Source organism: Rhamphochromis sp. 'chilingali' (genome assembly GCF_963969265.1).
Source record: "Rhamphochromis sp. 'chilingali' genome assembly, chromosome: 9".
NCBI classification, from domain to species: Eukaryota; Metazoa; Chordata; class Actinopteri; order Cichliformes; family Cichlidae; genus Rhamphochromis; species Rhamphochromis sp. 'chilingali'.
Window position 1 is genome coordinate 23,538,895 of NC_137936.1, and position 123,050 is coordinate 23,661,944.

Here is a 123,050-nt window from a genome sequence, read left to right on the forward strand (position 1 = left end):
GAAGCCTTTACAATACTTGTGCCATAAAAAAAAAAAAAAAAAAAAGCATGATGCTTAACTTGTCATGCAATGCCACTTTGGTCATTACCACTGTTACTATCATCTGCCAGAGATCATAACATAAAGTGGCAGGCTGTAGGAAAAAAAAAAAGAAAACAATGAACTGACAATGAAGCTGTGCCACGTATCGTATTTAATTGGGATCACTGGGAAATGACAGGTCAGAATGTTTCCAGTTTTTGTTAAAAGCCTATTGTCTCAGCTCTCTCTCTGTTAGTGCAATCACATGCTCAGCATTCAGCCAGTATTATGCCTCTCCATAACTTTTCCCTTGAACTTTTATTTGGGATTAACAAACCAATCCTAAAGGAGGCTGAGAGAATCAGATTAGATTGACGAGACTAAACCAGCTTCTTGTAACCTGAAAAAAGTATTTTAGCCTAAATTCCTTCAGATTGAAGAACAGGGCCCTCAAGTGCCATCAGCTCTAAATGTGTAAGATGATGCTACTAAAAACAATGACATGTGAAGTGTGTGTCTTCTTCTGACAGTTGGTATACCCATAATTATGTTTTTTTAATGTAAAAGATGATGCAGTGTGATATGTAGATAAATCTGTGGAATGTTGGATTAAGAATGTGGTAATGTATAAAGACTCCACATATGTGTATTGTGTGAACTGTGAGGAAGGTAAAACTTTGTGCCATTATACTATGAAGTTAATGGAACAGTGTATTCTGTACAGTTTTGGTCGTGTTTTATAATGCACAGCTGTTCCTGAGCATGAGAACACTCATTAAATGCCACCGCTGGGACTTGCACAGAGCCACACCGAGTGTGGCTGAAACCTTGAGGTTACTTCAAATAGCAGAGAACAGGTTTGTCCGTCTCTATCTGGGCGTCTCTTTGACTCACCAAAGCGAAACTGTTTAAGCGGGAAGATCAGACCAGTTCAAACCTGTACAGAGAAAGAAGACAGGGACATGCAATGTATTTGCTTTTAACACATGACATATACATCTCTTTGCAAAGCAGTACAAGCTTTTCATACATGTCAACATGAAAGTGGATTTATTGTAAATTGTTGCATAAAATGTAAGACTGTTATTGTTATTTTTGAGGAGAAATGCATTAAATTTGTGTTAACAAACTCAGAATGTAAAGTTGGTCCAGATGTAAATTATTTTTTCTTCCAAGGGTTTTGAAAATATATCTTTCTGTTTGCATACGACACTTCTGTGTTATCTTAAAAAGAAGCTCAGAATGGTCACATTAGCCTGTTGAGTTGGTTATTATAAGAGCTCGCATCATAAAAAACTATATGGACATTATTCTCATTTATTTTTTATTAATTGCAGTGATCTGACTGACCTTATTCTCTGCTCAAAGATCACCGTATGAGAGCAAGATGAATTTGTGTCACTTTAGCACCAGAAGGTTGTGCCACATCTGGCAAGAAATAATAATAATAATAATAATAATGGATTGCATTTATATAGCGCTTTTCAAGACCCTCAAAGCGCTTCACAATTCTACTATTCATTCACTCTCACATTCACACACTGGTGGAGGCAAGGTACAGTTGTAGCCACAGCTCCCCTGGGGCAGACTGACAGAAGCGAGGCTGCCATATCACGCCATCGGCCCCTCTGGCCATCACCAGTAGGCGGTAGGTGAAGTGTCTTGCCCAAGGACACAATGACCGAGACTGTCCTAGACGGGGCTCGAACCGGCAACCTTCCGGTTACAGGATGAACTGCCAACTCTTTAAGCCACAATCACTCCTGTAAATGGTAGCAGTTTGCATTTAACAAACACAACATGGCCCAAGTATAGACACTACTAGCATGGAAAGGGTTAAAGCTGACTAGTACAAATTAAGATAGCATTATGGCCCATTAGCCATTGCTGTACTACAGGCTGTAGTGCACTCTGACCTCTTGGCGTCTAACCAGAGCAGGTCCCAAGGACCTTGGCACACAAGGCACCTTGGCACCTGCCACTACAAAAGTGTATGAGGCTTCACATTTAAATATTTCCTTTAATCCCAGTAATTATCTCAAACTAAAATCACTGGTAGTGTTAGGGATCTCCTCTATCACTGACCCAAGATATGAAAAAAAGACACTTTCTAAACTATAGCTGACAAAAACGACCGCACCAACAGCTCTTCTAGAGCTTTCATTAGGATTATTAGGATTTTCATAAGGATTTAAATAAATAATTGAATCCCCTGAAGGTCATGTGATAAACGGCCTTTTTCTATAAAGATGCTCTCTTAGGATCTTATCACGGGAGCTCATTTTCTCTTTTAGATACCAAAGATACTTTGACAAAGCATGTAGTTACTTACTTGAATAATCAGGCCCTACCTTATTTTAAGCTTTCAGGCCCCTCTGCAACCATTAGTTATTATTCATTTCTGTCTTGTGTTCCTCCTCATACACAACCGGTCTCGGCAGATGGCTGCCCCTCGCTGAGCCTGGTTCTGACAAAGTTTCTTCCTCTTAAAAGGGAGTTTTTCCTTCCCACTATTACCAGGTGCTTGCTGTATTAAAGCACCTTGAGGCAAGTGTTGTTGTGATTTGCAGCCATATAAATACAATTTAATTAAATGTAAACAATAAATATTTATAAGCAAAATTATGAGTTCAATAAATGCACCCTTAATAAATTCACCAGCAACTAAATAACCAAGATTTGCTTATTTTTATTTTTACAGAACATAAATATTTTACTCTGGGCTCTGAAATACTGTCTAATTCCTGTAAGACAATAGTTTTATTGTTCTAATATCTAATTGTGTGTGTCTGTAATTAATACAGTTAATACATCCAACATTAATCGTGTTGTACAATACAATTACTTTATTTCAATAAGCTGTTTCTGGGCGTCTCCTTGTACCACTAATTTATTCCCGGTGGAGGTTTACTTGAGCAGCACTAGGACCAAGAGAACACGGGCGCACTTTACAACAGGGGGTGGCGAGGTTTCACTACGCTTGGAATTTGTGCAAAGTTCTTGTTAACTCTGTTTTTATCTGCAGCGGTAAACATTGTGTTGATCAATTCGTCTGAGATTTAAAAACTTTTTAAAAGGAAAAAAAAGTTGAACCGGCCCTGAATTGCTGCGTCTATGTCGTCTCCCTCTCTTCCCCTCTGATCTTCCTGAAAACACCTGCGTGAGTCAGGTAACTCACCGATGAAGAGGGAAGTACTTGGCCACTGAACGGTGAAAAGGTAAGGCCTACACTTCAGAGCTAAGCTGATTTACGCTCGTATATACTGTGACCAGGACTGTTATCGATCTAATAGACACAGTACGCGAGTTGTTAATCTTTCTCAGTGTCATTGCGTGGGGTTCAATCCAATCTGACCTGTGTCCGGACACGTTTAGATCACAGAGTAATTCATGTGGGCAGGTCCACCCTCTCCCCTTCCTGCTTCACCAGAAAGCATTACCAGCGTTTTTATTTACTTTGACAGTAGTAATATCGGACTGATAGATTAATGTTACCCACAAAACAGACCAACTGGGCCGGTGTTTATTACCTGATAAGCCGAGTTTTAATGCAAAAAATTTACTGATGTTGAACGGGACACACCCATGCAATACAGCAGGCCTGCAATGTAGAGAAAATGAATGACAGCGTTGGTCTATATGTAGTCCTCTTTTGCAGCTGTCACCTTCTTTTCGTCCTTGATCATGTGTGTTTAATAACTGACGAGGGGAACACCAGGACCTGGTCAGATACTGCATCCATTCAACAATTCTTAATAATCAAGTCATGAATATCAAAGTGGAGATGCAATCATTCAGCTGTTCCCCCCCCCTTATACTAAATTTAGTCGCCTGCCCTCTGCTAAGGCAGACTACATTAAATTACATTTTTTTTTCTTTCACCACAATAATGTTTTTTAATTGATTAGGCACTAAAAACGTAGTTGGCAGTCCACCACCATTATCTAATGAATGTGCCTGCTAGAAACTATATTTAATATAGATATTCCGTCCATTAAATAAGTATCAGTTGATCCTTACCAGCATGAATGAGCATTCAGAGTGTAATGCTGTGAAACAGGATGTGCGTTAGGGCTGGGTAATTGTCTCTGAAGTCATTAATGTGAAACAATACTTAAGAAAAACACTGAGAAATGTATGAAAAATAACTTGTATATCAATTTTAACTGGTTTTCCAGTAAAATAAACAATGTTTAGCTGTTGTGCATTATGTAAAGCTGTGTTTAGTTTATTTATTTTTTCTTTGTTTGTTTGTTATTTTTTTTAATTGGTTAGCATGCTCCACTAACTGTTGTGGGCAACTATACATGATAAATAACAGCTAAAGTGGGGAAAAAACACTTGAAGTGAGACTAGTGAATAATAAACAATATTAAAGTGGTATAAATGCTACTGAAATAATTTTGATTGCACTATTAATAATCACTTCTGTAGTAATTTAAAAAAATGCCACAATGAAAAATGATTACTACTTAAGCTATAAAACCTATTAAATAAGGTAAGTGATATTAAATAGATTTCTAAATAAGCAAGGCTAAATTTAATCTCATACCTGCAAAAATATATCTCAATACTTTTTGACAGGGATATGTGTATGGGCAGAAATCTGTGCCATCAGAAACTGAATTTGAATAAGCTCAATTTGAATTTGAATTGCTCAGATTGAATCTGAATTGTAACTTGAATAAATGCTTTTGAAAACTGAATTTGAATTAGTCTAATTTGAAATTGAATTTATGGTTTGAAAATGATCATCACTAAATTGAAATTGAATTTTATATTTTGAAAATGAATTGATTTGCTTTGAAACTGCATTTTATCCTTTAAAAATTCTGCTCTCGAATAATTTCAGTTTCACTTCTCACCATTCAGTTTCAGTTCTACAATTCAATTTCAGTTCTACAATTCAGTTTTTTGGAACTTACATCAGGTTCAAGCGCAGATTAATAGAACTACGTTTTACTAGCGGACCGACAGTGTTACCGACGGGAATCTACAGCGTCTTGAGCTGAATTAAGACTTCAGAAGTCATTCGTCATGTCGAATGACCAGCGGATAAACTCTCAGGTTGGTAATAAATGTATTACATGTATAAGAAGAAGCGTCATGTTAACAAAAGATAGCCGTACAGTAACTGTTATGCTTATTGTAGCTGTTAGCTAAAAACGGTAATTTAGCATAGTTTGCCCTGAATTCAGCTTTGACAAACAAATATGATCGACTGTTTCTAGTAGAATTCCAAAGTTGTTGTCTTGTACCCTCTCAGAATGCCTGCAGAGACCCCTACAGTAGGGAAACATGCAAAACGGTGCCCAAACCTTTGTGTTTTAGCTTTATTTATGCCTTACACAGCATCCCAACTCTTTAGCTAACTGAATAACTTTAGCTAAAGTGAATAGTTAGTCTAATTCATTAGTGCAGCATTACTGGATCACCTCTGTTTGAAGTGATATAATGTGATATACAACTATCACTGAAACAGCAAACTTTGTAAATAAGCAAACAACACTTCTCATTCTCTAAACGTTTGGCCACAGCTGTAGATTACACTATCAGTGCTTGTTCACTCTTGACAATAATTACATTTCTAAATTTACTTTGTGCATTTACAGGTAAACAATATCTAATATTTTATCTAAATGACTGCTTTGTCTTTGAAAAGGGTGAAGAGCCTGAGGCCGGTGACAGTCCAGTTCTACTCTAAGTACATCCTTACAGTGGCTCACAGGACAAGGCCACATTCCTGTCCTGCCAGAAGAGAAGACAAACTTCAGAGTCTTCATGCAGTTCAACCACACCTGTCATATTCCATATGACAGGGGTCTCAAACTCCAGTCCTCAAGGGCCAGTGTCATGCAACTTTTCCATGCCCTCGAGGACTGGAGTTTGAGAGACCTGCCGTATGGTGTTCATGCTGTTTTCTACCCCACAGTTACAGCATGTCTGACTGCCTGTTCAGCATGTGCAAAAATATATGATGAGTTTAAGCATGTGATGACTAAGGCCTTCCAGTATGGTGTTTGTCATCACATGTCACAGACATCTGGATGATCATTTGGAATAAATAAAATACTAAAAACGTGTTACTTCATCTTTTATCTTTATTATTATTATTGTTCTTATTTTACACTTTTCATTGTTAGGCATTAGGTTTATTTGTAGTAGTCCTTTCCAACGTCTTTCCCTCTTCCATGTTACTGTGTCAGCTTGTCAGCATCTATTTGGGTTTGGAAGTGGAACAGAAAGTAAAGAAATCCAAAGTGCCATTAAAACCAGCAGAGGTTCTTATATTTAAGAAGAAGGGATTAATTCCTAAATAAAATATGGCATTGAGGTCATTTCCCTCAATGCCATATTTTATTTAGGAACCCTAGAGAGCACTTTGCACTTTTAGCTAACAGCTACAATAAGCATAACAGTTACTGTACGGCTATCTTTTGTTAACATGACGCTTGTTCTTATACATGTTATACATTTATTACCAACCTGAGAGTTTATCCGCTGGTCATTCGACATGACGAATGACTTCTGAAGTATTAATTCAGCTCAAGACACTGTAGATTCCCGTCAGTAACACTTTCGGTCCGCTAGTAAAACGTAGTTCTATTAATCTGCGCTTGAACCGGATGCAAGTTCCAAAAAACTGAATTTTGGAACTGAAATTGAATTGTAGAACTGAAACTGAATGGTGAGAAGTGAAACTGAAATTATTCGAGAGCTGAATTTTTAAAGGATAAAATGCAGTTTCAAAGCAAATCAATTCATTTTCAAAATATAAAATTCAATTTCAATTTAGTGATGATCATTTTCAAACCATAAATTCAATTTCAAATTAGACTAATTCAAATTCAGTTTTCAAAAGCATTTATTCAAGTTACAATTCAGATTCAATCTGAGCAATTCAAATTGAACTTATTCAAATTCAGTTTCTGATGGCACAGATTTCTGCGCATATATATGGTTTTGTGTCACACTGCTATTACAAAAAGAGTACACATTTGCTTTAAATGAAAAATGCTGTTTGTTAAGTCACTGTTCATCCCATCACATCAGCAAAGTGCCCTGAAGTGTACACTCATATGCTTCTCCACCTTTTATAAAATGGATGTATCATATCAAAGATTAAATCACAGATTAGAAATTTGAATTAATCCACACTTCTAGGCCAGAAAATGAAATCATGCAAAAACAGTTACAAAAATTATTTACTATATATGTATGGTTTTTCTTTTTTTTTTTTCTTTTTTTTTTTTAAGATATTCAAATAGCCAAAAACATAAGGACTAATAGATGATGAATGAATTGGCGCCAAACCAGTTAATTAGTAGGTAGCTATCATTGGTCGATATCAACTATTTTCTGATTCACTGGTATCAGTATTCATAACAGCCGATAAGTGAAAACTAAAAAAAAGTAAATGAGAGACAAGAAAATGATCTTCAACCATGTTGTACGTGTTGACATTTCATATTGTTCATCAGGGGACACTCTACAACTTCCCCGTTAGCAACACAGGTTTGAAATTCCACAAAACAACATACAGCTCATAGTGTAATGAGCACATAAATGACTACACATAACAAATGTTAGGAAAATTATGTTTTGTCTTTCTTAAAAAATTGGTCTGATAATGATCAGAATAATAAAATAAATCGCCAAATATTGGTATCGGCCTTACAAATCCTGTATCAGTCAGGCTCTAAACTGAACGCTTTTGCTTTCGTGTATTAGTCTTAAATGGCCATTGTTTGTTCAGTGACTATAGTTTTCTGTTAGGTGGTTACTCTGCAGCATAATGAAACTTTATTTTCAGTGTTATTATCATGATTAATTAAAATGATGCATGGCTTTTACTAAGGTGCTGTAGGTGCATAAACACTACAAATGGCTCATTTTAGCCAGTTGGTAGGTGGTTGCTAGACAACGTGATGAGGTCATGGTATCTGATACAGCTAAAAGCCTTCAGGGGCTGAATAACTACCAGTATGTCAGTTTTGGTTGCTCAACTCTTGATTGTATAAAGGTATGTGGGCAAACAAACAAACACAGATTTTTGTACATTAGTGTGATGTAAAACTGCAGGGGTTTTTTTTCTTCTTTTTCTTTCTAAATTTCAGTTACTCGTGAAATGTAAATTTCAGTAATCTGTAGTCTAAACATCTTTCTTTTTCTGGTTATTTTGCAGCCTTCCCAAGGTTTCAAACATTTGAATCTTTAAATATTTATATTTGAGTTCAGTCATTTATTTCTGGTTTAAATAACTAAGTATACAATTACCTCCTCTAAGAAGTTTTGCCTTCGTGGTAATAGTTTATATTACTGAGTAAATTCCCAATACTGTTGTTTGTTTTGGTTTGGCTTTATTTTATATTATTTATTAAGAACTGTTTTCATTATTAATACCTTGTAAAAGTGAATTAACCTCTTAGGTCCTGGCATCCACATCTGTGGACATCACGTTTTGGGTTATTTAGACCAAAATACTCAATTTTGCTCTACAAGGGCCTGATATCCACTTACGAGGACATCATACTGCTACTGTTCAAACTTTTAAATGAATATCCTCATATGTGGCTCTTATTTTTCTTAAAAACAAAAAAAGGTAAACAAAACAAAACTGGTAATTCTTTGTTTTTACATTCATCGGGCCCCAATATGCCCAAATATCAAAGTGAAATTGAAAATGCATGCCGTGGAAGAGTTTGGGTCTTAGGAGGTTAATTGTCTTTAGAGTAATATGCCCCTGTCATATTTAATTTGTAAATACTAAGCTAACATGCGTAAGCAGCACACCCCATGAGTCAGCAGATTTTAGAACCACCTTTAACGGCATTAACTTAAAGTAAACACATTGTCTTCAACTTTATCACCTCTCACATCCTTCAGTCTGCGTATTTGTTCATGCACAGCTTGCTTAAGATCCCACCATGACATTTCAAGCAGGCTAGGGTCTGGACTTTGACTGGGCCACCGCAGCACCTTCATTCTTTGCGTTTTCAGCCATTCTGTTCAAGATTTGCCGCTGTGCTTGGGATCATTGTCCTGTTGCATGACCCTGTTTCAGCAGCACTTTAGCTGTCAAACAGTTGGCTTCATGTTTGACTCTAGAATATTTTCTTATACAGAGGAGTTGATAGTCAACTCAATACCTGCAGTGTCCAGGTCCTGCGCCTGAAAAACAAGCATTCAGGGCCACTTTGGTTTTGCTTTCCAAAAGACGTTGTTCCAGAAGTCTGTTTGTTCAGATGCAAATTTGCAAACCTAAGCTTTGCGGCCATGTTTTGTTTTCGTTTGTTTTTTTTTTTAAAGAAGAGGCTTACTCCTGGCAGCACTTTCAAACAAGCCATTTAACATTTTAACGGAGACCTGTGAAGTTTGAGGTTTAAGTCGTGGGTTTTTGCAGGGTTTTTTTTTTGTTTTGTTTTTTGTTTTTAAACATTGCATAGTCCCCGTTTGGAATGAATTTGCTGAAACGTGCACTCCTCTTAAGATTGGCAGCTGTCTTGATTGTTTTCAACTTGTGATTGAAAATTGATGGACTTAAGATTGTTTGGAAATAACCCTTATAACCCTTCCCACACTGATGGCATAGAACGTTATTGCTACTTATGGTGTACTTAGGCTGTGAGCTGCTGCTTTGGCATTTTGAACAATTTTTTGGTAAATAAATAGGGACTTGGTGTAATAAGTCATGTGTTTTTTGGTCATCTGAGGTTCTATTTATCTCATTTTAAGACCTATTAAGGACCAGATGATATGTAAAACCTTACAGTTGAACTTACTTTTTCCCCTGATTGTATATGAAAGTGTTCAAAAGTTGCTTTAATAATTAGGGAGATGTCTGTCTGGTGTGCTTAAATATACAGATAGGTGACAAAATTAAAGCGAACTCTAACATAAAATGTGTTAGCACACAATCACATGCTCAGAGAAATGCTTCATTGTGTCTTTGGATGGTTTCTAATGGAACACCAAGATTTTCTTCTATCTGCCGTTTTGATGATGTTGGTCGAGATCGATTAGTGACACCTCCCACTGATGTCCCCAGATCTCCCACTGGGTTGAGATCTGGGGACAGTGAATATAACAGTATTTACATAATTTGCATTCTCATCAATCAATCAATTCTGCTATAGACTAGGGGGGTAACTGTCATCCAGTTAGAGATCATTCCCAACCATTCCAGGGACAGAAATATTTCATCATAGGATACAGATGAGAACTTTGAGTAACAGTGTGTTGATTTGCTGCGACCTTTGGATTCTAACCATTCCAGCAAACATAACAGAGCCACCGAGTGCCCTCTCTACAGGTGTCAAGGCATCATATCTTTTAAATTTGTAAGCCATCTGTATGAATGTGTGAACTATAGTGGCTTTACAAAGAACATTTACACCAGTACAACCTAAACATTGCTACTTACAGGTGTAGAGCTTAAGTAGATGATGTCTGCTATTTTTAAGGGATATTTTGAGTAGGATGTCATTACTTGGACATGCTTGTGAACATTCAATTACGGCTTTAGTTCATAATCATCTGCACAGGTCACGCTTATGTACGGCTATTACAGAGGAGCAGTCTGCGGCTATGGTTTTCATTCTGGAAATTTGGAGCCAACAATGGCATCATTTTTTCAGTTATGTGCGTTTTGGGTTTTTTTTTTTTCCTCTGGTTAAAGAGTAAGGTTCACAAATGTTGTTTGGCAGGAAAGTAATTTAAAATGCATTTTATTCTGTAGGTGTTCCTGGTGTTACTGTGAGATGTTTATCTGATTCTAATTTTATAAACACTCTTTATTCTGTTTGATTCTCTGACCATTACAAAGATCTTTTGTGTCACTTTTTTATCTTCATCCTTCCTTCTCTTGGGTTGGTGTTTGTCATGTTAAGACATGTGTGGAACTACCAATGAACTCTTTGTTTTCCTGTAACCTGTTTTGCACCACACCTGACGTTTTCTTTTAACCTGTTCTCCTACTTTCTCATGCAAAATGTAGCCTCAGCGCCTTTTTTTGTTTTTAAGAGTATAGCGTCTGAAACCGGTTCATGGATACAGCGAGATAACACTCAAACTGTCATTTTAACCTTTTGTTCTGGAACTGGTAATGGTTTGTTTTATTGACATGGCCCATCTCGTGTGATGCGTGTGGTGCTCTAATAGATATGGACTCTTGAGCCCGTTCTTACCCTGGAAAATCAAAATCAGCTTTATTGGCCATACTAGAAATTAAGCTTAATGTACTTAACAGAATAGACAGACAATACAGACAGAAGCACCATGACGCAGGCAATAACAATGTGGTAATCTTAGAAACTTGGTCACAAATTGAAAAACAAATTCAGATACTGTGATCTAAATCATTTCCTACAGAGGAGGTAAATTTCTGGGGGAGTGTTGGGGTAGATGGTGTCTGCTTGTGCAAACTGAAAAGCCTTCCCCCCCCCCCCCCCTCCCCCCCCTTTGCAGGTTGTTTTGCAGGTATGTGTTCCAGTCGGGGTATATGCGGTGACAACGGCCGTCCCAACAGATCCCCCAGCTCAAGGAGCTCTGGTTCAGGCGCCCACTATGCCCTGTGTGCCCTTGGAGTGGGCGTCATTGCCCTTGGCATTGTCATGATTGTTTGGACTGTGATACCTGGAGGGGATTCGGGTGCCTCTCCAAAACCATCAGGCAACTCCACAGGACCTAATAACAACGGTGGTGGTAATAATTCAGGAGCCACAAAGACCCCAACAGTGGCCATGGTGCTTGTTGGAGTTGGGGCACTGATGCTGATCTTGGCCATTGGCCTTGGTTTAAAGAGCAAGAAGAGAGCTCAGGATAGAAGGAGTGAGCCTGTGACCACAGGAGTCCCCTTTATGACTCCGATACCAGAGGAGCCTCAGCCGTAAGTGATAACGTTTGGTTCTATTTTTATTCCTAGATCATTTATAAATGTTAGGATTTATAAATGATATGATAATTCCTTGAGTTAGCAATCAGGTGTGAAAAGGTGTTGTACCGGTGTTGTCTGTCTCTAATCTGTTTGTTCTGCAATAGCCTAGGGTGTACCCCGTCTTTCTGTTTGGAAAGGATCCACTGCAAGTAAACTGCAAATTATGTAACGTCAGGGACTAAGTAAACATTTAGCATTTTATTTACCTCTATAATCCATCCCCAAAATTTTTTTTTTAAAAATCAGTTTTTATTTTATTCAACAAGAGAAATGTGGAAAAAATATATCTTTTTTTTTTTTTTTTTTTTTAAATAGGAGAGATTGTAAATTAAAGTTGTCTGTTATGTGTATCCAGAACATCTGTTCATCCCTTGAGTTTTTTACCTTTTTTACGCTGAAATGATTCATAGGTCACTATTTAAGTAGCTTAACACACAAAAACCCTCTAAAGTTTGGCTCCTTTGAAACTAATGAATGAAACCTGAATTATTTCTAATGGCCAGCAGGTGGCAACTCATGTGATTTAAACAAAAACAGAGAAAAACATGCTTTTACTACTTTGTTGAACTCATTAAAGACTATTGAGTTTATTTTGTGGGCCTTTGCTGTTTCTTATAAATTTCTTGGAGCCACAACAAGAAGCTTCTTTCAGACAAAAAGTAACATTGACAATCTACTTTGGCTTAAACAGCAGACATCGGCACCGCTTACCTAGTCAATATACTAAGATATTAAGCAGATAAAACACAAAGCTAATAAACTTAAGAGTTTATGGGGACCAAAACAAAGCTGAAAAAGATGGACACAAACACGAATGAATGCCTGTATGGTGCCTTTTGAAGGTGTCAATCGGCAAAAGGTTGTTGACAGCTTTGGTTTGTCATCGCTGTGTTTTTGGGGCTCCTTTTAACTGTCGAAGTTGCCAAAAGAAGGCTTATAAAGTGTGTCATTTACAATGATTTGTCAAAACTTTTGTCTCTTTCCAGCGACCCAACTACGTACAACGTGCCAACCTATGAGGAAGTGGTCAGCAGCAGTGAGTACCCCGTGCGTCAGAGTAACCTTCGGCAAAGCACCTCTCACCTGCCGTCCTACGAGGACATCATAGCTGCGGTGGAAAACGAGGGAACAGAGCCCGCTAACAACACGACTGACGAAACCCCTGTTAATGATCAACCTGCAGCCGCTGAGCCTCCATCTGAACCCGCTGGCCTTACATCTAACCCCAGTATGCCAACCCGCAGTGCTAGTCGGGCCAGCCGCTTGCTCCGGCCCCTCCGAGTGAGAAGAATCAAATCTGACAAACTGCACCTGAAGGACTTCCGCCTTCAAATCCGCACCCCCACACAGAACCCAGTAACCATTGAACCCATCACTCCTCCTCCACAGTATGAAGATAAGATGCCTGAATTGAAGTAGGGCAAGCGTTCTACATCTATCTTAATATGCGTTTCTAAAAAAAGGAAAAAATTAATGTAACACTTATGAATTTAGTGGATTTATCGTAACATTTCTGGAGAAAACGATGTGAAAGGTTTGTGTTAAGCAGGTAAATGCAGTAAGAACAAAGGGGCCACACAAGCCCACTGCTGAAATTAGAATCTTGTTCTTTACCAAAAAGCTCTGAATTTGCATATTTATGCTATTATAATTCATTATTAGGTATGTGTGAAAGGATCCGCTTTCAGATTTAAGTCTGTTGTTTCTAACAATCATGTTATAATTTATGTCAAACAGAGGATAGTCTTTCAATTTTATTTATTAGCCAGCTGTAACATGTTTTTCACCTTTCCAAGACTTAATGTTATTGCTGTGTCTTGATTCTGGTTTGCTTTGAAGTTTGGAGAAGTTGAAATTACATCCTACAATTTAACGGGAGAATCATTATTATTTTTAAATCATGCTATGTTTAAGTATTCTAAACTTAGTATTTGAATAGAAAATTAATATGTGTGTGTGTGTGTGTGTGTGTGTGTGTGTGTGTGTGTGTGTGTGTGTGTGTGTGTGTGTGTGTGTGTGTGTGTGTGTGTGTGTGTATTTTTTTTAAACTCCAAGTCTTAAGGTAACTTTATCCTTTAAGACAAATGTTAAGAAAGGGGAAAAAAATATGTGTTGGCACATAACCAGAAGAAAGGTTTTGGATATTCTGGTGATGTATCATTTTATTCATTGTCTCTTAAAGTGTTGAAATGTTTAGATCTCTTTAACTCTGTTGTATTATTTGTAAAAAGTGAAGAATAAATTGTTGGGTTTTTTTTCTATTTTGTTTAAGTTTAACTTTATATTTTTGTTTCAAAATGTCCGTAAAACAAGTTCAGCATGTATTTAATACTCGTGTAATGTCAACATTTAGTAAATGTAGTTGCTTTTCTTAAAGTATGACGATCCAATGTTAGGATGCAGTTTAATTTTCCTACATTTGCTTGGTATACGTTTTGGGGGGGGAAAATAACATGCCCCTACTGTAATTCGACTTTTGATTAATAAAATCGAATGGTGAATGTTTTGACCTGCTCTTTTCTAAAATGTGTCAACATGACCATCCCCCTGAATATTACTTTGTGCTTTTGCATCTTAAGTTTGGCACCCTCCAGTGTTTGAATTTGGTCATTTATTCATTTCACAGTTCGTCATCTTTTTGCACCTCAGTCTGTTTGGTTTTTTTGAAAGCCGGTCCGAATCTAAAAGTAATTATAAGTGGAAATTTTTAAAATATTTGCTAATATGAGCTGAGGTGGGCAATATAAAATCGTATTGAAAAAATATTACATTAAAAATAAAAGTTGTTATTTAAGTAAAAACAGCTAAAATCAGGAAAAATGTAGGTATTATTGTAGGCGAGTGTTATAGCATTATTTAAGTTAAACTTTCACCCATACCAAAATGTAAGCATTAGCCTTCAATTAATTTGAACCCTAATTGTTTATTGATCATTTCTTTAAGACTTAAATTGCTATTTTTCTGGATGGTTAAGTTAAATGGCTGATTTTTCTTTTTGTTTGTTTGCTGTTTTGTAACAATTCTAGAAAAAATTTTTTTATTTTTTTTTTTTGTTAAATGCCCAATGCAAGTACCCAGAGCCTAAACTGGCATCTTCAAATCATGTTTTTTTTTTTTTAACCAATAAATTATTTATAAAGAAGAAAACTAAGTGAAAGTATTGAAAGGAACTGCAGGATGTGAAAAGTCAGAACAATGACATATTTCATTTCTTTGTTTTTTTTCATAATTGTATAATTGTCAAATTAGCTGCTAATCACTGATTTGATTGTTTTATATCTGTTAAGCCATTTCAGGAGTTGTTATGGCTCCTTTGTCCACCCCCTGCAGCTCCCTGTGAGAAACAATATAAAAACGCCAATATGGAACTTTTCATTTATATTTGCTAACATCTGTTGCTATTTGTTGTTGTATGTAGGTCAGAAGGTTGGTTGCTATATGTAGCTAACAAAAAAGGATTGCCTCATGTCAAAAATAAAAACAGCCTTTTTTTCTTTTTTAAAAAGAATCCATGTTTCCAATCCATATTTTCTCCCTCCACGCGTGTTCCATTTTGTCTACGATAAAAACCACAAAATGTAAATTTTTATTATTGTAGTGCTTTCATTTAATTTCTTTCATTTATTTATGGTTTTATTGTATTCGTGCTTGTCAATACATAATAATAATATTTGCCTCTATAAATAGAGGGGAAGTATGAGATGACATATACATACTGTACTTGAGTCAAAAGCTTTAACCCTGAAATAGAACTTCACATCAGTTTTTGAGATTGACCTTTTTCATGGTGATGATGATGACATGATTATTCATGTTCAAAGCAGCTGCAACTGGCAATCATTACAAATGTGAATGGTTATGCTGACTTTGTGCATTCAGTCATTCAATTGCTGTTGTATCTGTCACCAAGAACATCACCGTACAGGCCAGCGAGACACCACGGATGATGAAAGATGCAATGTTCAAAGTACAAAATTACTCTTTAACTCTGGCAACATGGTGCATAAAGGTACCAAAGCACCATCACTAGAGAATACAGAGTTTCTTCAATGACCCTATGAATACCAGACAAATGTAGCAGACTATCTAAGACATCCCAGACAATAAAGCTGCTCCTCCACCCTGTGAGAACAATACAACCTTTCTAAATGAGCTCAACAAATATCTTGGGAGGTTCAAGGCACTCAGCAACACACCCGTAAAGAAAAATGTTCCAGTTGCTGATGAGCAGTCTTGAAATAGCTGAAGTCCGGAAGACCTCGAAAGGAGTGAACATAAGTAGCAGGCCCTGAAGACATACCTGGTTAGATGTTTAAGGAATGCAGCAACCAGCACACCTTCAATATGTCACTGGATCACAATGTCCTACTGTCTTGTTTCAAGATTGCTGCCATCATTGCAGTACCTTGAAAATCACTTGTTTAAATGATTTCTGCCCTGTAGCACCCACCTTAAAGGCAGCTGGTAAAGGACCACACTGTTTTCATTACAGTTTGCTTACTACCCAAATCACTCTACAGAAGACGCCATCTTCTCTGTACTACATCTCAGCCAAGCAAATGTTGTTTGTGGACTTCATTTCATCGTTTAAGATCATCATTCAACAGCATGAACATGCTAAACTAGTTCCCATGGGCCTCAGCACCCTTATGTGTAAGACTTCCTCACCAAGAGACCTGACCAGACTGTAACTTCATCTCTTTGAGCACCAGCTCTCCTCAGGCCCGTGTCCTGAACCCCCTGCTAACCCATGATTGCTGTCCGAGATTCACATTGTAAAGTATGCTGACAACACAGTGGTAGCAGGTCTCATTCAAGATGACAACAACCAGGCCTACAGAGAGGAAGTGAACCAACTGAACCAGCACACACTACTTGGCTCTGAATGTCAAAAAAACCCAAAAGGGGACTATCTTTGACTTTAGGAGGAGCCAGTACAGTCACATGCTATTTCTCATCACCAACAACACAGTGGAAATGATGAGCAGCATCAAGTTTCTGTGGATACAGATAACAGACACCCTGTTCTGCTCTCTTGTAAAGAGATCTCAGCAGCGCCTGCACTTTTTCCCACCGGTTGAGGAGAGCTCACCTCCCCCCTCGCATGCTCACCACTTTATATAGAAGCTCTATAGAGAACTTACTGACCGCATGCATGTCTGTGTGGTCAGGAGCCTGCAGTGCCTTAGACTGGAAGTCCCTGCAGAGAGTGGTGAGGACACTGGAAAAGATCACTGGGACTCCACTTCCCCACATCCAGGATGTTGCGCAAGAGCGCTGCCTGACCAGAGCAAACAAAGTCACACGTGACCACTCCCACCCCCACCATACACTTCCTGCTGGCCTCTGGGAAGAGACTCGCAGGATACACAACAGAATAACTGGATTCTGCAGCTTCTTCAGCCAAACCACCAGGCTGCTCAACTTTCAGTAAGCTCCCCCACCACTGTCGTACACATGCACACACTCATACAGTTGTTCTCAAGACTATGTTCAACATATGTTTGCAAAATATACATCTAATGTGCATTATATTTTTACAGATTTTTATTTCTATCTTATTCATTATTTCCTGTTAAATGAATGTGTCACAATGACCCATGTCAGAATCACCTGCTGTTTGAATTCTAAGGTTAGTAACTTGTCAGGAATAAAGTGATTTCATGACTGATAAAGGCATAAAATGTGAACTTGATATCACTAAGGTCATTTCTAAAATAAACTACAATCTAACTAATAATAATCTATTAGGTAATAACAGGAAAGAAGAACGAACTTCTTCATTACTGTTTTTTAATAGAATATAATCAGTATACACACACACACACACACACACACACACACACGTATATATATATATATATATATATATATATATATATATATATATATATATATATATATATATATATATATATATATAAATGTAAACTGCACTGTCCAAAACCACATGACTCTAACAGTAATAAACAATGTGAACTGCCATCTCTTATGTAAAACTGCAAAATACCAACATCAGACCATCACTTAAGTGTTTAATGAGACAGTTTTTTCCTTTTTCTTTGTTTTATTAATGCTAAACTGTTATAGCAATTTTACTGCCAACTAAAAAAAAACAAAAACAAAAAAACAACAACCAAACATTAAACCTTTGACTGTTATGATTTTACAGAGACTGTTCTGGGGCTAAGGCTGCTTGCTACCGTAGCTGTTAGCATAACCCTACTCTTTTACCTGTTAGCATATTGTTAGCCACTGTGCTAATTTTTCTCCATTTGTCCTGGTGGCTTGGTAGCTTAGAAAGTATACACATTTCTATCTGTCATTTAGAGCAGAGAAAACAGTTGTTAAGTGAGATTATGACTTCAAACTGAAAAAAAGTGCAAAAGTAAGAGTGATCCTCTGTGCTAATGACTTCACCATATGCTTGGAGTCAAATGTTCCAGTTAAGATGATGAGACTGGAACTGGTGGGTTTAGGGATTTCCCTGCAGAATGTATAAATAAAGGCAAAGTTTGATCCTCTCTAGAGGGATCAAAATTTCTCTTCATCACAGACCAAGTCTCACAACCAGCAAAAGCAATCATTTGATGGGAGGTTGCTGGTGCTAAAGGAGCATCTGTGACTTGGCAAATCTGCCAGTTCAACTATTTTTTCCAGTTTGCACTATGCCTGATTACTGTGTGTTTAATAGAAATGTAAAGTACCATGTTTTATGTTCATTTTAGTCGGATTTTGTTTGAATATCAGATCCTATTTGATGATTCATCAGCTCAGAAATCCTGGAAATTGCAAAGGGTTCACAAACTCATGAACAACCACACTTTAACCCCTAAATTTAATTCATAATTAATATCTGTCTTTCATTTAGTCTTTCTGAAAACTTCTGAATTTAACTGGAAGAGGAAATTGATTTGTTGCTGATGTAAAATAACTAAAACTACACTGTGAAATTATCTATGAGAATTTCTGTTATAGTCTATTTAATTATTACACCATTAAACTGTAAAACTTAATAGCTTGTCTTGCTTGTTGACTAATAATTAAGTAACCTCAACTCGCACTCAGTTGGGCTTACTTAAGAGGGATAAGTCGCATTACGGTAACCGGGCTTAAGCAAAGACCTCTAATTTTAAGCTAATACACTTCATACATGGTCATGTTTACAAATTTTACTGTAAATAAAAACAGAAAATGTCACTATGTAGGGCGATTTACAAAGTGAGATCTCACTTTTTGTAGTGTTTCTACGTCTCACCCCCACCCCCAAATACAAACGTAAAGTAGTGCAATTACATGTAAATCTTCCAGGTAATTTTTTTTTTTACATTAGAACAATGCAAATTGTTAAATATAATGGAATCTACTCAGTTGAAATTGGCTTGATTGGTATAAATTCGGTTTAAACCAAGCACATTATCCTTAATGGTAAATTTAGATTTCATATATTTCAGTTGCATTTTACTTACAATTGTTGCCTCGTGTTTTAATGAGGGTGCAAAATGACTTTTCTACTTTGTTTAGCTGTATTAAGAGTTGATCAACGACGTTTCACGCCTGCCGGGGTTCATGGTGCACGAGTTTCCATCATGGTAGCCTGTTGTTAGCTAAACCTTTAACACTATTCTTGGCTGCACAAACACTGGAAACTGCATTACACATCAGCAAGTATCAAAGTCTAAACACAACATAACCGAAATAATGATCACAACACTACTAAATTAAGGTTTTGAAGTTAAATATTAACAGTCTCATGGGTCTTTGCACTCTGCAATTACAGAAGCGTCCTGCACAGGTAAGAAAGACATAAACACATAATGAAATTAAAGTATGCGCAAACATACTTTCCTGTATGCAGGAGAAAACGTAATATAAGTAAACTCAAGTGTACTTATTTTAATTAATTGAAGGCCTCATTTGCATTTACAGGTCAGCAATGTATACAAGTGCATATTTTAGAAACTATAGATTTTTTTAGGCTAATATATTTCTATGTAAATTATCGTAAAAAGAAACACAACAGAAGCACTCACAGTACAACACGGCCAACTTCAAACATGTACATAAGTCAGTAGTTACTTAATGCGTGCATTCGAGTATTGCATGTTTTTACTGTTTTCACTTACAAATCCCTCCATATCGTGTTAAAATCTGTGCTGACCGCTTTCTGCGACTGAAACAGTGCTGACCTACAAGGCGTATGCATTTGAAGTAAAGTTTGTGTTTGCTTTCCCAGTATCAACTACATTTTCCAGAGCTCCACCCTCGCCTGGGTTTAGAAAGATTTTTTTCCTTCTTTTTTTCTTTTTCTTTTTTTTTTAAATGTGCAGCTGCCCTGGAGCAGAGGGAGGAACAGCTGGCTGAGGGAAGAGCCAGCCCGGGGAGTCAGTCACATTCCTGGCTGGGATTCAATGACTGAACCAGACACAAACAAACAGAGAGGGCGAGAGAGAGAGAGAGAGAGAGAGAGAGAGAGAGAGAGAGCGACTCACACATTGAGTGAGTGGGGAGACAGCAGACTGAATGTGCGCCAGACTGAGCAGACGAGGCATATTTCGGGCGCACATTAGGAGTGCGTAAAACCGCAGGAGCATAGAAACATAGTACCCGGTGATTGTATGTTGGATAATACGACTTCGGAGTCGCCTAGTTGTCGACTTTAATTGCGTGTGCTTACAGGAACTGCCCTATGATTTCAGCAGCTCTCAGTTTTCTGAATGGACGCGCTGGGAAGCTTCTCCGGTGACATGGAAGTGCGCGTTATTGAGCGTGTAGCCGGATGCTGAGGACGCCCGACCCGATAAGTCGATTTCAGCTCGCATTTTGAGTTTTGAACTCTCTTCTCTAACCGACAACATGGAGGGCACGAGCTTCCAGCCCCATCCTGGACTTCAGCAAACTCTGCAGCAGTTTAATCTGAGTTCCAGGCGCTCCCTCGGTGGACCGGCGGCGTTCTCCGCTCGATGGCACCAGGACTCACTCTTCGGGAAAGATGGCAAATCCGTCGAGATGATGCTCACCCTGCCGGCTCAGACACCTCCAGTGATGTCCGGTCCACTTTTCATCCCGTCCGACCGCTCCACCGAGAGGTGCGAGACGGTGCTGGAGCGGGAACCTATCTCCTGCTTCGTCGTCGGTGGTGAGAAACGACTGTGCCTACCGCAGATTCTCAACAGCGTTCTCAGAGATTTCTCCCTCCAGCAGATCAACTCGGTCTGCGACGATCTCCACATCTATTGCTCCAGGTGCACGGCGGACCAGCTAGAGATCCTCAAAGTGGTGGGTATCTTGCCCTTCTCGGCACCGTCCTGTGGGCTTATCACTCAGACGGATGCTGAACGGCTTTGCAACGCGCTCATCTACGGCGGTACTTACCCTCCTCACTGCAACAAGGAGTCGGGCTCTCTGGAGTTGGAGCGAACCGAGAAAAGCTTCAAAGTGTATCACGAATGTTTTGGTCGTTGTAAAGGCCTGTTTGTCCCGGAACTGTACACCTCTCCGGGTGCCGCCTGCATCCAGTGCATGGACTGCAGACTCATGTACCCACCTCACAAGTTTGTTGTCCACAGTCACAAGAGACTAGAGAACCGGACAGTCCACTGGGGCTTTGATTCGGCCAACTGGCGGGCTTATGTGCTCTTAGATCCGGACTACACCGGGAAAGAGGAGAAGAGTCACCTGGAGAAGCTGCTCAAAGAGTTAAAAGGAAAATTTGATCTCACGGGAAAACGGTCCAGTAAATCTTGCAGAGTAAGTCTGTGTGTTTTCCCCCTTTTTTTTTTTATTTTACAACGATGGCTTTTTGTGTTTGAGGAATTTTGCAGTGAATTGTTTGTTTGTATCTGTTGATATCTGAACTACATCATCTGCGCTGATTGACATTAATCTGAGAAGACTTCCTTCTTCTCAGGCCTGCCAAGTTTCCTTTGATTAACTGATTGATTGTATCTTTCACAAGTGTTACCAGCCTTATCAAATGCCCCAACAGGGTAAAAATGCTGATCAAATGTCACATCACACCTTTCTGTACCTGTCCCATCTCATTTAGAGGTTCACTCACTTCTTCTGTGTGTGGAAAAAAGTGAGACTAACAATCAGCTTAATGCTCCCGAGCATACATCCCATCACCTAAAACTCATCCACCCAACCCCCAGGGTTACCCAAGGGCAGCTGCATTATGATAAATTGAGTCTCCCTGATATATTTTATTAGTGTGTGAGAGAGAAGCGAGGGGGCAGGTCGTGCATTATGGTGCCATGAGGTGGAGAAGGGGGGGATAAGAGTTTAAGGAGGTCTTGAATATGGAAATGTGTGTGTGAAAGAGTGAGAAGAGGTTTGTGCTCATCAGGACAAGGATAAGAAATCTGAAAAGTGTGCGCGCATGTTTGTCTATGTGTGAGTGTCCCATTGTGGCTCCTTGCGTGGGTCAGAGATGTTTAGTATGGACAAAGGGCCAGGAGACGAGGTGGCTGTTCCTTCGTCACAGAGCAGCTGTTGTGTGGGACTCTGCTAATGAGTGGACATCTCTGTATGCATCACCATGGCGCTGCTCCAGTCTGAGCAGGAGCCAGGAGATGTCTCACAGGGAAACCTCAGTACTTGCTTTAATGGGAATAGACGCTGGTTTATAGAAACATGAAATGAGGAGGTTGTGTTGAGGCTCTTCGCTGCTGATTTATGTCACCTTTCCACGAATTGGATGGCCTCTTGACGAAATCTCTCCGCAGTCGAGAAATATCTGTCTGTGGTATTTAAGTCTTGCACCTGTGATGTTTCAGCAGGTCTTGACGCATGACCTGTGAGTTATATATTTCCACAAAATGTTGATTCCTGCACTGTCAGTGTTTCAGAGAGTGTGCGAGAGATACAGAGGGCCTGCTCATCATGGATTGAAAGGGACGAAGGGGGCAGTGTTTGTTTGTTTGCTGTGGTTCACTGTCAGTTGTGTCCCAGTTAGCAGACAGGCCCCGTCCTCAGGGAGCTGCACACCAGCGCTCTCCTATACATCAGCCTGACAGGCCAAGCTGCTGAAAGGCTGGACTGAGGCTCACAGACTGTGTTTGGCTCAGCTTACCCATAAAATAAAAACACAATGTTATCGGTCTGTCTCAGCCTCCCTCTGATGTCAGGGTGTTTTATTAATAAGAGGCAGCCCCGAAGGTTAGCTCCTCTGCCTGTAACATCTGTCTAGACTCCCACCTCATGCACTGAACATGGTGGTTGTTGCAGACACCGCCAGGGGAAGGTACTCAGTTTACTGGACCGACTAAAATGTATTTATTTATTTAAAATTCTAGTTTTTATTGATAACATGTGCGTGTACATGCAAGTATTCCCAGTCATATTCTAAATGGGGAAAGGGAAAAAAAAGTATTCTGCCCACAAAACAGCAGAAGCCGGATTGGCCAGGCCAGTCATTGTGTCTGTTTTGCATCAAATGCAGCATTTGGTCATTTAGCCCTATAATGTGCAGATGAGGGCAGATTGGAGAGAGCACGCCGCAGACTCTCTCATTCAGAAGATGCAGGGTGTGTGAGCCCGGCCTTGATATGTGTTGTCAAAGGGCCTTGACCTGTGACCTCGCTCCAAAGACACTGACCCAGCCTACCCCCATTCTTTTTACACCATCCAATCTCATGCCCTTGTGTCCAGTTCACTGGCCAGATGGCTTTCTGATAAAAGACGGAGGGATATTCACCTGGCAGACAAAAACATTTTTTCTCAGCCGCGGCTCAATTTCCAATGAAACGTCACCGTATTGGAACCATTAGGTCAATTTTCAGACGAATAATAATATTTATTACTCTGTAAATTTTATGGGAATAGACACAAATTGCTTTCTTCATTGCTCTGAACTTTGCATGTAATAATTTAAATATGAACTTTTCTGATTAGCATGGAAATCTTCAAGAAAGAGGATTTCAACTGGAGGGGGAAAAACTTTTTGAATATTGTATTTAAATTTAAAAAAAAAACAAAAAAAGCTCTAAGCAGTACGCCCAATGCAATCAATCATTTGAATGAGTGGAGAGTAAAAGTAGACTCTGGAGAACTGTGTCGACCCTCCTTAATGGAATGGATATTAAAACCACCCAAGTGAGGCCAATTTATTCCATTTCTCAACCCATTGTTCTCCTGGCTCAATGCAATTAGTCTCAAACCTGGAGTAAACCAGAGTGTGTGCCCAAGGCTGAAGGGTTGCATGTTTTGATCATGAGCTGTTTTTATAAGTGAATGAATAAATGAAAAAAAAATCTCTTGACTGCTTTCATCACCCGGTAACCATGCCTTTATCTGCACTTGTGTGTAGGTGTCTTTATGTAAAGCGGGTATAAAAGTGTGTTTGCATGTAAACAGGCGAGTGTAATGACTGGATCAGCTGTGCGAGCCAGATTAAAATGAGCTCACGGCCAGCTCATTTCCATTCCCATCTGTCTGCTGACCTCTGTAAAGCCCTGGATCCTGACGTGGTATAACTCTTTGGTCCTTGGTGGGCCTGTCTGACCCACTCATTAAAGACCCAACCCACCCGTATCACCATCGTGCTGTAAACACTGAGCAAATCGCATTGAATTCAGGTTTGGTAGCATGTTTCTCAATCTCCCGGCGCATCAAAAACTGCAGTTTCAGTTGGACACATCATTCTTTTGAGTGCAGTCGCCTGAGTCCTGACACCCACGTAAACTCGCTCCACCCTCCCTCCTCCCTCTGCAGTAGACAACACTCCTGTGCTGGCCAGAGTGTTTTGGCCAAAGCGGGGACAGTGTGTCAAGGCAAAAGGGGTGTCAGGCGCTCCCAGGGGTTGTGGCCTCCATTCTAGCGGCGATGACCCCATGTTTAAAGAGTGTCAGCTGGGGTTCTGTCATGGGTAATGTGCGCTAAAGACCTGCCGCCTCCTTTGTTTGGGAGCCAGGCTTTCAGAGGCTGTGAAGTGCAGCAGTTTCTCTTTGTTACCGTGCTGTTTCTTTAGCCGCTGTGTGGATAGGTCCGTAACCTCCAGCCTTTCCGAGGGTGGGAAATCCACGCTTGTGAGTTTGCTGTGTCACCGGTTTCCTAGTTATGTGCTCAAAGACAGAGTGGAGCCTTTGGTGGTGTCTGCATGTCTGATAGAGATAACACTGGGCAATAATTCAGTGTTATCATTAATAGACTTTCAGTTGAATCATATTGCTTTTTTGATATTATCATGTAATGATTTTATGGTCTTTTGAATTTGGCCTTATGGGTTATTTTAAGAAAATTAAATTGGAAGCAATTAATAGATTATTTTATGACTACAAATAGATCTGACATAATTTTCTCTGTCTATACAAATATATACAACAATTAAAATGATTATTAAAGTTAAAAAGGTTATTTTTTTGTATTTTCAACAGTCCATTTGTTGAAAAGCTTAAAAAAACACATAACATAACACTTTTGACTGATTTCTCCTGTAAAAATAGCCACAAACAAACAAACAAACAAACAAAAGAAGCAATAAATAAATAAAATAGCATAAAATATGTTATAAGTTATTAATGCCAGCAGTGGTTTTAACATCATTGTGTTCAAACTACTTCAAGTGTCTGCAAGTAAAAGCAAATTCATTCTCTGCATTTAAATTAAAGTATTAGGAGCTGTGGGACAAGCACAAAGCCAGCGCCTTGGTTAAAGGTATAATATAGTATTAACCTCAGTCCATATTATATTACTACTAATACCTACTTTAAATGAGGTTCTTTATGTGTTTTGTTTCTTGCATTCGCTGCTGTGTTTAGGCGCATAATGGCTTCTTACAAAGTGAAATCGCAAGAATTGGAGTAGAAAATGGATAAATAAAATACATTCATGCAACTTATCGAGGTAATTCAATTATTCAAAAACCCTAAAACTAAACAAGAAATAATTTCGGGGATTTCAGACATATAAGAGTGCCCGTTTCTTTTTCTGATCATTTTGCGTGGACGGGGTTTAGCTCGTTTCTGCTCTGAACCTCGATGACACAGTGCAGTGCTAATGTGTGAAAGACTTCTTGTATAACTCATGGAGTGAGGGAGGAAGATGATTAGTGTTGATCAGTGATGATGAGATGAGGGAGGAGATGAGCACTGGCTGTGACTGCAGTCAACAAGCCAGTCAGTCAGTCAGTTGGTCCGTTAGTGGCAGAACAGATGCCTGTATTGAGTTAGTGTTATTCCACAATCATCATCAATTCCTCCTCGATCACCTCCTGATTTCCAGCTCTGTGATTAAGAGTCAGGCCCATCTGGTGCAGAGACAGGAAATCCTGGAGTCTGCATCTGCTGCTGGCTGAGCTAGTAAGCTGCTGCAGTCAAGGGGGTTTAGGCTCTTATAATCCTACATAACTACTGGAATGCCGAGACCATAGTGCACATCAAAACCATCGTTTTCTCTGGATGGCATTTGCAGAACGTGCAAAGGCTCCGCTGTGGACTTTCTTCTTCTTCTTCTTCTTCTCCCCACTCAAAGTATCCTCTCAATTTATAGCCTGTCCCAGTGGAATTTCGTAATTAGAGCATGAATTAGATATACTGCAGAGAGCACATTACATAGAGCAACCAACAGCGTAACTGCACATATAAAATTAAGTGCTCGCCTGGTGAGACATTAGAGGTCAAAAGACATAAAAAAGGCACGAAAATATTTATCCCTTTAAATTTCTTCTCGTCTCTCTATAATGACTTGCAGATCTAAGCTACAGAACTGTTAGACCACATTGGAGATGTGCTAATGGAGCTCCAGCCAGAGCAGAAGTAGGCCCTGCTGGTGCCATATGACAAATCGGCATGCTGCTCTCGCCTACAATCCGCCCACCAAACACCTTCAAAGCTATCAGGAGGATTAGCTCACGCAGCTAAACCAAACAGACTGCTCAGTGTTCAGACAGCATTTGGTCCAAATCTTGTTTGTGCCTCCTGTTTTGGTGGCTAGCAGATCACAATCGGGGGGCTGCTGTCGGTTCAGTCATAACTGGGGCAGTGCTGAGGTGATGCACAGTGCCGTGGCTGCGGCAAAAAGAAGAATAAATGTTTTAGGGATTTGGACGACTACCTTGCTCTTTGGGATATACATAATTTATTTTCGGATTAGGATGGTTTAGATTAACTTTGAGTTCTCTGCAAAGTTCAGAAGACGGTGTAGCCAAGGCGACTCAGACGGGCGCGAATGCACTTTTGTCTTTTTTTGTGACATAAAAGCTTCGTGTTCAGTTCTGGCGGGAGGGGAAAAAGGCTCTGGATCTGTTTTGTATATGTTTCTGCATGTGGGCAGGTGTGGAGAACAACATTTAGAGGCCTCTGTCAGACTCCACACACTGCCAGGAAGGACTCGTCCTCAGTCAGAGTCTGCGCCGTATGCTTGTGATTGGAGGGCGCCTGTGGTTGCTAAGCAGAGCTGCTCTTCCTGTGCTAAATAAGAACTTCATGCTCTCTGGCTGGTGGGCTCAAAAGTAGCACGCCAAAACGCACACTCACGCAAACACACGCGCGCACACACACACACACCTCTTACAGTACAGAGACCTAACGCGTCTCCATTCACTGCCCATCCTCTTTCATTGTGACCTCCACACTGTGACTGGACAACTCTCTCCTCCTCCTCCTCCTGCTGCCCTCATGCTTTCCTTCCTCCATCTCCTCCTCCTCCACTTCGCATAACATTCACTTCTCCCACAGGTCAGCACGGAGTAAACCTCCCCCCCTCCATCACTGAGACCTCCTCGACTGACACCACCTCTTTCTCTCTCCTCTGCCTCGCCACCATCACTCACCTCCTCAGTTTGACACCTCCTCAACCCTGTAGGACACACACGCATGCATTCACACGCACGTACTCACAAAGACACAGACACAGGCTCTCCTACACTGAGTTCTCCTACTGCACTCCCCCTCACACTGCATTATACTTAGATCTCCACCTCCACTGTAGTGAGCACATGCTGTATCGGTCTGTATTCAGACTGGCCTACATACAGTATGCCACACATGTATCACTGTGCTGTTCCTTTGGTACAAAAGCTGCTGGTCTCACTCAGATGGATGGATGGATGGATGGATGGATGGATGGATGGATGGATAGATAGATAGATAGATAGATAGATAGATAGATAGATAGATAGGGAGTGAGTGCTACTTTGTCAGGATGACCTCATAACCATCCTCTAGGCTTTCAAGAGCCTGCTAAATGAACAAATGAGTGGGCTCTACATTTTTGTCTCTCTCCTGATGGGCTGTGTGCTATGAAAGATCTCTATCATGTTGTGTATCTGCTGGTAAAAGAGCACTGTGTCTTCTTCCTGAGTAGATGCATGTACCATGCGGCTCTTAGGAGTTTTATTTCGCTTACTTTTACTTTCTTAGTTGGTTACAGCTTTTGGGTCGTAGAAGCTCAATCATTTTGTGCAAGTCCCCGTAAGCTCTTCAGGCCAGCTCAACATGTTGTCTTGCAGAGACGAAGCAATGCAGCATTGTCAGCAGGCACCCGTATCAAATGAATTCAGCACAGCTGTCCTAGCAGACTCTATTGCAGTGATGGGGGGGGGTAGAGAAACGTTATTTATTCAGTATTAAACTCACCCCAGGACCCGTCATGGCCACTCTTTGCCACAGTATCATTTGGTCAGGTGGACCTTTTCCCTCTTTGACCTTGCCGGTCTTGTTTATTACCTCATTCAAAAGCAGAATGTACTGTAACTTTGCAAATGCATCCATCTCATGAGCTGGCCACCTGCCCCACTAGGTTCTCGCTGTCTGTTCTTTCTTTATTTTCAGCACACCAGTGGCTATATTTAAAAAGACAGGCGTAAAGATAGGCCACGGTTGCTCACACGCTGAGGTTACCTCCCCACACCCCCCACCTTTTTGCAGGTGTCTGATAGTTTCAAGATTGTCCCTGCGCTGCACTTGCTGTGCCGGCTGTCTAGGCAGGGCAGACTCCCTCCCTTGTGCTCGTAGCATTGACAAGCGTCTGGCTTTATTTCCAGCCAGTCGACGAGCTCAGACACAGGCAGCCATGGACTGAAATAGAGCAGGCCCACCCTTTATCCTATAATGAAGGGACTATTATAAGCCCAGTGTCTTAAGCTGTGTATAGCCGATGTCAAGGGAAGCGCTAGTGCATACATCATGTTAAAAAACATCAAGCTGCTTTAAAGATTACCATCAAAACTAATCACCTCTCCTTTTGCCGTCAACAGCCTTAATCTGCAGCACAGGAGTATGTGTTTAAGTGCAAGGTCATGCCACCTCTCGTGAGCTGATGAGACTCTTTGCTTGAGACAAGAGTGAGAAAAAAACATAGGAAGACAGTTTTGAACTAAAAATAAGACAATAAAACAAATCTATTTGGAAGAAAATCGGTTCACTTGTGACCTCGTACCAGTCGGCTGAAAGCAGAGATAACAGTCTGGTCGAGGCATCTGTCCCATATGGAATGTATGAATTATTCCAGGGGTAGCAGGGCGTTGTTGGAGCACTCATCTTCACAAAGACGCCCATCTCTGAATGTCCATATTTAATTCACTCCTTTCAGCTGCTGAACTGTACAGGCTGCCGATATAATGAGTCCCTCCAAAGAGATTAGCCGCCCTGTCATCAATGCAACTCCCTAATTTCTCTGCCTGTGTTGTGGTGCAGGCTGCTGGGATAAAGGGCCTTGGCCGGACACAGTGGGAGGAAGTGGCTTTTGTGTTGCAAGCAGGTGCAGTGGAATGACAGTTTGGTTTTTTGGATACGTACGTGTATGTTTCTCTGTGTGTATGTGCGTGCAGTTCTATATCTGGCTAAGCTTGGAGGGTATGTGCTCCCTGAGTGCCTCTGAGATACACCAGGAACCTCTGGAGCTTGACTTGAACCCTCAATCACAGGGCTCTTCAGGGGTTTGCAGTAAATTCTTCAGGCGAATGGTTTTCTCTCCCCTTCGTCGTCCTCCTCCTCCCCCTCTTTTTTCTCTCTTTTTTTTTGCTCACATCTGGTGAACAGCGCTAGCACCCCTGTCATCTTTTACTGCGTTGAGGTCATTTCCACCCTATCAGTAAAGTGGAAACACATGATGTGCAGGATTCGGCCTTAATGGGGTGGGGCTGGCATGGACCAGCACTGACACAGCTTTACAGCCAAGAACTGCCAAAAACGGCCTCTCTGTGAAATGCCTCCTACTTTAAAATTAAAACCATTTGGGGGTAAATAATATTAGAATGCACAAACCTGTTAAAAATCATCACTAAATACAAATAACTGCTATAATTAGTCACTTTAAAAACACACACACACACATAGGATGTGCACATGTTTTCCAGAAATGCTGCAGTGAGGTGGAGCTTCGTCTGCAAGAACAAAGCTGAAGTAACTCATGACGTTTTGAAAGTGCAATAAAAAAAACTTACCAAGCATTGTTTAGACCTACACAATGATAAGTGTATAATGAGTACCAACTCCGGAAGACTCTTTTTGGAGTTTCTCTTCCTCTGTTCAGAGTTTTATTTTTGCTGTGAAATTCTTCTCTTCATATAGGCTTTTTTTTTCTTTTTCTTTTTAACCGCATTATTGAATCCAACTGGTGAGCCGGGTACAGACTTTGGTACATGCTCCAGATAAAGGGTGCATCCTCGAGTTTAATTGGGATTCTCCTCTAGCACTAATGTGGATTCCCTTTAGTCTGTTGCGGCTCCATTCTTCTTATAACATTTTTCACAGCACAGCCCGCGGTGTTTGTTATTCTTCGAGATGAGCTTGTGTCATTTGTGAAAACTCAGCTCTGCCTTCTGACACGTTTTGCTTGATTTCTCCACAGTGCATCATTAGCAGCGGATTCATCTCGCCACAGATTTGTTTTTAAGTCGGGCAGAATTTTTTTTTCAAACCATTGACCAGTCTTTTTTAAAAAAAAATTTACCTGCTGATTTTAACTGTTAAAAACATTGTACAGTAATATGCCCAGATAATGTGCCGCTAAGGAATCTCAGTGGAATTAACAGTTTTAATGTAGTTTTACTGCCTCGCTACATGGATCTCAATGTGCCTCCAAGCAAATTCCAGTCACACTGTGGTTTCCATTTTGTGGTAGACAGAGCTGCAGTGTAAAAAGGGGTGGGCTACAGTCAGTCAGTTACTGCTGTCTGTGAGCAGACTACGGGCAGGCAGAGCGGCTGCTCAGAGCAGCTGCATGGATTTTTATTTCTGCTGTCCAACAGGACTCCATCACAGACTGCAGCAGCACTCATTATTGAGGGCACACACTCCTGTGCTGCATGCCTCTGTCCTCATTACCTCTGCAGCAGCTTAGCTCTTTGCCTTTGTTCTCTCTCTTGGCCTGAAACTGGAGAATATGGAGAGAAGTGCTGAGGCTGCAGTTAGCTGGGCTGCCCACAACTTCTGCCGCACAGGAGAAAACATAGCGCAGACAACCACCACCCCCCTAAGCCCTCTCGTCTACATATTTTCACAAAGCCATCGCACAAGGGATGCTCTAGTTTGATTTATCACCCCGACTTCGATGTAGGCTGGTTGGATAAGAGCCTCGTTTCTTTGCCCTCGTTGCCCGTCTGTGTCTTGTTCGATTAAAATAGTTCACTCTTAGGTGTGTTTCGTGAGTTGGCCCACTGAACAAATGCCCTCAGGCCCATTCTGCTGTGTGAAAGGTCCCATAGACCTGCTGTTCAGAGGCATTAAATGGCAGCCGGGCAGAGTGGCTGGAGCAACAGTAAACTTTTATCACACTAATAACCCACAGACACAGCTAGCCTAATGGCTTTGCCAGCCATGGCAGGGGTTGCCTGCAGGTCAGGTTGAATTGCAGGACATAAATGGTAGGTTCCAACTGGTAGAACAAATAAAGGAAGAATTAATAAAAGAGGGGGGACGGGCATCCAAGCCTTGCAAAGGGGTTAGAAAGCCGTTACTGGAAGGACAGATAATCACCTTAAATTATTTGCAGTAATAGGACGCTTTTAATTTGACTGCTCTTTTATAGCAACGTGATCGGTGGCCTTTTAACCCTCTTTCCCACCCCACTCGGTTACCTTTCAAGCACTGGATTCACTCTGAGCCCTCAAAGGAGACAAGTCCTGCACGAGTGACAAGTGCGTGAAAAGATCTGCGTTTGCCCAGCGCTCGGTGAAAACATCAGTCCGAGAAGTAGCTGTGCTAGAGAGAGGGTGGGGGGAACATTTGTTAATGGAGTTCGAATCTAAACTTTTCCTCAGATTCCTCTCTGCCTCTGGCTGAGGTGGACGGGTGTTGAGAGTGTTTGTTTTAGGTGAAGTCAGTGCTGGAACAGAATGTTGTGAACCGCAGGCCAGACTGTGGTTCTGCGGTTCAGCTCCGACTTGAATGCAGACGGCTCTGTTTGTTTTGCTTCCCCGTTTCTCAGGGAGAATTTTAGACGCTGCCAAAGTCCTGCGCTCACACCCAAGACACGCAAATAAAAGTCCTTCACAGGGGGAAAAAGAAAAAAAAGTACCTGGGTGTAGTCTCTCCATCTGGACTTCACCACCTCCCCTGGTGGAAGGGTACAGTTCCATACATATCTCATCTTGTAAAAGGGCTCTTTGGGAGATGAGATGGCATTGGATTGCGTCGGTGGCAGGATGTTTGTGTGTTGTCTTCCAAGCCTTTTCATAAATAGCAGTTGTTATGTTACCGAGGTCAACTGGTTTTACTAGACTAGAGAGGCAAGTCCAGAGGCAAGGAGGCCTCCCTACCATCTGGCAGCCATAAAAGAGGGGAGCAGAAGGTTTTTAGTGGGGCTTTATGGGATGGTGGGTTGAGACATTGAGGGGAGGAGAGACATGAGTGGATGGTGGACTCTGGTTGCCCTCGAGCTGCAAAGCTTCCCCTGCAGTCTGAATGACAGGTCAGAAGTTCATTGCCTCTTTCTCATCTCGCATCTGCCTGGTAAGGTGGAGGAGGTGAGGAGTTCGAGGGCAAAGGAGAGGACGTCACCGTGAAGTTGCTATTGCTGCTGTGAATAGAGATGTATTCTGGGCGAGACATCTGCGTTTTGTTTTATGAGCCCGCTGTATTTTTAAAAGTGTTTCAGGAGACTATAGTCAGCTGGCCTGTTAGCTTGTTATGCTACACAGAGGACGAGACTGAAGTCCTACAGATGGTGCAGGATTATGTGGCTGCGTAAACACGGGTGATTCAATGACATGGTGTTGTTTGGGTATGCGTCACTCTCTCAAAGCACCCTGCTCGCCACAGAGTAACGAACAGTAAGTTGTTTTGGACAACTGCAGATCCAGGGTCTCTCTCTCTCTCTCCTTTTGTCCAGAAACGGCTTCACAGTCAGGTGGTGGCTTCATTTTACCTTAAGTGGTAATTACAACATTGTTAAGCCTTGAAAATGGTCGAGCTCAAGGAGAGCAGGATGCTCATGGAGACTTCAGGGATGAAGACACTCCAGAGACTCTCAGTTGTGATTTCTTTTCCAGTTTTTAAGAGCCTGAGCTGGAGCTGTCTGGTCCATCTGAAGCTGGATTCCCAGCCTTATAGGTTTTCCAGAACGGGGTTATCATTGCAGAGGACTGTGCAGCTTTGCTGACTCTGGCACTGATACCTCCCATAGAGACTTCATTTGTTGTTATGCTGCAGCTGAGATGCGTTAACCCTTTAGCCCCTTTAGGATATTTAGCTAATGGAGGGATATGCCACTCTGTTATTACTTACACTAACCTTGTGCAACACTTCCATGTCACAACGTGCACATACGTTTGCGTAATATGAACGCTCTAATTAAAAGACGGAGTAAAAGTCAATTTGCTAATAATATAAATTATGTATACTGACCTCTTTCTCTCACCAGTCTGCCACTGGGGTTTTAGACCCTCTGCTGCTTCATGCAGTCTGTATACAAAGACAAGAAAAGTGCTGACGGCGAAAGAATGAGAGCGTGTTTGGCAGGCACGCCCTTGTAGGTTTCTGTGTCACTCAGCGCTATTAAATTTTTAATCGTTTCCTTGCCGTGGTATAACGCTCAACAAGGCTCTGCTCACACAGTGTTTATGCTCTGTGCAATTCATAAAATAGGGGGAAAAGAAAGTAAAAAGTGGGATTTTTATTTTATTAAGATTTTGAAAAAAAAACTGTTAAGTTAAAATATTGTTTTCTTATTTATTTTCTTACTTATTCCCGACAAAACGCAGAAGTAGAAGCTGAACTAAAGCTGCTTTTAAGGGCTGCACTCACAATGAGATTAATCAATTAGCGGGTCGATAGAAGATGCGCTGCCAACTATTAATCCACATATAAATTCAGGTTATTTTTTTCAAGCACACTTGGACACTTAATAACGTCAATTTAATTATTCAGTTATCCAGACAAAAAGTCAAACTGCTGATGAATCCGTGGCTTGTTGGAGTCGTCTCTGTGCCCTTTGAGGCAGACACCACAGTAGTAGTCATCATAATAATAATAACAATAATAATAGCTGCAATTTATAAAGCTCCACCCTCGGTGGTGTTACTGTCATTCCAAAGTCCTCAGTATGATTTATTGAAGTGTCTCCAAGAATTATCATGACAATGATCTTAAATATTCTCGATGCCAACATCGTTGATTGCACTTGCCAAACTTTAAAGAAAGCATCAAAGGCACCTTCAAAGGCAGGCGCAGTCAAAGAATCCAGCCACAGATTCACGGAGAGCCTCTCAGCATACTTTGGCCTATTTATCAGCTCGCATTTTGCGTCACGCGAGCGTCTCGAGCATTAGGAAAAGGAGTGAAATAAAGCACAGGCTCTTGATTGAGAGGCTGGAAATGAGGGACTCTGCTCTTTCTTTAGTGGTTCCGTCCACTGCAGTGATTCAGGGGATAAAAATGTGGCCTGTGTCTCTTTAAGAGCGCTGGCCTGTCTGCAGAATGCATCAGTCCTGTGGAGCAGACACAGGCCAGCAGGAGGAGGGGGGTAAAGGGAGGAGCGTGGGGCTATGTGGAGGGAGGTATGAGGACAGGAGGGAACAGCCGCAGTCTGGGCTTCCAGCCTCCTGGCTAGACTGCTGAAAGTTATTATTGAGTTCCTGTGTAGGGCCTCCCCTCCCTGTGGCATACTCCTCTGTGTTCACTACAAGGTAAACGGCGAGTATGGGAGAACCAAACAGAAAAGTTGGCAGCCTCACATGCCCCTTTGCAATGACCTTATATGCAACAAATAAAGGATAATTTTGTTTGATTTGGAGTTTTTGCAAGGGTGAAACCTCTGAAAGACTCGCAAGACTTGAGAGAAACCACACATGCGCGTAGCCTCGCAGCTGCCTGAGAGCAGCTGAAACTGTGGCCTAGCTCACGGTTGTCTTGAGTTACAGTTTAGCAGACATGTCCTGTTTTCTTAGGAATGGCCTTAACCAGTCAAGACATGAAGGTTGACGGCTCACCAATAAGAAAGCGGGGGGACTAAATCCTCGTCTGGCGTGCTAAATGATGAGTATGATTCAAGGACAGATGGTGGGAGGACAGCGTCTCCTTCGAGTAACTTTGTCTTTAGAGTAGACGAGGCATAATTTGCTGGAAAACGATGTGGTTGCATAAAGCTTGAGAACAGGACCGACTGCTTTCACAGCGCCGTTTTCGCAGGACTGTTTTCAGTGCTGCAGTACGTCGCGACTCAGAGATTTGCTGTCTGAGGAAAGGCCATGCAGATTACATACTTACATACATCATGCCCTCCGCTGAGGCCTGTGCCTGCCTGCAACACTAATCCCTAGCTTGCCTCCCCTTTAGCGGCTACATTAGGGCCACAGAGCGCCTGCGTCCTTCCAACTCAGCCCACCAAGCGAGAGAGAGAGACAGACTTTTACATAATGCTCTGTTTGGTGCATTTGTTCCGAACCTGCTGCTGCTTTATAGCAGAGCTCCTGCAGGTTAACCCAGCTGCTGCCTTTCCCACTTGCCATGGCTCCAGTCCACAAAAAGGCTGAACCCGTGCAGCACCTGAGGCTCGTCGGGAGCCCGCGAGACTACTTGCCCGCACATATCTTCTGCAGCTTATGTCACATGTTCGCCCTGATTAATCCCAGCATGTGCCTTCATTCATGGTCAGTGCGATCATTTGGCCTCTGCTTTAAAGCTGTCCCAGGCAGGGTTTTGCAGGAAAGCTGGGCGAGGGGGGAAAACCCTGGCGCTGAAATGGGTATTTTGTGGAGTTCTGTTTGTTGAGTCAGAGCTTATGGGCTCTACTGTTATGTGGTTGCCATGGAGAAAAACACAGGCTCTTGTGCAATAAAATCATCCAGGAAAAGACATTTCCAAGAATTTTTTAGAGTGAAGAAACAGACGGCAAATCGCAGAATTCATGAGGTGCTGCGGTCCACCACCCAGCCCCTTCAGTCCTCCATTTTAGAGCGCTCATATTCATTTTATGGAAGCGGCTCGGCTCGAGCCCTCTCACCTAATTATTTCTGTAAGCAGATATGTTTTCCTATGAATGGAGGAGGGACACAAAACCAGTGTTTAAGGATGGAATGTGTGATCTTAGGAACGGATGTTGTGGGTGTTTTATCCCCTATTTCCCTTACAGACAATTCCTCTAACAAGTGGAAACAAGTGAAATGCTATTTGATCTCTGTCAAATATTACTGTATACACACACTCACTGTGAGGTCGTCGTACATTTGAGCCAGATTGTTAGTCTGCCAGCGAGAGGAGAACATTTTCAGACGCCGTAACTCGTAATGTTGTTTTGAAAATAGGTTGACAGTTAATTAGTTGAACAAGTAGAAAACTTAGCGGCTTTCTTGTTTTGGGCGTTTTTGTTTTTTTCCCCCATCTGGAGTCGTTCTCTTCAGTTACGTCAGTGCTCCTTATTGCTCGTTAATGTGAGTTCTTTTATTATTATTTTTTTCCCTCACCATTTCCCGTCTATTTAAATGGGCCCATTAGCACATTTCAAATCGTGCAGCTTTCTGGTTGCGTTTCTTTTGCATCTGGAAAAATGCCTACTATGCAGCGCTGCAGTCACAAATGATACAATGTTACAGGCTTGGAGGCTAAATTTCAAGTTCAAAGATAATTAAAAAGAATGCCTTTAAAATTCCCATCAGGTGTCTTTTTAATAGTGTTTCACTGTTTAAATAGAAACGCCATTGGTGGAACAAAGATTAGCTCCTCTAAGCTGGTGACCAGGAAGGCTGCATTTCAGCTAAATGACCTAGAATGGTATCTATAAATTTCAGCAGGATTTATTACTTTGCTTCAACCAATTAGCTCCTGAGCATTTTCTCAGGATGTATACTGTGTTGGTGAAATTACATCTCATGGGACCCTGGGTGAGCAGTGACCCTAACTTCACCTCGCCCTCTCACAACTTTTATGGCCTCCTCCCCCAAATCCCCTTCTGCCCCCCCGCCCCACCCCCCTTCCATCCCCTCACACCTCTTAACCTCTGGTATTCATCCCATTTTCATCTTTCCAAATAAACCTGCCACCTGCCCTCCTCTCCGCTGCCTGATCAGGGGGGCATGTGGTCATGTGGCTCGTATTACCGTGAAGGCACGGCACCGCAAGCCGCTCCTCAGCTGGTCAGTGAGCTGCTTTAAAATTTTGAAAAATGACCATCCCCTCAGTGACTCATTGGTTACACTGGGTTTTTATCATCAGCTTGTACTTTAAATTGGCTGCGGGTAACTGTGCCGTAAGTTAGTCTTTCTCAGATATTCAGTGATTTCCACAGCGAAGAGCCTGGTGAACAGTCTGAATGAAGATGAATGTATGACCGCTGCAATTATAACCCAGGCTTTGAGTCAGATCTGTGATAGCCACCAAACTCGGGAGACCCTCAAAAGTCTTCTTAAAGATTAAATTGAACTCTTAATGATTAATTAAATATCTTCTTAAGCTAAGGTAAGTTTCCTGAGCAGTTGGGCATTTCAGTGAGGAAAGGTGTTATGTTTTGTTGACTAGATAAGACGGTCAATGGGAACAAAGTGCAATACAGTTGATTGGATTTCATTAAGTATATTAATAATATCATGACTGCTGGGAACAATGGAAATGTACAATTCTGGCTAAAAATTGCATTATAGAATGTAAGGATGGCAATCCAATGTTGGTTTATGAAGAACTGCAAGAGAACATCCAAGGAAGTTGTGATATTATTTTGTGAAATAAATAACTGGCAACCCAAGTCAGTAATGAAAACGGTGGGAAGATACCAAAGTATAATGAGAATAGCCGATTGATTAACGGGTATGGCTGTAGTTGGAAAGGGTACTGATGGTAGTAAGAGAAACGATGTGTGCCTTTAGGCCAGAAGAGCATGCTCGCTGGATGCTGAAACAGAATAAACCGAAGAATAAATAATTGAAATATCTCGCATAATAAATAGCAAGTGAGGCGAAGCAGCCTGAATCGGTATGGAAACCACGTGCTTGGATTTGAAATTGGATGTTGCAAAACATGAGACTAATCTGGATGAAAGTACAAGCACATGGCACCAACCCAGATCTTTACAGATGTTATCTCCTTTCAAAATCGGACTGGAAGAGAATAAAATATACTGACAAGAATGAACCGCTGCAAACCTGGCAACCCATTGAATTTAATACCTGTATGAGGACTTCAAGATTTACTATGTATGCTTTTTTTCATAATTGATATTTACAGCCCTGTTGTAGTTTAATAAAATGTAGAAATGGTGACTATAAATCCCATTTGACTCTTGTGTATGTAAAATTCGGACGTAATTTTCATTTTTTCAATTTACATCCATATGTAAGCAGCGGTCCTTCAATTTGGAGGCCTGGCTCTTCCTCAACGATGCCGGGCTCCCAGGCCGCCTCCTGTGCAAACCTCACAGTCTCTGCCCTGTGAGGGAGGTGCAGTGGAGTCTTCTAGTACCAGGTACTGGGAGTGATATAATGGTCTGTGTATTTGGAGCTGTTTGTGTTTGGGTTACCGAGAGGTTATCCGGTGACATGTTAATCGTCAATCTGCCTTCTTTGCTGTGGCATTAGTATTAATCTGCAGGATTAAAACTCAGCCAGTCAGACACTGGACTCACAGCCTTTACTGTAGAGCTTCGCTAACATTGAGAGAGCTGTGCACACATCCCTGGGTACAGGCTGGGATGTGCTTATCGGCATTTACAGTTGGAAGACATCAGTCCTCTGATTAGATGATGTTTGTTAACACATCGTGTTTTGGAAGTAACAGAGTCCGTTTTTATCAGAGATTTTCACCCGTGTCTTTCATCGCTCAACAGTCACAAATCAACAGATTTTCCACTGACTCCTACCCCCACCCCCCCTTTTTTTTTATTCCCACATAGTGTAAATAACTATTTTCTTCATTCAGTCTGAAAGTATTTTCATAAAGACTTAATTTAACAACTGTAAGCATATAAGGGTCAGTTTATCCAGCATGGTAGGTACTTTCCAGCCAGCATAAACCATTTTGCCTTTCTTGTTTTTGACAAGAAAATGAGCACATTGAGACCCTGATGACTGAAAGATGCTCACGGCCTAACAGAGAGTCCATAATATGCAGCTGAACTGCATGCGATGTACCTCTTTTATGGAGTAAAAGATATGGTATTCTGACCTCTGCTGCTCCGAGCAATTTTTAAATTGCTGGAAAGCCTCCATAAATGAAGCCTACTGATACACCTACAGATATATTTTTTTAGCTGCTCTATCACAAAATTAATGTCAGCACCATTGTCTTGAGCACCATGTTTTTTAATTCTAGATTTTTTTTTTTTTTTTTTTTTACATTTATAGAATGGAAATTATTGCAGTTTTTTTTATTACATATTTCAAATTATTTCCAACAATTCCAGCTTTTGGGTTTAGAAATCACCTCCTTGTTCTTTTAAGACAACAAATCTGCTGTCGCTGATGTTCAACAACAGGGCTGCTCAGCTAACGCCAGATTGAGCGTGTTGTCTGTAAGTAAGAGGTGTAAATGTGGGTGATATTTGCAGGTCTTTTAACTTTAAGAATATCACTAATCATCTTAAATGAATCGTATTTGTGCTTCAAACTGTGACGTAAAATCGAGGTTATAGATCACTTAAAAACACACAAGTGCACCACCGCCGGAGAATCAGATGAGGGTCAGTGTAATGCCAAGGGATTAAGCTTGCATGGCAATGTCGTTGCTGGCACTGCCGTACAACACAGATCAAGTTCTGTGAAGGCATGCACACGTGTCTGAAACTCGGGATACGGCCACGCTAACGCAGTGATTTTCTCTGCAACGCTGGTGCATTAAATGAAGTAATTAGGAAATATATTGATCCGTTTGTGGCGTTAGAATAACAGAGAAAGGGCTAGAATTTCTCCTTTTAGGTGTTGGAAGTACTTTGGAGCACATGGCTGTCTGGTAACCATTTTGGTTGGCCGGACAAAAGCTTTCTCACAGCTTTCCCTTCAATTCCAGAGCACTTAGACAATCGAAATCTGGGGTGATGCTTATAAAACTGCCTGGTTGCAGCTCTTTTTTTTTTTTAAATGACAAAGTATTTTCTTTAAGTACCATTCAAGTCCACCCATATGTAGTGAGTATTGCCCATAGACCCCTTTTTATTTCTATGTGTGATGCTCTCAAAAGTTGTGTGAATATATTTGATGTTGATTTGACGCATTCTGGTTATCAAATTATTTTCCGTTTACATAGAGTGAGTCATAGCTCCTTCTCCCTCCCTCTGTCTTTCTCGTTAACCTTCATCCCCTCAGGCCTTCTGGTCCGGCCTGCTCTTACATTATTATAAGTGTGCTAAATGTTATAGAAACATAAAGGCTTTGTGTCTGTGCATTCGTGTGGTATGTCCCAGTGAGATCGTGGCACAGAGCGAGTGTTTCTTTGCCCGCACCGGTTAGTAGATACTGCCTCGCGTCTTGCTTCAGATCTGGTCTGATTTCTAACTCTCTTATTCCAAGAGTACAGCAGGGGGGCTCAGACAACTATCTGCTGAATTTGGCACTATGTGTGTCTAGAAATACACCAGTCACAGAGCACGTTTCATTTCCTAAGATAACTTTGACTCACAACCATACCGAACATGCTCAACCTAATAAAATATAATCTGCAGCACTATCTGCTTCACGTCTTTTAGTGTCGGGTTTCCATATCTGTTGAAATAACTTATGAGTGCTTCCTAGTGTGAGGTCATCCTCTGAGGGAGAGAGTGATTTGGGCACCGCTGTCAACACCGCTGTAAGAAAGGCCGGCGGGCATGTCCCCGTTGTTATGGTTGCCATGTTTGGACCTGACTAGGAATTCACATTCAGTAGTACAGTAATCTTTCTTTGTGTTTGCTCTCACCGCCGAGATGATCTTTTCATGCGCACACAAGCAGTTCGCTTTATTCAGGAACAAGTTTTTTCATGATGAGGATCGTAAAAATGAAACTTGTCATCAAAAGATTAGAGAGTTTATTGTGCCCTAATATTTTTTCATCCGCATTTGCATGTGATGTATGATGGCATTGAAAGAGGCGAATTAAACCCAACAGAATACAAGTGCAATCTTTACTATAAAAATCTCTGTCTATGCCAAACTCTTAAAACTCTTAAAAGTGATGTAGGACTTTTTCTATCAACCCCCTCCATGAGTAGGACACAATACCTATCAAAGGAAGCAAAAGCGCCATCCTTTTACTGCTTTTGGTTGTGCAATTGAGGCTTGAGATTTTCCACCCTGTGGTTGACAGAACCACCTCCTGACAGAACTGCAGTAACCAGCTCTTTTCTGCATTTTAACCCTTTATTTGACAGCAGTGGACAGTGACTGCAAAAGACTAGAAAGATAATGACAGGGACCCTAACTGCTTGGCTATTCAAATGACCCCATAGGGAACCACGAAATGCTGAAAATATTATTAAAGTGTTATTATTCTACAGCCATGGCATTGTGAAGTACGTGCAGAAATGTCAAAGCAATAGACGTGTATTTGCACTGTCAAAACACGAAAAGATGACATTTGCATGTAAGGATACAAGCAACAATGTCATTAAACAGCAGGTCTGGATTTGCCCATTGTAGCATTGCTTATATGCAAAATTGTTTTCACTTTTTTTTTTCTCTTGTGGGCACATAAAATCAAATTTGCACTTATTGCAACTTCAAAGTCAAGCATTTTGCCACCGAACTGTAATCAGTACAACATCCTGTTCTATTTTCAGCAAAGTAAAACTTAAAGACTGGGTCTTAAAATATTGTTACGTTGTCAGGATTAATAAGTGAATGATATTATTGCACTGTTTTGCTCCTCTGCCATTAAGCTATATGTGTCAGGCTGTGTGCATCTGATGAGATTTTCCACCTTTAGGAACACCAGCTTGTCCTGCATCTTCCTCAGACCTCATCAAGTCTCAATCCCAAAGACAATTAGGACAATCCAATAAGCTCCGCTGTAATGCCGTCCTTATGCCTGGCCCTGCGGCTGTCTCTGTGTGGCTACGCTGCCATGGCTCAGTTCAGCCACGTAAACAAAATATTCTCAAGCAGAGACACAGTAAATTGATAAATTAAGCTAAGCTTTAGAGAGGGGAAATGAGAGCTACCCTGGTATCTGTGTGGAATATGGGATGAAGTTTCAGGGATATTCTGGGCAGACACCAATAATACTTCCCCAGCTGTTACAGTGACCACAGGGCTTTATATAAATCAAGGGACTGTCGTACAATTTATGCAGTGAGAGCTGAATAGAGCGTTTAAGGCATCCCTGTGGTGTGGACGGTCGTCCACACCAAACCATAGGGATCAGATTACCAAAACTAGTATTCCTTCACTTCCAACTAAGGCTATTACCCATGTGAGCCATGCCAGTTGGTGTGCCCTTGAGTGAGACAGCGCCCCAGTAAGCACATGTCGATCTGGGGATTACATTCAGGGGTTTAGGAGGGGAAAGGAGGCCGTAATCTGAAACTGTTGTGTCTTGTTGCTGTGCACTTTTCTTAATGCCATGCTATCATGCAGCATACGTTGGTGTTGTATGACTGGGGCCCTGCAGGAAGTTCAGCTATTTTGGTCTTACCATATGAGTGTTGCCTCATGTTTTGTTTCTTGATAATTTCATTGCAGTGTTTTTTTAGTAGCACAACAGATGCTAGGGGTTTCAGTTTTACCCTTTCAGCAGATCCAACAGGCTTATTAGCTCTTAGCGTTTTGTTTTGTTGCTCAGAGATTAGATTATTCATGCCATTTTTATTCTTTTTTTATCTAGCCACTCTGCTTACCAGCACCCAAACACTCACTTAATCACATGATATAGATATATAAATTGTTTATCGTAATTTTGTTGTATAGAGCCAGGCTAGCAGTTTTATAATCTTCACAGTCTTTATGCTAAGCTAAGCTAAGCTACCTAGAAACTGGCTCTAACGCTAACATATTTCACTGACAGATAAATAAGAGAAAGAGGTGATAATCTTCTCGTCGTGCATCATTCCTAAAGCTATAGATAACAATAATAACTCTGTTCTCACCTAATCTTTTTTTATAGACAGAGAAACATGCACAGAAACAGGTTTTAAAAATGGCATGAGCACTTGCACTTGGACCCTTGCCACTTGCATATTATAATTTCGGTTTAACCTCCACATCTCCGGCTTACATGATCTCGCTAAAACCCTGTGCCTGTTCAACCTGCCTGATTGGTTGTGTCTGCGTTTTTGCTAACGTTAGAAATGAGAAAGTTAGAATAATGGGGATAGGTTCATTGATTAATTCAAATTGCCCATAGGTGTGAATGCGGGAGTGAATGTGAGAGCGAATGGTTGTCTGTCTCTGTGTGTACGCCCTGCGACAGACTGGCGACCTGTCCAGGGTGTACCCCGCCTCTTGCCCTATGACAGCTGGGATAGGCTCCAGCGCCCCCCGCGACCCTGAAAAGGATAAGCGGAAGCGAATGGATGGATGGATAGAATAATGGCAACAACCAGAAATAGTTTCAAACTTCAAGAGTTAGGGTCATACATTTTTACACACACTCCAATCAGCTACCTCTTCCCTCTTCATCTACCCACTTTCCTGCCTGCTACGCATCCATTCATGCTTTCATTGATCCTCTCACATCCCCCTCCATTCTCACTTCCTCCTCTGGCGTCTCTCACTAATGGCAGATGAAGCGTGCGTCGAGAAAATAGCCCTTCACAGGGGCTCTGTGGACGCTGGTATGCTGCTATGGAGAAACTAAGGGATTAAACTTTAATCTCCATCATCTGCAGTATGATGCTTGCTGACGTCGACTGACCAAGTTAACCATGTTAAGATTAGGCTTTTCCCCCTCGTGCTGAACGCCGGTCCCATATCACCAGTCACTGAACAAATATTGTTGATTACATCCATGTTCAAGTGAAAAAAACGGTTCAGTCAAAATCACGCTCCAGTTGGCGTGATGACGAGAAATCGTGATTCACGCAGGTCGAGCGCTGCGCTCTTTGAACAGATATCGATATGCTTGTGTTGTGTGTGTTTGCCACACCGGGATAAGATTGTGGGGTGGAAAAAAAACCTGGAGCTTATCCTTGTATTGCCACGCCATTATGTAGCACTAATTAAAAAATAAAACATGCCTGCTCTTGCCCTTCTGCTATTAGACCCTGTTTAGCCTACAGGTTTGCTTTGAACCGCTCCCTCATTACAGCGCCTCAAAGAAATATCATACAATAGTGAGTTGAAAAGGGCAATGCTTGAATGGAGTCTGAAAGGGGAGGCTGTACTTGGCCTTCAAGTATACATTCCTTCAGCTCAGTGCTTCCTCTGTGGTCCCCCCTCTTCTGGCTCACCTCCCCCCTCCCACTCAATTCTCAGTTCCCACAGGGGACGCAGCCAAAGCAAACTCCTCAGAGGAAGTCTCCCTCTCCTTCCAGTGTGAGAGAAATGGGGATGGATGTCCTATCTGGGCCTGCGAGGCAATAGGATGTATAAGGGGGGGGGGGGTGTTTTGACTCCATGACCATGCTATGTCTATGATGTGGTGATGAGTAAAGCCCGTGTGGCTGCTCTCCTGTGAGGTCAGTGTCATATTTAGCCAGTAGGTCCCTTGTGGTGTCTGGGAGTGTCTGTTTTCTGGCTCTATTATGTCTAGTGCTCGTAGCCTTCCTGGAGCTGCAAACCTCAGGGTAGAAATAGTACCAGACAGGCAGACATCCTTTGTCAGGAAAACAACAGTCACGGCAGTAATTACAGAGTCTTATTACACCAGGGCAGCAGTTCTTAGAACACCACCAGCCTTGAGTCAGGCAGGTGAGGGGTCGAGTCACCACTGCTAAACACAGTCAGGAGGTTAATCTAGGTTAAAAGAACTACCTTACAGTAGCAAATCCAACCAGCGGGCTTGTAAATGGGTGTGTGTGTGTGTGTGTACCGTGGTGACTGGTTAGACGGGTAGAGACATTTGTAAGGCAGGCAGACTGGAGGGGAGTGTCCAGACAAACATGTCATGTACACTTCATAAAGCTTACAAATGTAGGCTCAAATCAAACCGGGAAGGTCTAGAAAATGTCAAAGAGTCAAAGATTCCAGCCATAATTTCCATCAAAGGCTTAAACAACCTAAATGATTTACTAGAACAATTGAAAACTACTCACTTGTGACGGTAAGCAGTTTCCTAATAGGTGAAACTGTAAATTAACCCAATTCAAACGTGGTATCTATAGTTCAGGTATGCAGTGCCAGACCTGACTTAACACCTCCACCCCTAACCGCACTTTATCACACACACTCACTCCATACCCTCCCACATGCACATATGCGTGTCTACACCCGCAGCCACCCACTTCCCCACATGTCCCAACACCCACTCATAGCAGTGTGAGCGCACACACGCTCGCTCACGCAGAGTCTGGCTTCGTGCTGCAAATCTGTGAGACGTGATTCATTACCGGCTGGGCTTCCTACTAAATGAAGTTTATTGTTAATATCCATCTCCAGGTGATCACAGCAATTGGCGATTAAAGGTTGCACAACTACACCAAAGGGAGTGTTTTCTCATTGAGGATTTTGAAGGTAAACAGAGTAATCGTTTGTCTCGAATCGCACGCGCAGACAAGGAGATGGGAGTGTTTGCCATTCCTGGAGGCAGGATGTCATAGTAGTGAGTAAGAGAACGACCCGGCAGGTCTGTGCTGGCCTCTGTGCCTGCCTAGGTAAACATATCCTCTGTCTGACAAGTGCAGACCTGGTTGAGGATGTTCGCTATCACAGCACATGGATCTGCAACTTGCCACACACACGCATACGACATAGATAAAGGGGGGGAAAAAGCTTGTGAGATTCAGTGTTTTGTGGCACTTAACAAGGCAGATGCTTCTTCCCTCCTCAGGTTTTCAGCTCGCCCTCAAACAGCACATGACTCGGCAGCTCTGTGTTAAAGTGCAGCCGTTTTAGAACACTTCTACTCAATCGCCTGTCAGATCTGAGTGCAATTACTTTAATTTGTCTTCCTCTCTGTCTGCCTCTGTCTCTGGATTGCAATATTTCTGTGGTTCGAGGAGTCGATCTTCTCCACCTGACGGCGCCTCTCCTGCCTGGCAGGGAGCAATGTAGCCTTACTGGCTGCCAGCCAGACCAGCTTGAGTGTCTGCTAAGCTCAAAGCCCTGCTCTCACACACACACGCACACACACAAACATGCAGACATGCCAGGCTCTGTTGCTGAACGCTTGCACAGATGCATCGTCTATCCTCCTCGCCTCTCTGAGACTTCTCTGCAATATTTTCTCATTCTGTGACCTTCTGCTCTTTTACTGTAAAACATCTCTACATGTGCTGACAAATTGACGAGTTGCTCATGAATAATGCCATTTACAGTCACACTGTAGCATTTTTAGAAATTGTGTGGTTTTTCTCAGCTGTCTATGATGTGCCGTATCTCTGCCTGGATCGTGATGATTAATCGTTTACTCCCCTTTTCTCCCTTGTCAGTCTCCCAGCCCCATCCGAGCCAAGAGGTCCAAATTCGACAAATTGCAGTCAGCTGACAAAGACAGGAAACCCGATTGGCTCCAGTCACTGTCAAAGTCTGCACACAAGGTTTGTACACTATATGTCTGCGTAACTTATGTGTAATTTAAAAGATTAAAGATCTAAGGACTTTAAAGCATGGCCTCTCTTCATCTGGCTTCTTTGAATAAAGAGGGGCCTTTGAATGAATGTTCTAGCAGCAGTTTTCTGAGTTTATCCAAGCTTGTTGTGTTGTTGTGTTGCTTCAGGATCTGAAACAGGTCCAACTAAAACAGAGGCCCTCTGCTTTCCGCCCCTGGTCTCCTAAGCCAGCAGAAAAAGAGAAACCGGCCAAGAATGAGGTGGAGAGGTGAGCCTTCCAAACAAAAGATGTCACAGTTTTGGTTTTAAGTACAGCTTAAAACTGTTTACAGTTCCTCTTTAATCAAGCCCCTTTTTTTTAGCATTTAAATGCTTTAAGTCTGGCTGTGTTTATTATCCTCACAGGTCGTGCTCGAGGAATCAGGAGACACACAATTTGGCATTTGCCCACCTGGCCCCTGCGGTCCATCCCAAGGACAGCAACACTCCTGACAGGGGGACAGCTGCCATTTCCGTGCAGGAGCTGCATAATGGTGACGCACAGCCTACAACAAAGCCGGCCCACTCCAGCAACACCAACCGAGCCGAAGACATGGACACAGATGGAGAGATTGATGTGGATGACTGTGATGATGGTGAGTACCACCCACCATCTTTTCTGGTTTTTTTGAAGTGTAATCACAAAAATAAACTGTAGTTGAGCTTTAGAAAAAGCGTATATAGGGCACAGACTCTTCGATTCCAACTTTTATTGCACAGTAAAGGAGCAGGCTTGTTCATGGTGATTCCTGTGCAGCTGCGCCACCTGGTGTCAAGGGGGGAAAGTACAAGAGGAATAATGGCTTTCTATTTATGTAGCAAAAAATGCAAATATTTGTAGCAAATAATTAAAGATGCAAAGCAAGAAGAACAAGTGAACATCAATGATCTTCTGCTTTTTGTAACGCTTGTCTTCTCTGTTAGTGGTTATTTGCAGCATCTCAATTTTATGTTGAGTCTTTGAGAATCACAACACTAATATTGTTGGGGTTTCATCACAATCTTAATAATAAAAAACCTCTCTCTGTCCTCAGGTCCAGTGCAGTCTTCCTCCCTGGCTTCACCTCCGTCTGCCTGCACCAGTGTGTCTCAGACTCTGACTCCTCAGAGCATGGCTCGGGCTCAGGAGAGGCCTTCCTGGCTGCCAGGGACTGTTTGCCCAGAGATGGACACCATGAGACAGATGCTGTATGCTGGTCTTGACACCAAGGAGGCGCGGGAAAAACTCCTGCAGGAGATTGTCAGGATGAGAGTGAAGCAGGAGGAGAAGCTGGCAGCTGCTCTTCAAGCTAAACGCAGCCTTCAGCAGGTAACCCGTGAGACCAATCTCACCAAAACTAAATAATATTAAAGCTTCACTGGATTTCATTTTCACAACTCTGATGATTCGAATGTTTTTGCAGGAGCTGGAGTTTGTGAGAGTGGCTAAGAAGGGGCGTCTTCGCGAGGCCATCGAGGCCAAGCGCAACCTGCGAAAGGAGATCGAACGCCTTCGCGTGGACTGGGAGAGGAAGATGAGGGATGCGGAGGAGTCTTGTGGGCGGCTGAAGAGAGAGCTGGAGAGAGAGAGACAGCAGCGAGTTTGCGATAAAGGCTGCGAAGCCGAACGCCTCCGGGTCAAATACTCTACTCAGGTGAGATGCCCCCAAGATGACCAAAGCCAGCGAGAGCACTAGAAAATATTGTGCACTCGGTTGTGGTTATTGATCCCATTCCTTGGCTGCCGTTCATTTAATCTTGCTGCTTCCTGTGTTGCGCAGATTGAAGAGCTTCATGTGCAGCTGCAACAGGCAGAAGCCGATCGTGAGCAGCTGAGACGGGAGCTGCAGCAGGAGAGAGAAGCTCGACAGAGCCTGGAAAGCGTCGTCAAAGACCTGCAAACCCAGCTGGCCCTGCAGGCCGGCGGCATCCTTCCTGGAGAATGCAAGGACACGAGCACAGAGGCGCACAGACAGACCGCACAACCCACCAACGGATCCTAAAGTTGCACATTTAAAACGAGACAGAAAGATTCAGTAAAAGGAGCATGTTTAAGGGGGAAAAGAAACGAAGAGTGTTTTTGGTATGGGGGAAAAAATTAGTCATATACATTATGATACAGTATACGTCATTATTATTATGACATTATGAATTTTATCAAATGAACTGGAAAGCAGCACGATGTCCGAGCATGTAATAGAGCGTGAAACTGCGAGAGACTTTCTTCAGCGATGGAAAACCACATCTTTCCGGTGACGTCAGAGCCTGCGGTCAGACACCCGACGCCGTGCAAGGATTTCATTTCAGTATAAGCTATTCTAAGATGTGCAAATATAGCTACATAACACTACTTGAATATGAAGGGAAGAAACACGTTGCGCCTGGTGAGCAGTTGATGAAACTCTTGTTGCCACAATATACTGGTACACACAAAGGTGTCATTGCAGACCACTGGAAACAAGAGACACGAGTTTACCACTATTTACTTTTAATATCCGCTTGCTTTTTATAACTGTGTAGAGGATGTCCTTTTTAAGAAATTCCTGCTTACGCAGCACTGTTATTCCACAAGCAACAAAAAAAAAGGGGGGAAAAAAAGAAAAACATTCATATATAAACATGTACGCATGTAAACCAGCTTATCTACCTTTTGTATTTTATAAGCCTGAAGTATTGGAGGTTCTGTGGGCTGCCTTCAGGTCCACCACTGTTTTATTCTTAGATATTTTATGGAAGTATTACGTTTTTCGTTGTTTTGTTTTTTTGTTGTTGCTGTTATCCAGTAATGTTTTTGGCTAAATAAACAATAAGTTAGATGAAACTTGCCCACATTAGTCTAGTTAAATCTATAAACACTCCTAAAAGAGAGGAAGAAAAAAATACTCTCAGTAGTTTCTGTTTATGCTAAAATGCGGTACTTCTGATTTTCTATGGAGTATTATAAAATAATTTATATTTTAGCGATAATTTGCTGCCTATCAATAACACACATTCATTTTTCGTCACTGGCTTTAGGGCTCTTAAATCAACAGTTGCTGTTTATATGAACAACATTTCTACATATATACAGAAGTAAGGAGATATATTTTTTTACTTTAAGAAAAAGGAATTGCACTTTTTAAAGAAAGAACCTTGCATTGTGCATCGTATTCCCTGTTACATTTTTCAAATAACAAGTTAAACATGGACTTTAAATTTAAATACTTTCCCTCAGTATCCCCTGATGTAAATACAATTATAATGTAAATAAGATATCGGTATGGTATGGTATGGTATGTTTGCTTGCTCCAGACTTAAATTGATTGATTATGAATATTATTTTTTGCTCTTACTTGAAACCAAAAATAGACTATATTTGGATTTGTAAACTGCAGTTTCTTTGTTGCTGATCCCTGAGCATCATTGCAATCACGGGGCATTCACCAGAACAGACGGACTCTTTTTATTTTAAACCACTCTTTTTGTTTTGTGAACTTCTGTAGTTTTGTGGGTTTGACCCATGGACAGAATATTACCATTTCTCTGTTGATTGTTGATCTTTTTTCTAAAAAGCGCTTTGCTATTTGATGATATATATATATATATATATATATATATATATATATATATATATATATATATATATATATATATACATATATATATATATATATATACAGACCAAAAAACTGAAAAATGGATTTTAATTCTTTGCACCTCCGGCTCCATCATCAGGTAGAGTAGAAATGACACCTTCTCCTGGTTTAAACTTTAGGTGGTCTCATATGTTTTAGAGAAGAAAACACTTTTATGTCTTATTATAATGATACCCTTGCTCAGTATTTGTTGGGTACAGTGTAATAGCACTATCCATTTTGTTAGCTGATATTGTTGTAGTTTTGGTTTGGAACTGGGGTTTCATTCGCCTCTTGTTTCAGTGTTTCCTTTTTCCTTCGGATGACTTGTATAATACCCATTAAAATCTAAATCATTCCTTCTTCTGAGAACTTTGTTTTTTCTCACCGTTAAAGATTCGTGTGTTGTTGTGTGTGGTTTTACTTTTAGCCACTTTGGGAACCTTTGTCCGTCCGTCTGCAGCGTCCACATATTTGTTCCAGACTGAAAATAAATTTATAGAGATTATTGCGTTTCCCAGAGGATGAAGATAATGACTAGAAGCCATTAGTCTTGCTCTGCTCTGTGGAAGGTTGTTTTTTTTTTTTTTTTTTGTTCCAGCAAATAGCAGCAAAACTGAAGTAATTCCCATCAGCCTCACACATAAAAGTTATGTGCATGTAAGAGTTTTATGGTAAAAATCTAACATTTAAAATATTAAAGTAAAGTGCTCGCTGTTCATTCAGTACACCTGTTCAGCTCTTCATTAATACCAATATCTAATCAGCTAATCAACCTAATGCATTTCAGCATGTAGATGTGGTCAATTTGACCTGCTGATGTTAAAATGAAGCATCGGGATGGGGAAGAAAGGCGATTTAACTGATTTCAAACATGGCCAGACATGCTGGTCTAAGTATTTCAGAAGCTGACGAGCTACTAGGATTTTCCATCCTTAACCATCTCTAGGGTTTACAGAGAATGGAAAAAGAAACAATATCCAGGGAGCAGCAGTTCTCTGGGAGAAAATGCTTTGTTGATGCCTGAGGTTAGAGGGGAATGGCCGACTGTTTCTAAGTGCTCTTGTTACAAGCAAGGTATGAAAGAGAGCATCTCTGAATGCACAGCACGTTGAAACGTGAAGCAGATGTGCTACATCAGCAGAAGGCCACACTGGTTGCTACTCCTGTCAGCTAAAAATGGGATACTGAGGCTATAACTTAAACATCCTCAGAGTGGAAAAATGTCGCCTGGTCTGATGAGTCCTGATTTCTGCTTCAACACTTAAATGGTGGCGTCCAAATTTGGCTGAAACAACATGAAAACATTGATCCATTTTACCTTGTATTTAAAGGTACATGCTGCTGGGAGTGGTGTAATTGAGTAGTGTTTTCTGTGTATTATTGTAGCGCTGTTGTTGTGTATATAAATAAAACTGAATTGTTTGTTTCATTATAACAAATGATGATCACATAAATCACTTTATGACCACAGTGCACTCATCCCCTGATGGCTGCTTCCAGCAGGATAACGCACTGTGTCAAAAACTCAGATCTTGTTAAACTGATTTCTTGATCATAACAGTGAGTTCAACGTACTCAAATGTCCTCCACAATCACCAGAACCTAATCTAATAGAGCCCCTTTGGGATGTGGTAGAAGGGGAGATTCATATGATGAATGTTTCCAGCACCTTGTTAAATCTGTGCAATGAAGGCAGTTTCTCAAGGAAAAAGGTGGTCCAGCTTGGAACTAGTGAACTAGTGTACCTACCAAAGTGCCCACTGAACGTAGAAAAATCATAAATGCATAAAACTCCATTTAGTCCACACATACTGTATACAACATAATCATAGAGCCTGAGAGTTACAACGCTTTGTAAATATGGAGGCGCATGAGAAGACAACATCTTTCAAGAGTCCATGGGTGAAGAAGAGAATGCGTGGTCGTGAATCAAGGGGGAGACAACAGAATAAAGGAGGATGGCAAAAGCACACACTGTAGTTCTTCCCCCATTAGCATGCTTTTTGTCCCGCTCACGTAACATGCAAATGAAAGGAGTTCTTTTGCCATACAAAGTAGAATGTAAAACCCAGTAAAATAAACACCTGAAGAGCATCCACCCTGATACACCACAGCAGTACAGAAGCCATTCATTGACACAAAGCTTTTATTTTGACTCAAATGTGTTTCCCTGCATGCGCGTTTTTAGAAATGTATCTTCCGTAGTGCAACCTTAAAAAAGGTTTCAAAAATACTCAGAAGCAATTGAGAAAACGTGAAAATGTCCACGTTTCCTATCACAGCTTTTCTCAGTTGCTTTAGAATATTTCTCAACACAGTTTCGATGTTCCTCGAAGTGTTGATGCATTTCCCAAAGCAGCTCATGCGTTTAGCAAAACACCACAGTTCTGCTGGATGCATGAGCTTTTTCTAATGTCACTGAATGAGTTATTGCCAGGTTCCTTTGACATTGTGTAAGCATGAGTGGTCAAAATATTTAGCCATTTTCTCAGAATGAAAGCCTTTCTGTGGCTGACTAACTGCTATTGTGTGGTTTCACGTTCAATTATTCTATTAACATCTTATGACAAGTGCAAATAAACTATTTTATTTGTCCTGCCATGATCTCACAAAACTTTTACACTGCACAGAACATTACCATGGAGACCATCAATACCAAGAACATGAACTGTGGTAAGAAAACAGCGCTGCAACACTGAACAGCCTGTTGCTTCTGTCCTTTTGGACACCAGTAAGAACTGGTGTCCAAAAGGACGCCTGATTCTCTCCCTTGCAATGCAGCAAAGCCAGAACCACAATGTGCACCACATCCACCCTCTGCATTCTACACCTACACACATCCTTACATCTCTTCTTCTTCCAAGGCAGAATTGTTGCCTCCAGGAATGTTTATCTGAGAAGGCTGCTACATGTTTATTTGTACTTTGATTTATTTTTTAAGAAGCACAAAGACACAACCAATAACTGTAAACCAATTGTAGAATTTGTATTAAGCTTCTGAAACATTTGCAGATAGCTAGACCCTTTCTCTTGTGTACAAGTAAAAATATTGTGAAAAATTTCACACATTGGTTTGACAGCTTCACCTGCCATTCGAGAAGCGTCTGCTCTATGTCAGACTTTTGCCTCTAGGGGGAAATCACTGCACACAGTATGACGATACTTCAAGCTTCTTAAAACCTTAATGGCTCTAGTGGTAAAGCCTAATACTGTGTGTCATAAACATGGTTATGAAATCTACTTTAATGTCCATATTCTGTAATAACTTTGACTCTCATAGGTATGGTTAAAATAAAATGTGCAGCCACCGTGTCCCACTGTCTTCCTTCAGAGGCTTACTGGAAAATCCCTCTATGAAAGCAAGGCTGAAGCCTCACTCCGGGATTACAGCTTCAGGAAGATTTACTGACACAAACAAGGTGCACACTTCTTCCAATCTGAGAGCCCTCTCTGCATGAAAACATTCATAGAAGAACACTTGATGGTCACTACACTGGAAACCCGGACAAACAATGTCAAGGAATGAGCTTCCAGGGTGGGAATGTCGGTCCTTGCTCCCATGTAGGAATGCTTTAACTACAAGATGAGGATATGCTGACCCGCGTTACAAAGAAACCTGTCTGAAGAGTCCAACAGAGTGGGGAGGAAGAAGGTGGGTTCTCGTGGTGTGGATGGGCCAGGAGAGCTGGACCCAAATGTACAACTCAGGGATGAACATCAGCTCTGCGATGGCACCACAGTCTCCCGGACACAGTGGAACTCCACCACTGTCCTCTCTGCCTCCTAAGAAGACAACCTTTCAGTCCTTGGGATCTCTGTCATCAGGAGTGTTTTCACCGTCTCCGGCTAAAGCCTCCACTCATCAGGCAAACCCTGGCTCCAGCCGACTGAATTCCCCCACTCCATCTATTATGAGCTCCCCAAAACTTTGGCAGAAAGCATCTGTTTCTCGACTCGCAGAGGAATTCTTCTGGATTGGTGGAAGTGTGGTTGCACAGCCTAAATGGAGACTGGGTCAGATAGGTAATATTAAGTCAACTGATCACTAAATAATACTTAAATAATCACAGAAGCTCAGCAGCCTGTTTAGCAGAGGTGCTTGCTGTCTGCACCACACTGAGAGGGAAGAGGGAAAAGTTTTACTGGACATTTTTATTCCGGGTGTTGTAAATTTAAAACATTTGCCGTGACGTGTTGTCGCGAATGGCCTTCAAAACAAGGAGCTCGCACGTATAACAAATTAGGGAAGCAGTGAAGCAGATAATGGGCATATGGACAGTGGACAATCCTTTAGGATTAGCCTGAATGGTGTGCCAGGTTGCGTCACATGCACCTGAGCTTCAGATTACAAACAAAGGTTACTCGCACACAACACATAAACTGGTGACCCGATAATGACTTCATTGTTAGGAGAAAAAAGTGGTTCTGTTAAACGCTTTCCCAGTATACTTACTGTGGGCGCACACACCATTAAAGATTTCATGGAAAGTCACTGAAGGAAAGTCAGAAGAGACACTGTAGAGCACTGTGACGCATCTGACTGTAGGCACAGGTGTTTCTTTTTAGACAATAAGTAGTTTGTGTATTTTCATGGTGTAACTCAGCCTGTAATCTCACGAAGTAATGCTTGATAGTAAACCTCTAATCATCCCTTTGAGCTCATGATACTTCCCAACACAAAATAATGTGGTGTAGGATTTCATAAGTTACAAACATTCTCAGTCAATGACAACAGTAAGGCTCTTTTGACTTGGTGGTGGTGTAAGTATGGCACCAACATGATATTTTTACTCATAACCTCAGCATGCACGGTCCCAACATAGCAAGATTTTATTATTAAACTGAACATTTGATATCTTTGGGCACCCTGTGGTGCTGTCCATAAATTAATCGCAGTGGATTTCTGACAATCTTGACTAAAGAAGCCTTTGATAAATTTGTTTCTTGTGTTGTCCTGTAGTGGAGAGGTGTATGTGCACCATGCAAACTGGCACTCAGTTAACCAAAATGAAGGGGAAGAAGAAAGGACTGGTGCGATTCTTTTACCTGGACGAGCACAAATCCTGCATCCGATGGCGACCCTCCAGAAAACATGACAAGGCCAAAAGTGAGTGACCAGCTTTTGGTGTGGACGATCACTCGGGACTATTCGTATTGCATGAGAATTGAATTCAGCTCAAAGTTCATATTTGTATTTACTGATTATGATGTCTTAAAGAAACCACATTTTAGGCGTGGCCCTTCAGCTGAGGAAAAGCCACAAAAAGCTGTTTTGATGAATATTTGGTTTGGACCATCAGTTATAACTCCTGTTAGTTCGGCAAAGTTTCTTTTGGTTGATGGCAAATTTACCAGAAGAGTTGGATTTCAGCTCTTTAAAAAGCTGACATGTTTTACATCTGATAAACTGTTGTATTGTTGGGCGTTGGGACATTTGTATGTTTGCACATGGTTCAATAAATCATTTTCCTGGCAAGATTTATAATGAAATGGAGGTTTTTGCACAATACTGCATATTATTGTTTATAATTTATTTATTTTCAATGCTGCAGAGACATGAATGACCTCTCTGTTTTTGTTTTTCAGTAACTATTGATTCCATTCATGAGGTGTGTGAGGGGAAAAAGTCAGAGGTCTTCAGGCGTTACGCAGACAACCGTTTCGACCCAAACTGCTGCTTCAGTATTTACTACGGGGACCGTGTGAAGTCCCTGGACCTGGTCTCCACCAACGCAGAGGAGACCCGCACTTGGATCACTGGGCTGAAATACCTCATGGCTGGTATCAGTGATGAAGATAGTTTGGCTCGGAGGCAGCGCACCCGTGATCAATATCCTTTATCCGCCCACACAACTGTTCAACATGGTTTATAGGCACAAATACATCACTTTATATTTGGTAAACTGATTGTTTAGCGTATGGTTCAGCCTTAACTGCAGCTGAACGTGGTTACAGCAGACTTTCTCTGAGGCAGATAAAAATGGAGATGGCACCCTGAGCATCGGAGAAGTTCACCAGCTGCTCCACAAGCTCAATGTGAATTTACCCAAGCAGAAAGTCAGGGCGATGTTTCAGGTAAGACTTAAACTTGACAGACTTAACATGAATGTAACCTCTAATTGACACTTGCCCTCTGCTCCCCTACACTCAAAAAGTGATTCTTTGACCTGAAACATATAAGGTCAAAGGTTAACTTATTCAAACAATGAATCATTAAGGAAAAAATGCCTGGTGAAAACTGAATGTATACCAATCAAGTCAAATTTATTTGCTTAACCCTCCTGCCATCCTTTAAAAAACTCACACCCATCACCCTAGGGACCATTCTCAGCCACGCCATAAAAAGACCATATATCCATATTTTATTCCACTTTAAATTAGCCAACCTTGTAAAACTACTTCTCCCTGAAATATTCATGTAAAGTTTTAATTATATTTTCGTTGTTTTAACCCTTCAAATCCCAGTGTTATTACATGAGCGCCCTGTGTTATAAGCCCCAAAAACCAAAAAACGAAACTAAATATTTCCACAAAAAACCAGTTGAAGTAATATGTGATTGTCATTATAAGTAGGCCTTTAGATGGACCAAAGATTGGCACCAACATACATTTTGACCTGCCATTATTTTTTTTGCATTTTTTTTGCAATTTAAAAATTAAAACTTCAAGGCCCTGAGTCTTCATTGACATCCAAGAAAAGAAGAAAAAATAAAATCATATGATGATAATTTGGGGTTGAAAAATAGCGTTTATAATGGAAGTCAATGGGCAGAAAATGGTCCCCAGGGTGATGGGTGTGGGGATTTCTGCTGCTCAGCCATTTTAGGCTGATTTAAGGAATTCACACTGGAATATTAACATTGACAGGTAAAAACTATCCTGTGGCAAGTTTGGTTATATTCCACTGAACACAGTGGAAATGGCAGCCATTTAACACATAGCAGTGGCACAAAAAGGTCCCAAGAAGGCAGGAGGGCTAGATGTGATAAAATTTAGCGTTTTACACTGTACTTATATAACAAACTTACATAACAAAAGTTCACATTTAGGGCGTAAATATTTTTTGAGTGCAGACATGTTTCATATAATTTTAAACTACAACATGTTGGTTACTTGAATGATAGCTTTACCTGAGTTTATTTGTCAATGATATGTAGTAACAAGCCTCATCTTTATTGAGCACGAGCATTGCTGCCACTGTCATAGTCGCTGCCTTTGTCTTGTTGGCATGCGTGTATTCTCATTGATAATAACTGATCCTAAGGGAAGGGAAATGTATATATCAGAACAAATTTTCATGGCAAATTATTCAGTAGGTTCAGTAGCTTAAAGTGTTTCTGACATGATGCCCTTCAGAACCAGAAGAAGTCCTCCTACTGCGCCAAACTATTTTTTTTTAACTCACTTAAAATAAAAAGAGATCCAAGTTGAATTTTTACACGTGCAAAGTTAGCACAATAGCTTCCATATTCATAAACTCAGGGTCACTACTTTTTTAATGATATGGACTAATTTTGTTTAATAAATAAAGTGAGAGACTACATAGGTGTGTATGTCTCTCTTCTGGTAATGTCATTGTCTGTTTCCAGTAAGAAGGCAAGTCCCACATTCTGAGAAAAACTCACAGTCACTGTCGAGACATTTAACACCACACCTTTCGTGGTAGTGACAAAGCAAAAGCATCACCAGAGGTAGCACGATTCCTCCTCAGAGGACCATGTCAGTAGTTAAATCTGCACAAAACAAGTATACCAATACTTGCAGAGCCAAACCGTGCAACTAAAATGGCTAAAATAAATAAATAGAGCAAGAAAAAATATGACAGCTAGTAAATCTAGTAAAATGTTTCAAACCCAGAAAATATGACAGGACACAAATCCTGCACTCTGGGGCAGCCTAAAGAAACCAGATTGGAAAGTGTATTAACGAATAAAAAAATATGTAAAATCCTTAAGCAGACTCTCCCTGTGATCTTCCCATGCTTCCCATCATCCCATGATTATATACAGAGAAGCATAAAATGCTACAGATGGAGCCAGCAGACAAATATGTGCATTCAGTGTTTTTGTTGGAACGGTGGAAAAGGCTATCACCGGAAGCCCATATGGTTGTCACAGATGGCCTTTGTTGTATCGCAATATTGCTTTAGTTGCAGTAGCTCACTGCCCATCCTCCCCTCCCCCACCTGTGAATGAGCTCTGTTTTGATGCTGACAGATATATCATTCAGAAGGTACTGAGAGAGAGACAGACATCATAAAATGTTTTCGCCACTATCTGCAGGAAGCAGACACGGACGAGAACCAGGGCTCTCTCGGCTTTGATGAATTTTGTTCATTCTACAAGATGATTTCCACACGCAGAGACCTCTACCTGATTCTGATCTCCTACAGCAATCAGAAAGAAGTCCTGGATCTCCATGACCTTGCACGCTTTCTGGAAAATGAACAGAAGGTAGTCAAAAGTCAAACCAATCACAATCATCTGTTTGATACTATTTATCCCCATTTTTACCTCTCCTTGAAATGTATTTTAAGTGTATCAGATTGACATCAGTGATGGTGTCTAAGAAGAAGCTAAAATGTATTTTAACCAATCACTGCAGTGCAAGAGACAAACGTGAAGTCATGAAATTGAGATATAACAAGCAATAAAGTGCTTTAAAAGATTGAATTAAATTATTGCTAATAGCAGTTTTCAAAAAGCTTTTAACTTTTGGATCCAATAAGATAAAAACAGTTCATTGTGTTCTATTTGTAGATGCGAGGCCTAAACAGAGAGCATCTAGTGGACATAGTGGCCAAGTTTGAGCCGTGTCCTGAGAACCTCCAGCGTATGGTACTGGGTATTGATGGTATGTAGGCCTTGCTCAAAGTGCCTGTGGCCGGTGAAACGTCGTTATTATCACATGTCAGTCAAACCAGATTTAATTTTCAGTCTGCAAATAAAATAGCTGCTCCAACAACTCTCTTCCTTTAGGTTTCACCAACTACATGCGGAGTCCTGCAGGCGATATCTTCAACCCTGAGCACAATCAGGTAAACCAGGACATGACGCAGCCTCTAACCAACTACTTCATTGCCACGTCTCACAACACCTACCTGACAGGAGACCAGCTGCTCTCTCAGTCTAGAGTGGAAATGTATGCCTACGTCCTGCAGGCAGGCTGTCGCTGTGTGGAGGGTAAGAGCCGACACAACAAGAACCTGAGCTGTTATTTCAGTGTGTGATTTTTTATAAGATTACAAATGGTTGTCAGCTCTTTCCCCCTCTCTTAGTGGACTGCTGGGATGGACCAGATGGAGAGCCCATTGTCCATCATGGTTATACCTTGACATCCAAAATTCTCTTCAAAGATGTAATTGAAACAATTGACAAATATGCCTTCACAAAATCACAGTAAGATTTTTTTTTATTCCTGGTGCTGATTACAATTTTGTCGAGCTGGTGCACCTGCGCAGTCATTCAGTTATTGTCACCTCACTGCCAGGTATCCCGTGATCCTGTCCATAGAGAACCACTGCACTGTGCCTCAGCAGAAAAAGATGGCTAAATATCTGAGAGAGGTGCTGCAGGACAAACTGGATCTGAGCAATGTCAGCGTGCATGAATGCAAAAAGCTGCCATCCCCTGAGATCCTGAAAGGAAAGATTTTGGTCAAGGTAGAGTTGTTTTTACCCACACACACAATCACAATCACACACAAGCACACACACGCGCGCGCACACACACACGCACACACGCACGCGCGCACACACACACACACCTATATGCTATTCAGACGTCACCTGACTACAGTAGGTAGTCGCTTCCAAGTATCATCTCATTGTAGTTATGACATGCAAAGTGGATGAACCAGCTGACAAAATACCTCACTGAGCTGATAGGAAGTTAACTTTAAACCAAATATTTAATCATCACAACCAAGGAATGCAGACGAGCATCTCTGATCGTGCAACGTGTTGAACCTTAAAGCAGATGGGCTACAGCAACAGAAGACCACACCAGGTGCCACTCCCTTTAGACGAGAACAGGAAACTGAAACTAAAGTTCACATGGGTTTGCCAAACGTGGACAATCCTCATTACCTCACCGTCTTGTGTCAACAGTTCAGTCTGGTGTGGTGTTGCTATAGTCTGGGTATATTTTCTTGTCAAATTTTGGGCTTGAGCATCAGAATAAGGACCAAAATCTCAGAGGAATGTTTCTAGCACCATGGAGTTAAGAGTTAAGGCAGCTATGAAGGAAAAAGGAGGGTTAAACCCAGGACCAGCAAGGTGTACCTAATGAAATGGCTGGTGAAATTTGAAATTAAGCAATACTGTTCACGTTTAGCTCAAAAACAATTTACAATGATGTAACTTTTAGCGCCTGTGAGGCCACAGACTCTCATTCACATTACATCTCAGGAATGTGACTCTGCAGATGTTGAGGTGTGTTCATTTCCCTTTGTGAGACACAATGCTGAAAACTGTCTTTTTTCTTTTCTGTAACAAAGTCTGTCAACACAACACGAAGGTGTAAATGTAAACCCTGTCCAGTCTGTTGCAATCACTATCCCTCATGCAGTGATGTGTAACCCACACAGTACTTGTGTAGGTTACAAACTGCACACAGCAAGTAGAAAGAGTGCAGCTTTGTGCTTTCTCTATCATTGTCCTTGGCAGATCCTTGGCAGTTTACAAAATAAATGATTATATGTATATTATTACACACACACACACACACACATACACACACACACACACACACACACACACACACACACACACACACACACACACACACACACACACACACACACACACACACACAAGGCGATTGTTAATTTTCTGTTTTTAGGGGAAGAAGCTGCCAGCAAACCTTGATCCTGATGTGGAGGAGGGTGATGTGTCTGATGAAGACACTGGAAATGAGGAAGAAGAGGACGATGATGACGATGATAACCCACAGGCAAATGAAACATTTAAACAGAAAGAAAGAAACAAAGTAAGTAAGAAAGAAGGTAAATATAGTAAGATTGCAATTTGAACTTTTCAGGATGGGAATAGCGTTAACTCTACTAATCAGCCTAAGAAGAAGAGACGATTTGGGAGATCAATCATGAGAAGCTTCAAAAGAAAGGTCAGCTGATATAAAACCAATATCTGACAGCTTTCCGTTTGGGTGACTTTGACTTAAAATATTAGATTTTTTTTTCTTTCAGAGAAAAAAGAGAATACGAGTGAAAAACAAGGCCATGTCTGATGGTGAATCAGACTACAGCAGCAGCAGGGAGAGGACACAAATTGTTTACCATCCTAAGTAAGACCCGTTACTAAACGTCAAAAACAGCTGACAATCTAAACGTTATCATATCTGGGATTACACGTATATGATTCCCTCTGTCTCCGTAGAAAAAGGAAAACAATGAGGCTCTCCCGAGCTCTCTCTGATCTGGTCAAATACACAAAATCTGTCCGTGTGCATGACATAGAAACACAAGGTAAATCCAACTAGAAACCTTTGCCTGCATTTTTGTTTTCACTAAGCACATCCCAACTCATAGAAACTTTTCAGAGTGAGTGTCTCATACATTTTAATTTTCTTTTTGGCAGCATTCATGAGCAGTTGGCAGGTATCATCCCTGGATGAGACAGTAATGAACCAGATCTTACAGCTTAAACCGGGTGAGCTGGTGCGTTTCAACCAGCGCCAGCTTCTAAGAGTCTATCCGTCCAACTACAGAGTGGACTCAAGCAACTTCAACCCACAATCATACTGGAACTCAGGATGCCATATGGGTAACAAAAGTGTCACTAAAACTCAATACTAGCGTTATGTGATACTGTTTGTTGTTAACTTGTTAACTTGTTGTCACGTTGCTGTTTCATCTTAGTTGCTATGAATTATCAAACAGAAGGTCGCATGCTTGAACTGAACCAAGCCAAGTTCTCGAGCAATGGAAACTGTGGATATATTCTGAAGCCCAAGTGCATGTGTAAAGGTACGTGGTGTTCACTCACACTTAGTAGATTTCTGCAGATTACAAAGTGAAGAGCAATGAATCCTGGATCAGCACCTAATAAATACTATTGCTTTTCATAAGGTGCCTTTAACCCAGTGTTGGAGGAGCCCCTGCCAGGACACAGAAAAACTCAGTTAGTGCTGAAGATCATTAGTGGACAGCAACTTCCTAAACCCAAAGACTCCATGTTTGGGGACAGAGGAGAGGTCAGGTCAAAATACAGTAGATATAAAGTCAAAGAGTTCAACAAAAAATACGTTTTTAACACTAAAGTCAAGTTTTTCTTGGACTTTTTTTAGATAATTGATCCCTTTGTTGAAGTCGAGATCATCGGCCTACCTGTTGACTGCTCCAAGCAGCAGACTAGAGTAGTGCATGATAACGGTACGTGTGAAGCTCCACGTTGCAGTTTAAATCACTCTGAGCCAAGCTGACTTTGTGTTTCTCAGTCTTGGTGACATTCCTTTCTTTCAGGTTTCAACCCAATGTGGGAGGAAACCCTCGTCTTCAACATTCAAATGCCTCAAATCGCCCTGGTGCGATTCCAGGTGTGGGATCACGATCCTATTGGAAGAGACTTCATTGGACAGAGGACTGTAGCTTTTACCAGCATGATGCCAGGTGGAGTACCTGTACACTTGTTTGCTTGGTTCCAGAAGTTATACTTCTGAAAGGATACTCCTTTATTCTGTTAAAATTGTTGCCTTTTGAAAGGTTATTAATTTTTCAGTGTTGCAAAAACTTCATTTTTACAAATAAATTAAAGATTTAGGACAACTTCCCACTTTCTGCAGAGTATCATTAGTGTTTTGTTTTAACTATGAGGCATTTGGGAAATGCATCTTCAGAACATCAAAAATATGAGAAACGTGCTAAAGCGATTGAGCAAAACTTTATGAATTTGATTGTTTATCCTTGCCAGTGTTGCAGATTTGTTTTGAGTCCTTACGTGTTAAAAAAGTGAAAGAATATAAGGACTGAGCTTCCATCAGTGGACTTATATACATATACACACAACGGTGCAAGAAAAGAGCACAACACATTGTCATCATCCAGTCCAGATCACACCCCCCTCAGACCAAAACAATCAGCATAAACCATCAGAGGCAGCAGAGCGGACGGTCTGATCTCACACGCTTCCACAGCAGCTTCTTTCCTAATACAGGAAATACTGTTTTTATACTTGAAATTACCTGACATATTGTCCTTTCCACAAAAAAAATTCTGAAGTAATTTTGTGGACTTGAAAATCTAACTAGAGTAAAATAAAAATAGAGCAAATATCTTGAGTTGGAGCGTTTTTTAATTTGGTGGAAATATTATGAAAACTTGTCTCATGAGACTTTGATGTATTTATTGAGACTGGATGTCTAAAATACTTCAACTGCTTTCAAAATGTTCTGTGCTTTTATTGTAATACCTGTGCTGATTTTCCTATAATATAAATTTCCTCTGACTTATGCTCTCCACAATACAACAATAATTAATAACGACTAAAACTAAGATTGAAACCAGTGAAAACTAAACTGAAGTGAGCAAACAAACCCTGAGACTATTTTAAACTAAACTAAACTGAAAGCAAAAAGTGAAAACAGAAAAAACAAAAACTAATTCATAAACAAAACTAAGATAACTCTGGTCTTGACTTTATCTCCGTGCGCATTTTTTTATGTTGGCATTCATTTGTCTCTGACTCTAAGCTCTCCACAAGATGTCCTACATATCCAAACCCAGTGTAAGTGTACAGATGCCAAATAAAAGATTTCAAATCTAAATAATTTTTTTCCTGTTGTTTGTTTGTGTGCTTGTTCGCAGGTTACCGCCATGTCTACCTGGAGGAAATGGCAGAATCATCGATCTTTGTTCATGTCGCTATTATTGACATGGCAGGAAAGGTATGGCATTATAAAATACACTTACAGATCTAAGATCATCTTCACCTGACAACTCTATCTTATGATTTCTGATTTCCTTTGTGTGACAGATCAAACCAGCAAATGCTGTGCAAGCAGCTAGGAAACACATCCAAAAAGCAGCCCAGAAGCATATGAAGAGCCATCAAAGGCAGCCATCTCTAGATTTTTCTGTCCAGTCTTCAGAAGATGGACGTGCTTTGTACTTCCGCAAAGATCTGGACACCATCTCTCAGGACAGCAGGAGTGGGGAAACGTCTCATCTGGTTCAAGGGCCCGCAGCCAAGGCTGCCATCCACAAAGGGGCCCTGAGTGAACCTGTCAGGCGAGCTCACAGAGTTAAAATTCTTGAACCACAAGAGACAAAGAGAGGGATCTTTAGCCGGATGTCTTCCACTGACTCCCAGCACACTGGGGTTGCTCCCTGCGTGATAGCTGAAAGCTTTGACCTTGAGACCTCTTCCCAGACTTCTTCTCCTGACAGTCCTGCTCCAGACAGCCAAAATCCAGTAATTCAAGAGGAGCTGGAAAATGACCCCAGTGAATTACAACAGTCCAACTGTGCTGGGCAGCAGATAGAGTCAGAGCAGCCTGAACCACCTGAGGAATTACCACCAGAATCAAAACCAGGCAATGACATTGCCACAGAGCCTGAGCCACTGCCAGAAGCTCAGAGTCAGACCGACACAGTCCCTCAGCCTCCACTCGTGCCACAGCCAGAAGCCAAACCTTCTCCTCTTGTCCCTCCATCATCCCCTGCAAGGGTTAGACGGACTTTAGAAGCTCCCGTGACCCCCTGGCCATCCACCCCAATAAGGACAAAGGGCCGCTCACGCAGTTGCCCTCGAAAACAGACTACCTCTGCTCAGACACCGATGCTGAACCGAAAGCCTACTTTCCACTGTCAGACGCGCGGAGCTCAAAACTACAGCAGCTACAGCAACCCTGTGAGACGCATACCCAACGGTCTCTGCCTGTTGGACACCACGTCCAGCAGCAGCAGCGACAGCAGCACCGACAGCCTAGACTTTGTGCCCCCGCCCTCATCAACTGGGTCAGAGCAACACGAAGGGACACTGCAGAGAGAGATGAAGGCCCTCTTTGACCAGAAGATGAGGGAGATCCGCTGTAAATCACCGCTTTTTCTAGATGGTGAGTCACATTTGCAAAAGAATGAAAAGAAGTTTGATTACAAAAGCTAAGTGGCTTTTTGTTCTTTACTGTTTTTGTGATTTTTAGATTTGTGACAGGAAGAGATCAAGGTCGTCCTGAAAAAAGAAAAGGATCAACAACAAGAAAAAAGAGGAATGATGGTGATGGTGGAGTGATATGTGTCAGATATGTAGCTTTTCTTTCTAGAATGATGGACGACGCAAAGCATTAAAACACTGTTAGATGGGGTTTTTTTATTTCTTTTCTAATCTTGCTGAAATGTTTACAATCATCCCAGTTTTTATGCATGAAGTAGTTTTTAAAAAGAAATTGCTGAAGTCACATGATGCCACTGCCAAGTGTACAAAATACATGATGCAGAGTTGCAAGCAGTAAACCTAGAAAGTAAACATGTGCACAGTTTGTTAGCAAAATGTTGAGTTTACAAGTGTAAACTGAAATTAAAAACGTTTTTTTATACTGAAGTGTTTGATTTTTCATTGAAAGAGTAGCAGTTGTACTGAAAAATCAGTAATTTATATATCTGAAAAAGTTGGACTTTTTTTTACATTTTAGTTCAAATGTAAATAATAAGGTAAATAATAAGGTTTACAGTCTACTGAGTTAATATTTCTGTAAATTCTTTGAACAAAGTTATCAAGTGTTATCAAGCCAAATGGAAAACAATAATTAAATCAAACATAAAAAGCTCTAAAAACTAAACGTTTCATAGTAGTTGAATCTTCCAAAGGCTTCTATGCCTTTTCCTTGTCTTTATCTACATTTTCCTGGGATCTGTTCCCACTGCTGGTCCTCAAGCGCAGACTCAGCTCCTCAGTCAGTACAGAGCAACATGTCTTCTGTGGGATGGACATGCAATCAAGATTAACACCAGTGCAACAAAAACACTTTATTCCACCTATTAGTTTAATGCAAATACAGATGAATGGATGGGTAGGCATCCCAGTCATCTGTATTTTCTAAAATCCATGTAATAAATGACAATGTTGCTTCAAATTGCAACCAATAAAAAAACAATCTTCTAATGGCAGAAGAACTGCCGCAGCCAAAAAAAATCATCAATTAATTTAAAATCTTAAAGAATAAACACACACACACACTGTTTCACTTGAGACATGTAAGTTGCGACAACCTTGCGCGTACCTTGTGCTCTGCTGCACGCCTGCGACTCTTGAAGGTCAGCTCCAGGACAGCCACAATTGTTCCCAGCCCAAGGCCGAGGGAAAGCACCAGAAATATCCCCTTGAGGTTATGCGGCTGCACAGCTGACACCTTGCCCTTGTCTGCTATGCAGCTGCTTGCCCACCACTTGCTTCGCAAGTAACCCAGCTCCCCTGCCTCACTTAGCTGTAGGATTGCCACACTGAGGTTCTTTATGATTGGAGAACCTTTGAGGAAAAAAAATGATAGTTTTGGGTTATGTGCTGAATTTGATTTTACCATCTTTCATCTAAACTTAACTGTTTAATTAGAGTTTAAAAATAAATAACCTCACCAAGAGCAGCAGCAATGCTGTATCCCCTCATGCCAACGACTTCATGCGCCCGGACTAGTTCACAGTAACGCGCTACGGCTAAGTCCAGAGAAACAGACTCTCCAATGAAGGCGTAGTTGCCCTCTTTTGCACGTCGAATGCCTTCATCCATACTCGACACAAAACTCTTTGTCCGCTCCATGTGCTCATAGATTCTGCGGTACACTGGGTTGTTTGAATTCTAAATGAAGAAAAAAGAATAGCTTAGAGAGAAAAGCTCTCTAATTCCAGCTGAACTAGACACTTTAGGGCTGCAGTACTCACCTTAAAGAAAGCAAGTGTGGAAGAGCCAGCCAGGCAGCCATATTCAATCACATCCTGATTGGCCAAGTCCTCAAACCCTTTCACCATCAGGTGAGAGGACTCTGGGGTCTTAGTGGAGCTGAGGTTGGAGAAATAGCAAGCCAAGAGGACAACGCTAAATAACCACCAACTGCTGCAGATGACACGCCCCGAAAGGGCTTTGGGATGAGGGCCGGCACCTGAAACACAAAAAAGGCTCAACAAATGCCACAAAAGGGAGAGATGTTCACTTGTTTGTTGTTCAGATGCTTATCGGATTAGGTGGTGTCTGGATTTGCCATTAACCTTGAAGAGTCAGAGCTCCAGCTGTGTACCAAAGGCTGTGGAGGAGACCGAACGTGTTTTTCTCACTCTGAGGCTGACTCCACTCAGAAGGGCTGAGTCTGCAATTTGGATCAAAGGTGTTAATTGTTAATGAGACAGCACTCAGAGTAACCCACTGCCCGAAGGAATACAGATATAACCTCAAAACCCTCAAGAACTTAAATCAATCATTATTAAATGAATCATAATAATCACTTTAAAGAACTGCTTTCATGACCAACCTGGCAACTATGAAGATGCAAGCAGCCGTCCCCAGATAGGCAATGAGTATGCCAACCCAGGTCTGTGCTGAGAAAGGGGAAAGGAAATCAAAGAAGCCTGCATCCTCTGAAATGTCCTTCCTCAGCAGAATACTGATTCCCGTCTGCATGAATGGTTTGGTCATTCCCACAGCTTTCTCCCGAGCTGCAGTGAGAGTCAGTGGAGCAATAGCGAGGTCTGCTTCCTGTAGGATAAAAATATATTTGGCTAGTTTGGATATATAATGTGGATACTTTATTGGAACTTCTTAACATAGTTAGGTTTAAAGTCATGTTGATTTTTTTTTCAAAAACACCACATATTCACTTCTTCTTTTGAGAGTGCTTTGCTGCTCACCCCTCTCACCACCTCTCCAACCATCCCGTTCCAGTTCCCGCTCTCTTCCTGTCTACCATACGCGCCATCTTTCACCAGCTGCACTTTGTACTTGAAGCCCACTTTCTTGGCTACTTCAGAGAGCAGGTCCACGCAAAAGCCTTCCAGCTGAGCACCTTTGGACATCACATACGGCTCTTGCTGAAAGAATCGATGTGAAAGTCAGTGGGATTTATTTCACACTTAATTTTGTATTCACAAAGATATGCAAAGCCAGATTAGGTACCTTTATTGTTGTGATTCTGAGCTCTGACTGCACTGTTGTTGAGAGACAAAAATAATTAGATCAGCGATTCCATGAATTTTAAAAACCACAGCACACCTACATAACAGCTGTTTTCTGATTTTTATGGGACATTATTTGGAGTGTCATGTATTTTATTTACTGTCAAATATTTTTTAAATCTACTCAAAAAATCTGCACATTTTTAGCACACGCATCCCCAGGTCTCTGTTTATGTTTGAAAATGTCCTATAATATGTGTACCAATCAGGAATAACACTGATTATCACTGCATGCTGGCACCTGTTGGTAGGTGGGATATATTAGGGAGCAATTGAATATTTTGTTCTCAAAGTTTATGTGTTAGAAGCAGGAAAAATGGCCACAAGGATTTGAGTTAGTCTGACGGGGGCAAATTTGGATGGTAGACAACTGAGTCAGAGCATCATCAGAACTGCAGGTCTTGTGGGTTGTTCCCGGTCTGTAGTTGTCAATATCTGTCAAAAGTGGTCCAAAGAAGAAACAGTGATGAACCAGCAGCATCATAGGCTCATTGGTTGACCCATGTGGTCTGATACAACAGACAAGCTACTATCGCTGAAATTGCTGAAAAATGTTAATGCTGCTCCTGATAGAAAGGTGTCAGAATACACAGTCCATTACACTTGGTTCGGTACGGGACTGCATAGCTGCAGACCAGTCAAGGTTTCCTTGCTGATCCCTGTCCACTGGCAAAACCATGAACAATGGGCATGTGAGCATCTGAACTGGACCACAGAGTGATGGAAGAAGGTGGCCTAGTCTGACAAATCATGTTTTCTCTTAATCACAAAGCTGGCCGGCTGCATGTGCATCACTAGAAGGAAGCAGGGTAATGGTTTGGGCAATGATCTGCTGGGAAACCTTGGGTTCCACCATCCATGTGGATGTTTAACACCTATCACCAACCTAAGTATTGTTGCAGATCATGTACACCCTTTCATGGAAACAGTACTCCCTGATGGCTGTGGTCTGTTTCAGCAGGATAATGTGGCCTGCCACAACAACAAAAAAATGAGTTAATTTAAACCAAGAGTGGTTTAAATTCCTGCAGATGCACTTGACAAACAAGTCTGATCCACGGAGGCCCCATCTCACAACTTACAGGACTTATAGGCTCTGTTGCTAAAATCTTGGTGCCATATACCACAGCAAACCTTCAGGGGCCTAGTGGAGTCCATGCCTTGACAGATAAAGGCTGTTTTGGCAGCAGAAGAGGGACCAACATAATATTATGCAGGTTGTAACAATGTGTATATTGTATTTGTGTAAATGTTTCTCTCTCTTTGTGTGTTACCTTTGCAACAGGCTAACAACCTGTCCTGGGTGTAGCCAAACCTTTGTCCATGTGATGTTTTGCCATAATGCACAAAACCAAACACAGTAGATCTGCACCTGGTTTACTGTTTTTGGTCAACACCTCATATCAACTGTGAAACATGGTGGTGGAAGTTGATGATTTGGGATTGTTTTGCAGCCACAGGCCCTGGGCACCTCCCACTCACTGAGTGGACCACAAAATCTTCTCTATATCAAAGTATTCTAGAGACAAATGTGAGGCCATCTGCCTAACTTTGGCTGGATTTACTTCATTTTAAAACCTGCAATAGAGTACAGTAGATATTTTTTGTGTGTCCTGAAAATGCCCTGATATAAAAAACCATACAATTGACACAGAGTTTACTTTCTTTTATGTCTGTAAGCTGTACTAACAAATATTCACATTTTTACATGTTTATAAAAGCTCAAAGATTAGAAAGACACAATGGGAAGAATAAGTTAAAAACAAGTCCTTGTATGCTTTTACCATCACAGATGTTTTCATAGTTGGAGTCCAAACTAAATTTAGAAGAATCAAAAACTCCTTTGTGCAGCTTTTCATCTTCAGACTTTAACACACAGAGACGTCCCTGAGGTGAAATTTGGGGTCCATCTACTGACTTTTTGAGCTCAAGTGGTTTCCGGTATCCTGGAGATCTGGCGGCTCTGCTCGCCTACTTGAAAAGTGTCCACAATCTATTTAGAGCAGTGTGTTATTCCAAAGAATTACAATGCTATGGCGCTGTGAGATGGGAGGGCAGTCAAAGAGCATCAAAAGCCTCAATTCAGGCCAAGGCCTAGGGGATCCGTCACCACAGGGTGACCCTGACAACCATCAGATCCTCCTTTTCAAGAGATGACACCAACACAAGCTCTTAAAGCCCCTGTCAGTTTTTGGCCACTCTTACAGACAGGGTCATTGTTTGCTCCATGGACTTGATTTATTATCGTTTTTTGTGTCCGCTGGCTAGCTTTCTTGGACAGGATGTAGTGCAACACTTTGATATTCAGCAAGGCTGACAGTTTATGTATTTGTTTGCTGTCAACCATGATCATTTTCTACCAATTACTGGGGAGGAAACATGAGGAATTTGGCAAAGAAAGAAAGCAAGCTGCCACCACTCTGGATTACAAATGCAGTGACCGGGTCAAACTGTAACGTATCAGTCTGTAGAAGCAAACTTAACAAACACAATGTTGTTGTTGAGGGATGGATGGATGGATGGATGGATGGATGGATGGATGGATGGATGGATGGATGGATGGATGGATGGATGGAGGACCGGACATCCATCCATCTCTCCATCCATCCATCCATCTCTCCATCCATCCATCCATCCATCAACAACATTGTTGGATGGATGGATGGATGGATGGATGGATGGATAGATGGATGGATAGATGGATTGATGTCCATCCATCCATCCATCCATCCATCCATCCATCCTTATCTTTTATGCATAGATGTGATCTAAATAAATAAACAGTCTCTTACTTGCAGTACATGTGCCCCTGTCCAGGAGAAATCCAAAGGACAGCAAAAACAATCCAAGCAGCATCATCTCTCTTAATCTAGACTTGCAACCTACAAATTATTAGGAGAGTAGTAGTAGTTTAAGGAGCATGCATAGAAGAGATGCATCAACTTTATAACACAAAAGCAAAAAACAAAGCAATCAAAGCAATAAAAAAGCTTAAAAACTAACCTGAAAAGAGTCCAGGATTTGACAGCACGTCAGCTTCGAACTGACCCTGACAGTAGCCAGCGCTCGACTGTGATTCACTGTGAACTGGCGTTTTTCAGATTGCAGTGAAACAAGAGATAGCCAACCAAGACTTTGTGGGTGGAGAATGTGGAGTAATTATTTTAAGGGGGTGGAGACAAGCAGCATAATGTTCAAACATATAGCTTCCAGTGTGAATTAAAATGTGATTCATTCTAATGATGACTAAACAGATTATGCAAATAAACATAATCCGATTCACAGGAGGTTGCATTATAGTTAAGCTGAGCCCCCATAAGTTGCATGATACTTAAATTGCATGCTGGGCATTTGAAGCAAGATTTCTCTCATCGTAAAAGTAATTGTAGAAAGAGCGAAAGCTAGGGCATATTTGACTGGTTATTGGAGATGCTGATGTTACATATGCACAAAACACAAAACACTCAGTGGGGAAAGAGTCAAAATATGACTTTTTGCAGTGTTACACTCTCTGGTGAAATGAGACCATGTCGATCAAAGGGTTGCAGTACACAGAAAGAAGATAAAATAACGTTCTCTCTCAGAGAACATAAACAAGGCTTTATTGGACAGTGTTCACTGCCCTTGGAGAGACATCTGAAGCTCTGTGAAGTGTCAAATTGCTAAGAAAGCCTTTGAAATAGTGCAAATGAAACAGTGCTAAAGGTAATATGGAGTGAGAGACTGTTTTTTCCTTGCAGCTCTAAAACCAGTGTTTGACCTGTTCCCCCTCTTCAGGTTTGTATTTCTGATTGACTGCATGTTTCTTACAGTATGGTTTAATTATTAATGGAAAACCAAGAAGTTAAAGTTTTATTTACACCCAAATGAATCTGAATTCTGAAAATGTACACAGTCTTAAAACATTTATTAAAATATGAACTAAGAGGCTTCCTAGCAGCCGAACTGCAATTATTTTTTTCAGTTTTGCAGTAGGAACTGGTTACTTAATAAATACACATGATGTTAAAAATAAATAAATAAATAAAGGAATGATGCTAAACTGTCTATATGAATTTGTTCTTCTATTGAATCAGTATGTATGTGTGTTTTCAGTGGGTGTCTTGTAGCTTCAAAATGTAGAACAGACCTAAAGAAGTGAGTAAGCCAGTGATTATATAATCAATCTATCTCATCTTTCATCTTATGCAGAAAGAGTAATAAATTAAAGTAATAAAGTAAATAAATCATTGCTGATTTAAGCAGGACTGACATATGATTGAACTACCTTTTCCTAAAAACCTGTCCCACTAAACCATCTACAGGTCACTCTTCTGTTGCAGGGCTAATGTTGTAACATTGTAGAATGTGGCACAGTGGAATCATTATGAGGATCTTCTGCCAGCTATTGGCTTAGGACTATTCTTCTTCTTTTGCATGTTTTTATTTATTTATTTGATGTGTGGACTTTAGCCACATCCACGTGGGAGGTTCCCCTCTTGTCTAGCTGCCAGCTATTTGAAGTTGAATACTGTTAGTGTGGGTTTGGAGCCCTTTTCGATGAGGACAGAAAGGGGGAAACTCTGGTGTGGAGAGGCAGGAAACAAAGGTGCTGGAGATCACATGAGGAGCTGGTTGAATTAGTTGTATGGGAAAAAGCACACCTTTATTGCAAATGGTTTTACCCTGGACTGGCCGGTTCTTTTTTAGTGGAAGGAAGATCCATTTTTAAGGGAATATGTGGAGTTTTTAAGAAAAAACTGGACTGGGAACTGATGCTAGCAACTTATGTATTATGAGAGTCAAAGGAGGAAAAGCCTACTGCACAATTAGTAGGTGACCAACCTGATGGAAGCACTAAGACCAAGAGATTGAAAGTGGCATTCCCAGGACTTGATGTAGAAACTCACTCCCACCAACACAAAGCTTTTTTAAGTGGAAGGTGGGTGGAAACTCTTTTAGGAAGCTACAAAATTAACATATGATTGACTGCTTATTTCGTTGAGTGACCATCTTTTCCTGTCTATGACCAAGCTGAAAACTCAGACCATGTTCTTAGGCCATGGACTGTGGACCGGAATTGCACTCCCAGTGCAGTAGTCTGCTATGAAAAGAAAAAAATGTATTGCTTATTTCCTGTGAGTGTGGTGGTTTTCTCCAGAGTGCTATTAGGATTTGTTTCCTTCTTATACCGAGACAACTTTTCCCCATTTTACATAGACTAATACATAGACAACTATTCAAGCCTACAGTCTGATAAGAATCACCAATAAAACTGCTTTTAAGTTGTGGGAGGAAGCCAAAGTACATGGGAAAGAAAAAAAAACCCACTCAGACACACTGAAAACATACAAGCTGCCTAGACTGGATTCAAATCCAGGACCAGAAGATCAAAATTTTAGCTGTAATCATGCTTATAGAATTGGGTTTTGTCCACTCAGCTGATGGCAGCATCAATAATTTGTATGAATAAAATGAAATGTGGCATCAGAAGGAGGATGTAAGGTCAGAAAGTTTAGGGAAAGTGCCCAATCTAAGAGTGGGGTGTGAGGATTTGATGTTTAAGGGTATTTACTGAAATGAATAAAAGGGGCTAGCTGCGGGATGCTGGTAGTGAAGAGGTCCAACAAAGTAAACCAACCAAAAATTGAGATGGCATGAGGAACACCAGCAAAGAAAATGAGCAATTGGTAAAAACTGGGAAACCGATTGGGGGCACACAAAGAATTAAGAAGATGATGGCAGGGGAAACTGATGAGGATGGCAAAAAAGATCAAAAACAAAGACAGGAAGCAAATGAAGAAAAAAAATCTCACTATAGCAGCTGTGATAACCAACAGAAAACAGGAAGTGGCTATAACAGAAGCACACAAATGCGCTTTAAAGGCTTTATGTTCCCCCGGAGGACACACCCATGCATACTTGATCAAGTCTCCTCTGTCCTTTCAACATGACCTTCTAGGTCAGGTCAGGTCAGAGTAGACCAGGAGGTACACATTAGAGAAATGAAAGAAGCCCATAGAGACATGCAGAAAGGGTCAGTGGGAAATAAAATGTAAAAAATAAAATAAAAATAACCCATGCAAGAGGCTTTGTGTTTTCTTTCGTGCGGATATGGTCTTGAAACTACACATGTGACAAACAAAAATCTATTCAGAGCTGCCAAACGTCAGTCTACATCTGCAGTGGGTGGAGCTCGCTCGGTTGTCATGAAGACCGAGGGTTGCCGTTGTGTGCACAAAAAGTATCGGCGTGGCTTTAAATTAATTTAATGAAATTTCCTTCATTTAGCCAGTGATGGAGTAGTATTATTGTTATTTTTTTATTTCCCAAAGAAAGTCGGAATTTTAAATTCACAGCAGCAAGAGAATCGCTCCAAACGGGTCTAAATGAAGCAGTAACAGCTGCCAGTGACTGTCAACAAATCCACTACACCCACTGCGAAGGACTGTGGAGAAGTTTCCTCATTATTTAACCTTTTTTTTCATCTGCACACATCTCTGACGTGAACGTAAGTCCCATATGGTCTAGCGGTTAGGATTCCTGGTTTTCACCCAGGCGGCCCGGGTTCGACTCCCGGTATGGGAACTCCTTTTCACAGTGTTCATGCTCACGCGGTTAAAAGATCTCTACCAATGAGAAAGGCGATGGAAAAAGTTTCTCCTCGTAAACACTAAGTGTGTTGTGTTTTCTGCTCCTTCCTGTTGTTATAGAATATAATGTTGAGGCATTTTCCTGCTGTTGTTGCTGGATGTTGGAGTTTTTGGCATACTGTTGTTGGACCCCACTTTACCTACACAAGTGCTTTAATTCAATACTTAATTCCAATTCCATAGAGGTGATTCTGTTCATCTGGATATCCTTACATGGATGACTGAGCGTGCCTCAAACCAAGTCTTCATGACATAGATTCAACAAGGTCCTGTAAACGTTCCTCAAAAGGTTTGGTCCAGATTGACATGACAACAGCAGAAGTTATCATTTCAGTATGGTTGCCAGTTGTACCGCCACGATGTGACTCTCCCATCACTTCCACCTCATCCTCCTAAAGGTGCTCTGTTGGCTCGAGGCTTGGTGACTGTGGGGGTGATTGGAGTTTGGCGAACTCATTGTCATGTTTAAGAAATCAGTAAGCAACAATATTCAGGTAGCCTTAGGCATTTAAAGGAAGAAAGCACTGTTGTGCACACAAACAAGCATAAACACCCATACCGTCAGGATAAAAGAGTAATCACAAATGAAAATAATAAATAGATAGGTAACAGTCCTGATGGTAGCAGCAATGTGTTTTCTTCACTGATCGTTTCTGCTACGAGCTCCACAAACTAACCCGCATGTTCCCCTTTGAAAATGTGGTGAAACGGGTACTGCGCTGGTCTGGAGGAGATGGGAGACAAGGCCAGAAGGCGCGCAATAAATTTCAGGTTGTTTTCCTCACCGCTTCTTTCGATGATGAGCTCTAGAACGAGTCCGATGAGTCCGCTTTAGCCCATCGACCAATCAGAAGTCGGTGCGCGTTGAATGCGAGGTGCAGCGGCGCCCTGTGATTGGCTGAGGTGGGTTTTTTCTAAAGGGGCGTATTTTTCAAGCCATCTTGACTGAATATTTAGCCTCATCCAAGGTACATTAATTTGATATCTTCAGGATTTCGGTGTCCCTAGTTTGATGACCACTATCGTTTGAAAGGTTAAAACCACACCAATGAAACCGGGTCGAGTTTGTGTGTTTAAGCGCAGTCACGGCGGAGAACGGGAGTGCTGAAGATGACGCTGTCGCTCCTGAAATTACCGGCTAGCTAAGCTAACGGCTAGCATGTCTGCCTTGATTGTAGTCTGTCAGTAGCTGACATTTAGCTTGGTGCAGTTTTTCTGTCGGGCACTCGCACTGCAGAGGACGACTGAACAAGGTAAACAACTCTGGTGTGTTTTTTAAAGGGCACTTTCAGGACTGATAGGAAAATCAGCCTTTCTGTCACACGGCATCCGTGTGTCCTGTCCGACCGAGAAACGTTATCACATCGGCAAAGAGACGGTCTTTTTTTTTTTTTTGCAGGGGTCTGGACTACAAAGCAATACCCGAAAACGTTGCACGTTTGCACTCTCGTGATCTAAAGCATTCATGCAATGTAATATGCATTCGGACTCGGTGCATACAGTGCACCTGCTCTCTGGCTGCTGTTTGCATGTATAATTGGGCTGCTAATCAACTTGCAATACAGTCGTTGTCTCTGCTGTTGTGCGCCTAAAATGGCTGACAGATGTTAGATACTCGGGTTGGTATTTAGCGCGCTTCAACCTAACTAGGCACAGCAACAAGGGGGTAGAAAAAAAAACATGGTGCTAGCGTTTTATTGGTGGGCGAGACTTGTGCTCGCGTTACGGACTCCCCTTTTGACCAATGGTGAGAGAGGCGAGATGCAAGCAGTGCAAGTTACTGTAGTTGTGTTTGTGCAACATGAGTGCTTACTGTGTTATTACAGAGCACAGCACCCGAGCTGACCCCCTTTTACCCTGTAATTATTTACACAGGAATAAAAAAGAAAACACCAATAAACAGAATAAAGCAAGCTTTTAGGGCAGAATTAATTAAAAAAAACCACGTTAATGGATACATAAAACCTATATATTCTCATTATGTCTTTATAACGTGTTTTAGGGGCTTTATTTTTCTTACTCTGGAAATGTGGTGATAAAAATATATGTAATGTGTGAATGCTGGGTGTGACCCTTAATTTACATACACAAAACCACATTAAGAGCCACAGGCATACAAAAACTACTTTACCTGGCAGAGCAGATTATTGAGTGTTGCTTTATATTGGTCGGTAAATTTTGCAAATTATTCCCGAATATCGGAAAAGTGCAATAATAATGAAAATAATAGAAAAATAAATGGGCCCCTGTCAAATTGGATTCATTGTTAGTGCACAATTGGTACAGTGCAACATCAAGTCAAATCACTTTACTGCCATTTGAACCATATACAGGTAATGCTGTACATAAATTGGTGCACCATAAATTACCTTCCACATGACCAAAATTGCAGCCAAAAATTATATGTAACGTTTTGCTTGTCTTGTAGAAATAAAATTAAACAGACAGTTTTAATGTGAAATGCTTTCATTGTTAATCCAAACAACGTGATCTCAGTGACTAAATAAGACAGAGATAGAGCATTAAAAGAATATGTATTTTGGGTAGGGGGCTTTTTAGTCTTTATTTGGTAGGATAGTAGAAAGAAGACAACAAAAACTGAACCCAGGCCTCCACATTAGCCATATGCCAAAGGAGTCGCCTGCTTAACCCAGTGAGCTTAATCAGGACCAAAGATGATTTGAAATCTGTAATGGCAGAAGTGGCAGTCAACCAGTTGTTTTATTGTCTGACGCACATGCACGACTGAGGTTCATGATAGTTTCAGCTGTATCGCAGCAGGCGTTTCTACTTGCTTTTTGTACAATCTACTGTACAATATAAAGCGCCTTGAGGCGACTGTTGTTGTGATTTGGCGCTATATAAATAAAATTGAATTGAATTGAATTTTGCAGCAAAGCGTTCGGATCGTGTCTGCACTCTGGATGAATCCTTAAGGGAAGCTGTGTTGTTTTGAATTTTTGCAAATGTGTAGTAGAAAAAATGGCTATTTTGCCTTGTTAGGGTATCAAAATAGCTGCCTAAATGAGTTACCAAGGTGGCTACTGAGTGGCGAAAGTTGCTTGTAGAAGAAATTTGGTGATATGTTGTTTTTTGTTTTCACTAATCTTAATATAGGCACTCTGTTTTTCTCCCCTAAGCTTTTATATCTTCCATGCTCTCCAATGTGAATATACAGCAGCTACAGTAAATCTTTGCATATAATTTCACAAAGTACCAAATAGTGTTGACGCTGCAATTTCAATCGTTGCATTAAACATTTTTCTTCTCTATTTCTAAGGGCGCTAGTGCAAAGTCCCATGCAGAAGACGAGGAGGTGGGAATGCGAGGCAGTTGTTAGCAGACTCAGCATGGGTAGGGGTCGAGGCAGAGGGAGAGGAAGGGGCAGGGGTACATCTGGCCAGTTGCGGCCCCCCTCCCCTTACAGACTGCAGCTCTCTCCATCCAGGGAGACTTTGACATACGCTCAGGCTCAGAAAATAGTGGAAGTGGACCTAGATGGAAGACTCCATCGGATTAACATCACAGATCCTCTGCCAGTTATCACAGAGGACGAGATGATGGCCCAGGACATTGCAGAGTGCAACAGTAACAAGGAGAACAGTGAGCAGACACAGAGTAAAACCAGGACGTGGAGGAAACCCGCAAACGGCAAAAACAGGAGGAGTGGTAAAAACACATCAAACCAGAACCAGCGCTCCAGCTCTAATCAGCACACAGGATCGGCTTTTTCCTTTCAGCAGCCGGCCCTCCAAACACCTCTGCCTGAGCCGACCTTCCGCGTGCTGAGTTCGGTTTCCCCCACAGAGGCGCCTCCTCTCCCGGCAGCCTACTATCGTTACATAGAAAAATCTGGGGAGGAGCAGGACAGCGTGGCAGAGTACGACATGGACGAGGAGGACCTCGCCTGGCTGGAGATGGTGAACCAGAAGAGGGTGTCCGATGGCCATGCATCCGTATCTCCGGACACTTTTGAGCTGCTCATCGACCGCCTGGAGAGGGAGTCCATCTTGGAGTCCCGCAGCCAGGCTCTGTCCCAGAATGCTGTCGACGAGGACGCCTTCTGCTGCGTCTGCTTGGATGACGAATGTCTGAACAGTAACGTCATCCTGTTCTGTGACATCTGTAACCTGGCCGTCCACCAGGAGTGTTACGGTGTGCCCTACGTCCCCGAGGGCCAGTGGCTGTGCCGCTGCTGCCTGCAGTCCCCCTCCCGCCCTGTAGACTGTGTTCTCTGTCCCAACCGAGGAGGTGCCTTCAAACAGACAAGTGATGGGCGTTGGGCCCATGTTGTCTGTGCCATATGGATCCCAGAAGTTTGCTTTGCCAACACGGTGTTCCTTGAGCCCGTGGAGGGGGTCAGTAACATCCCTCCCGCTCGTTGGAAGCTCACCTGCTACCTGTGTAAGCAGAAAGGCAGAGGAGCCTCCATTCAGTGCCACAAAGCCAACTGTTACAGGGCTTTTCACGTCACCTGCGCCCAGAAGGCTGGCTTGTTCATGAAGATAGACCCAGTCCGGGAGACAGGTGTTAACGGCACCACCTTCTCCGTGAAGAAGACCGCTTTCTGTGAGCATCACTCTCCTGTTGGGTCTCGGCGAGACGGGTCTGGAGATGAGTCGGTGGAAGGGAGGCTCGTGGGGGGCAGGGGTAATCGGGGTCAGCGGTCTTATACTCAGAGTCCCCCCTCATCACCAAACAAGAAAGCTACCAAAGGACAAAAGAAGAAGAATTCAAAAGGGTCTGGTGGGTCACGTCGCTCCAATATTCCTGTGCTGCTGGTGCCTCAGATCCCGTCGCACAGGTGTGTCATTTGCATACTGTACAAATTTCCATAGTTTACCATTTGCTGTCTGATTTTAATCTATGTCACTGAGAGATTTTTACAGATAGCCTTATCATAATGTCACTATCCAGTGGTTATAATGTTAATACTAGTATTTTAATCTATAAACTCTCACGTTGTGTCTCAACAGGCTGAACAAGATCTGCACAGGAGCTGAAGTCCAGAGAAAGAACCAGTTCATGCAGCGGCTTCATAACTACTGGTTGCTGAAACGACAGTCGCGAAATGGGATGCCTTTAATACGGCGGCTTCATTCCCACCTACAGGCCCACAGGACTGCAGAGCAGGTGAGGAGAGACGTCATCAAATGTACCTATAACACAACAGTGACTGTTCAGTAATAACTGCACTGCAGTGGTGTGTAAATGACTGAGCACAAATGAAAATAAACAGTCTACATTTTTAGCATTCACACATGTGACTGCAAACGCAGCACCTGTGGTTTTGCCATCGCTGACCCATGTGACTGTAGTTAGATCTCTCACTTCTGTAAAGCTGGTGTCTGTACTGATAGCAGCAGAAACAATATGTGTCACGGCTGCCGAGGCGAGCCGTGTGGAGTTGGAAAAAGGACCCAAGAGCAAGCAGTGTATGAAAAGATTAGTGGAGTTTATTTACAAGGTGTCAGTGGCAGGAACAGAAAACGAATAATGAGACAAACTAACGGAAACCTAAACTGGGAAAACTAAAGAGCAACTAGAAATCCACAGGACACGGGGTGAAAGGCAGAGAGACGCAGACTGACGGAGGATACAAAAACGCAGAGAGACACAGATGAATGCAGAAAAGCGCGGACTTACATGGAGTAATACAGACGAACCAGCAACAGGCAGGAGAACACACAGGGCTTAAATACACACACACCAGTAATCAGGGGATAAGAGACAGGAGGGCAACACAGCTGGGAGAAATCAGAGCTGACGGGACAGGGGAAATGTAAACTGAACACACTCACATCAGACATGAACCTTCAGAATAAAACAGGAAATTAACAGACAGAGAACCAGACAGGACACTGAACTTGACAGGCAGACTCATGAGCAGACACAATAACACCATGGACAGACAGAGGGAACACAGAGAAGTGGGAGCAGGCAGGCAAAGAACAGAAACCTAACAAATGGCAAAATAACAACAGAATACACACTCGGAATGAACAAAAGCATAAGGAAACACAAAACACTGAGTCCTCAGACTCAGGACCATGACAATATGAATGCAGCTGAGTGTTTAAATTATATAAATGACAAAATAAAATGAAATATTTCTATTCTGCTGTCAGTGGAGGATGTAACTGGTGTCTGAGGCCTTCAGAGAGTCTGTTCAGATCAGAATCAGCCAAGTCACGGGAATAAAATCACTTCACACCTTATTCTCCATCCTCACACACTGAAATCCAACATAAGCCCAGACATCACACTTTGCAGTGGCTGATTTTGAATATGGCAAGCTTCCACAAAATCCTTCACAGTTCTGCTGCTGCTGCTGGGCAATGTGTCGAGATGGCCTGTAAAATGTTGTGAAAATGTGTCGTTAGTTATTATCAGAGATGGCAAAGATGTCCTACGCAATACACAGCTGATAAGAGATGTGTTCACAGTTGCTAAGTTGGTAAATATACTTTATTTCAACTCACGTTCTTTTGGTTTCTTTTAAACTTTTATAACAACTTTGGATGTGCAGCTTGTGTAGATCCTAGGGCTGCACAATTAATCGTTAGAAAATCGCGATTCATACTTATTTGCGATCTCATTTCCAAATGACAACGATTAAAAAAAAAAGAAAAATGACAACGACGACTGTACCGCATTTTGATCCGGGACATAATCTGCATGAAAACAAGCGCTCACTCTTCCTGCTCAACAAATGACAAGGGCGGAGCCTTATACCACGTGATACAGAAGCTGTGCCGTGTGATGCTAAAATTAGCAGGGAAAAAACAACGGAGAGCACGTCAGGGATGACGAGAAAGTGACAGGAGAAAATCCGTCCCGGTCAACCACCCAAACATCAATAACGGGAACCTTATACAGCGCTTCCCTATACACGTCGAACTCCCGCAGGCACAAAGAAATAACGGAGGCTATCACTTATCACCTGACCAAAGATATGGCTCCCATCAACACTGTGCAAAAAGAGGGATTTAGGAAAATGATCAACACCCTAGACAAACGCTACACAGTGCCGTCCCGCAACTATTTTTCTATTGTTGCACTACCTGCTCTATACACGCAGCGTCGAGCAACGGTGGAGACGGAATTTCAAGCAGTACAACAACAAAACGTGAGACATTTGTTGTTTTTATGTTTATTTATTGTTTTTACGTTCAGTCTCAACTGTTACGAAGTTGATGTGCAGTTAATAAGTGCAATAAATATTTATACTGGAAAAGAAAATCGTGAGAGAATCGTGATCTCAATTCTAAGCCAAAAAATCGTGATTCTCATTTTATGCAAAATCGTGCAGCCCTAGTAGATCCCCAAAACTTGATGCTGTTCATCTGGACAGAGAGAACTAAAGAGAGACAAAAAGAATAATTATGGTGTTTTTTTTAAAGCTTTTTCTATCATTTTCAGAGGGAGCCTGATGAAAAGCTGAGTGCCGCGCGAGAGGAGCTGCGATACTGGCAAAAGTTGAGGCAAGACCTGGAAAGAGCGAGACTTTTGGTGGAGCTCATCCGCAAGAGGGAGCGGCTAAAGAGAGAGCAGGTGTGTTTAAAAGGAAGTCTGAGACAAGTTTATAGACCAAACATTAAATGTTTTCATTTAAGAAATCACCAGCTGATGAGGAGAAATTAACATAACAGTTCGAGGGAGCATGAATTTCTGTTCCCCGCAGCATTTGTCATTCTTTTGCACCCCGCAGAGTGACCTTGTATTCTCCCCTGTGTGATTATGTCACCACACACAGATGAAAATTCAGCAGGCTGCTCTTGAGCTGAAGTTGACTCCTGCGCTGGTGCTTCTGAGATCCACCCTGGAGCAACTACAAGAGAAGGACACAGCCAAAATCTTCTCTCAGCCCGTCAATCTGTCAGAGGTCGGTGCAGTTAGACAGCAGCCTGTTCTGAATGCACTCTTCACTCAGCAGCATGGCTACTTTGACTGTACTGTGACTCTGCTGACATTCCTTTTTTCTGTGATTCGCCGAGGTCCCAGATTACCTGGAGTTTATTACCCAACCCATGGACTTCTCCACTATGCGCACCAAACTGGAGGGACATGCCTACTGTTCCATCACTGACCTAGAAGAGGACTTCGACCTCATGATCTCGAACTGCCTCAAGTACAACTCCAAGGACACCATGTTCCACAGAGCAGCCTTACAACTGCGGGAGGTGGGAGGTGCCGTTCTCCGCCACGCCCACAGGCAGTCTCAGAGCATCGGCCTGGACCCCAGTACAGGCATGCACCTGCCAGAGGCTCCAAACAAACATGGCTTCTACAACTGTACATGGGATGATGGTGAGTTGAGCACGGGACATAGATCACATCTTTTCTTGGATGTAACCCTCAGGCTTCATTTGTTCATCTGGCTTTTTTTTTCTTTCCTCCTTCTTGTTTTTGTGGTTGTAATCTCTGTAGTTGACTCTCTGTTGGACCCAGAGAACAGACTGCACTTAACCACAGAGGAGCAACTAAAGGCCTTACTGGATAAACTGGACGTAGTCGCATCCATGCGTACCAGCGGCGGTCGCACCAAGCGCATTAGGCTGCTGCGCCGAGAGATCAACACTCTGAGGCAGAAGATGAACCAGCAGCAAAGTGCTCAGTCTGTGAATGGCATTGAGAAGGTGGATGAAGGAAAGGAAGAAGAGGGAGAGGAGGAGGAGGAAGACGAGGCGGAGAAGAAGAAGGAAAAGAAAAGGGAGAAGACAAATGTGGAGAATGGACTATTGACAGCAGTGTCAAATCCTAAAGCAGGTAATTAAGCCAGTAATTGTGCAGTTTATACATAATTACTATTACTTATTATTGTTTTTTTAATAAAATTCATAGAGTCTAATTTCTGGCTTTTTTCAGTTTTAATTTAGCAAAGTTAAATTCTCACACTGGAAAATCTGCATCCAGTGAAGATTTTAGGTGATGAATTACTTGTAAGATGAAAAAAAAAAATTCTCTTTTACCCAGATGACTCTCCACCTGTGCTAGAGCTTACCTGCCCAGTATCATCACCGCTGCCAGGCGATGCTCCCCTGGAGCCCCCTATCCTGGGCATTGTAACGGGAGGACGAAGGTCACCTGGACGTTCCTACAAACGTCAGAGGTCCTCCCGGAGTGGAAGCAAAAGCCAAGGCGAAGATGAGGCTGAAGTCGGAGAAACGCCTTCTTCGGAACCAGACGCTGTTCACGAGGTCACGCCACTGGGCACGCCTCCAACACTGTCTCTGGTCGGAGTCGGTCGTCGCACGTCAGTTTTGTTTAAGAAAGCAAAAAATGGCGCGCGAATGGTGAAGAACAAGTCCCTTCCACAACAGAACGGTAAAACCTCTGAGGCTAAAAGCAACGGGTTGGATAGCACCGCCACCAGCCCGAATTCACCCAGTGTGAACAACATCACCACATTACCTCCTACCCCAAACGCCTCCCCAGCACCTCCTTCTCCCTCCTCACACCGCCTGAGGTCTAGAGGCCACAGCTCAGAAAGTGAGGCAGACAAACTCCCTCCTCCGCCCACAGAAGGAGGTAAGGACCGGATGGATCACTGCATTACAGATATTTGATTTTCTAAAGAAAACAGGGGGAAGAAAGTCTGTATTTGTCACCATGTGGTTTGTGGTGTTGCTAGGCCTGACAAATGGAAAGCACAGCTCTGCAGAACACGATGAAGACGACTCCAACCTAAGGTGAGTATGAGTAGGACAGGAAAAACTAGTGCTGAACTGAAGCATGCATGTTTTTTTCCATAAATTTGACTTGAATTTAAAAAGGTCCTTCTTGTTTTGGTTTCCACTCCTCTCTGCAGTGTCTCCCCTCCCAAACGCAGTCGGGGTAAACCTGCTTTGGCTAAAGTTCCTAGCAGCGAGAACGGAGACATCTCCGGATCTGGTGTGTATCACGAGAAGACAAAACACAGTGAAATGGCTCTGTTTTCTGTTTAGATTAGTAATTTATGAGCCTACACACATAAAAAAAATACACATTTCATTTTATTCTCAGTTTGGGCTCAGGATCTGTCATGAATACAAATTAATTGCATGTATTGGGATATCCTGTTCACAGGAAAGTCTACACTTCTGTCTTTAGATAGCGAGACTAAACTTGCACCACTGGACCTAGTCTGGGCCAAATGCAGGGGATATCCATCGTATCCGGCAATGGTGAGGATGCATTCAATCTTACACTCCATGGTCTAAATCAGGGATGTCAAACTCATTTTACATCGCGAGCTGCATACAATGCACTTTGATATTAAATGGGCCGGACCAAAAAAAACTCCTCTTTCCATCAACCTAAACAAGTTTCATTACTCATTATAAAAATGGTTGTAGATGGTGTTTACTTATTACTAAATTAAACTCTTATGTGGTGATTTTCCACTCTCCCATTTACACAAGCACTTTCTTCTATGCTGTAGTGCTTTCTGTCTAACAATCACCCACATGGCACGAAGGAGCAACCTCCTAAACTGCAGCCACCCCACATTACTTGGGTGTAGTATGATTGGAGTTTTTGTCGGGCAGTCTCCTGCCCCCTGGCCTTATGTTTGACAGCCTTGGTCTAGATAAACGTTGTTCCTGTGTTGCTAAATGTGCCGTATATGACATAATCTGCTGTTACAGATTGTTGATCCTGACATGCCCCAGGAAGGACTTCTCCACAATGGCATACCCATTCCCGTGCCTCCTCTGGAGGTGCTCAAACTTGGTGAATGGAGGCAAATGGAGGAAGACCAGAAGCTCTTCTTAGTGCTCTTTTTTGACACCAAAAGAACTTGGTGAGATTCACACAGTCAGGGATAAACTCATGTTGAATTTTAGTGTTAGTCTTTGTCACCTAAATTTAAAATGTAAAATGAAAAGAAAAAAAAATGTCCCTCTTCATTTTCAGGCAATGGCTCCCTCGTAACAAACTACTGCCGCTGGGAATGGACGACACTGTAGACAAGCTGCGGTTAATGGAAGGCAAAAAACCCAGCGTTCGCAAGTCTGTGCACACTGCTTATGACCGAGCTATGGTACATTTAAACCACGTGAGAGGAAATCTTAACTTCACACCCTCCAATTTTATATAAAATTTAAAAAATACAATTTATATAAAATTTAATTTTAAAGATTTTATCATCTTAAATAAGCTGCCTGGTTGTGTGTACAAAGCTTCTTCAATGCTCTTAAAAAATTTGGGAAAGTAAAACAAACGCTTCCCAACAGGTGTAGTATTTGAAGGTTATCTGCATAAAAAGTTTTTTTAAAACTGATTTTTGAAATGAGGAGGGGAAAAAGTGCTTTTTTGTAGATTTACTTGTTCATTTATTTGTGTACGTTTTTTTAAAATTGTTTTCCACAACCACTGTTGCTACGTGTTCATATAAAGATTTTATTTTAGGCCAAAGTGAGTCGAGACTTTCGTGAGAAAAGTGTAATTATTTAATCGTGAATGGGATTTTCTTGATTGAAAATATATTTAGATTGTATTTGCCATTGAAACGTCACTGTGTATACTGAAGTGTGAAAGTCCCACTTAACATTCACGTCATATCTGGACTTGGACAGCTATGGACACGGGTTTGTCTTCAAGAGTTCTCTATAATAACAATAATAATATCATTTGCATGTTGTTGTTTGCATGTTGCAGGTGATGTATAAGCTGCTCCTTCAGATCCTCTGTTTGTTCAGTTACTATGAGTTTTGTTCCATTAATATTCAGAGAGATAGACTGGTGCAGTGTTGCTGAAGCTGTCGGTTTATCAGTGGACCTTATTTTCCCGCCCTCTTCTACAGCCACAAGCTGCAGGTGGTGAGATCAAGATTGTGGATACAAGTGGTGGTAAAGAGCTTCCTCCGAGGGGTTTTTGGATCTCTCTTAGCAACAAGGAGAGAAGCTCCTTTATTCCAGAGGAGGTCGGAGTAGCTTCTTCATATTGAAAGGAGCCAGTTGAGGTGGTTCAGGCATCTGTCATGACGCCTCCTGGATGCCTCTTTTGTGACATGTTTAGGCCACTTCCAACTGGAAGGAGGACCTGGACACACGAGAGAGATTAAGAATGTCTCAGGGTCTCCTTCAGAACAGCTGGGAGTGGGAGGTTGGGGGGGATCTCTGCTTAGACTCGTTTCTCTGACCAAGATAAGCAGCAATGCATGGGAGGATAATATTCATGGTATTACATCAAAGCCGTTACTGCAGGCATTCACATTGAAATTATATCAGAAGGGGCGCAAATAACTTTTTCTTTTTTTTTTGGTAACATTTGACTCCGGGACTTTGTTTTTCATGTGCTCATGTTTATTCAGCAGTTCTGGGAATTACTTGGTGCATGCACGATAACCATGCATCATTTGTTCTCTGACTGATATTGCTGAGCATCTGGCTACACCTGAATGCTGCAGGTAGTTGGAAGTCTCAGTGAGCTCTCTCGCTGTATCCTGTAATCTTCCAGTCATTCTTGGATATATATTTATATTTTTTCCTCCTCCTTCCTGAAAAGGGTCACTTCAGAGTCACGTCACCTGAGTTGAATTAAAAAAATATATAAAGGGAATTTATCTGTTATAACAGCGTTTTATATTTGAGCACAAAATTAAAAGTTTTTTGAAATAGATTTTTAAAAAAAAACTTTTTCAGGGATGAGGCTTAGGCTTTGGAAACGAGCACTAAAAATATTTTTTTATTTTACTATATTTTGAAAAACAAATTGAATTGAGCATTAAAGGAACAAGTGATTCCATTTGCTCCGAGGTCCCAAACTCTCAGTCCAGCTATGACGTGTCGTTGGTGAGACTTTAGAGTGTTTACTTAATTTTTCCATATTGTGAAACTGTACGGTGATATGAGAATGTCGGCGTACCCGGTGCAGCTACCTGGTTAGTTAGATGTGAAGTCACTACAGAGGTGAGATGGTTTGTGGGGGAGGGAGGGGCAAAAAGAAAAAAGTCTACTGCGATCCTCACTCGAGAATTTGCACTTGAATGCAAATGTGGCTGAGGAAACTTGAAAAGCACAAATGGTTACTTTTAAGGATTGGATTGGTGACTCCTGGAGCCATATGTGTGGCAAAACCTTGTGTGTGTGCGTGCGTGCGTGCGTGAGAGTGTGTGTGTGTGTACAGCTTATACATACATGTGTACAACCTCAGTGTAGTAAAAGTGCATGTGTATAGTTTTGTAAATATGTAAATGTATGTTTATATCGGCTTACATGAAGTAATTTAAGGAATGCAAAAATCGAGTTTAGATTTTAATTTATAATTTGTGGCAGTTGAGAGTGTTATTTAAAAAGTTAAATATTGAAAAGATTTATGTATGATGCTACGTAGCTCTTTGTAACAGTGATGGTATTCGCCAACATATGGAACATATTCTCTAAAAGCGAGGAGGCACAAGACCTTAACTCTGTGGGCAGAAGCTGCTGCACCTGCCTGCAAGTTTTGTTCGTTTTTTTTCCCTTGGTGGCACAGGAGATTTTTGATCTTGTCATTTAAATTGTATTGCAAGATCTATAATCTGCCCGAGACAATATTTTCTCACACAACAATAAATGCTGTTTGAAACAGTTTAATGTGCGTAGCGTGTTTTATTTTTATTCGTTTTAGTGAATTAAATGTATTGTTTGAAGATAAATCTAAATGGAAGTAAATCATCTACTAAGACGTCCTTCCACACGGCTAATAAATATATTAGCAGTGTGTAGCACATTTCTACATTGTAGGTACGTACTGAAGACATCAAATATATGAAGCAAGATTTATGATAATGTAGCAGAGAAAAAATTGAAATCAAGTTAACAGCACCTCAGATTAGAGCCCAGATAAATGCCACACAGAGTTCCAGTAGCAGACACATCTCTACATCAACTGTTCAGAGGAGACAGCGAATGAGGCCTTTATGGCCAAATAGCTGCTAAGAAACCACAACTAAGGAAAAGCAACAAGCAGAAGAGATTTGTGGCCCAGAAACACAAGCAATGGACATTAGACCAGTGGAAGTCTGTGCTTTGGTCTAATGAGTCAAAATCTGAGATGTTTGGTTTTGCCTGTCATGTCTTTGAGCGACGCAGAAAAAGTGAACGGATGATCTCTACATGCATGATTCCCACTGTGAAGCATGGAGGAAGTGGTGTGATGGATGCTGCTTTGCTGGTGACACTGTTGGGGATTTATTCCAAATTGAAGGCACACTGAACCAGCATGGCTACCACAGGCATCCTGCAGCGACATGCCATCCCATCCGGTTTGCGTTTAGTTGGACCATCATTTATTTTTTAACAGGACAATGACCCCAAACACACCTCTAGGCTGTTTAAGGGCTATTTGCCCAAGACGAGTGCTGCCGAATGGCCTGGCCTCCAGAGTCACCAGACCTAAAACCAATCGAGATGGTTTGGGATGAGATGGATCGCAGAGTGAAGGCAAAGTGAACAACAAGTGCTCATCATCTCTGGGAACTCCATCAAGACTGTTGGAAAACCACTTCAGGTGACAAACCTCATGAAGCTCATCGAGGGAATGCCGAGAGCGTGCACAGCAGTGATCGAAGGGTGGATAGTTTGAAGAATCTAAACTATAGAACGTGTTTTGAGTTATTTCACACTTTTTTGTTTACTACATAATTCCATATGTGTTCATTCATAGTTTTGATGCCTTCAGTGACAATGTACAATGTAAATAGTCATGAAAATAAAGAAAAAACATTGAATGACAAGGCGTGTCCAAACTTTTTATTTTAATAAAAAAATATATATTTTAATAGAACTTGGAAATCTGTTCTGAAGGGCTTCCACCTTTTACTTAATGTTGTGATTTGATGCTATATAAATAAAATTTAATAGTGCAAAATTCAACAACAGCTGCAACCAGAAGGGAGTGAGTGGACCACCAAAGGAGGGAAGATGGTGTTCTCTATTGCATCAGTACTTCTTCATATCTAGTATGTATGGAGAGTGACAGTTTGAATGGAACAAGCTGCATTAGGTCTCTTATTTAGAGAACCAAGGTTCCAACGTAACCAAACATCCAGAGACTTTTAAGCCATAGGACTGGAAGACACTTACAGGAAGTTCATTCAGCCTTTTTTTTTTTTCCTTTTTCCAGTTTTAAGCACATAAATAAATCACACATATGACACAAAACTATTTCTGTTTATTAGCTGAAAATTCTGCCTTTGTAAAACATACCTTGAAATGATGTTAAAATAATGGCATGTTGCTCTCTAAGACCAAGTAGACAGTAAAAAATGATATAATCCTTAATGCTGAGGGTGCAAATAAAAAGGAACCATAAAAAAAAATCAAACAGCCTTGCAGAATGGAGCCTTGTTCTAAATCACTGTTTTAAATTTCAACCATACATTTTTTTCTGGCCACATCACTGAATTACTGAGTCTCTCCTGGAGGAAAGCTTTAACAGTCTTTGCTCGGTGAAAATCTTCATTATCGTGACTTCATCATCATCAAAGCCACTTTCAATCGGAGGAATGAGAAAAGTGCCCAAGGTTTCAGTGTAGACCTGTTCATTTACTAATAATAAATGCCTTCTCTGCTGGTCTTTTACATGTCACGACATTAGAACAACGCCAGACAAAAGTTGCAGATTTATCAGCAAACATCACTTTCATCCAAACATCCACAGATAAGGATTGCCCCTCGTTATCCCACTCTAGCCTCATTTTCGTCCGCGTTTTGATACTGGTGCAAATTTGACTCATTTCTTACAACAACTCCAGTGTCTACATTTTATATTTTAAAGGCGTATTGCTTTATGGGTAAGACATATGGGTAAGTTTACATCTTACCCATATGTCTTCCTTTTATAACCTTACCAATTTCTTTGTATTTGCTACAAAGTTTGGTCACAGCTGACTGGGAACAACAACATGTTTTACCACAGAGTTACATGTTCCCTTTCATTATTTCAGCTGACAGCCCTTTTGTTGGAGCCTCGCTCCTTTTCAATCAGCAACAGCTGGTTAAGCAATGCAGATGCTCCCTTTTAACTACACACCTTGTTGGATATTTAGATATCTGCAATTATATGTTTTATAAGTGGGAATAACAAAACGCTTCTATATTTTTATCGATAAAATTAAAAATGGGCCATTAATTTTAAACCATTTGGTTCGTTCAAGGTATGTTTAATGAAGACAGTGTGTTCGACTACCAAACAAAACTTGTTTTGCAATCTATCTATGATTTGTTTATTTGTTACAAACTGCAAGATCATTTTTCTTGCCGTGGGTTTTAAAGCCAAATTGCTTTGAAGCTATTTTGGTGACAAGTTGCTCCAACATGTTACCAAGATGCCTTTCCTTCCTCTAAAGTCATCACCTACTTTTAGCTTTGACTATATTGAACAGTACAGCTGCACAGAAACAAGATGCTAACACTTGTTAGCAGCCTGCACTTGTTATGAGTCATGCCACATTAAAGCTGGTGGAATGCAAGACTTACCGTTAGACTACACAAGGTGATTCTGATAGTTTGAGGCGAAATTCCTGGTGATAAATATTCAACTAGCACTAGTTTGGTTTCTGCAAAGCTACACTGCTTTATAAAAAGATGGAAGGTTCAGAATTTAAGAATCAAAGACGTGATATCAATAACAGCTTAATTAATTTACCAGTTATGTCATTTGGGGTTTCTTGTAAGGACATATATAATGTGGCACTAATTAAGGCATACTCCCTTCAAACCATAACTTTAAAAGTAAGTTTTAGATATTTCTGTCATTCTTATTTATTGCTTGGCTGTACTGTACATCCCCAAAACTGCATGTTAAGCTCACCTGCTTTTCCCATGCTTGGCTCTTTCCACAAAACAGTCATCTGATTTTTTTTTCTCTTTGTAATAGTCCACTTAAATAGGACAACTGCTTTTATGCATCCTGGGATTTATTTTGTAACACTACAGACAAACTCTTAAGACTTGACAGGAAATTCCTCATTGGTCACAAGGATGAAACAACTTTTCAGACCACCTTTAGAAAACTATTATGCAAAAAGAATACCTGAACTCACTACATTAGATGTCATACTAAAGGTATCTGCAGAGCAAAACATGTGAGCTCATTGGCATCTTCCCACCTTATCAAGAAACTGATAAGGTCTGCCTTTTTTCAATGGAAACACTTAACAGTGACAATAATCAGGCTGGGGTTCCTACTAATCTGCTGCACAAAATGAAACATCAATAAAACTCAAAGTCTCGTTTCGAGTCTAAACATCAGCAAGATGAGAAACGACATGTTTTCAAATTCTGTGAAGGAGGAAAAACATTCTGCTTGTGGCCTCATGTGACTCACGCCGGGCCTCTCCCTCCTCTGGCAGTTCCAGTTCTTATTCCAGTTTATGCTGATCCCAAAAAGCACACACGCTAACAACTTGTATATCCTGTTTTGTGACATCATGTTATGCAACATAATTTTGTGATTAGGGCGAGGAGATAAAGATTATGAACGATCTTATCTTCCAAAGGTAGTTTAACTTAATTTTTCCTCCTCATGCTAACTCATTAAATATGTAATATATGTTCCATTCACTGTTCATGTTGTTGCTGTAATAAAACAATATAAAAACGCTTAAATACACCATTGCAAATATGTTCTGCCACAGTTCATTTTAAAATCTACTAATGTGCTTCTGCCCTGTTTCTGCTCAAAAGCAGCAATGTGATGACATGCTTCCTGGAGAACTAATAACACCGGTTTCAAAGACACCAGTCCTCCTTAAATAGTGTAAAACGTAGTGTTGGATTCCAGTGGTCAAAGTTTGTCGGTCTCGTAAGTGTCAAGAGGGTTGAAAAATATCTTGAAACCAGTGTACAAACTATTTTTGGATGAGGCAGAGCCACTTCTATTAGTGCTAACAGAGTCCTATAGAAGAGATAAGAAGCCATTATCTGTGGAGTCTTGCTGGTCAGATTTGCCTCCTCGAGAGCTTTTGCTGGGGTTTGGAGTGGTTGAATACTTTGGGGGGTATCTGATGAACAGACGGTCCTCCTCCTTTTTAATCCATCTTAGAAGCTTAGTGATAGCAGTAATGGCACAGGCCTTTGTCACCAGGGGGCTGAAGCAGGTGTACAGCTCAAATTTACTTGTGACCTTGAGTAAAGAAGAAAACAATCAAGAGAAGACTGTGAAATACATTTAGGAATAAGAAATAGAGCTATTACATTTCTTGCTATGTTAGATGAGAAGATCAATGATGCTTCAGTTAGGAGCTGGTTATCTTAGCTAAGGAAAATACCTGGAAGCAAGCTAACAGCTTTTTTTCAACGCCTTCTGAAAAAAGCTTCCCAATGAATGGACTATTAAGCCCCAGTTCCAAGGCTTTGTGCTAAGCTAAGCTGCCACTTACTGGCAACTGTCTTTCTTTTTTCTTTCTTTTTAAAGGTATCCCGTTCAACTGCTCTTTAATGCAATTATCTAATCAGCCAATCACATGTCAACAGTTCAATGCATTTAGGCATGTAGAGATGGTTGCATTTTCTGCTGAAATGATTTGAGTGACGCAAAGTGTGAGCATTTCAGAAACTGCTGATCCCCCCCCCCCCGAATGATCTGAACATTGAAGCAGATGGGCTTCTGGCTTCTGTGAGCGAAACACAGGCTCAACTGAGGACTGTGCCATGAAAAATTAAGGAAGTTCTGAAAGCAAGAGAGGGTCCAACCAGGTACTAGCCAGGTGTACCTAATAAAGTGGTCGTTGACTGTTTTGAGTGTAGTGTCGATCTTTTGGAAGAATCATTTCAAAGTTGGACAAACACAGTAAGAAAGAATACAACCACAAACTAATGTACGTACCCAGGCTAGCAGAGTTTCCCTCTCAGCAACATGGTAGATAAGTTTAAGGGGTCGTGAGGTGCTGTGGATGCGGCCGTGCATATAACGATAAAGATCCAGCAGTCTCATTTTCTCCTCTTCACTGCTGTATGGTGCCTCCATCTCTGGGCTACATACAGAAAAGCATCATAGGACACAAGTTACACACAAAAAACACCCAAAACATGTTCAATAACACTGTAGTGGAAAGAGAAACACACAATGCTTGATTTGTAAACTATTAAAACTCCATTTCTAACACCGACAGGACAATGTTGCCTAAAAGCCTAAAAATATCTTAGTGGGCACTTTTGTACTTCTCACACATGATTATTATCATTAGCAGCAAAAGGTTTTTAAACTTCTACACAGCTAGAAGATAATAAAATGTTATGCAAGACAAATATCACTAACTAACATGCAGCGCAAACACTCGGCATGTTTGCATTTTTAAACTCTAGTTTAGGCTCATATCAGCCTTATGCAACTGCAAGGACAGCAAGCATACACAAACAAACACACACCTGGTGAACTGAGTGAGCTGGCGGTAGTTGTCTGGCACATCAAAGGGCTTGTACATGAAGTGTCTGAGGTCTGAGACGCCCACCTGGCTCACACTGTACGTCTGAGCTTTGGCAATGAGGCTCAGGGAGTTCTGAGCCATCATAGCCTCCTCTATCTTTCTCTTGCACTCAGCTACAGAGTAAAAAGCCTCTTTGTCTGTCGAGAGCAGCAGCAAACAAACAGTGCATTCTGGAGGGTCCAGGTAAGAAATGTATGCATAAAAGTAACAGTCAGGATTAAAGAGCGGGAGGCAAATGGGGGTCCAGATCTCGCCAGCCTGAAAGGCAGAGGAAGCTCCAATGAGGTTAAGCAGAAGGTGAACATCAGCAGGCTCCAGCCGCGAGTCCTCAATGACTGTCTTTTCTTGGACGATGGTTAGAAGCTGGTTCTTGGCGATGAGGATGGAGAAAACGAGATTGGGTGTGATAGCTTTCTGCAGGATCTGGCTGAGAGAGTCCCTGAGAGAGGAGGCTAGAGGCAAGCAGTGCACTGCCGATAGCAGGAAGCTGGGGTCAGAATCCACCAAGTTGAGGAGACCATCCAGGATCTTTTCTGAGCCCGCTAGGAGTCTCCTCAGGTCGTAGTTTTTCTTGTGTTCAAAGATGCGGGATATACTGGCCTGAGTGAGCATGCTGATGATCTGATAGTAGACATAGAGGAGCTCTCCCTGCAGCTGCTGCTCAGACTGATGACTGCTGGAGACGCACACCAGAACTAGGGGCCCTTTCTGCAGGAACACTACGGTGTGCTCGTCTGAGGGAAGGGGGAAAAAACATGAGCAAATCAACACAAAAAAACAATCAATGAAAACTAAAACTGCTCCTAAGGATACCACCGATCCCCTAAACTCACTGTTCTCAAAATAAAACAATACAGGGAATGCACTGCTTATTATATTTCAGATACTGTTCTCTATGGTCCAGGAGCTTTTTGACAAGCTGGCAACAATTTTGCCCTGTACAGTGAGTCAGAGCCACACTTGCTCTTGTTGGTGTGTTTAAAAAAAGTCAGATTTCCTTTTAACGTAGTGAATATGAACATGAAAGTGGCTGGAAAAAACCATCATAGATAAAAATCTCTCAAATTTGCATTTTGGCCGACGCCCAACATTCTTACCTGAGTAGACTGAGCGAATGATATTATCTCCACTTTGGACAAAAGACACCAGCGCCATCATCACTCCCATTGTTGATGAAAGAGCCTCTTCGCTGCCATATCGGGAATAAATGGGCTTACCGGCTTCGCTTAGCACAAAAACATGTTTCCTGTGCTGCCGCCAGCTGTCAGCTGTAACATCCTCATCGCGATGAGATGTAAATGACGAAGATTCCAGTGTGCCTGCCTCCAACAGCGGGGACGACCTCCCCTTCACACCTATACCTTGTTCTTCAAGCTTGGCCTTGGCCAGCATTGTTACAACAAATTCCCCAGAGTCGTTCTGGTCATTGTCAGTGGCATCATCTTCAGTTGTTCCATCAGTTGGCTGCGTGGACGCGTTGTTTTGGCACTCGGTTTCTGTCTCTTCGGGCTCTAGCTTCATCACTTGGTCAGAAGGAGGCTTCTCATCCAAACCGAGATGCTCTGCCGAAACATCTGGTGGGTGCGAATTCAAAGGCTCGATTCTGCTAACAGCGGCGCTCCCATTACTCTCTACTGAATCAGGAAACATGTGATTCTCCAAAAGGGAGAAGGAGGCTGCCAATGAGTCAGCTACAATGAAAACAAAAACCAACGTGTGATGTAAGTGATGAAGATTAAAATTAGACAAGCTTCAAAGAGTGATTACGTAGCTTATTTACCAGGTTGATTACTCTCTAAAGGGCTATCACCAATCTTCACTGCCGCCGCCTCTCCTTCTTGATGATTGGCTGTTTCCATGATACCATCCCAGTCTCTGGAAAGAATAAAGACAGAGAGGAATAAGCTGCTTTATAAATCATGCATTGTAGTTTTTGCAGATAAAAATCAGAGATCCCATGCATCTCCAGTCTGTTATGAATAGAAGCACTCATACTGGACCAGTGGTCAGGTCACATGATTACAGAGGAGAGTTACTCCAACTCCAAGTTACTAACACTGTGGAATTTAAACCTGATTACAGCTAGCAGTCTGTCTAATGTTACACTACATATCAACACGGAGAAACGGGACTAAGTGGCTGGTAGATTAAGAGCGCTAACGTCCGCATGATAACAACTTATCTACACATGCACGATAAATTTCAGACGTCCTGTAATGCTTACCTTTCTAATAAGTAACTAATAAATGAACGCTGACTGTAGTTACACGGCTAACACTGGGTGCTAGCAAGCGACACATACAGATCAATTTCATGGCCTTGGCTTAACAGTGCTCATGCAGCCAACCGTGGCTATCTAAAATTAGCCAGATAAACAGAGAAAGAGTGAAACTTACGGTTTTGTACCGTTGACGACTTGGACTGAATGTCTAATGTCAACACTGACTTTTATCAGCAGCCCCACTGCAAACAAGCTGTCAAGAATGAGAAGCAGAAAACAAATTTTCCCCTTACCGAAGCCGACATCCGGAATCTCTGATGACAACTTCAGCTGACCAATCAGCGCGCTCGCTGGCGTCGGTTAGTCCCGCCCCTCCCCACTCTCTGGTTGTGGGCTCGTAACAGAAACTTGAAGAGACAAATCTCAGATAAACGTGCAGCACATGTATGGGTGCTGCTGTAGCAGATATAATACAGCGAAACGCTTTCTGTGACAAAGAAAGAACGGAGAACTTAAACCCCCCCCAATGTGAATTAAAACAAAAATGTTTTTACGTCTATATTGACCAATAAAAAATTTTTTTTCTGGATTAAACTAATACTTAAATCCAGTATTTTCCATTTTCCGTATTACACTGGTGGCTAATACTAAAGCTAGCATGTACTCCCGTCCCCAACTTGAACCTTCTGACATCTGTCGTTCCTATAGCACACCTCATTACCGTCTTGCTGTCCTCATACATGCCTTTAACCAGGGTCCCTCCTGACCGCCTTCTCATACAGTTCCTCTCCTGGCAACCAATCATCTTCTTCAAATACACAAACACACAGTGCAGGTAACTCTGACCTTCTCTATACTTCTCCGTCAACACTCACTGCTCACTGATAGTCACCTCTCTTTAAACGAGCTTCAACGACTCTTTCCCATATCTTCATGGCACACATGAATCGGATTGACGGTTTAGCTGAGGTTTAAAAAAAAAAAAGGGGGGGAGGCATAACACAACCTGGACAAATGATGTCGAAATATAGATTTTTATCCACACACATTTGTTTAACTTCACTGTGTTGGTGCTGAAAGGCTCTGTTGTGTACGTGATGAAGTAGTCGTCCTGCGTACCACGTCACGTCCGATTGCCTCTCCTCTCCGTACGTAAACATCATAACGGTAGAAATGGGGAATATGACATCTCCAAACCAGAGTGCTGATTTATAAATCACTAAAACAGACACCGCAGCCCAGTCACTTAATTTGACACCAGTTGAATAAACGGACGCCATGGAGGAGCCGTGGGACTTTGAGTTTCTGTCCCGCATTGCTGACAGCTGCCTGTCGTTTCTCTCTGAGTTTGTAGACGACTGGCTCGCCAACGACATGAGAGTGTCCATATTCAAAATACTCCTCAGCTGGTTAATTTTTAGTCTAATCGCCATTCACTTCGCGTGGAAAGTCTATGGGAATACAGTGAACGATATGTATTACAGACAAGGTGAGTTTTTCCTCCTGCTTACCGGTGCGCTGCCTGCTAAGTGAGCGCTAACACGCTAGCTTGATCTGTGTGTGTTGATTTTCAGGGACCGGACAGAACGGAGGCACACCTGATACAGCTGCACACACGAGTGGATGGTAGGTGGCCGATTTCGGGGTCAGGTTTGCATTGCACAAGTGATTAATAAGAAATCGTGTTCATTATCACCGCACCATCACCAGTCACTTTATTAGGTAAACCTTGCTAGCACCCAGTTTGACACTCTTTTTGCCTTCAGCGTTGCCTTAATTTTCCATGGCTTAGATTCAACAAGTTGCAAGTTGAGATAATAGCATCGCACATTTGCTGCAGCTGTGTTTTGGCTGTACAGCCATTAGATGATGAGTACACTGTGATCACAAAGAGATGAACATGGTCAGCAACAATACTCGGGTAGGCTGTGATCCTCAGGCCCAGAACTTGACAAGAAAATATGCCCACACGTTTACAGCACCAACATGAGTGAGCCCATGTGAATTGTAGCCTCAGTTTCTGTGCTGTACTAAACTAAAGGGAGTGTCACGTGGTGTGATCTTCTGCTGCTGTGGCCCATCACCTTCAATGCCCTATATGTTGTGCATTCAGAGATGCTCTTCTGCATATCCCAATTCTGATGGTTGGGTATTCGAGGCACTGCCATCTTCCTTTCAGCTCGAAGCAGTCTGGCAATTCTCTGACCTCTTTTTGGGCACTTTGGTCCAAAATGCTATAGCTTACTTGACATTTTCTCCTTTTCGGACCAGTGTCTCAAAATCCTAGACATGCTTGTATGAAAAAATCCCAGTAGATCAGCAGTTTCTTAAATACTCAGACCAGCTCGTCTAGCACTTGTGCCATGCAGTAAGTTGCTGCCACAGTTGACTGGACAGAGGTACCTAACAAAGTGACTGGCAAGTGCATGTTTCACCACACTTAAATGGTTTATTAGATTTTGTTATCTTTGCAGGGAAGGTAAAGCAGGGGATGGTCCAAAGATTCATCGGGATTAATGGGAGCTTGATCGCTGGACTTTACCCAAGTGAAGGCTGGACAATTTGTATGTCCCACAGAGACACGAAATGCACACCAGTTTTTGGTTTTTTCATTAACAAAGCGTTACCTTCCATGGATTAAAGATGGTGTTGAGACAGCTTCACCTTCTGCGAATCACTTAGCCATGCCATTGGACATCACTCTAACAGTGTTAGAGTGATGGCCACTATTCATACAATGTTTAATTTGACCTCTTGATACTGCTCACTAAGCAGGACCTTATTGTGCATAAAGAACTAAAAGGACGTGTTTAACTGGTCACTTGGTGATACGTGATCAAGACTGTACTTGAATGGTGCATGAAAGGAAAACAAATCATCATTTTCCAAGTAATGACACAGGCTCACATGTATAGTTTTTGTAATATATATACATATATAATACGCTGATTTGAGTATTGCATTGACTTGTGTATGTGAATATTTATGATCCAAATAATTTGCAGTGAACTGTGTGATTTTGTTTTTGATTTTTTTTTTAATCTTTGCTGTATTATAAACGGTCATCTATGGTCATTTTAAAATCAGACACAATAAAAGCAGATCATGTTTTATATCTTCAGTCTTTATTTTAACAGGCATTTTGCATTTAGTTCATTTGAAATCTACATTAAGTAATATTTTGGCAAACAGTCAAAACATTAAAAAATAAATAAATAAATGAAGCACAAAAACTTGAGGGGTATTGAAACAATACATTTTTCACCAAGGCCACTTTTAATGTTATTCTGTTTACCTCTGGAAAGATTAGCGGAAGTATACAAGAGAGGACTTTTAATTGTCACTGAGATTGTTGATTGTAACGACAATGTGATGTGTAATCTTTTCTCATATGTGCAGTAGTTACCAAGGGGGAAGATGCCGTATCTGAGCTACACTCAACAGAACCCCAATAGCTTACCATGAAGCTTAATGGCACAATGTGTAAAGCAAGCTGCCTTTTGCAAGAAAAAGCCAAAGGTGCCAGATTACGTCAGTTTGTTTCTTTATGATAATATTTGTCTGTTAATGGTTCAAAATCGAGCTTATTACAAACTAAAAACTAGAGCTGGGTGCCTTTTTTGTTTTTTTGTTTTTGTTTTTAGTTAATTAAAATAAAAATACAAACTAGATTTTTTTGAGAAAAAAATAAACCGACACAATTTTTGGAACCTGGAAAAAAAACTGAAATAAATTAAAAATCTACAGGAAATATCTTCGGTTTTAAAATTAATTACTTTAGTTTTTACCACAACTTGCCTGATGAGGCTTTGATGAACATATTAGGACGTGTAAAAGACTTTGAGTTAAGTCAAAAAGTTATTGTTTTTATTTTAATACCATTACTAAATCATGCCTTAATAATTAAAGAAATGACTTCAAACTAATACTGAAACTGGTCAAAACTAAACATATTCAAACTGTAACTAAAATGAGTAAAACCACTCAGGCAACTATAATAAATTAAAAATAACAACAAAAAAACTAAATAAAAAAAGAAAAAAATAGAACAACTGTAACCAAACATCCAAAAACATCTAATTAAAACTACTGAAGGATGGTGGAGATTTTTAAACTGTACAAGTGTTTTTATTACTATTATAATGGCAGTGTGTATTTCCAGAAATTTAAATTATGTACTCAGTCCTTGTAAGATGTGGGAGGGAGCTGGAGTACCCACAGAGAACCCAAGAAGACACTGGGAGAACCAACAGACTCCATAAAGAAACCCGGGAGCTTTTTTTGTTGTGAGACGTCAGTACTAACCCCCACCCTCACACTTCTTCATTTACTGTTTGCGTTGTAATGCTTTTACATATATGTCTGTTTTTTTCCAATTACATCTTTATTTACCAATACCAACAATCCTTCATTTAGATTCATAAATATGGTGCAAAAATGTCTTCATAGTTTCCTTTAATTTTTTTGTGTTTTGGGATTATCTGATGATAATAGGAATAGCTGGAATCAGTAGCATGTGCACATCCATTACATTCGTGCAAGTTAGGCCGGGTACGAGTAATTGCTGCCCACCAGAAAGACGAGAAAAAAACGTGTAAGAATCATTGTTGATAAGGAAGTTGTCGATGTCCAGGCCCTGAGCTTTCGCTTCATCGTACAAACCACCATCAGTAATCGCCCCTGCTGCCTCAGTGGGTCCATCCTGACCATCAGTGCCCCCACTCAGAAAGACTGGCCCTTTAGGCGAAAGCCCTAAGCTTCTCAGTTCCAGCCCCACTCGCATAGCCAGCTCCTGGTTCCGACCACCTCGGCCTTTGCCTGTTAGCTCCACAGTGGGTTCGCCTCCAGCTAACAGACATGTGGCACCCCATCCCTCTGTACGCCCTTTTTCTAAAACCTGCATTGTACGGCAGAGGTCCCAGCTCTCCACACCAACTTCAGGGCCCAGCTTCAGCACCTCAGTGGCAATGTCAGGAGGAGGTTCCTCTCGAGAACAGGCAAAGCGGGCCAGCAGGCCGTAGAGTCTAGACACAGACCGCACATCTCCACACACACTTGGCGAAAGGACTACAGGGAGGAAGCCCAGCTCTCGAGCACGGAGACCAGCGTGTTTAAGGGCAACACCGTTGGAGCCAATCACAGCATTGAGAACATGTCCCGATGTATCAGATTCCTCCTTATTCTCTTTCCACCTAGAATTCGGTTTGTCAAGGACTTCCTTTACTGATGTCGGAAGCAAGTTTAACAGCTTGTAACGCTCAAGGATTGACAAAACTTCCTCAGGCCACACCCGACTCATCACTGTGGGGCCACTAGCTATCATGTCAATAGGATCCCCGATCACATCAGATAGTATCAGTGCAACAACCTGTGAAGACGTTATAAGAGTGATATTTGACATACAAATTACAATACTGAGAATTTTAAACTCTGTTTAAAAGAAGGCTAAAAAAACTGTCTGTTACCTGTGCAGGGTGAGCATGATGTGCAAGCCCTCCACCCTTTAACAACGAAAGGGCACGACGTATGGTGTTCAGCTCCTGAATAGTCGCACCAGCACCTGCAAGTCTGCAGGTAACATCTAGCTTTTCTTGCAAGGTGATTGGCGGGATGGGTGCAGGTAGCAATGCAGAGCCCCCACCTAAACAATGATGAAAACCAGCATGCGTTACAGATATCTTGGAGTCGTTTATGACCAGGATATGTCCACCAGTGTGTATATTAAACAAATATTTTCACTGCTTTTTTGCATTTGTGGAATTTCTCTAAAATTAGAAACATCTAATTTTAGAAATTGTTATTTTATTTATTTATAAATTTCTTCTAGGCTGTACTACTGTAGTTCATTATTATCGTGAACTAAATTCCCTGAAAAGCCTTTAGCCAATCTAAAATGCTGCAGAGTACTGACAGGGTCTAGAAAGACAAAGCATATTTCTCCCATATCGTCTTCTCTTCAGTGGCTCCCTGTTAAGTCCAGAATCAATTTTTAAAATCCTTCTCTTCACATACAAAGTCTTGGATCATCAGGCACAATCTTATCTTAAATACCTCAGGGTACTGTAACACCACAATAGAGCACTATACTCTCAGACAGCGGGTTGACTTGTGGTTCCTAGTATTTTAAAAGTTGAATGGAAGGCAAAACCTTCAGCTTTTCAGACACCCTCTCTACTTTTAACATTAGGCTTAAAATTTCTTCTGACTGTTGGGGCTTTCTTTGTATTATTGAAGGGTCTTCATTTTACACTATAAAGTGTCTTGAGGTGACTGTTGTTGTGAATTGGTGCTATATAAACAAAACTGAATTTAAATTAATATTTTTAATGATATCTGTGAAACGATTATTGTTTTATTATTTTTAACAATAACCAAGAAGTGCCATTCGTACCTGAAATCAGTACAATAAGCAAGTCTTTCTCTGTCAGCTCACTGGCTAAATGCTTGATCTCCTCAGCTGCCTTCTGGGCATCCGGATCAGGCAAGTTGTGTTTAGCTCCCTCTATTACTTTGATGCGGCTGTTTTCTTTCAGCAGCAGATGGCTGTGATGGAAAAATAAATATTATTAACTTTACTGAGTTAACACTTTAAGTTGCTTTTACCTCTAAATGCATTTGCTTACTCTTTCCCATGCTGCTGTAATGTCTGCTGAATCCCATGTGGCACACTTATGACTCCTTTCACTAAATGATCACCCACAATCCTCTCTACCTCAGCGGCCATTCCCAGCACAGCTTTTCCAAAGCCCACCAAGTGCAGGTTGTGTTTGAGCGTGAATGTGCGACCATCAATAACAACAGAGTCCTCCTTGCGCTCAATACTTTGACAGACCACAGTATCTGGCTGCACGGCTTCCACTGCAGCTGCAAACACTTCACGTGCCCGCGTGTCCATTGACATTTTGCAGAACGTGGGTTTTCTCCTCGCCACAAGATGCAGAAAAGGCTGAGACCGGAACAATGAAAGAACACGGGCCATTGATAATTCAGTGGATCTGAGCAGAAATGTCCTAAGGGATATAGAAGAATTGAACAGATTTTTAAAGAGAGCACAATTTAAACAAACCATAAATAACCTGCAAAGGAAAAGGAAATAGTCATGTAGAAGTCATGAAGCAATTATAATTAGAACTTTTTCTTAAATTTACTTTGTGTGCCTCAAATTCACCTTTTTTAAGAGCTTGTTTTGTGTTGTTCAGTCATCACACTTCTTGTAAGTCTTGTTTATGGTCAAGTCTGATGACTGCAGGAATACAGAGGAATACGTTTTGCTTAAATGTTCTGAAAACAAAAAGAACACCTTTTTATTCTTATACTAGCTAAAGCTATACTTACATAAATGCATTTAGGTTTGTGTTTCAGTAGAGTCACGAGGCTGCCTACCCGAGAAGGTTGCAAATGTCATATGAAGCTGGTGTTTCCCTGTGGAAGCCTGCTGCGTTTGGACTCCAGCTCAGAGGTTAGGCAGTGTGGCAACAATCTGGCCAGACACTGGCTGGAGTTGTGTACCTTTGGTGTAATGATTGACTTCAGAGGATAACATGCCACATGAAAGTGCTGACACTGCAGCTGCGCATTAAGTCGTTTTTGTTGTAATTTGATTTTTTTCTGCCACAGATTGCATTAAACTCAGTGATACCCATACTTTGTTCATTGCTGTTAAACAAAGCAGCCTCTTGTGTAGCCACACCCGTCTTTAAGCCCTGTAGACATAATTTTAATTTATTTATTTAGTAGGGACAATGCAGTTTAACATAGTTCTGATGTGGAGCATGAAACTGATGTGGTGCAAATAGAGTTTATAGCTATTGCTAAATTCCAACCCTTGTTGGGCTTCTTCATTCACGATGCAAAAACAAAAATTACAACATTCAGTTACAGAAAACCATAATACACCATGAATACAAAACTACAAGAAATACACAGTAAAATAAAGTAAAATATAGTATAAAAAACAGAGAGAGATAGGTTGTGCATCTGGTTTTTAGGTAGTTTGCTTGTTTTCTTTTTCTTCTTTTTTTTACAAATGAAAGCTGAGCCACTGGGATTGTGGTATTTTAATGTGATTAGATGTACATGCTAGAAATCCAGACAATAATGACAATGTTATATGATGAGATTTTAGATTTGTTAAATTTGTAAAAACAAACAAACAAACAAACAAAGAAACAAAACAAAGAAACAAAATAAAACCCCTCAGAAACACTTACAGGTCGTTTTGTTAGGCACACCTCTGTAATACCACATTCTACCTCTTTCTTGCCTTCAGAACGACCTTAATTCTTCATGGCACAAATTCAAAAAGGTGCTGGAAACACCCTGGTGCACCACAGTTGCTGCAGATTTGTCAGCTTCACATGCATATCTCCTATATCACCACATCCACAAATTGCTCTACTAAGATCTGGCAACTGTGGAGGCCATTTGAATTCAATGAAATTATTGACATGTTCAAGAAACTAGTCTGACAAGATCTGAGCTTTATGACATGGTGAGTTATCCTGCTGGAAGCAGCCATCAAAAGATGGGCAATTTTTGGTCATAAAGGGATGGAGTGTCTCAACATTGCAGCAAAAATCAAGACTTGTGAGATCTGGAAACGTTCATGACAATTTTGGTGAGCCTGTATGAATTGTAGCGTGAGTTTTCTGTTCTTAGCCGATAGGAGTGGCACACACTGTGGGCTTCTGTTGCTGTAGCCCATCTGCCTATTCTGCTCACCTGGTTATAACCAGTGTTCTTTATGTAGTGTGACCATTCTCCCTGGAGTGTTTTTTTTCTACAGATGGTTGATGGTTGGGAAAGTCCCAGAAGTCAGTTTCTGAAATACTCATACGAGCTCGTCTTGGCACCAGCGACCATGCCACCTAACTATATTTGCCTTAACAAGTAGCAAAACAGGTGTACCTAACAAAGTGACCGGTGTGGATAACTTAAATATCATGCTACTTTTTATCTCAGTAAATCAAACGCCTATTGGCAAATTATTTTTAATTTACCCCTGCATGAAATGCATTGGCATTTAGTAAAGCAAAATTCTTCCTCTACAACCAAACTTTAGAGATTTCCATTAAAAAATATCCAAAAAAAAAAAAAAGCACAAGCGGCAAACAGAACATTTCACTTAATTAATCGTACCATGGACTTGTCTTTCTGTGAGGACAAAACTGTCGTTGGTACTTTCTTCTTCACTTCTGCGTCCATCCTGCAAATCTAGAGGCTGCCAGATAACTGGACCCAACTGATAAACACACAAGGCTAACGGTGACAGCCAGAAAGTGCTAATGCGAATGCAAGAAGGCTTTGCTTTTTAAAAACAGACATTCTAAAACAAACTCGACTACAGTAGAGCTTTTTAAAAAAAGACAATAAGCTTTTAACTCCTAAACTGCATTTGGTAAGCAAACTGTGTAAATAACGACGCTGTTGCTGGTACAATGCAGCTATCGCGATAACATCTTGCAATATCGCGTGGTTTCCTAGGCCCGAGTTTGTCAGGTGACGAATATATATGCGCGTCACTGACGTGGCGAAAGCGGCGCTTTTCCCTCCTCCTCCTCTCCGCCGAGGACAGAGAAGTATCCCAGGCGGGATTTGTCGCTGTGTTTGAAAGATCCTTCTTTTAGGAAAAAAGACCCCTTTCACATCTCCGCAGCTCATATATTTGTAAAGATTACACAAGTGACACTAGTGATTCGATTTAAATCAAAACGAGGGCGCGCTTACCCTCAGACACAGACAGGCCATCATGAAGCTAACGGACAATGTGCTGCGGAGCTTCAGGGTTGCTAAAGTGTTTCGCGAAAACACAGACAAAATTAATTGCTTCGACTTCAGCTCGAATGGTGAAACGATTATTTCCAGCAGCGACGATGACTCGCTAGTCTTGTATGACTGCCAGGAGGGAAAGTAAGAGCGAGTTCTCCGTATTTTTTTTTTTTACTTTGCTGTTTTTTGACGTTAGCTATTTGCTATGCTAACTAGCGAGGCCTGTGCTGCACTGCGTTAATGCTCAGCGTAAAATTGTCCGAGTGCAAGCAACATCAAATTAACAATAAATCTGTTAGATTTAATGTCTGCAGTTATGCACTATATTAGCAAATAAATATATAGTCACATTGCTCGAACCAAACCCTTAACGTTGAAAGGACTGTTCTCAGTATGTGTGTGTTTTTGATGGGTTTGTGTTGATGATCTCTGGTAGGATTTACAGGGTCCGCTTATGTAGATATAATCACCGATAAATGTAAAAGCTCATGACTGAATGACAGAGAAATCCTTCATTGCTAGGAACCGTGTGCCCTTTTGCTGCGTTGTCTTTCTTTTTGTTGGTGGTGTTTTTTGGGAGGGTTTCGTGCAGCAGCTGCTTCATCCCATATTTCCCCTACGGGAGACAGTAAAGTTATTTTGTCTTAAACTGATGCAGTACATAAACACTTAAGATAAAGAGCACAATGCTCAGTTTTAATGAAATGTTTTTGGTGTGTTTCTTCACTGACAAAGGGGTTATTTTAAAAGTCCATATGGTTGTTTGTTTGCAGACCCAAGAGGACTCTCTACAGTAAAAAGTATGGCGTGGATCTGATCAGGTACACACATGCTGCAAACACTGTGGTCTACAGTTCCAACAAAATCGATGGTATGTTGATGCACAAGTGTTTTTTTTTTTTTTTTTGTGTTTTTTTTGTAGTTTTTGCTTGGTAGTGTAGTAGGCTTGAGGTTTTTTTTTTATGTAATAAGATGTCTCACATGGTCAAAATAATAACAACAGCAGTGTAGGAGTAAACAAGGAGGCATGTTTGTTGTGCATTTAACATTGAAGTTATCACATTTAAGGTAAGATGATATGTGTTTCGATGGTTGGCGTGGACGGGCTGCTGCATGCCAGTTGATGACTGCTGGACTGACTGCTCACTTTGGTCTGAGGTAGTTGTTTGTACAGTTTGAGGGTCTGTGATTCTGCCCAATACAGGAGCTAACTGTACAAGTGACTGCCTTGCCCAAGGTTGAGTCTCCTCATCAGATCGACCTGTAATAAACTTCACGCGTGGAAGACAACATGTTTTGGGTTTTGCTCTTGCTGTCTTGTTTAATGTATAACTTGGCTGTGGGCTTCTCCTCCTTTTTTGATTATGTTTGTCTTTTTCTCCAAGACACTATTCGGTACTTGTCCCTTCATGACAACAAATACATCCGCTACTTTCCGGGGCATAACAAAAGGTGAGAACTGGATTTTATTTTGGTTTGAATTGCAGTGTTACATTCAAGGTTACCCTGTTGTAATTTTTTTTTCTTTTTTGTTTGTTTTGTGACCAGAGTGACATCTCTCTCCATGTCTCCTGTGGATGACACATTTATTTCTGGCTCATTAGATAAAACAATCAGACTGTGGGATCTGCGATCACCCAACTGTCAGGTGAGTATATTTGGTTGTAGTTAGGTGAGCTCCAAATGTTGTTATACCTGTATGCAACCTATTGTTTAATATTGGAGAAGAGCTGTATAACTGACACCGGCTTTATCATGTCACCTTGAAATTTCAGGGTCTGATGCACCTGCAGGGAAAGCCAGTTTGCTCATTTGACCCAGAGGGTCTGATTTTTGCTGCTGGAATAAATTCAGAAATGGTTAAACTTTATGATTTGCGGTCGTTTGATAAGGTAAGAGGCATTAATTCATTAGAGACTTTTTTTTTTTTTCGTTTTTTATTGGGGGGGAAAGTACTGAGTGGTCACCTATCGTCCACAGGGTCCATTTGCAACCTTTAAGCTTCAGTATGATCGAACATGTGAGTGGACAGGACTGAAGTTTAGCAATGATGGAAAGCTCATTCTTCTCTCTACTAATGGTGGAGCTCTGCGCATCTTAGATGCTTTTAAGGGTGCTGTGCTTCACTCCTTTGGGGTAAGAGACAAGTTATTACAACACAAAAAATTACTGGATAAAATAAAGCTCAAGTGTTTAAATATGAAAAATAAAAACCAATCCAGTAAAATGGATTCAACATGTATAACTGAATATACTGTTCATGTACACTCAGGGTTACAACAACAGTAAAGGTGTAACACTGGAGGCTTCATTCACTCCTGATTCTCAGTTTGTTATGATAGGTAAGTTAAGATGACCGCTTCTGTCTTGCCTTAATGTTTAGAATAAAATCTTTTATTGCATATATTTGTTAGTTTGATTTATATGTAAGTAGCATGTAAATAAGCAAATTAACAGATGTACAGAAACGTACCCCTGAAGTCTGTTAACGATACATGGCGCACATTCTGCATTTTGAAGACCAGATTTACTAACAGGTTGCACCAGTGCAAACTTGATTTTTTCTTTTCTTATTGTCAGTACTTTTAGTATTAACGTTTTTTTAACCTTATTGCATATGTATTTGTAGAATTAGTAGAATACTGAATTGCGTAAACCAATCGAATAATGTTTTCGACATGCAGTTTACCACTCATTGCCTTGAATACTTAACACCATAATAAAAGCTTGTTTGTTTTTGTTTTTATGCAGCTGGAATTATTATTACAAATAGATGGGGCAACTTATTTTTAATAGAGAGACACCTGTGTACAAAAAACATATATAACACATTTTATTTAATAGTGCCTTTATTACTGTAGTAATCCACTCTTTTATAACTGGGGAAAAAATCCTTGATGTCATAATGACACTATCGCAATATCAGCACACACCCAAAGCTGACTCTGCATTCTATTTACCTCGAAAGTCAGATGTCATAGCTGGGAGTGATTTCACTCTCGAGATTCTAGGAAAAGTGAGGAAAAGCAGGTTTTGTGCCCTGGCAAGGTAGAGCCATTCATGCATGACAAGCAGCACTGCACAGTGCGTGGTGTATTTCCACTTAAAAATACCACCACAGCACTTTCATGGATGGTGTCCAGTCGGTGGTTTGCAGATAGCTTATTTAGCGAGTCACAAATACACAACAGTGACAGTTAAGATCACAAGTTTTACATTTTTACTTCTTGCATTCACTGTTGCTGAGTCAGGTTGGTGATTGATCTGCTTGCTCTGACATTATTGAGTTTAATCATAAAAAAATTTAAAAAGTAATTATTGTCAACTTTAGAGGACACAGGTATCGTGGGGATCACAGGAAAGACAAGAGTTTATTGTTTCAAACAGGACCTTAGAATTTTTCTTATATGAAGAAATAAGATTAGGAAAATATTCCAGCCAAAGTTTTCTTAGGTGGAGCCTGTGAACCTCGAGGTTAGTGGATTTCCACAGCCGTTCTACCTTACGACAGTTTCTTTTGGATTTACGAATTGATTCATTTATCCATGAAGTGAGTTTTGTTAGTGGTATGAAGGCAGGTTTTATTGGTGCTGCTATTTTAAGAATAACTGAGCAATGATTATTAAAACATGTAGCAACATCAGGGCAATCCCTCAGCAAAGATGGATTAAACAAATGAGAGAACTTCTGAGCAACATCCTGAGTAATAACTGGCTTTACGATTCTACATTTAACTGGTGTTGGGTCCAAAGGAAAACTAAGGTTTAAAAAATGCACAGCAATAAACAATCAAATGAATATCATTAACACATAAATTACTGATATTAAGGCCAAGAGAGAAAACAACATCCAAGGTGTGACCTTTTGTATGTGGGGGACCAGAGACATGTTGAATGAAATTAAGCATTAGTAATGGATAGAGTTAGAACACACTTGGACTTAAAACATTAATATATAATATACAGCATCATGAGTTTGTGTGTGTCTGATATCAATTGCTAATGAGGATCATCATGAAAGATTAATTGATCAGGAAAGAAATAATTACCTGTGATATTTACAATCAACAGACTTCAAGGTGGTGGTTGTGGGGCACACGTTTCACATTTCACATATCACATTTCTGCACACCTGTTTCAGGCTCCGAGGACGGAAAGATCCACGTGTGGAACGCCGAGAGTGGAATGAAGGTGGCTTTGTTAGACGGGAAGCACACGGGCCCGATTACCTGCCTGCAGTTCAATCCGAAGTTCATGACGTTTGCAAGCGCATGCTCTAACATGGTCAGTGGAAGCAGCAATGTGGGCTTAGTTGAAAAGACAACAGCCCAGAGAATGTAGCTCTGCTTGGTCTTAATTTTTATGCTGGGGTTGAACTGTGGGATAGTTACCAGTATCCATTTATTTAAAAGAAATTAAAAAAAAATAAAAGCCTGTTTATTCTTTTGTACTGCTGGCATGCAAACGGCTTCATATTGATGAAATGTAACCAGAATTGTTCATATTTAATCTTTCAGGCATTCTGGCTCCCCACCATTGATGAATGATGACGGGAAGCAGAGTAACCAGCAGGGGTCATCGCAGTCAGCTCCGTATGGACCTGTGTGAAAAATGAGATGAAATTTGTAAATAATGACTTTACAGAAATGATCAGTTGTGCATTCTTTTTTTTATAAATGTTTTTCTATTTAACATTAAAGAGTTTCTAAGAAGTTTGTTTTTGGTTTTTGTGTCTGTGATTTTGAAATGAGTTGGATTTTTAGAATGGGAGGGTTCCTCAATCACTGCCTACTTTATTAGGTAGTACCAGGTTGGAGCCCCTTATTGCCTTCAGAGCAACCTTAACTCTTTATTGCATCAATTCAACAAGGTGCTGAAAACAGTATCAGTAGAGATTTGGGTTCATATTACAAAGACGGCGTCACACAGTTGGAGCACATTTGTCTGCACCACATCCTAAAGGTGTGGAGGCCAGTTTAAACCAGTTTGAGATGATCTGAGCTTTGTGACACGGTGTGTTATAATCATGGAGGCAGCTATCATAAGATGTGGTCACAAAGGGGTTGACATTGTGTAGCAGCAATACTTAATCGGGCTGTGGTGGAGGGGCACTACCAGGAGCCTTAAGCACCAGGAAACATTTCGTAGTCTTTACACAGATGGCTGTAGGCCATCTGCTTCAAGGTTTGAAGGTGATGTGTTCAGACATGCTCTTCTGCATACCTTGGTTGTATTGAGTTACTGTTGGCCGTCCTGCCAGCTGAAATCATTCTGGTCCTTCACCTCAAGTATCTATGAGGCCTATTGTCGTTTTTGTTTGTTTTGTATTAGAGATGGCTGTGTGGGAAAACCAGCCTGTCTGCCACAAACAACAACAAAACTACAATCAGTCTGTTAAAATCACGTTTCTTATGCATTCTGATGCTCACTGTAATCTGCATCAGGTCGTCCTCACCAAGTCTATGTGCCTAAATGCATTGACTGGCTCATTAGAAAGTTTTGTAAATGATCATTTGAGCAGGTGTACCAGTCATGGCTGGATGAGTGTATTAAGATATATATTTACAAAAGTATGACTTTAAACTCAATTAACGAGGGTTTTCTTTGGCGTGTTTGTCCAGAAGGACAGTTCAAATAGACACAAGGAAAATTAGTTGAATTTGATCGTTTTCAATCACAATATATTTTATGAGGTGTTTTATGATGTTTGCGCACCGTACTGGCAGAATTTGAGCTAGTGCGGGGCTGGGTTTTTATTTTTGTTTCAACTTTGAATTGAGATTGACTTTCAGGTGTAACGTGATGTAGCACAAACAGCTGGAGATATTTTTAGCCTCGACTTGTCAGATTTAAAATATGTTTCTCAGACTAGGAGAGTGCTGTTGGCGTGACCAGGTATTTAGAGCTACAAAAACATCTTTCACAATCTGAGACATTAATGGGCAGTTTTTCACACCGTAACTCAAATTGTTTATAATATTTTGTTGTTTTTGTGTTAAATTCTACTAATAGGTATAGCATTGGTATGGTTCAGTCCCACATGTGTTAATGGTAAAACAACAGCATCCTACACAGTCCTGCGTTGTGACCGATAATTTGCCCGCAGCAGTAAATATTTACCTTTTTCTTTGTAAAGATAACTTCTTCAGTCATTCAGAAGTTGGTAATCAGGTCTGGAGGTCATGCTCTCTTGCTCCACTGCTTGGTCTTGGTGTGTGGTGGGCTGTTCACAGGCCGTAGCTACTCAGTGGGAGCTAAATTTAGGAGAGGTGATCAGGTTCTCTCTCTCTCTGTGCACATGATACTGTCCTAGTTACTTGAGCAATGTCCCTTCTCATACTGTCGCACACTTTCAACAAACCCAGACGCACAGTGATCCTCTTCTTCAGGAGCTCTGTCCTCGTACTCATCGATCAAGCGAAGGACGCGTACACGCCGGACTTTGGTTGGACTTGAATAATTTCGGCCTGGCCCTGTGGAGCTTTCACTTCTGTCTCCTGCTTCTGTGTCTTCATCCTACAGCCAGCCCCTGGCGGGAGAAAAACACAGCTGACCCGCCATGTTTCTTGCACTTGTGGTGACACCAGAGTTGAGGCAGTTCTTGGCCAGGGCAAGAGGTGGAACAGTGCGCCTCATCAAGGTGCGCATCCAAGACGGTGAGTGACCAAGGACAGTGTAGAATGGAGATGCCGAAAATAAAAACCTCAAGAGGACCGACATTTTATCATTTTAAACCAAGCATCGTGTTTGTTTTTGTGTCTCTTTGAACACACCAAAACTCTTCTTCTGTCTCCTTTGAAACTGAGCTACAGACGCAACTAAGATTTCTTCTTCTTTCATAAACAAATTGTTAGTTCTATTTAATGTTTAAAAATGTAAATCGCAGTATTCTGAAGCCTGAGGTGATGCTTTTAGCTGCTCTGGTTTGTCTGAAAACCAGCTAAACTGAGATGAAGCACAGGATGATTTTAGTTGGAGAAAGTCATGGAAAGAAAAATGTAAGCAGTTGATCATTTGTCTTATTGCTAGAGGGCTAGATCATTGACGTCTGTTTGTGACCACTAATCATAAGTTATCTCCCTGATCATCTATGAACAGCTACACTTTGTTTCCTGTAAAAGACTCCCTTTTTTTTTCTTAGAGGCCAGGAGGGTCGACGAGCCTGAAAACATTTGAGCAGGACTTTTAGAATTACCCTGAAATCGGCAGTAACAACCTTCTGGGTTTTTCATAGCTGATGATGGTTTCTCAGATCTTCAAGTCATCTGTGGATGAAAGCAAAAAACAAAGTTGGGAATTGCAACACTCCGTGTCTGACGTCTAGGAAAAGCAGACTGTTGGCAGCTGTTGTGTGACAGCAGTCACTCAGCGTGTCAGCTGAGCAGCTTGTGGAAACAGTCAGTTTGGCAATAGGTGTCCGGGTGGCTGATTATGGAGGCAGACAGAAATGTTCATGATGTGTTTACGCCTTGTTTTTGGTATCTGATCAATGCCACGCTGTAATTTGATTCAAGGTGAATGCATTCTGGGCCTTTTTTTTCAGGGGGGGGGGGGGGCTATCTTTGTGGACTGTGCCTATCACGTTGAATATTTGGAAGGACACAGATGGACAGACTCAGCAGAAGGGCGTCAGGCCTGTTTTACTTCCCGACTAAAGCGTTTGGATGACTCCGTGTGCTATTTTGGAGTGACGTGACACGGTTGCACACTGCTGCAGTAACCATGTCACCGGTCTCCTCTCGTGTTTGTTCCAATGTCAAAAAGAGAAACACGATCATTCAAGCTGATTTCATCACTGCTGCCTCAGGAGGGCACACGGTCGTGTCCTCTGTAGTAGTGGTGGAGTCTAACCAGTGACTAGAAAAGACGAGGCCCTCCACCTACGAGTGGATAGTTTAAATGCAGTTTTATACTAATATGGATCTGGGGAGATGGGAGAGACTGGCTGATGGAAAATATGTGCGTGCAGAGCTGGAATGCTTTACAGCTCAGAATAGCAGCATGCCCCCAGAGACAGTCAGGAAATCCCCCTGCACCCCTGAGAAACATCAGACTTTGGGTTAATGTGTGCGTTTCAGAGTGTTTGTCACTGCTACGGACAGATTTAACCCGCTATCGTTGTGTCAGTCAGAAATGAAGCCAGAGATATTTTTAGCACGCCGTTGCTCTTCTCGTTCTTTCTCCATAGCAGTTGGGGCTCTCAGAATCACAATAGTCATGTGGCTTTATATAGGATGAAGTTATTTAGTCCGCATTATTCCCACATCCAAGTTTTGTATCGGAAATTGCTGCTTTTCTGTAATATGACCATTCTAACCATCTTAGGAAGGAAATAATGAGCGTGTTTCTCACGGTTTTCTCTTTCTGATGATAGTGGATGGCTTCAGAGAGCACATTTCTGAAATTTTACAGACCAAACCATTAATCTTTTCAGTTTAAGTTCTGTCTTTCTTCACATGCTTTAGTTGTTTATAAAAAAAAAAAGCGCTCTAGCTCTTTGAAAATGAGAGAGACGTGATTGGAAATGTAAGAAGCTATTCATCTCTAAGAAATTTTATAGCAATTGTTACACCACAGACCTGAAAATGAGTTGTGTTTCAGAAATGTTGGAAAGTAGCGAAAGAGTACACATTTGGTCAGATGTAACGTTTCTCATGTACTATAAATAGAGAGGCACCTTCTGCTGTAGCATACTGCTGAATAATTAGCCAGCAACAAGTGAGGTCAACTTCACCCTCTTGCTTTATAATCACAAACAAGAATCCTTCGTGTAAATTTACTGTGAGTGTGGACTACAGCGTCTGAATGTGCTGTGTGAAGGCCGTGCTGAGGTATGTGATGAGTAGTGGTCGGATTTTCAGAGCAGCTGGTGCTGGGGGCCTACAGAGAGCCAGAGAAGAGCTGGGACCAGGATTATGATCGCTTTCTGCTTCCTCTCCTCGATGACCAGGAGCCCTGCTACATCCTGTACCGCCTAGACTCCCAGAATGCACTGGGCTACGAGTGGGTCTTTATTTCGTGGTCTCCAGACCAGTCTCCAGTAAGAAATACCAGTTTTCTTTATTCTGTGCCAAAAAAATAAGCCACGTGAACACAGAGTTGCTGAGCTTTTATGAGAGGATGTATTGCTCCGGGTAGAGGGTAGTGACAGACTGAAGCAGAGGTCACAACATCCTTTTAACTTAAATTTTGATATTGATCCGATACCATGCATCAATTCTATCATGCTAGTATCAATACCAGCACTGGTATCAATACTGTTGATATTTGGATCTATTCCGCCACCTCTAAAAATGAACCCCAATGACCTGAATAATTCCATATAGACATTTGAAGCATACTATTAGGCCTTTATTAAACATGAAACACAGCTAAGTTTAATAAAGTGAAACACAATTTTAAAAAACTTTATTTACAAAAAAAGATGCCTAATTTGTGAAAGGCTATCTCAGTGCTAGGAGATCCTAGCAATAAATGAATAGATCCTCATCTCCATTAAACTAACTCTGCACTGTCTGTGATCATTCTTGCTTATTTATGTGGGCCCACCACTTTAACATAAACTCCACACTTTCAGATTTTAAAGCTGGCACATTCATTTCCCTCTCTGACGGCTGCAGGTGAAACAAAAGATGTTATATGCTGCCACGCGGGCCACAGTGAAGAAGGAGTTTGGCGGTGGCCACATCAAATACGAGCTATTTGGCACAACCGAAGTGAGGACCAGCTAAATTTATACCTCTCCGATGACATGTTTTGGCAGCTTCCTGTAAAAGACTTGCTTGTTGTGCTTTCAACACTAGGAGGACATCTGCTTGCTGGGCTACCAGCACCACGTGTCATCCTGCTCAGCTCCTGCCCCGCTCACATTAGCTGAGCAGGAGCTCCAGAGGATCAAAATTACAGAGGTAAAAGGTCAACAAGCTTTCAGGCGTACTGTCGTTATTGCAACACAGCTTTGCATGTGAGCTGCTTCTTCTGAAACATGAGCTACAGACTGGTTGTTTCATACATTGAACTTATAACTGTTGTGGTTGTCTTTTCAGGGCCGGGTTAAACAGGTATGTGGATGAACTCTGCTGTAATACTGAATGAATGTGATCCAGTGGTCATACCAACTTATCCTTTTTGCAAAAGTCCTGCAGCCACAGAAAGTGTTGCTATTGAACATATTGAACACTTTGAGAATTTTGTTTTCCAGAAGCTTGAAAACACAGATGCCCCTCTGCTTGCTGCCCTCTGCAGGTGACGACAGAGATCAGCGTTGAGAGTAAGCACCAGACTCTTCAGGGCCTCGCGTTTCCCTTACAGGATGCAGCCAAAAGAGCCCTACAGCAGCTCGCCCAAAAACGCATCAACTACGTGCAGCTGGTGAGCCAACTTTAGCTCATATTTCAGAGTTCCTTAAAAACTAATATGAGGAGTGGTCTTTTAGCGTGCATTTGTTCGCTGTGTTTCAGAGGCTGGATGTAGAGAAGGAGACAATTGAGCTGGTCCACTCTAACCCGACAGAAACTCAAGATTTGCCCTGCAGAGTTCCCAGAGACACTCCCAGATACCACTTCTTCCTTTACAAACACTCCCATGAAGGGGACTACCTGGAATCTGTCGGTATGATACTGATCCTTGCACTCTGATAATCCTCCTGCATTTTGTTTCTGTGGAAAGACAGCTGTACACTCACTGGCACTGACACCACATTTATTGTGGATATTTATTGAAAGCTTTTGATATTACGATTTAAAACAAAGCTACACTGTGTACAAAGACTGTGAGCAGTGCGACCAAATACCGATTCTATTTGTGGAGGCTATACACTTTAATGAATCTTAAATGTGTATTTATTAACTCTCATAATGTTTCCCTGTCTCCAGTGTTCATATATTCCATGCCAGGCTACAGCTGCAGCATTAAGGAGCGGATGCTGTACTCCAGCTGCAAGAGCAGACTATTAGAGGAAGTGGAGAAAGATTACCATTTGGAAATCGCTAAAAAGGTATAACAGATGGATAGATATGGGTCTGGTGGGTTGGTATATTAGATAACATTGTTTCATAATGGGTTGTAGCTACTGCTAAGATCATGTCATCGTGATCATTGTTTTTGAGTCTGGTGGTTTTAGATGCAGCGTGTTTACTTCATTTTAAATCTTACTGGTACACATACATGCAGGATTTAGGATTTATTCAGCTGAATTATCTCATAACTGTTAAAAAATAAAGTATACTGAAGCAGTAATTTTCTTTAAGATGACAAGACTTTACCACCTCTGGGGCCTCTGAAGTCCTGACTACAGTATTGATGGAATTTCTAAGACTTCAAGCTGAAATATCTTTAATGAACTTCTGAATACAGCCCGTTTTTGGGGGGTGGGGCTATTTTTTGCAGTTGGAGATCGACGATGGAGATGAACTGACGGCCGACTTTCTGTACGATGAGGTCCATCCTAAGCAGCACACCCACAAACAGGCTTTTGCTAAGCCCCGAGGCCCTGCAGGAAAAAGGGGACACAAGCGGCTTATTAAGGGGACAGAAGAGGCCGTGCAGGACAGCTAGTTCTGTCTGCAGATCCTGGACTTCCCCTCTCTTCCTCCAGACCCATTAACACCTCATTAGGACACAGTGATGCCTTTCCTCTACCGTCTGTGCGTTGAAACAATTGTGATACACAGAAAATTTGTTTTTAGTGGAAATGTTCTGATGAATTATCTTGACTGTGCCTCTCTGGATCAGTTTACTACAGACAAAGAGCATTCAGAAAGATAGATAGTGATTTTATTTTTATTTTTAAAGCAAATCTGTTCTTGAATAATATGAAATAACTCTGCCGTTTACAATATGATACAAAAGGATTGAATTAGAAATGCATGGGGAAATGTTTCAGACGTCATCTTGCCTCCAGTACAAGTTTTGTATCAACCGTGTTTGTAAGAACAGTCATAATTAAAAAGAGGAAAAAAAAGTGACATGAAAAGAAATTCAAAATAAAATTTTGTTTATACTGTGCTATTGTTTACACTTCAGGGTATTTCCACTCAGCACTTTTCATTGAAGAGAAGTCAAGCTCCGGCTTTTGAAAGACCTCACTGTGTCGCGTTAACTAGATAAAAATCAGTTCAGCCTGAGCGCTGGCCTGTGGATTCATACCATACAAATCTGCATCCAAGGCCCGCCGTGAACAGTTTCTTCATAATCCTCTTCCGCTGTGTCTTCCACACGATTCCACAAAACACAATGCTACTTTATCCCATTTACTACATTGTTTATATTGTTACATTGTTACTCCTGAGTGGAATGGCTATTCTAATATAGGTCAAGTTTTCTAGTAACAGAATTTACCCTAATGAGTAGATGTAGTGCCTTTGATCATACTTTCACTACTATGAGCATCAGCATGACTTACAAGCAAAGGGTGCTGCTGTTTAACAGGTGCGTGTGTGTAATGCTTATTTAGGGCAATCTTGCAAATAATTAACTACAGCTGAGGAAAATGTCATTAGTTTTTGTAGCAATAAAAAAACTTTGAGACTAAAGATACTTAAAGGAACGCTGACTTGCCGCACTCCAAACTGTTCACGCATTTTAGACAAATTCCCAAAAGCCAGCGTCGTGGTGTCGCAGGAGGAAAAAGTCCAGCAGACGTTAAGGTTCTTCAGCCTGGATTGAAGCAGTGGGCGGACTGACCGACCAACCTCTCACTGCCATCCAACTTACCTACACCAAAGCACTGCTAATGTCTTTTAAACATTGCATCAGCATAGTCATGGACATGATTTAGTTTTAATGAAGCCAGCCTTGTGTTTTCTCCAGTGTAACACATTATCACATTTATTTGGAGAAAGAAAGAAAAATCCACAAAAATAATGCCACAGCTTTGGTCAGTTAAATCTACTAAATCAAACAGTTAAAAAAAAAAGCAAACAATTTCTCTAGTCAGTGCCTGCCAGCAGTTCTTTTCAGGACTGTTTCTCTGAACAAATGTGGATGCTCAAGGTTTTTTTTTTTCTCCCAACGCAGCACGGAGGAATTTATGTTGCTGATTCCAGGCAAAGCTTTTCTCAGAATCCTTTTGAGCCTTCTTTTCTTCAGTTGAGCGCAGGACAACAGTTATTCATTGTTTCCGAGACATCTCTCAACTACTAAATCATTGCAAGTTCTGGGTATGCGGCGCGTTTTCTAGTGGTGGAAGTATAATCAAGTACTCAAACAATGGACTGCAGTACAAAGTTTAGGTATTTCAACTTTTAGCCCACCACATCCCAGAGGGGGAATACAGTGCTGTTATTTGATTGCACTTACGTGGCAGTCGTAGTTCTTTTAAAAATAAAGATTTTCACCAAAAAAACATGTAAAGAACTTGTGAAGTTTTATGTTTTTTGTGAAAAGATGTTTTACAATTAGAGCTGACAGGATTATGCGATGAATAAATCAGTCAATAACTGTGAAAATTTAAGAAATGAGGGAAGTTATCCGTTTTCTTTTCAGAATGCAAGACTAGACAATCATGTTTAATGGAACTGAATGTGGAAGAAAAAGGAGCTCAACTTTAACAAACTACACTGAAAAATCTGGCTTTTACACACCTGCATGAGTCATGTATGCTCCTGAGATCCTTCATCGTCATATGGAGGCATTAAATGCAGGCTTTTCGCACCTTACACTTCATTCTGCTCAATAAAGCCTTTTAAACTTAGTTAAATGGTGCTGACTTAATTACGAGGACATACTTTCAAAAATAATGATGCTTAGGTTTTTTTCTTTTTTTATAACCCAAATAGCTGGGATATATTGAAAATGCAAACCAAACCAGAGCTGGGGTTTCATGAGGATAGGATACTATAAAGGTCACTGGGATATTTTCCACATCAAGCACATTTCAGTGCTTGTGCATTGTGACAATGTGTGTAGTCAGATAACATTTTTATGGCCTGATATTACTTCATATTAAGGACCTGAGCTTTGCTCAAACAGGAAAATTATATTCCATACGCACATATGCGATTGGCTAGGGCATTGGTTTTGGAGCTATTGCTGATAAGCATGTTTGTCCTGGAATGTGAAAATTTACAGCTGGATTTACAGCTGGAAATTTACAGCTGGAAATTCTTAAAATGAATACATTTGTGAACAGGTGGCAATGCAAATTTATGGCAATACTGCACAGCACAGAAAACGAGTACACAGAGCTGATTTATTAGGCAGTGTAGCCCTACTATCAGATTTATTGATGCTTACTGGCAGACAATTAATTTTATTGCAGTATAAAAAGGGTAATATATGACAAACGTGCCAAACAAAGGCTGGGGCATTAAGAAACACATGCATGTGTTTTGTCTTTATTTTTTAAAAAACATTGGAAAGAAAATAAGTAATTTCTGTTTAAAATAAACAAATAAAAGAGATTTTTAGTAGGCGTAGGTGCGGTGTTACAGAAGATGTGCAATAATATTCTCGGATAGGCCGAAACAACACGTGAACCCATCTGACTTCGAGAAGCTTGAAGATAAAGAGGACTGTAACTTTGAAATATTTTATTATCAACTTAGTGTAGTGCAACTGAAGAGAAGCATAAAAAGACGTATGAATCCCTTCTGCTTTTTCTTTTAGGACTTAATCCAAAAACAGGCAAACACATAAACTATGCGCACTAGTGTCTCGGCATTAATGAGCGCAAAAGTGCAAGTAAATGGGGAAGTGCAATCCACAAATGCTGCCCTCAAGTCTACACTAAAGCGGATGTTGATGGTTAGAACATGATTTAGCAAGTATTTTGACAGCTGAAGTGTAATTTTAAGTTCTTTAAAGCTAAAACCACATTTTCTGTTTTTAGACTTTCAGATGTTTCTTTACTTGAGATTTCTTTTGTCTTCCACGGTAGTAACAGGAATTTTTGCACACACACAACCCCCTCCCCAACAACGGCATTTTAACACTGAAAAAAACAATTAGTCCACGGATCAAGAAAATAACTGCACTCCACGTACACAGGAAGCTCGCGCGCGCGCGCGCGCACGCACTCTCTCTCGCACACACACAGCCTTTCTCTTTATCTTCATGCTTCCGGCTTTCTAGAAACTTGTGCCGTGACTGCAGTGGCCTTTTCAAAAGCAACAACTATAAAATTACACTGCAATTAAAAAAGAAAAAAGAATCTCAATTAGAACATCTGCACTTCTTCATCTTGACATTTTCACTAAAACTGTTTGCCTGCTTCATAAAACCACACACACACACACACACACACACACACACACACACACACACACACACAGAGCTGTTCCCTCTTACATTTTAGCACCGTGTTATGACCTTCTCAAACCTGCTCACACAAACTTATGAAATTATCTGCTGCAATTTTTTTTAAAAAGAGAGAGAAAAGCAACAGAAGGAATGACTGCTTTTCGAACGTCTGTCTAACAAACCTGCCTGTTTTTATCATGCAGAAGGGGATTGCTATAAATTACAGACCATTTATAAACAGGCGTTCAAACAAAGTGATTTATGAGGAATGTAATTTCTTTAAATCTAGTTTCTTGTGTCTGTGTGCTTTAATGAACTGCATGTGACTGCCTTAACCTGCCTGCTGCTGGTTTCTTTTTACTATAGCAATGATTACATCTGTAGACTTTCTGTTTCCATGATACGTATGTAAAATATGATTGCAGTAGCATAAAAAAAATTATGCTACTGCAATCATATTTGAAAAATGTAGATGTGTTTTTTTGCCTAAGGCCTCAAAAGGTATTTGTTCAACCTCACCCAGCAGGGACAGATAAAGTCCACAGAACTTCTTAGAAAGAAGCTCATTTCAGGATTTCTGAGAAGACGCTATTCAGGATCAGCGCGCTCTCCTGGGTATGGTTATGATTATGACGCAGCATATTTCACATATTACTCTGCTTCCAAACTACCACATATGTCTGAGCGATGGCTCTTAGTATTATTGGAATAAATATTTTAAAAAGCCGGACAGGATATGCCACAGATTTTACAACAATACGCAAAAACCCAGCGTCAGAAATAATCCTTAACAGCCCTTATTTGGCCATATTCTCGTAAATGAAACAAGATATCAACACCTACATGCATTGGAGTGTAAGCTGCAGGCCGATGCAGGGATCTCTTAGATACATTCCCGGGAAAATAAATACCAGGAGAGATCAAATAAGCAGAAATGTAACTGCAAATGAACTATAGTTTAATCTAGGGCTGCATGTGTGCAAACAAGACACAAAAGAGCAATAAAAGTGAAGATTATCAGAAGTCACAAACTGAAGCACAATC

The 123,050-nt window shown here is 41.3% G+C and overlaps 10 protein-coding genes across 23 annotated transcripts; 7 read left to right on the plus strand and 3 right to left on the minus strand.

The window, feature by feature from the left end:
- The first annotated feature begins 2,943 nt into the window (after positions 1-2,943).
- tmem51b (transmembrane protein 51b) lies at positions 2,944-14,001 on the plus strand. The gene is made up of 3 exons (XM_080892081.1): positions 2,944-3,239; positions 11,488-11,908; positions 12,943-14,001. The coding sequence occupies exons 2-3, from the start codon at positions 11,502-11,504 to the stop codon at positions 13,373-13,375; spliced, it is 840 nt and encodes a 279-aa protein (XP_080748207.1). The 5' UTR covers positions 2,944-3,239; positions 11,488-11,501; the 3' UTR covers positions 13,376-14,001.
- Positions 14,002-20,434: 6,433 nt separating this feature from the next.
- On the plus strand, positions 20,435-50,582 carry skib (v-ski avian sarcoma viral oncogene homolog b). The gene is made up of 7 exons (XM_080890862.1): positions 20,435-21,706; positions 46,821-46,928; positions 47,108-47,208; positions 47,346-47,575; positions 48,014-48,288; positions 48,383-48,613; positions 48,740-50,582. Exons 1-7 carry the CDS (start codon positions 20,813-20,815, stop codon positions 48,959-48,961), a joined length of 2,061 nt encoding a protein of 686 aa, XP_080746988.1. The 5' UTR covers positions 20,435-20,812; the 3' UTR covers positions 48,962-50,582.
- A 3,664-nt stretch (positions 50,583-54,246) lies between these two features.
- On the plus strand, positions 54,247-65,696 carry plch2b (phospholipase C, eta 2b; the record flags this gene model as incomplete). Its single annotated transcript, XM_080890931.1, is given in 21 exon segments — positions 54,247-54,598; positions 55,536-55,682; positions 56,162-56,398; positions 56,515-56,517; positions 56,520-56,650; positions 58,858-59,028; positions 59,335-59,428; positions 59,554-59,757; positions 59,853-59,973; positions 60,065-60,236; positions 61,417-61,527; positions 61,615-61,698; positions 61,781-61,878; positions 61,971-62,059; positions 62,172-62,357; positions 62,453-62,560; positions 62,663-62,787; positions 62,881-62,965; positions 63,056-63,202; positions 64,397-64,476; positions 64,566-65,696. Coding segments are annotated over 21 exon segments (3,876 nt in total).
- Positions 65,697-65,890: 194 nt separating this feature from the next.
- On the minus strand, positions 65,891-71,819 carry grik6 (glutamate receptor, ionotropic, kainate 6). The gene is made up of 10 exons (XM_080891913.1): positions 71,753-71,819; positions 71,542-71,631; positions 68,691-68,722; positions 68,426-68,605; positions 68,050-68,273; positions 67,790-67,887; positions 67,466-67,683; positions 67,163-67,382; positions 66,811-67,055; positions 65,891-66,506 (listed from the first exon to the last, which is right to left on the minus strand). Exons 2-10 carry the CDS (start codon positions 71,606-71,608, stop codon positions 66,402-66,404), a joined length of 1,389 nt encoding a protein of 462 aa, XP_080748039.1. The 5' UTR covers positions 71,609-71,631; positions 71,753-71,819; the 3' UTR covers positions 65,891-66,401.
- A 4,492-nt stretch (positions 71,820-76,311) lies between these two features.
- brpf3a (bromodomain and PHD finger containing, 3a) lies at positions 76,312-88,928 on the plus strand. 3 transcript variants are annotated; one of them, XM_080891808.1, is made up of 13 exons: positions 76,312-76,634; positions 78,662-80,185; positions 80,358-80,514; positions 82,804-82,935; positions 83,138-83,266; positions 83,379-83,691; positions 83,812-84,150; positions 84,358-84,912; positions 85,016-85,073; positions 85,193-85,275; positions 85,450-85,547; positions 86,010-86,164; positions 86,278-88,928. In XM_080891808.1, exons 2-13 carry the CDS (start codon positions 78,681-78,683, stop codon positions 86,459-86,461), a joined length of 3,708 nt encoding a protein of 1,235 aa, XP_080747934.1. In that variant the 5' UTR covers positions 76,312-76,634; positions 78,662-78,680; the 3' UTR covers positions 86,462-88,928. The 3 variants fall into 3 exon arrangements, with proteins under 3 accessions (XP_080747934.1, XP_080747936.1, XP_080747935.1); XM_080891810.1 differs by having other exon boundaries at positions 85,474-85,547; XM_080891809.1 differs by having other exon boundaries at positions 84,379-84,912.
- A 3,321-nt stretch (positions 88,929-92,249) lies between these two features.
- Positions 92,250-98,181, minus strand: mon1bb (MON1 secretory trafficking family member Bb). Of its 5 annotated transcripts, none has more exons than XM_080892749.1 (7): positions 98,047-98,181; positions 97,293-97,406; positions 96,559-96,653; positions 95,876-96,469; positions 94,720-95,512; positions 94,178-94,325; positions 92,250-93,475 (listed from the first exon to the last, which is right to left on the minus strand). In XM_080892749.1, exons 1-7 carry the CDS (start codon positions 98,160-98,162, stop codon positions 93,248-93,250), a joined length of 2,088 nt encoding a protein of 695 aa, XP_080748875.1. In that variant the 5' UTR covers positions 98,163-98,181; the 3' UTR covers positions 92,250-93,247. The 5 variants fall into 5 exon arrangements, with proteins under 5 accessions (XP_080748875.1, XP_080748879.1, XP_080748876.1 ...); XM_080892753.1 differs by lacking the exon at positions 98,047-98,181 and adding an exon at positions 97,892-98,032; XM_080892750.1 differs by lacking the exon at positions 98,047-98,181 and adding an exon at positions 97,713-98,024.
- Positions 98,182-98,277: 96 nt separating this feature from the next.
- Positions 98,278-100,097, plus strand: tcta (T cell leukemia translocation altered; the record flags this gene model as incomplete). The annotated part of the gene is made up of 3 exons (XM_080892763.1): positions 98,278-98,488; positions 98,574-98,625; positions 99,474-100,097. 3 exons carry the CDS (start codon positions 98,278-98,280, stop codon positions 99,514-99,516), a joined length of 306 nt encoding a protein of 101 aa, XP_080748889.1. The 3' UTR covers positions 99,517-100,097.
- Positions 100,098-100,134: 37 nt separating this feature from the next.
- Positions 100,135-106,456, minus strand: glyctk (glycerate kinase). 7 transcript variants are annotated; one of them, XM_080892757.1, is made up of 7 exons: positions 106,138-106,456; positions 104,335-104,702; positions 104,168-104,242; positions 103,623-104,009; positions 103,391-103,542; positions 102,465-102,640; positions 100,135-102,367 (listed from the first exon to the last, which is right to left on the minus strand). In XM_080892757.1, the coding sequence occupies exons 4-7, from the start codon at positions 103,976-103,978 to the stop codon at positions 101,477-101,479; spliced, it is 1,575 nt and encodes a 524-aa protein (XP_080748883.1). In that variant the 5' UTR covers positions 103,979-104,009; positions 104,168-104,242; positions 104,335-104,702; positions 106,138-106,456; the 3' UTR covers positions 100,135-101,476. The 7 variants fall into 7 exon arrangements, with proteins under 7 accessions (XP_080748883.1, XP_080748884.1, XP_080748886.1 ...); XM_080892758.1 differs by having other exon boundaries at positions 104,335-104,526; positions 104,645-106,456; XM_080892760.1 differs by lacking the exon at positions 104,335-104,702 and having other exon boundaries at positions 104,168-104,280.
- Positions 106,457-106,526: 70 nt separating this feature from the next.
- On the plus strand, positions 106,527-111,478 carry wdr82 (WD repeat domain 82). Its single transcript, XM_080892292.1, has 9 exons — positions 106,527-106,908; positions 107,541-107,638; positions 108,153-108,219; positions 108,316-108,415; positions 108,543-108,659; positions 108,748-108,903; positions 109,040-109,109; positions 110,908-111,050; positions 111,284-111,478. The coding sequence occupies exons 1-9, from the start codon at positions 106,748-106,750 to the stop codon at positions 111,311-111,313; spliced, it is 942 nt and encodes a 313-aa protein (XP_080748418.1). The 5' UTR covers positions 106,527-106,747; the 3' UTR covers positions 111,314-111,478.
- Positions 111,479-112,965: 1,487 nt separating this feature from the next.
- twf2 (twinfilin actin binding protein 2) lies at positions 112,966-118,786 on the plus strand. 2 transcript variants are annotated; one of them, XM_080890716.1, is made up of 9 exons: positions 112,972-113,422; positions 115,628-115,806; positions 116,387-116,482; positions 116,570-116,674; positions 116,813-116,827; positions 117,012-117,137; positions 117,227-117,377; positions 117,641-117,762; positions 118,155-118,785. In XM_080890716.1, exons 1-9 carry the CDS (start codon positions 113,326-113,328, stop codon positions 118,320-118,322), a joined length of 1,059 nt encoding a protein of 352 aa, XP_080746842.1. In that variant the 5' UTR covers positions 112,972-113,325; the 3' UTR covers positions 118,323-118,785. The 2 variants fall into 2 exon arrangements, with proteins under 2 accessions (XP_080746843.1, XP_080746842.1); XM_080890717.1 differs by lacking the exon at positions 116,813-116,827 and having other exon boundaries at positions 112,966-113,422; positions 118,155-118,786.
- Positions 118,787-123,050: the final 4,264 nt, after the last annotated feature.

Coding starts and splice junctions, on each gene's coding strand:
- tmem51b (XM_080892081.1), top strand. CDS start 11,502: ATGTGTTCCAGTCGGGGTATATGCGGTGACAACGGCCGTCCCAACAGA. Junction 11,909..12,942: donor ATACCAGAGGAGCCTCAGCC/GTAAGTGATAAC, acceptor GTCTCTTTCCAG/CGACCCAACTACGTACAACG.
- skib (XM_080890862.1), top strand. CDS start 20,813: ATGGAGGGCACGAGCTTCCAGCCCCATCCTGGACTTCAGCAAACTCTG. Junction 48,289..48,382: donor CTAAACGCAGCCTTCAGCAG/GTAACCCGTGAG, acceptor ATGTTTTTGCAG/GAGCTGGAGTTTGTGAGAGT. Junction 48,614..48,739: donor GGGTCAAATACTCTACTCAG/GTGAGATGCCCC, acceptor TGTGTTGCGCAG/ATTGAAGAGCTTCATGTGCA.
- grik6 (XM_080891913.1), bottom strand. CDS start 71,608: ATGATGCTGCTTGGATTGTTTTTGCTGTCCTTTGGATTTCTCCTGGAC. Junction 68,606..68,690: donor TCAGAATCACAACAATAAAG/GTACCTAATCTG, acceptor CGATTCTTTCAG/CAAGAGCCGTATGTGATGTC. Junction 67,888..68,049: donor TGCATCTTCATAGTTGCCAG/GTTGGTCATGAA, acceptor TCCAAATTGCAG/ACTCAGCCCTTCTGAGTGGA.
- brpf3a (XM_080891808.1), top strand. CDS start 78,681: ATGCAGAAGACGAGGAGGTGGGAATGCGAGGCAGTTGTTAGCAGACTC. Junction 82,936..83,137: donor AGCGGCTAAAGAGAGAGCAG/GTGTGTTTAAAA, acceptor CACCACACACAG/ATGAAAATTCAGCAGGCTGC. Junction 83,267..83,378: donor AGCCCGTCAATCTGTCAGAG/GTCGGTGCAGTT, acceptor TGATTCGCCGAG/GTCCCAGATTACCTGGAGTT.
- mon1bb (XM_080892749.1), bottom strand. CDS start 98,162: ATGATGTTTACGTACGGAGAGGAGAGGCAATCGGACGTGACGTGGTAC. Junction 96,654..97,292: donor GATTCCGGATGTCGGCTTCG/GTAAGGGGAAAA, acceptor TATTCTTTCCAG/AGACTGGGATGGTATCATGG. Junction 94,326..94,719: donor CAGCTCACTCAGTTCACCAG/GTGTGTGTTTGT, acceptor TTCTGTATGTAG/CCCAGAGATGGAGGCACCAT.
- glyctk (XM_080892761.1), bottom strand. CDS start 103,978: ATGGCCCGTGTTCTTTCATTGTTCCGGTCTCAGCCTTTTCTGCATCTT. Junction 103,543..103,622: donor TTACAGCAGCATGGGAAAGA/GTAAGCAAATGC, acceptor TTTCCATCACAG/CCATCTGCTGCTGAAAGAAA. Junction 102,368..102,464: donor ATCATGCTCACCCTGCACAG/GTAACAGACAGT, acceptor ACGTCTTCACAG/GTTGTTGCACTGATACTATC.
- wdr82 (XM_080892292.1), top strand. CDS start 106,748: ATGAAGCTAACGGACAATGTGCTGCGGAGCTTCAGGGTTGCTAAAGTG. Junction 106,909..107,540: donor TATGACTGCCAGGAGGGAAA/GTAAGAGCGAGT, acceptor GTTTGTTTGCAG/ACCCAAGAGGACTCTCTACA. Junction 107,639..108,152: donor CAGTTCCAACAAAATCGATG/GTATGTTGATGC, acceptor TTTTTCTCCAAG/ACACTATTCGGTACTTGTCC.
- twf2 (XM_080890716.1), top strand. CDS start 113,326: ATGTTTCTTGCACTTGTGGTGACACCAGAGTTGAGGCAGTTCTTGGCC. Junction 116,483..116,569: donor AGCTATTTGGCACAACCGAA/GTGAGGACCAGC, acceptor TTTCAACACTAG/GAGGACATCTGCTTGCTGGG. Junction 117,763..118,154: donor ATTTGGAAATCGCTAAAAAG/GTATAACAGATG, acceptor TATTTTTTGCAG/TTGGAGATCGACGATGGAGA.